The sequence below is a fragment of the Myotis myotis genome, unplaced genomic scaffold, assembly GCF_014108235.1.
Source record: "Myotis myotis isolate mMyoMyo1 unplaced genomic scaffold, mMyoMyo1.p scaffold_m19_p_4, whole genome shotgun sequence".
Classification (NCBI taxonomy): Eukaryota; Metazoa; Chordata; class Mammalia; order Chiroptera; family Vespertilionidae; genus Myotis; species Myotis myotis.
This window is the reverse complement of record NW_023416346.1, coordinates 97,037,389-97,181,567: the sequence shown is the minus strand read 5'-3', so window position 1 is coordinate 97,181,567 and position 144,179 is coordinate 97,037,389. Positions and strand designations below refer to the sequence as shown.

The 144,179-nt window shown below is 38.6% G+C and overlaps 2 protein-coding genes and 1 pseudogene across 2 annotated transcripts; 1 reads left to right on the top strand and 2 right to left on the bottom strand.

The window, feature by feature from the left end:
• Positions 1-37,182: 37,182 nt before the first annotated feature.
• LOC118654509 (putative P2Y purinoceptor 10) lies at positions 37,183-98,929 on the bottom strand. The gene is made up of 2 exons (XM_036305875.1): positions 98,837-98,929; positions 37,183-38,669 (listed from the first exon to the last, which is right to left on the bottom strand). The coding sequence occupies exon 2, from the start codon at positions 38,622-38,624 to the stop codon at positions 37,656-37,658; it is 969 nt and encodes a 322-aa protein (XP_036161768.1). The 5' UTR covers positions 38,625-38,669; positions 98,837-98,929; the 3' UTR covers positions 37,183-37,655.
• On the bottom strand, positions 98,229-115,081 carry LOC118654508 (putative P2Y purinoceptor 10). The gene is made up of 2 exons (XM_036305874.1): positions 115,000-115,081; positions 98,229-99,289 (listed from the first exon to the last, which is right to left on the bottom strand). The coding sequence occupies exon 2, from the start codon at positions 99,238-99,240 to the stop codon at positions 98,254-98,256; it is 987 nt and encodes a 328-aa protein (XP_036161767.1). The 5' UTR covers positions 99,241-99,289; positions 115,000-115,081; the 3' UTR covers positions 98,229-98,253.
• Positions 106,252-107,518, top strand: LOC118653528 (annotated as a pseudogene).
• Positions 115,082-144,179: the final 29,098 nt, after the last annotated feature.

Genomic DNA, 144,179 nt, shown 5'->3' with positions numbered 1-144,179 from the left:
AATTAATAAATAATCTGATGAACAGAATAAACTGGTGAATATAATAGAATCAGGGGCATAGAAAGGGAGTGGACTGACTATTCTCGGTGGGGAAAGGGGTGTGGGGGGTGTGAGAAGAGACTGGACAAAAATCGTTCACCTATGGATGAGGACATTGGGGAGGGTAAGGGCAGAGGGTTGGGTGGGAACCGGGTGGAGGGGAGCTATGGAGGGGAAAAAGAGGAACAACTGTAATAATCTGAACAATAAAGATTTAATAAAAAAATTTAAAAAAATAAAACAAAGAGGGGATGATAAAAATGGGTATGGAGGATATTATACTAAAATTATGATGAGGCTCATGGATATTTGCTCCATCATTGAACTTTGTAAAGACAGTGTTGTATATCTGAAATAATAATAAGTAACATTTATTGAGTATTTACCATGTGACAAGTTTGCTGTGAATTGGGAACATAAGTTAAAAGATAAGAGGTGGTCTGTGTTCTCAAGCCCAGTAGCTAAGTAAAACTAGTCTTCAAATTAATGGCTTAAAAATACTGAATAGAACACTACATTCCCAGGTAGTATGTTTGGGCCTATAGAATTGCATTAATTCTCTGGAGTTACAAACTTTCTCACTTAGAGTATCAACATTTATTGGGAGTTATTTACTAAGCCATATGTTACAATATACTCAACCAGACAGTTGGAAAATATTGACTGAATTGTCCATTTGCTAACTGGAAATCTTTATTTTTAGGCCATCATATGTGTTGGATATATATATAGAATTAGGGGCCCAGTGCACGACATTTGTGCACTGGGGGATGTGGGGGTCCCTCAGCCTGACCTGCACCCACTCCATTCTGGGAGCCCTCAGGGGAGCCCTCTCCAATCCGGGAGTTTCTGTCTGTCTTTGTAATCATAAGAGCGAATTGTCTGAGACCACAACTCAGTTTGGTTTGTTGCACACAGAATAATAGAGGCATTTTTTTTTCTTTGCTTCATTGGTGGAGACTTCCTGGAAGTTTTAGAATATCTTCCCTTTAATTTTTCCTAGACACTCTGATTTTACTTATGTCTCTCACCTTTGCTTTTCCTCCATCCCCCACCGCAACAGTAACTTGTTCCAGGATCACTTTGCTCTAGTGTCTAGGAGATCTTTCTGCCACCAGAACCACTATTCCCAGAATTCCTGGTGCTCTCCACGTTCTTGGTTTTCCCTTCCTTCTCTGTTTCCATCCCATGGTCTCCCACTCTGCCAGGTCCTCCAAGCTGCCAGCTCTCCCACTCTGCTCTCTGCCCAATGCCTGTTTATGCAAATTAACTCTCCATATTTGCTGGGTTAATTTGCATACTTACTCCTGATTGGCTGGTGGGCATAGCAGAGGGACGGTCAATTTACATGTTTCTCTTTTATTATATAGGATATGCCTAAGCAACCGAATGACCAGAACAAGAACAACTGGTCGCTATGACATGCACTGACCACCAGGGGGCAGACGTTCAACACAGGAGCTGCCCCCTGGTGGTCAGCTACCCCCACAGTGGGAACACTGCTCAGCTGAGACCCATCCCAGTGGCCCACCAACCTGTTGGCAGCCACTCCCTCAGTAGTTCTGCAGGTCCAATCTCCAGAGAATGGGATAGGCATCGATGGACCAGCGCTGCTGGCATGTTCCCAACAGCACTGCTGGCCTCCTGGAAGTCAGCCTTGAGCTCCGCAGCTGCTTACCCTCCCTAGATGCTCCGCAAGGAAGAAACAATATAAAAGCGGCCACCAGGTGGCTCCCGAGAAACGTTGTGAATGTCAGCAGGAGGGATCTGGATCCTGGGCCTGCAAGGGGGTCCCACCGTCTGCCTGGAGAGCTGATCACACCCTCCCACCTTGGGACCCCACCTGTGCATGAATTTGTGCACCAGGCCTCTAGTTAATTATAACTGCAGTAGTCTTAACTCACCTCAGGCAGAACCTTGAATTGAGAACAGGGACTTGGAATTGGTTTTTATCATCACAGTTTATAAGTTATACAGCCTGTAATCTCTTAAAATGTGCTTTCCTCATTTAAAAATTTGAAGTAATAATGGTATTATAATAATATAATTCACATTATAAGGTTTGATGAGGATTTTGCAAGATAAGATATGAAAAGTGCTTAGTGTAAGTGCCTTAAGTATAATCATTGATAAATAGTAGTTTTGTTACTTTTGTTTCTTTTTCTTTCTCTTTATTTTTTAATATATTTTATTGATTTTTTACAGAGAGGAAGGGAGAGGGCTAGAGAGTTAGAAACATCGATGGGAGAGAAACATCGATCAGCTGCCTCCTGCACATCTCCCACTGGGGATGTGCCCGCAACCCAGGTACATGCCCTTGACCAGAATCAAACCCGGCACCCCTCAGCCCGCAGGCTGACGCTCTATCCACTGAGCCAAACCGGTTTCGGCTATTTTTTAATTTTTCAAAATCTTCACCAAGGATATGTTTTTTCTTTGTTTTGTTTTTTGGTTTTTTTTGTTTGTTTGTTTTTGTCTTTTTTTTTTTTTTTTTGAGAGAGAGAGAGATAGAGAGAGAGAGAGAGAGAGAGAGAATATAAATACTGATCAGCTGCCTCCAGTACTCTCCAACTGGGAATAAAACCCACAATCTAGGTATGTGCCCTGACTGGGAACCTAACCTATATCCTTTTGGTACATGGGACAACACTCAACCAACTAAGCCACCTGGCCAGGGCTCCAGAATAATTTTTATGGCCAAACATACAGGCTCTGAAGTCAGCAACATTAATTTCATAACCCAGCTTTACCAACTATTTTTTGTATAAAAACGGTCAAGTTATTTACCATCTCTGATCTCCAGCTCCTTATCTTAGAACCTGTTGTGAAAATAAAATAAGATTATACTTTTTAATTAAATTAAAGAACATGAGACAGTTTCTAATCACTCTCAAATATACCCACCTTGTAATTCATTCCTGAAATGATTCTATCCCTAAAACTCTGAAAGCATTATCTATATTAAAATGGAAATCCTTCCATGAGGGGGCTACAGTTTAGCTGTGTAGAACTGCAAGAACAGAAATGAGTGTTGTCAAAAACAAACATTACCTATTAGAATACTTTTCTTAGCCAAGGTCTGCTCTTCCCAGTGGTAGTGCCTCTTGTTTGGAAAGCTTCCAAAAAGAGAAATTACTACTGTCCTTAATAGAAGCAAGTGCTCTTGCAAAGGTCATATTAAGCTGCCCTTCTCATGGGTCACAATATCTGTGCTTTCCACAAGTGTCACTTGATTTTGTATCTTATCCATGTTAGCTTCAAGTCTCTCAAATATTCACTTTTCTTCCCAGTGTTCCTTTGAGTATAGAGAGCAAGGCAAAGAAAGTGTGGGACCTTGTGGTTCTTTGTAAACAACCTTGCTGGCATTTTCCAACATCTCTGCCATTTTTCATAACAGAAAATAACATAAGCCTAGCTCATATGGTTCTTAACCTCATTTCTTCCTATGTAATTTATCCATTTGTCAGAAATTCACTAAAAGTGTGACCTATTCATTGATTAGTATATGTGTGTATGTGACATATTTTTTATCCATTCATCTACCAATGAACACGTAGGTTGCTTTCATACCATGACTATTGTAAATAATTCTGCAATAAACATAAGAGTGCATATTACATTTCAGATTAGTATTTTTTATTTTCTTTGGATAAATTACAAGTGAAATTTCTGGGTCTTGTGGTAGTTCTATTTTTAGTTTTTTGAAGTCTCCATACTGTTTTCCATATTGGATGTACCAATTTACAATCGTACCATCAATGCAAAAGGGTTTTTTTTTTTCACTTCCTCATCAATATTTATTGTTTATTTATTTATTTATTTGTTTGTTTAATATATTTTTATTGATTTCAGAGAGGAAGGAAGAGGGAGAGAGAGATAGAAACATCAATGATGAGAGATAATCATTGATCGGCTGCATCCTGCACGCCCCCCACTGGGGATTGAGCCGAAAAACCAGACATGTGCCCTTGACCGGAATCAAACCCAGGACCCTTCAGTCTGCAGGCCGACACTCTATCCACTGAGCCAAACCAGTTAGAGCGTTTGTTGATTTATTGACAATAGCCATTCTGACAGTGTGAGGTGATATCTCATTTTGGCTCTGATTTGCATTTTACTAATAATGACTGATGTTGAGCATCATTTCATGTACCTGTTAGCCATCTGTATATCTTCTTTGGAGAAATGTCTATTCATGTCCTCTGCCTATTTTTTTAACATAGTAAAGAACTCAAATTGTGTTACAAGTGTGATAGGAATACACTGATGGCTGATAACTGTAGAAGAATATACTTTAAGATATCAATAAAAAATGGATTCTAGTGATCAAGAATAGAGATACAAGTCCATTATGGAGGTTATAGTAAAACAATTTGGAAAATATATAAAAAACAGAAAATAAACTGTATTTGCTCTGACATAACTATTATAATTACTCTAGTGTGTTTTCTTTCCATTACTTACTAGTATAAAAACAAAAATGAAATTATAATGTGTTCATTGTTTTGAAATCTGCTTTTTATATTAATGTTTTGAAGATAAGAGAAAAAGAGGAGGATAGGGACACAATTTCTTCCCAGTTTAACTGGACGTGGGTCTGGTCCCTGTTTGCATCTCGCTAGCTTTCCCTTCACTATAGCACTACTCCTTATGGTCCATATAGGTCCAGTTAAGTGGAGGATAAATGAGGGTGTCTGGCTGTAGTAGCAAAAGCCATAACATATATCATCTTTTAATCTTTGCCTTTTGAAATTATAACCATTTGTAATCTTCACTCCTCTATCCCAGAAACTTTGTGCTTCCCCATACCCCACATATTTGCATTAGTTCACCTGGACTTTCCTTTAAAAAGTCTGATATTACTTTATAGAGCCACTGAATGACATAACTATAAAGGACATAAGGGACCATAAAGTCCAACCCTCTCATTTAGCACAAAAGGAAACTGAGCCCCAGAATGGGCTAATGATATGTGTCAGGTCACAGCAAATAAGCAGCAGAATATAGACTAGACCTTGGGTCTCCTAACTCCCAAGCCAGTGCTCTTTCCTTTATAGCAGCAATACTTTGATAATTATCAGCAAATCAAGCTGTCAGAACATGTTTATGAATAACAGAATCAGGGCCAGAGAAGAAACAGTAAAAAGTTAGATCCCAGGTTTGAAGGACTATAAACAATGTTCTCAATGGGATAAGTTATTACCATTTTGCTAGCTTAAGTTTAGTCTGGGCTCAAGTTTAGAGCGCTGGTGAACTGGTTTCCTCTCTCTCCTTGTTTTTAAACTTGACTCATTGCAGTTTTGTCTATGGCCACCTTGAGTCAAATTGTGAGTGTTAGTTAAACATAAAATTATCAAATTTGTAAATTGAGTCAAACCAAGACATGAAGACATAATTACTGGTAGTATAGATATTTAAATGAAAGTTCCAATTTCCATGGAAATAGTAATCTCACCCAGAGCTTATTTAAATAAGACCAAAATTAGATGTGTTCACGAGTCAGCATTTGCTATTAGATATTCAGTGTTCTATTTTTATGCAAAGAAGTAGACAATTTGCATGTATTGGGAGCCATCTCATACAAATTCTTTTGACTGCTTACAATTTTCTCATATACTTCTATTTCATTTGAGCCATTTCTAAGCACTCCTCCTGTCATGTAACATATTTAATTTAGTCTCCTCTGTATCATGTAGATCTTAAGCCTGAGCCAATAGGCTATATGTTGAAGGGGATGTCAGGGGAAGAGCTCGTTCCAGGTTCCAATCTGCATGCTTAACTGAAGATTGATGGAATGCAGTATTAAAATCACATAAGAAAGATGCAATAAAATGTCAACTTTTTAGTAGTACCAACTACACATGACATAGATTGCCATCACTACTATATTTTGCACATCTACCAGGTACCATTCATTGCACTAAGGGTTTTCATGTATAATTTCATTTTATCTTCATGACAATCCTGCAAGGTATGGATTTTTTTTGCTCCAATTCCCAGTGAGGAAAACAAATCACAGAGAAATAAAGCAACTCACCCAAAGTCAAATAGTTAATTGTGAAGCTGACATTTAAGCCCAGGGTTGACCAAATTTAATGCCCAAGAAAAGGTAGAAATAAATGATTACTCTCTCTTAGAAAACAAAAATAGTAAAGTGAAATCAACTTATTTGGAAGAATGAGGTTTAATTCATCATTCTTGTGTTTGATCAGCTAAACCTGATCTAATGTGAACTTTGTGTTTTGCATATTGTTAAGAGTCATGTCATGTCTTGATAATATCCTTATGTGAATGCAAAAAAATTCTTATGGGAATGAGATTTTAAAAAACAATTTAAAACTGAAAAATTAGGTTTATTAGAATGTTAGAGTTGAAAGGGAGTTTAGAATGGATGTACTACACCCCCCTGATTTTAAAAATAAAGAAACCAAAGCCTAGAGGAACCGTAACATTTCAAAGGTTTCAAAGCTAGTAAGTGACAATCTTTGACAATCTTTGCTTCACAATGCTAGTATAGATATATAGAATAACACTTGATTTAGCCTCCTGGTGCTTTGTTATTTTTTAAAATATGTTTTTATTGATTTCAGAGCTAGGAAAGAATGGGGAGAGAGATACAAATATCAATGATGAGATAAGATCAACGGTTGGCTGTTCCTTGCATGCGCCCCACTGGGGATCAAGCTGCAACCTGAGCATGTGCCTTGACTTGGAATAAAACCATAACCTCCTGGCTCATAGGTCAACACTTAACCACTGAACCACACTTGCCTGGCTGCTTTCTTATTTTTTTTAATTAATAGAAGTTGAATAATCGGAAAGAAAAAAATTAACAATTTAAATACCAACATCCCACTTCTAGTAATATAGCCTAAGAAACCCGAAACACCAATCAGAAACAACATATGCACCCCTATGTTCATAGCAGTACCATTTATAATACCTTAAGATCTGGAAACAGCCCAAGTGTTTATCAGTAGATTCGTGGATAAAAAAGCTATGGTACATTTACATCATCGAATACTATGCAGCAGTAAGAAAGGAGGCTCTCTTACCCTTTCAGACAGCATGGAGGGACATGGAGAGCATTATGCTAAATAATATAAGCCAGTCAGAGAATGGTAAGTATCACATGATCTCACTCACATGTGGAATCTAATGAACAAAATAAACTGATGAATAAAATAGATTCAGAGACACAGAAGCATGGAACAGACTATTGAATATCAGAGGGAAGGCAGGGGTGGGTGGGTGGGAAGAGATCAACCAAAGGACTTGTATGTATATATGCATTAACCCATGGACACAGTCAATAGTGGGTGAAGGCCTATTTATAAACCACTTACTTGGTGCCCAAGTCCAGTGCTAAACTATGTTTTAAGAAGTAGAAATTAATATGACTCAATTCCTGCCTTTAGGGAACTCAGAATTTAAATAATAAAATAAAAATAACATATGCATAGAGTTGAATAAATAACTTAAAAGGTACCATAAGGTGATGGAATGAGAACAGAACTAGGAATCAGAATATCAGGATCTGAGTTCCTATTCCAACACCACTTACTGTGGGATCACTTACTATAAGACTCTGACAACACTTTGGATCTCTCTGTTTCTTCCCCTTAAATGAGGACAATTGATAGTGGCTACATTAAGGAATGATATGGGTGTGGTTCGGGGGATGGTATTCAGCTCTCTCTTCATTTGGTCTTATTCCTTCATTCTATAATACTGACAAAATAGCATTTTCTTGATTCTGCAAATGTCATATCTCCTAAGAAACTTCATCCAGTCTCTGTCTCTTTCTATCTGGATTGCTGCTCTTAAACTCTTGTTATATAGAGTAAAATTCTAAGTGTCCTTTCTAATGTAGATTCTATGCCAGGTATGTAAAGTACAATAGGTGTGGCTCTGCCAATTGGTGCTACAGGAGCACAAAAGAAAAAGACATCACTGAGTGTGATAAGAATAGAGATACATTTCTGAATCAGGTGGGATGTAAGGTAGAGGATGCTGGAATTTTAATAGGCAGAGGAGTAGAAGGTGTCTGCTGGAGAGAAGGTTTAGGAGGCAAATAAATGAAAAATCCTGAAAGTGAAAAAAACTAATTTATCTGGGGTGGAGAAATGGGTGTAGGTGGAGTTGGGTAAAGGAGTCTGGGTTTTTTGTTTAAATAAGAACTTGTTTAATTGATTTTACAGTGTGGAAGAGGGAACGAGGGAGGGAGAGAGATAGAGACATCAATAGGCTGTCTCTCCAAGCGCTGGACTAGGGATGAAATCTGCAACCTAGGTATGTGCCCCGACTGGGAATTAAACCCGCTGCCTTCTGGTGAATGGCATGCAGCTCTAACAGCAAGGAATCTGAGTTTTTATGCTATTGGTAGTGGATGCCAAAGAAGATATATTGAAGTGATACTAAATAAAATTTTATATCCACATGCAACCAGTCTATAAGCTACAAATAACCAATGACACAGGTTAAGTTTTCTTGTATGACCTCTCTGATTCTGGGGCTAGGCTGATGTGGTCTTTTATGGTTTTCTCCATCCTCTCAGACTTGCTGTTCTATTAACCTCATTTCAAAAGTGGCCAAGATAGTAAATCTCATTGATTTCCAGTTGTGACTAACTCAGATAGACAATGGGAATCTAACTAGGAGGCCGCTGCTAGCCAAAAAGAATAGACCAAAGAAGACAGAGTGGTAGCAAGAGTAAGAGCAGGTTTCTAGCACTATAAAAAACTTAGATGAAGCTCACCAGATCTGATTTGATCAACACTTAATTGAATCCATTTGAAATAAAAGAATTAGGAATTTAGATGAGAGAGGGAAAAAAGTAACTGATCTTGTGAGATGTTGTTTTTATTTTTCACCTACTCCAATTCTCTACTGAGCAAAGAAGGCATATATAGTCTTTGTTAATGGCAACAACCACGCCATCAAAACAAAAAAGAAATCAAACTTATAGGAACATTTTTAATGTTTTAATATTTAATAATCAGCTTGTAAATATATTTTACAGAACTAAAAAGTCAGAGTCTGCTGTAATATTATTGCCTAGTTAAAAGCCAGCCTCATTTGTATTCAACAAATTAAACTAATGTCCAAGATACAGTGACTCAGTGGTATGTATGCCTCAGATTGTATTTGAAATCACCATGTTGTATAATTTAAATATGTTAATTATTTCTCAATAAATGTAGGAAAAATAATCTCTTCTCAGGCCCTAAGCTCCTAGTGTTTTTCATGGTAATTAAAGGCAAGGAGAATGAGAGCATAAATCTTGTTACAGTTGTTGATGTCAACTTTATAGAAACTATTCTTTGGGATATATAGTTAATCAGTATATATTTTTTTTTAAATGAATCAACATATATTTATTGAGCACCTACTATTTGCATGATGTTGATAAAATTAGATTAACTATGTGATTACTATATATCAATAGACTCTCTAGTTTATATCCAAAATGTAGTTTCCCACAGAGAAAGAAATATGCAAGCCTTAATTAATGTAGCAACAGAAACTAACTACCAAAGTCTTAACATCCATATAGAAAATTAGTTTCAATTTCAATATTCTATAGAGTAGAACGTATTATATTGTCCTTAATGGGTACCTTCAAAGACTTTACTGAGTAGAGGAAATGATGTGGTTTTACAGAGAAGTAAGATTTTAGTTGAATATTAAATAATTTGTAAGGCTAGATATACAAGAGAAGCAAAGACATACATGGTAGAGAAATAGTGTGAGCAAAGGAAGAAGTATATGCTTAACATTTTTAAGAGACTTTGAGTTTTGTATATTTTATATTTATGCAGATTTAATGATCCAGTATGTTTAAATCAATGATTAGAAAACAATGAAGTTATTTGAACATTTTAATGTCCTACAAGAAATATATCTATGTCCAAAACCTATTCCTGACCTCAGTCCTCCCCTTTACAACTGTAGGTTTCTTTCAAATCCATTCCTTCACAGGAAATTACAAAAGGGTGGCAGAATAAGTGAAAGCTACACTGACACTCTCTCTGGATCAAATTGGAATTACAACTAAAATACAGAAAAAAAAATACTGAATAATCAACAGAATACTACCTGGAGAGACCCTGGTAACCAAGAATGGAAAGTAGAGACTGCATAGAGACTGGTAGGATGGTGGATGAGTACAAGGGCTGTCCAGGCTCCCACAGACAGCAGCTGAAGTTACAGAGGCATATCCCAGTTGTGGAGGGTTTCCACTGAGAACTCTGGGGTCTAAACCTCAAGCTGGGCCCTGCATCAGAGAACACCAGAACTGGGAAAGGTGCCCATATAACATGTGGCAGTGAAACGCATCAGGATATGCACCCCTATGCTCACAGCAGTGCAATTTACTATAGCTAAGATTTGGAAACAGCCTAAGTGCCCATCTGTAGATGAGTGGATTAAAAACCACAGTGGTACATCTACACAATGGAATACTAAGCAGCTGTAAAAAATGAAGAACTCTTACCATTTGCAGCAGCATGGATGGACATGGAGAGTATTATGCTAAGTGAAATACTCCAGTCAGAGAAAAATAAGTATCATATGCTCTCACTCATATATAGAATTTGATGAACAAAATAAACTGATGAACAAAATAGATCCAGAGACATAGAGGCATTGAGCAGCCTGCCAATCCTCAAAATGAAGGCTGGGGACTGTGGGTGGGTGGGAACAGATCAACCAATGAACTTGTATGCATACATGCACAACCCATGGACAGAGACAATAGGGTGGTGAAAGACTGTGGTGGGGGATGCGGGCAGACTAAGAGAGGTCAATGGGGGACATATGTAATATTTTCAACAATAAAGATTTAAATAATAATAAAGTTTGAAATAACAACAGACCCCACAGAACTGAAAAGGGTTGTTAAAAATACTATGAACAACTCTACTCTGGCAAACTAGAGGAAATGGACATATTACTAGAAAAATACAACCTTCCAAAACTCAATCAGGAAGATTCTAAAAATCTCAATAGGCCAATAACTATGGAAGAAATTGAAGCAGTCATCAAAAAGCTCCCAGCAAACAAAAGCCCTGGTCCAGTCGACTTCACAGGGGAGTTTTACTAAACATTTAAGAAAGAATTAAAACCTATCCTCCTCAGACTATTCCAAAAAATTGAAGAGGAAGGAACACTTCCAAGCTCATTCTATGAAGCTAGCATCATCCTAATACCTAAACCAGATAAAGACAACACAATGAAAGAGAATTATAGGCCAATATTCCTCATGAATAAAGATGCCAAAATACTCAACAAAATTCTAACAAATCAGTTCCAACAATACATCAGAAAGGTCATACACCATGACCAAGTAGGATTTATCCCAGGGATGCAAGGATGGTACAATATCCACAAATCAATAAATGTGATACATCACATAAACAAATTGAGAGATGAAAATCACATAATCATATCAAGTGACACAGAAAAAACATTTGTCAAAATCCAACATCTTTTCTTGATAAAAACTCTCAGCAAGGTGGGAATAGAAGGATCATACCTCAACATATTAAAGCCGTATGTAACAAACCCATAGCCATCATCATACTCAATGGGCAAAAACTAAAACCATTTCCCCTAAGAACAGGAACAAGACAGGGATGCCCACTCTCACCACTTCTGTTTGACATAGTACTGGAAGTACTAGCCATTGTGATCGGACAAGAAGAAGAAATATAAGGCATCCAAATTGGGAAAGAAGAAGTAAAACTGTCCTTATTTGCAGATGACATGATACTGTACATAGAAAATCCTAAAGACTCTATAAAAAAATTATTAGGATTAATAAATGAATTCGGCAATGTTGCAGGATACAAAATTAACGCCAAAAAAAATCTATGGCATTTCTTTACACCAATAGTGAACTTACAGTAAGAGAAACTAAAAAAGCATGCATGCACCCCTATGTTCATAGCAGCACAATTCACCATAGCTAAGATCTGGAAACAGCCTAAGTGCCCATCAGTAGATGAATGGATTAGAAAACTGTGGTACATCTACACGATGGAATACTATGCTGCTCTAAAAAGGAAGGAACTCTTACCATTTGCAACGGCATGGATGGAACTGGAGAGCATTATGCTAAGTGAAATAAGCCAGTCAATGAAGGAAAAATACCACATGATCCCACTCATTCATGGATAATAGAGACCATTATAAACTTTTGAACAATAATAGATATAGGGGCAGAGCTGCCTCAAACAGATTGTCAAACTGCAGCGGGAAGGCCGGGGGGGGGGGGGCTTTGGGGGACAGGAGGTAGGGGGGTAAGAGATCAACCAAAGGACTTGTATGCATGCATATAAGCATAACCAATGGACATAAGACACTGGGGGATAGGGGAGGCTAGGGGACTGTCTAGGGTGGGGGGAAAAAATGGACACATATGTAATACCCTTTGTAATACTTTAAGCAATAAAAAAAAAGCAATCCCATTTACCATTGCACCAAAAAAATTAAGATACCTATGAATAAACTTAACTAAGGAGGTAAAAGACCTATATGAGATAAACTACAGGACACTGAAAAAAGAGATAGAGGAAGATATAAACAGATGGAAGAACATACCATGTTCATGGATTGGTAGAATCAACATCATCAACATGTCCATACTGCCCAAAGCAATCTATAGATTCAATGCAATCCCCATTAAATACCAATGGCATATTTCACAGATCTAGAATGAATGTTCCAAAAATTCATCTGGAATAAAAAAAGACCTCAAATAGCTGCAGCATTCCTGAGAAAGAAGAACAAAGTAGGTGGGATCTCAATACCAGATATCAAGCTGTATTACAAAGCCACTGTTCTCAAAACAGCTTGGTAGTGGCACAAGAACAGATATATAGATCACTGCAATAGAATAGAGAGCCCAGAAATCGACCCAAACCACTATGCCCAATTAATATTCAACAAAGGAGGCAAGAGCATACAATTGAGTCAAGACAGTCTCTTCAATAAATGGTGTTGGGGAAATTGAACAGATATATGCAAAAAGATGAAACTAGACCACCAACTTACACCCTACACAAAAATAAACTCAAAATAGATAAAGGACTTAAACATAAGATGGGAAACCATAACAATACTAGAGGAATGTACAGGCAATGAAATTGCAGACATATGCCAAAGGAATTTCTTCATTGATACTGCTCCTAGTTCATTGGAGATCATTATGCTAAGTGAAAAAAGCCAGTTAGAGAAAGATTAATACCACATGATCTCACTCATTTGTGGAATATAGTGAACAACATACACTGATGAACATGGACAGATCCAGAGACAGAAAAGCAGCGACCAGACTGTCAAACCTCAGAGGGAAAGTAGGGGAGGGTGGCGGTAAGGGGAAGAGATCAACCAAAGGACTTGTATGCATGCATATAGGCCCAACCAATGGACACAGACAACAGGGGGATGAGAGCATGAGTGATGAGGGGTTGGGGGTTAATGGGGAGATGAGGACACATATGTAATACCTTAATCAATAAAGAAATTAAAGATTGAAAAAAGACATAGGATAGCTGAATTGATAAGAAAACATGACAATATATATGCTGTCTACAAAAGACCCACCTCAGAACAAAGGACTCACACAGACTGAATGTGAAGGGATGGAAAGAAATTTTTCAGGCAAATGGAAATGAAAAAATAAAAAAAAAGCTGGGTTAGCAATATCTAAATCTGAGAAAATTGACCTCAAAGTGAAGGCAATAACAAGAGATAAGGAAGGAAACCTCATAATATTAAATGGATCAATTCAACAAGAGGATATATCTCTAGGAAACATATATGAACTGAATGCAGGAGCAACCAAATACATAAAAAAAAAAAAAAACTTCTCGAAGATATTAAGGGAGAGATACACAGCAATATAATCATAGTAGGGGACTTTAATACCCCTTTTACATCACTGGATAAATCCTCTAGACAAAAAAATCAGCAAAGAAAAAACAATTCTAAACTACTCACTAGATGAAATAGAACTAATTGACATCTTCAGACCATTTCATCCCAAAGCTAAGAAATAAACATTCTTCTCAAGTGCACATGACAACATATTAGGACACAGGCTAAACTTCTAAAAATTTCAGATTAGAATTGTGTCAAGCATCTTCTCAGATAGCAAAGTCATAATATTAGAAACCAACAACAATACAAACAATAAAAACAATCAAACAAATGGAGGCTAAATAGCATGCTATTAAACAATGAATGGTTTACCAAAGAGATCAAAGAAGAAATAAAAAACCATTTTGGATTCAAATTAAAATGAATACACAACAATGCAAAATCTATGGCACACAATGAAAGTAGTCCTGAGAGGGAAGTTCATAGCAATACAGGCCTAACTAAAAAACAAAAACAAAAACTGGTAATAAGTTATCTAACTCTACAACTTAAAGAACTAGATAGAGAGCAACAAGAAAAGCTCAGAGTAAGAATAAGGAAGGAAATAATAAAGATCAGGGTAGAAATAAATGACATAGAGACCAAAAACAATAAAAAAAAATCAATAGAGCCAAGAGCTCGTTCTTTAAAAGGATAAATGAGATTCATGAACCTCTAGTCAGGCTCACCAAGAAACAAAGAGAGAGGACCCAAATAAACAAAATGAGAAATGAAAGAGTTGAAGTAACAACTGATTCTACAGAAATACAAAGGATTGTAAGAAAATGCTATTCTATTCCAACAATCTGGAAAACCTTGATTAAATGGACATTGTCCTGCCCTAACCTGATTGGTTCAGTGGATAGAGCATCGGACTGTGGACTGAAAGGTCCCAGGTTCGATTCTGGTCAAGGGCATGTATCTTGGTTGCGGGCACATCCCCAGTGGGAGGTGTGCAGGAGGCAGCTGATCGATGTTACTCTCTCATCGATGTTTCTCACTCTCTATCCCTCTCCCTTCCTCTCTGTTAAAAAATCAATAAAATATATTTTAAAACAATAAAAAAATAAATGGATATTGTCCTAGAAAAATACAATCTTCCAAAACTCAACCAGGAAGAATCAGAAATCCTGAATAGTCCAGTAACTACTGATGAAATTGAAGCAGTAATAATAATAATTAAAAAAAGTCTAGCAAACAAAAGCCCTGGTACAGATGGCTTCACAAGGGAGTTTTACCAAATATTCAAAAAAGAAATAACACTGATTCCCCTCAGACTATTCAAAAAAAAATTCAAGAGAGAGAAATATTTCTAAACTCTCTCTATGAAGGCAGCATTACCCTAATCCAAAAACCTGATAAAAACACTAAAAAGAAAGAGAATTACAGCTCATTATTCCTGATGAACTTAGATGCTAAAATCCTCAACATAATATTAGCAAATCAAATCCAGCAATACATTGAAAAGACCATATGCCTTAACCAAGTTGGATTTATTCCAGGGGTGGAAGCCTGGTATAATATCCAGAAATCAATAAGTGTGATACATCACATAACCAAATTGAAAGGCAAAAACCACATGATCATATAAATTAAAGCAGAAAACGTAATTAACAAAATCCAACACCCTTTCTTGATAAAAACTCTCAGCAAAGTGGGAATAGAGGGATCATACCTCAATATAATAAAAGCCTTATATGAAAACCTACAGCCAACATCATACTGAATTGGTAAAAACTAAAACTATTTCCCCTTAGAATAGGAAGAAGACAGGGATGTCCACTTTCACCACTGCTGTTTGAAGTACTAGCCATAGCAATCAGACAAGAAGAACAAAGCTAGAGGGATTAAAATACCAGATATCCAGTTATATTACAAAGCCACTGTTCTCAAAACAGCATGGTACTGGCACAAGAATAGAAACATTAACCAATGGAACAGAACAGATAACCCATAAATTGACTTAAGCCATTATGCTCAATTAATATTTGACAAAGGAGTCAAGAGCATACAATGGTGTCAAGACAGTCTCTTCAATAAATGGTGTTTGGAAAATTAGACAGATACATGCAAAAAATAAAACTAGACCACCAACTTACACCATACACAAAAATAAACTCAAAATGTATAAAGGTCTTAAACATAAGATGGGATACCATAAAAATCTTAGAAGAATCCATAGGCAGCAAAATATGACACATGTCTCCTAGCAATATCTTTACTGATACAACTTCCAAGACAATGGAAACTAAGGACAAATTAAACAAATGGTAGGTACTACATCAAAATAAAACAACAAAAGAAACCATCAACAAACAACAAGAGAACCCACTGCCTGGGAGGACATATTTGCTAATGTTACATCTTATAAGTGTTTGATATCTGAAGTTTATAGGGAACTCATACAACTTAACAAAAGGAAGATAAACAATCCAATAAAAAAATGAGCAAATGATTCAAATAGACACTTTTTGAAAGTGCATATACAGAAGGCCAAAAGACATATGTAAAAATACTCAAAGTCACTAATCCAAGGGATGCAAATCAAAACAACTATGAGGTACCATCTCACACCTGTCAGAATGGCTATCATCAACAAATCAACAAATGACAAGTGCTGGCAGGTATGTGGAGGAAAAGGAACCCTCATGCACTGATGGTGGGAATACAGATTGTTGCAGCCACTGTGGAAAACAATATGGAATTTCCTCAAACATTAAAAATGGAACTCCCATTTGACCTAGTTATCCCACTTCTGGGAATATATCCCAAGAAATCAGAAACATCAATCAGAAAGAATATATGCACCTCTAAGGTCATAGCCACACAATTTACAATAGCTAATATTTGGAAACAGCCTAAGTGACCATCAGCACATGAGTGGATTAAAAACCTGTGGCACATTTACACAGTGGAATACTATGCTGATGTGAAAAAGAAACTCTCACTGTTTGCAGCAGCATGGATGTAACTGGAGAGAATTATGCTAAGAGAAATAAGCCAGTCAGAGAAAGACAAATATCACATGATCTCACTCATTTGTTGAACATGATGAACAAAAATAGATCCAGAGACATAGATGCATCAAACAGAGCATCAAACCTCAGAGTCAGCAGAAGGTTGGGTTGTGGGGGTAAGAGATCAATCAAAGGACTTGTAAGCATAACCAATGGACACAGACAGTAAGGGCCCAAAGCCTGGGTTGTGGGGTGGAAGAAGGCGGGGAAAGGTCAATGGGGAAAAAGGAGACATATGTAATACTTTCAACAATAAAGAATTTTTTAAAAAAATGGAAAAACATAAGCAACCCAAAGTCAACAGAGGAGAGGAAATAATAAAAATTAGAGGAGAATTAAATGAAATAGAAAACAAAAGTCTATACAAAAAAATTAATAAAACAAAGAGCTGGCTCTTTGAAAACATTAATAAAATTGACAAACCCCTGGCTAAACTCACTAAGGAAAAAAATGGAAAAAATCCCCCCCCCCCAAAAAAAAAATCAGAAATGAGAGAGGAGAAGTCACCTCAAACATCACATACTAGTATATACAAAAGATCATACTAGAATATTATGAAAGACTTTATGTCACCAAATTCAATAACCTAGAAGTACCTAGAAATATATAACCTTCCTAGACTAAATCACGAAGAACTGGAAAATCTAAATAGATCCGCAGTGAGGAAATTGAAACAACCATCAAAAACCTCTCCAAAAAACAAAAGTCCAGGACCAGATGCAGTCAGCAGTGAATTCTACCAAAGAAGAGTTAAAAGAAGAGTCAAAACCTGTAATTTTCAAACTCTTTTAAAAAATTGAAGAAGAGGCAATACTCCCTAACACATTCTAAGTCCAATATAACCCTGATACTAAAACCTGGCAAAGATAACACATACAAAACAAAACTACAGAGCAATATACCCGATGAATGCAGATGCAAAAATCCTAAACAACATACCATATTTTTCCGTGTATAAGACACCCCCCACTTTTCCAACCCAAAATTAAGAAATCAATATTTTAAACATAAAACAGAACACATTTTTATTTAGTAATTACCGAAGGTAATGTTTACATACCAGTACTATGATATTATGCAACATATCACTTCGTTCAGCCTCTGTTGAATCACTGCTTTCTTCTTCATTACTATTGTATCACTACTGTCTTCTGAGTCACTGTCTATATATGTGAGATCATCCTCATAAACTGGTGGCATTTTCTGAGCTAACTTTGTTCATGTTCTCATAGCCAACCCTTCTCTCCTCATGAAATTGAAGCACCATTTTGCCTTTTCTGTAAAATCAACAATGTATGTTCCACTTGTAAACATTCTTGCCTGACATTGAATAAGCTTGGTTGACACACATAAGCCACTCTGGCTCTGCTCCATAATCCAAGTCTTAAGACTTTGTTCCAAGTTTGCCCATTTTGCTGGTTTTCATCTTAAGGCCTTCTTGTTTTTTGGCTTCTTAAGGAGTTGTTCCTCCTGTTTTCTCCACTGTCTGATCATACACTCAGTGGGAGGAGGTACAACTTGTCTCTCTGCAACTCTATTTCCATGCTCTTTTGCATAGCTGATTACATTCAGTTTGAATTTTGAAGAGTAAAACAATCACTTACCAGTATTTATCTTTTTATTTGTTGACATCTTTATGGGCTCAAAAAGCTCTGGTCCCTGTTGCATCTTCACACTCTCCACCTCCAATTATGGCATTAGCTGAATGGAGGAAGCCTGTGTGACAAGGTATGGGTAGCTATGCAAACATACAGCTCCTTCCTCGGCTGACTTCTGTGTATAAGACCCCCCTTGATTTTCAGTCTTTTTTAGAAAAACCAATGTCTTATACAAGGGAAAATATGGTACTACCCAATTGAATACAACATTGTATCCAAAGAATAATACATCATGATCAAGAGGGATTCATTCTAAGAGACAAGAGTGATTCAGCATTTTAACAAAAGAAAGGATAAAAATCCTATTATCTTATCAACAGATGTAGAAAAAGCATTTTATTAAATACAACATCCATTTCTTTATTAAAACACTCAATGAAATAGGAATAGAAGGAAAGTACCTTAACATAATAAAAGCCATATATGATAAACCCTCAGCTAATATCATACTCAATGGCAAAAACCTGAAAGCTTTTTCCCTAAGATCAGAAACAAGACAAGGATGTCCTTTCTCGCCACTCTTTTTCAACATCATGCTAGAAGTACTAGCCAGAGCAATAAGGCAAGAGAAATAAACAAAAGGCATCCAAATAGGGAAGGAGGAACTCAAACTGTCACTTCTTGCTGATGACATGATGCTGTACATAGAAAATCCTAAAGACTCTATCAAAAAACTATTAGAAACAATAAAAAAATAGAGCCAAGTTGCAGGATACAAAATCAATGTGCAAAAATCTATCACCTTCCTGTATACTAACAACAAAACTTCAGAAAAAGAAATGGAAAAAAATTCTTTTTACAGTAGCAACCAAAAGAATGAAATACCTAGAAATAAATTTAACAAATAATGTGAAATACCTATATACTAAAAATTACAAAGCATTATTAAAATAGATTGAAACAGATACAACAAACTGGAAAAAGATTCTGTGTTCATGGATTGGAAGAATCAACATAGTTAAAATGGCCATATTACCCAAGCAAAGAAAAATTTAATCCAATCTCCATCAAAATCCCAATGTCATTTTTTTAAGAAATAGAATAAAAAATCATCAGATTTGTATGGAAACACAACATAACCAAATTAGCCGAAGCAATCCTGAAGAAAAAAAAAAACAACAAAAAAAAACAAAGCTGAGGTAACATACTACCTGACTTCAAATTATATTACAGAGCTATGATAATCAAAACTGCATGGTATAGGTAGAGAAACAGATCAAAGGAAGATAATAGAAAACCCAGCTATAAAATCACACATATATGGATAAATAATTTTGACAAAGGAGCCAGAAATGCACAATGGAGTAAAGATATCTCTCAATTATTAGTGCTGGGAAAACTGGAAAGTCACATTCAAACAAATGAAACTGGATTACAGTTTGTTCCCATGTACAAAAATTAATTCTAAATGGAACAGAGACCTAAACATAAGACCCAAAACTATAGGTTACATAGAATAAGATATAAGTATCAAACTTATGGACCTTGGTCATAGAGAACATTTTATGGATTTGACCCCAAAGGCAAGGGATGTAAATGCAAAAGTAAATGAATGGGACTATGTCAAATTGAAGAGCTTCTGCACAGCAAAAGAAAAAGATAACAAAACAAAGAGGCAGCCAATCAGATAGGAGATGATATTTGTAAACAGTAGCTCTGAGAAAGGTTTAATTTCCAAAATACATAAAGAACTCATGAAACTCAGCACCAAAAAAACAACCCAATCAAAAAGTGGGTAGAAGACACACAAACAGCCAATAGATATAAGAAAAAATGTTTAACTTCCCTGGCAATCAGGGAAATGCAATTCAAAACTACAATGAGATACCACCTCACAGCTATTAGAGTGGCCATTATCAATAAGACATATAATAACAAGTGTTGGAGAGGTTGTAGAAAAAAGGGAACACTCATTCACTGCTGTTGGGAATATAGACTGGTACAGCTACTATGAAAAACAGTCTGGTGATTCCTCAAAAAATTAATAATAGAGCTACCATATGACCCAGCAACCCCACTCCTGGGTATATACCCAATAAACTCGAAATCATGTATTCACAAAGATATATGCACTGCTATGTTCATTGCAGCATTATTCTCAGTGGCCAAGACATGGGAACACCAAACTGTCCCACTATAAAGGACTGGAAAAGGAAGATATGGTACATATACACAATGGAATATTACTCAGCCATAAGAAAGGATGAAATAGCACCATTTGCAACAATGTGGGTGGAACTTGAGGACATTATGCTAAGTGAAGTATGCCACACACAAAAAGCTAAAAAACATATGATTTCACTCATATGTAGGGTATAAAACCAAAACTTATGAACACAAAAAACAGAATGGTGGTTGCCAGAGAAAAGGAGTTGAGGGGAAAAGGAGTCCTAATATGAGGTGACAGGATAAGATTTGACTTTGGGTGGTGGGAACACAGTGCAATATATAGGTCTTGTAACATAGAAATTCACACATGAAACCTATATATTCATGTTGACCAATGTCACCCCAATCAATTTAATAAAAAATAAATAAAAAGATCATACATCGTGGCCAAGTGTGATTTATTCTGGCATGACTGATACAATATCCCTGAATCAATAAATGTGATACAACACATTAACAGATTGCAAGACAAATATCACATGATCATATCAATAGATACAGAAAAGGCATTCAACAAAATCCAACAGCCATTTTTGATAAAAACTCTCAGAAAAAGGGATCATCATAAAAACATAATAATAGCTACACATGAGAAACCTACAGTCAGCATAATATTCAATGGGAAAAACTAAAACCATTTCCTCTAAGAATAGAAATAAGACAGGGATGTCCACTTTTACTACTCTTATTCAACATAATACTGGGAGTCCTAGCCACAGTGATCAGACGATAAGAAAACATAAGGAGCATCCAAATTGGAAAGGAGGAATTAAAACTGTCATTATTCACAGATGACATTATAGTGTATATATAAAAAAAACCTAAAAACTCCACCTAAAAGCCAATACATTTAATAAATGAATTTGGCAATATATCAGGATACAAAATTGACACAAACAAATTGATTTAATATTTATACACTAATTATGAAGTCTCAGAAAGAGAAACTAAACAAACTATACCATTTATCATTGAAACAAAAAAATTAAGATACTTAGGAATAAAAATAACCAAGTAGGTAAAAGACTTGTACTCAGAAAACTACAGGACATTTAAAAAAGAGATAGAGGAAGATATAAAAAAGTTGAAGAATATACTGTGTTCATGGATTGGTAGAATTAACATCATTTACATGTCCATACAACCCAAAGAAATCTACAGATTCAATGCAATCCTTATTAAAATGCTAATGGTATATTTCACAAATTTAGAATAAATACTCCAAATATGTGTATGGAGAAAAAAAAAAAAAAGACCCAAAATAGCCACAGGAATCTTGAGAAAAAAGAACAAAGTTGGAGCAGTCACAATACCAAATATCAAGTTATATTACAAAGCTACTGAAACCAAAACAGCTTGGCACTAGCACAAGAACAGGCATATAGATCAATGGAACAAAACAGAGACCCCATAAATCAACCCAAGCCATTACATTCAATTAATAATTGCCAAAGAGGCAAGAGCATCCAATGGAGTCAGAAAGTCTCTTCAATAAATGGTGTTGGGAAATTTGGACAGATAGATGCAAAAAAATGAACCCAGACCACCAACTTATACCATACACAAGAATAAACTCAAGGGATGACCAAGATGGCAGCATAGGTAAACACCTATACTCACCACCTCCCACAACCATATCAAAATTACAACTAAAATACAGAATAACCATCATCCAGAACCACCGGAAAGCTGGATGAATGGAAGTCCTACAACTAGACAAGTAAAGAAGAAAGCAGACTGACACTGGTAGGAAGTGTGGAGGCATGGAACGTACCTCTCTGACACCTATGTGTGTTGCTTTTTTTAATTCGGAGGGAGATAGACTCTGCACAGGCTGCCTGTGAAGAGCAAGGGTCTCAGCCCCACATCAGAAGCTCAGCCCAAGGTCCCAGAGGTGGGAAAAGAAGTGCCCATGAGAGAGAAACTAAGATGGCGGCATAGGGAAACACCGAAATTGCTGCCTCCTACAACAACTTCAAAATACAATAAAAAGACGAAACGGACATCATCCAGAACTTACAGGAAGGCTGGCGGAGTGGAAATTCTACAACTAGAAGGAAAGAGAAAAGCACATTGAGGGTCAGGAGCTGCGGAAGTAAAGTGCAAAGGTACGGAGGCTCCAGCGTGCTGAAAGGGGCTGGCACCTGAGGACCCGGCTGTCTTTTTGCATCGGGAGGGAGTCACAAGCTCCAGACTGCTCTGAACTCTGGTTCCGGGAAGTCTCTGGGGACCCAGGACTCATACGGGGAGACACTGGAATGTCTGGAAGCAGGCAGAACTCGGAACTCGAGGGCGGCTTTCCCTCAGAGGTGCTTGCAGCAATTAAATAATCAGGACACTGAGACAAGCATGGCCCCTTAGGGCAGGGCTGAGAAACCGCCATAGTTCCTTGCTCCGCCCTTTGATTCCCTGAGACCCGCCTCACCCAGGCTGCAGCAGAGGCTTTTGCATATGAATGTCCTGGCCCTTTGCAACCTGAAAATTACATAACAAACTGCAGCTGGGTCACAGACCCAGAACTTCCAAGTGAAGGCCCAAGGCCCCACAGCAGCTTGCATTGCTTCACAGCTGGGCCTCATCAGGGCACCTCCAAACTCCAAAAAAGGAAGGGGAATCTGCAGTTCTCTTCATAGCTCCTGCTGGGTAACCTCCAAGAGCCAGTGTACCCAGTGGTCAGAGGGGGACCATCCGGATTACAACTCCTCAGATCCATAAGGGACACACTCAGGGGCAGACTCAGTGAGCACCAAAGCCCCACTGAAGCAAGTCTTGCCCCAGAAGGGTGTCTTCAGCACAGAAGTTCTCCCACTGCAGACACAGCCGATTCTCACTGCCAATTTGCCTGGAGGTCAATTCCTCCCAGTGATCCTACAACAATCAAGGCATAACTACAACAAGACAGTGCACAAAGCCCACAAGGGGGTGCACCAAGAGTGTCCACCTCAGGTAATTGGGGAGACTGAGCCACTGGGCCCTACAGGACACCTAGCACACAAAACCACTCTATTAACACAGAGAAGCATAAAAAATGCGGAGACAAAGAAACAGGTCACAAATGACAGAAATGGAGGAAAGCAAATGACTGGATATAGAGTTCAAAACCACGTTTATAAGGTTTTTCAAGAATTTTATGGAAACCACCGATAAATTTAGTGAGACCCTCAAGAAATCTAGCGAGACCCTCGAGGATATGAAAAAGGACCAACTAGAAATTAAGCATACACTGACTGAAATAAAGAATAATATACAGAGATCTAACAGCAGACAAGAGGATCCAAAGAATCAAGTCAAAGATTTCAAATACAAAGAAACAAAAAATACCCAACCGAAAAAGAAAAAAGAAAAAAGATTCCAAAAATATGAAGATAGTGTAAGGAGCCTCTGGGACAACTTCAAGCGTACCAACATCAGAATTATAGGGATACCAGAAGAAGAGAGAGGGCAAGATATTTAAAACCTATTTGAAGAAATAATGACAGAAAACTTCCCCTACCTGGTGAAAGAAATACACTTACAAGTGCAGGAAGCGCAGAGAACCCCAAACAAAAGGAACCCAAAGAGGACCACACCAAGACACATCATAATTAAAATGCCAAGAGCAAAAGACAAAGAGAGAATCTTAAAAGCAGCAAGAGAAAGACAGTCAGTTACCTACAAGGGAGTACCCATATGACTGTCAGCTGATTTCTCAACAGAAACCATGCAGGCCAGAAGGGAGTGGAAAGAAATATTCAAAGTGACGAATAGCAAGAACCTACAACCAAGATTACTTTATCCAGCAAAGCTATCATTCAGAATAGAAGGTCAGATAAAGAGCTTCACAGATAAGAAAAATCTAAAGGAGTTCATTACCACCAAACCAGCATTATATGAAATGCTGAAAGGTATTCTTTAAGAAGAGGAAGAAGAAAAAGGAACTCTTACCATTTGCCACAGCATGGATGGAACTGGAGAGCAGATAAATACCACATGATCTCACTCATTTGTGGAATATAATGAACAACATAAACTGATGAACAAGGACTGATCCAGAGACGGAGAGGCATTGATTGGACTGTCGGGCCTTGGAGGGAAGGTAGGGGAGGGTGGGGGTAAGGGGGAAAGATCAACCAAAGGACTTATATGCAGGCATATAGGCCTAACAAATGGACACGGACAACGGGGGGGGGGGGTGAGGGCATGAGGGGGGGGTAGGGGGTAACGTGGGGATAAGGACACATATGCAATATCTTAATCAATAAAAAATATATTTTTTTAAAAAAGAAGTGCCCATAACTACAGGCTGTAAAAACCAATGCGGATTGGAGCTCAGTGATACAGAGACAGCTGGAGACCCAGCTGTTCCTCTTAAAAGGCTGGTGCACGAACTGAACTTACAAGGTCCTGCTTCCTCTCACTTCCTCTGAGCTCCAACACCAGGGTGAGTCTCTGGGAACACAGACAACTGGGTTATCTGGCATCTGGGCAGGAACTCTGTGAGGCTTTCTCCTAGATGGAGGTGCTAGCAGGGATCATTATTCCTATACTGGGACCTCGCCTATCTCAGGGTTCTGTTTGCTCCACCCTGTTGATTCCCTAAGATCCCCCCTCATCCAATTTACAACCCCACCCAAGCTGTGTGCAGTGGCTTTTGCATATGAATTGATTGTCTTGTTCAGGCTAAAATCAAACAAGCTGCAGCTGGGTCAGGGAGCCCCAAACCTATCAATAAAAGGCCCAAGACCCACCACCAGCACCAGCATGCCTTGCTCCATAGCTGGGCCTTGTCTAGGCAATTCCAAACACCATACAAATAGAAAGAATCTGCAGATCTCTCTGTAGCTTCTGCTAGGTGGCCTAAGGCAGTGGCTGGTTTTTCAGCACCCTGGAGACCCAAGAGCCAGTGTACCCAGTGGTCAGTGTGAGACCATACCAGATTACAACTCTACACATCCATAAGCAACACACTCAAGGGGCAGACTCAGTGAGCACCAAAGCCCCACTGAAGCAGGTCCTGTTCCATAAGGGTGTCTCCCTCACAGCAGCTCTCCCACTGTAGTTGCAGCTGGTCCCCACAGCCAATTGTTCTGGAGGTCAATTTCTACCAGTGACACCAACAGCAATCAATTCTCAATTACAAGATTGTGCTCACAACCCACAAAGGGGTGCACCTAAGGGTCCAGCTCAGGTGACTGGGGAGGCTGAGCCACTGGGCCCTATAGAACAACTACCACACAAGGCCACTCTACCAACTCAAGGAGACATAGCAGTTCTACCTAATACATAGAAACAAACACAGGGAAGCAGCCAAAATGCAGAGACAAAGAAACATGTCACAAATGAAAGAACTGTAAGAAAGCAAGCTACTGGATATAGAGTTCAAAACAACTGCTATAAGGTTATTCAAGAATCTTCTACAAACCTCCAAGGGATTTAGTGAGACTTTCAAGGATCTTAGTGAAAATGCCAAAAGAAATGGAGCCCTAACCGGTTTGGCTCAGTGGATAGAGCGTTGGCCTGCGAACTGAAGGGTCCCAGGTTCAATTCCAGTCAAGGGCATGTACCTTGGTTGTGGGCACATCCCCAGCTGCTGGTATTCAAGAGGCAGCTGTTCGAAGATTCTCTCTCATCAATGTTTCTAACTCTATCCCTCTTCCTTCCTCTCTGTAAAAACATCAATAAAATATACTTTTTTAAAAAGTCTTAAAAAATGGAATTTTTTAAGTCAGAAATTAAGCATACACTGACTGAAATAAAGAATAATGTACAGGGATTCAAAAGTAGAGAAGAGGATTCCAACAATAAAATCAATGATTTCAAATATGAGAAAGCAAAAAACACCCAAACAGAAGAGCAAAAAGAAATAAGAATCCAAAAATATGATGATAGTGTAAGGAACCTCTGGGACAACTTCAAGCATACCAACATTCACATTATGGGGGTGCCAAAAGGAGAGTCAGAGCAAAATATTGAAAACGTATTTAAAGAAATAATGACAGCCCTAGCTGGTTTGGATCAGTGGATAGAGCATCAGCCTCTGGACTGAAGGGTCCCAGGTTCGATTCCAGGCAAGGGCACAAGCTTGAGTTGTGGACCCAATCCTCAGGAGGGGGCATGCAGGAGGCAGCGAATCAATAATTCTCTCTCATCATTGAAGTTTCTCTCCCTTCTTCTCTGAAACAAATAAAAATATATAAAGAAAAAAAAATAAGAGTGAGCAGAAGGAAGGAGATAATAAAGATTAGAGCAGAAATAAATGACATAGAGACCAAAAAAACAATACAGAAAATCAATGAAACCAAGAGCTGGTTCGTTGAAAGGATAAACAAGATTGACAAACCTCTAGCCAGACTCACCAAGAAGCAAAGAGAGAGGACCCAAATAAACAAAATCAGAAACAATAGAGGCGAAATAACAACAGACCCCACAGAAATACAAATGATTGTTAAAAAATACTATGGACAGCTCTACTCCAACAAACTAGACAACCTGGAGGAAATGAACAAATTCCTAGAAAAATACAACATTCCAAAACTCAATCAGGAAGAATCTAAAAATCTCAACAGGCCAATAAATATGGAAGAAATTGAAGCAGTTATCAAAAAGCTTCCAGCAAACAAAAGCCCAGGACAAGACGGCTTCACAGGGGAGTTTAACCAAACATTCAAGGAAGAACTAAAACCTATCCTCCTCAGACTACTACAAAAAATTCAAGAGGAAGGAAAACTTCCAAGCTCATTCTATGAAGCCAGCATCACCCTAATACCAAAACCAGGTAAAGACAACACAATGAAAGATAATTACAGGCCAATATCCCTCATGAACATAGATGCCAAAATCCTCAACAAAATCTTAGCAAATCAGATCCAGCAGTACATCAGAAAGATCATACACCATGACCAAGTAGGATTTATCCCAGGGATGCAAGGATGGTACAATATCCGCAAATCAATAAACGTGATACATCACATAAACAAATTGAAAGAAAAAAACCACATGGTCATATCAATTGATGCAGAAAAAGCATTTGACAAAATTCAACACCCATTTTTGATAAAATCTCTCAGTAAGGCGGGAGTAGAAGGATCATACCTCAACATAATAAAAGCCATATATGACAGGCCCACAGCCAACATCATACTCAATGGACAAAAACTAACACCATTTCCCCTAAGAACAGGAACAAGACAGGGATGCCCCCTCTCACCACTCCTGTTCAACATAGTACTGGAAGTGTTAGCCATTGCAATTATGCAAGAAGAAGAAATAAAAGGCATCCAAATTGGAAAAGAGGAAGTAAAACTGTCCTTATTTGCAGATGACATGATATTATACATACAAAACCTTAGAGACTCCATCAAAAAGCTACTAGACTTAATACATGAATTTGGCAATATATCAGGATACAAAATTAACCCCAAGAAATCCGAGGCATTTCTATACACCAATAGTGAACTTTCAGAAAGAGAGATTATAAAAACAATCCCTTTTACCATGGCACCAAAAAAATTAAGCTACCTAGGAATAAACTTAACTAAAGAGGTAAAAGACCTCTACTCAGAAAACTACAGGACGTTGAAAAAAGAGATAGAGGAAGACATAAACAGATGGAAGAACATACCGTGTTCATGGATTGGTAGAATCAACATCATTAAAATGTCCAGACTACCCAAAGCAATCTATAAATTCAATGCACTTCCCATTAAAATACCAACTGCATACTTCATAGATCTAGAACGAACTCTCCAAAAATTCATCTGGAATAAAAAAAGACCCCGAATACCTGCAGCAATCCTGAAAAAGAACAAAGTAGGTGGGATCTCAATACCAGATATCAAGATGTATTACAAAGCCACAGTTCTCAAAACTGCCTGGTACTGGCACAAGAATAGGCATATAGATCAATGGAATAGAATAGAGAGCCCAGAAATCGACCCGAACCAGTATATGCTCAATTAATATTTGACAAAGGAGGCAAGAACATACAATGGAGCCAAGATAGTCTCTTCAATAAATGGTGTTGGGGAAATTGGACAGATATATGCAAGAATATGAAACTAGACCACCAACTTACACCATACACAAAAATAAACTCAAAATGGATAAAGGACTTAAATGTACGACAGGAAACCATAAAAATTCTAGAAGAATCCAAAGGCAACAAAATCTCAGACATATGCTGAAGCAATTTCTTCACTGATACAGCTCCTAGGGCACTTCAAGCTAAAGAGAAAATGAACAAATGGGACTACATCAAAATAAAAAGCTTCTGCACAGCAAAAGAAACCATCAACAAAGCAACAAGAAAACCCACTGTGTGGGAAAACATATTTGCCAATGTCATATCTGATAAGGGCCTAATCTCCAAAATTTATAGGGAACTCATACAACTTAACAAAAGGAAGATAAACAATCCAATCAAAAAATGGGCAAAGGACCTAAATAGACACCTTTCAAAAGAGGACATTCAGAAAGCCAAGAGACATATGAAAACATGCTCAAAGTCACTAATCATCTGAGAGATACAAATCAAAACAACAATGATGTACCATCTCACACCTGTCAGACTGGCTATCATCAACAAATCAACAAACGACAAGTGCTGGAGAGGATGTGGAGAAAAAGGAACACTTGTGCACTGCTGCTGGGAATGCAGACTGGTGCAGCCACTATGGAAGACAGTATGGAGTTTCCTCAAAAAACTGAAAATGGAACTCCCATTTGACCCGGTGATCCTACTTCTAGGAATATATCCCAAGAAACCAGAAACACCAATCAGAAAGGATGTATGCACCCCTATGTTCATAGCAGCACAATTCACCATAGCTAAGATCTGGAAACAGCCTAAGTGCCCATCAGTAGATGAATGGATTAGAAAACTGTGGTACATCTACACGATGGAATACTATGCTGCTCTAAAAAGGAAGGAACTCTTACCATTTGCAACGTCATGGATGGAACTGGAGAGCATTATGCTAAGTGAAATAAGCCAGTCAATGAAGGAAAAATACCACATGATCTCACTCATTCATGGATAATAGAGACCATTAGAAACTTTTGAACAATAATAGATACAGAGGCAGAGATGCCTCAAACAGATTGTCAAACTGCAGCGGGAAGGCCGGGGAGGGTTGTGGGGCAGGAGGTAGGGGGTTAAAAGATCAACCAAAGGACTTGTATGCATGCATATAAGCATAACCAATGGACATAAGACACTGGGGGATAGGGGAGGCTAGGGGACTGTCTAGGGCGGGGCGAAAAAATGGACACATATGTAATACCCTTTGTATTACTTTAAGCAATAAAAAAAAAGAAAAGAAAAAAGTAATGTCAGAAAACTTCCCCTACCTGGTGAAATAAATAGACTTACAAGTCCAGGAAACGCAGAGAGTCCCAAACAAGAGGAACCCAAAGACGACCACACCAAGACACAACATAATTAAAGTGCCAAGGGCTAAAGACAAAAAAAGAATCTTAAAAGCAACAAGAGAAAAGCAGTTACCTATAAGTGAATGCCTGAACAACTGTCAACTGATTTCTCAATAGAAACTATGTAGGCCAGAAGAGAGTGATAAGAATTATATAAAGTGATGAAAATAAAGGACCTACAACCAAGATTACTCAGCAAAACTATCATTTAGAATTGAAGGCCAGACAAAGAGCTTCACAGACAAGAAAAAGCCAAAGGAGTTCATCACCACCAAACCAGTATTATATGAAATGTTGAAGGGTATTCTTTAAGAAGAAGAGGAAGAAGAAAAAGATAAAGATAAAAAATATGAACAACAAAGTGACAACAAATACATACCTATCAAAAATCAAAATAAATGAATAAGAAATTTAATGAACAGAATAAACTGGTGAATAAAATAGAATCAGAGGCATGGAAATAGAACAGACTGACGATTCTCAGAGGGAAGAGGGGTGAGGGACAGGAAGTTATTAAACAAAGATCTTACATGCATATATGCATTACCTATGGACACAGACAATAAGGTGGTGAAGGACTAGGAAGAGCGGGAACCGGGTGGAGGGGGCAATGAGGGGGGAAAAAGGAATATCGGTAATACTCTCAACAATAAGGATTAAAAAAAAAAAGAAATAAACTCAAAAGGGGTAAGAGACTTAAATGTAGTCGTGAAACCATAAAAAAAATTCTAGAAGTAACCATAGGCAGCAAAATCTCAGACATCTCTTGCAGCAATATATTTGTGGATGTATGTCGTAAGGCAAGAAAAACTAAGGAGAAAATAAAGAGGATTGCATAAAAATAAAGAGCTTCTGCACAGCAAAAGAAACCGTCAAAAAAATGAAAAGGGAGCCCACTGTATGGTAGAACATATTTGGCAATGATATATCCAATAAGAGGTTAATCTCCAAAATATGTAGGAAACTCATACAACTTAACAAAAGGAAGACAAACAATCCAATTAAAAAATGGGCAAAGGACCTAAATAAATGCTTCTTGAAAGTGGGCATACAGATGATGAAGAGGTAAATGAAAAAATGTTCAAAGTTACTAATCATCAGAGAGGTGCAAATTAAAATGACAATGGGGTATCACCTCACTGCCAGGAGCCAGTCCATCCTTGCTGTTTCAAAGGACCTGGCATATATGGCATACTATTCTTAAAATGTTTGCTCACCTTCTTGGCACTATGTGTTTTAACCAAGGTCTCCTCTCTGAGAAAGGTTGTTTCCCCAGGTAAGGATTTTTTCCCTGAAGTCAGGGAGGGGATAAAACTCCTTAACTAAGTGCCAGGTGGGTAATTAATCACTTTAACTACAAACAATCATGCTTAAGCTACATAATCTTTACTCCCTGGAATGGAGATAAGAAACGCCCTAACCTTTGTAATAGAGATTGATAGGATTGAATCAACTGGTATAAATACAGATGTAACAAGACAGCAAGAGACAGAACTTAGAAGACAGAACCAAGAAGACAGAACCTACACAGAACCTAAAGACAGAAGAACTTCACTGGAGAGAACATGGCAAAGGATCCTGAACAGAAGCTGGAGACAGAACCTAGAGACAGAACCTAGCGAGAGAACCTGGCTGAAGAACCTAGAGACTGAACCTGGCTGGAGAACCTGGACAGAACCTGACTGGAAAACCTAGCGAGGGAACATGGCTACAGAACCTGGCTGGAGAACCTAGCAAGACAACTGGACACAGAACCTGGCTGGAGATCCTGAACCAGAACTTCGCTGGAGATCCAGACCAGAACTTGGCTGGAGATCCTGGCTAGAGATCCTGGCTAGGCTGCTGATCAACTGAACGCTGTCTCCGTGTCATTCCTTCTTCGCTGACTCCGTCCACACCTTTGGGAACCCCTGGACCTGCTGGGGTTGGACCCCAGCACCTCACTTCTGTCAGTATAGCTACCATAAACAAATCTATAAATGAAAAGTGCCGGCCAGGTTGTGGAGAAAAGGGAACCCTTGTACACTGCTGGTGGGAATGCAGATTGGTGCAGCCATTATGGAAAACAGTATGTAATTTATTTGAAAAATTAAATATGGAGCTGTCATTTGACCCAGTGATCCCACTTCTAGGAATATATCTTAAGAAAGCTGAAATATCAATCAGAAAGAATGTATGCACCCCTATGTTCATAGCAGCACAATTTGCAATAGCTAAGATCTGGAAACAGCCCAACTGCCCATCAGCAGATTAGTGTATAAAAAAAGCTGCAGTACATTTGAAACCAGATGGATAGACCTGGAGAGTATTATGCTAAGATCCTAAAATAAATAAGCCAGTCAGATAAATATAAGTATCACATAATCTCACTCATATGTGGAATCTAATGAACAAAATAAACTGATGAACAAAATATATCCAGAGACATACTAGTAGAAGCATTGAACACTGTCAAATCTCAGAGGGACCATGGGGTTGGTGGGAAGTGATCAACCAAAGAACTTGTATGCATATATACATAACCCATGGACACAGAAAATAGGCTAGTGAATGCCTGGGGTGGGGGGTGGAGGCTGGCTAGAAGGAGTCAATGAGGGGAAAATGGGGACATATGTAATATTTTCAACAATAAAGATTTTTTTAAATTCATTCCTTTCCAATGTTCTGGACACCTTGCCTTCCAGCTACAGAATTTACTGGTATTCATAGGAGACACTGATTGTGCCCTATTCTGTTGTCATTGTTTCCCTAAGTTTATTGTCAATTTCTGATATTTGATTTCTTCAGATAACCTTAACCCTAATCCCAACTCTCTTCTCTGAAATGCTGGGCCTAACTAACTCATGGTGGGGGACAAGTTAAATGGCTCATTCTCTTACCCTTCAGGGACTCAGCCAGTATTGCCTTAACCCTGGGAACTATTTCAAATATCCATGTTTCCTATGTTAACAGGTTGTTAAAAATCTTTAATGATATTCACTGTGTTGTTGTGGGTTGTGGTGGACACTTTACCTCACTTCCATGACTCTTCTCAGTATTTTTGTTTCCTTATGTTTAAGTAATAAGTATAGTTTAAAAATAATTCTCATCTATATACCTTATTGAATTTTTTACAAGAGTTGTGAAACAGAAAGGTAGAGATGACTATCACTATACTTCACATGAGGAAAGAGCTTCAGAATGGTAAAATGTTTTGCTGAAGAGCATATACTTAAGAAAGGGCAGAAATAGTACTAAAACCCAAGTCTATTTAATTATTATCAATCATTTACAGTTGCATACTCAAGGTTGCCACTCTTAGAGCTCCTGCACTCCAATATTTTGGCTAATAGGGAGTAGAGAGAAGCAGTTGAATATTTGCCTTGCCTCTGAAATGCTAGATCAAGGTGACTGCATGTAGCACCTCCACCCCTCTGATAGAAGTAGAAGTAAATTGGAACTATTTGGCTAATTTTGGTAACTTCAAGAGAGTTAGTATGCCAGTCTGTTTTCTGTGCTTCTCCAAGTATTTTGGAAACATTTTATTACTCATGAGAACAATAAGCCAACTTAAAAAAAAAGAATTAATGTATCTCATATAGAACTTCAAAGACATAGGAAATTTCTAGCAAGTGGCCTTAAAGAGAGAGGGCACAATGGCCAAGTGAGCAGATATTTTACTAAGACAAATGTTGAAAATATAAAACCTCCATAAGAGAAACAAGTACTGATTTTGGAAATTTATATGTATAGAAACTTTACATATACATATATACATATATTTAATTATGCAGAAATGTATATGTGACAATTATATTCCAAGAAATTTTTGTTGTCATAAACAGCTAGTCACACCTCAGTAAACTGGAACTCAAATATCTGACAGCCTTAGGTATCCAAATACAGCTGACAGAATCAGGAAGGAAACAAAATAAAGATACTCCTGCATAGTCAAAACAGATGTCATAAATTCCATTAACTAAAACCCATACACTTTGTTCCATAGGAGATTTTCCCTTTTCCATGCACACCATTTCCAAGTAAAATAAAATAAACAGGCTTTTACTCATTTTTTTTCAATTTAAACTCTGTTATAACTAGCTTAATTATTGTATTTTTAAAGCCACAAAATAATAGAAAGTACTAATCAAAATTACAGGGAATTTATTAGCGAGTCCCACTGACAATGACAAGTATGGGCAAATAACCTAAAACTAGAGGGCCGGTGTACAAATTCCTGTACCAGTGGGGTCCCTCAGCCTGGCTTGTGGGATCGGGCCAAAACCTGCTCTCTGACATCCCGCGAGGGGTCCCGGATTGCAAGAGGGTGCAGGCCAGGCCGAGGGACCTCACTGGTGCACGATTGGGGCCGGGGAGGGATGCGAGAGGTTGGCCAGCTGGGGAAGGACCGTGGGAGGGCTCCAGGGCATGTACAGCCCATCTCGCTCAGTCCTGATCTGCTGGACCAGAGAAGCAACCTAACCTGCTGGTCAGAGCGTCTGCCTCCTAGTGGTCAGTGCACATCATGGTGGGAGGTTGAGTGACCTTAGCATATTATTAGCATACTAGAGGCCCAGTGCACAAAATTCATGCACTGGGGGACAGAGGTCCCTAAGCCCGGCCTGCACCCTCTCCAATCCGGCACCACTGCTTGCCTGATCATCATAACTGCTCTCTCCTGCTGGCCTGATCCTGCCTAACGACCTCTGCCTCAGCCCCCGCCACCATGTCTTTGTCCGGAAGGATGTCCAGAAGGTTGTCCGGAAGATGTCCGGTCTGATTCACATATTACCCTTTTATTAGTATAGATCACGCTTTGATTGGTTGAACGGCCAACTGGATGATCAGACACTTAGCATATTAGGCTTTTATTATATAGGATTATATAGGATAGTGGAGAAAGAAGCTCTTATAAAATCAAATGTATAAGAACCAAAAATTCATAGGGCCAATTTAGTATAGGGACAAGCAATACTACAGATTTCAATAGCCCTGAGAGAACCAAAAGTGTACAGTACAATAACTGATGTTTATAATAATGACCCTCAGTCATACTGAAAATATTACATTAAATGTTACATTAATATTACATTAAATGTTAGCATCAATGTTAATACCAATAATAGCAAAAACCATCATTTGTAAAGTGCTTTGGAGTTTAGAAAGCACATTCTGAAAAGTATGTCTCAAATTAAGATCATCTAGTGTAGCTCCCTTATGAACAGGTTTAAAAAAAAAGAAAAGAAAACCAAAGATAAGTAACTTGTTCAAAGTAATATAGCTCATCAGTGGCAGACCTGAAACTAGATCCTGGTGCTCTGAATCTGGATGAATACTTATTTCATACACCATGTCCTTTTATATAAAACAAACTGCTTAAATGGGTAGGAAAGAATATAATTTAGAACAATTTCCACCTAAAATGGGGTTTTAAATGTTTAGGGACTAAAAAAGAGATACTCGATCATTGCTATAAGACACAACTGTCTAGAATGCACATCCTTAAATTATTTCATAGAACTTGAGTTTTCCTCTGTTTTTTTTTAACCCCCCTATGGTAAATGTTATCTGTTTTTGTTTAGATAAGCAAACCCTATTTACAAAAAAAATGACACAGATAAAACATTTTATAAATTTCCAATTATATAAAGATAAGAAAATATGCTGAGAAATGCATCATTAGGCAATTTTATCATTGTGCGAACATCATAGAATACACTTACACAAACCTAGATGATCGAGCCTACTACACACCTAAGCTATGTGGTATAGCTTATTGCCCCTAGGTTATAAGCATATATAGCATGTTACAACACAACAAAAACAACAACACAGAAAAACACATGATTAAATAAAGCATAAGAAAAAATAATGCAATCAAGAGACATGGTAAACATGAGATTTATAAGCCTGCTACCTGCATAACACAAAATATTGTTTTATAGCAAACACTTTTTTCATAAGTAGAAATGATACACTCTAAATTAATATTTAAAAAATACTATGGTGAATATATAAACTAGTAACATAATCATTTATCATCATTATCAAGTATTATGCACTGTACAGAATTGTATGTTCCATGCTTTTATGTAACTGGTAGCACATAGGTTTGTTTACAACAGCATTACAAAAACCATATGACTAATGTGCATTGCACTATGACATTATGATGGCTACAATATTACTAGGCAATAAGAATTTTTTAACCTCATTATAATCTTAGGGATTACCATCATACTAGTATATGTGGTCCATCATTGACTGAAACGTTGTTATTCGTTGCATGAGTGTAATTTTATAAAAGTAACCACTGCTTTTTAAAATACTATTTTAATAAAAACTGATATATAAAATTTTAAGTTTCAAAATTTCCAATGGGAGTGATTTGTATTACAAAATAATTTCACCACAGTAATAATTAAAAAAACAATTTTCCATTTACAGTAAGATTTGATGCACCATTGTTTTCTTTACACATACCTTTACCTGTAAGGAAAGAGGTCCATTTGAAAAACTATATGCATGTGTATTTTCATTGTTTAAATCTATCAAGCAATATTTTGACTAAGGTGGTATTTAAGTGAATTAATCTAGGCAGACCGTGGCATAATTGATTTTAATGAACAAATTAAAATGTTTTCTGAATGAGTGCCAATATATAAAAGCATGCCTCACATCACACATACTCAAGCAAAGAACTTTCATTGCAAACCCTGAAACTCTGAACTTTGTGTAATATGTTAGAATACAAGTTTATTTTGTGTTTAAGGTGTATGTGCTCTGTGTGAAAGTCTTGATGTTTTTGAGATATTTGGGATGTATCTGAATTGTTTCTTTCTCCAAGAGGAAAATGTAAAAGTCTCATAGATATTTTAAATTATAAAAGTATCAATTATCATAACTTCTATTAATATAAACTTGTCCATTTTAGCCTACATTGCTTAAGTAGTGTGTTATTTTCTTAAAAAAAAAAAAAGCTAGGATCATGTTGCTTTCATGTACATTTTGAAACATTTCAAAATTCACCTATACCTACCTATTTTCAATTTACATTTTATTGTGTGTGTTTTGTTTTTTTCTTGTTTGTTTTTTGTAGGAGAAGGTGAAAAGACTAGGCCCATTGCTGAGGAACAGTTGGGCAATTCATTCGGTTGCGTATTACTTCTTGTAAAGAAAAATGTTTTCTCGTGTGCTCCATAGAAAAATTTGTTTCCATTTAGACAGAACATATAGGCATGAGTAGCTCCTTCAAAAGAGTAATTTTGAGAATAAAGGAAAGGGGTCCATGTTTTGTTAAGGCAGTCAACAATATCATTTTAGAAAAAAATATTCAAGGTGACATAGCTAAGCTGACAGAGCATATAGATCATTCTTGCTAATTGTTTGATTATGTTGTCTTGGAATCATCCAAAAATTCAAGGGAGATAATTTGAAGATCTCCCTTCTTGTAATGAATCTCCTAAACACTGTCATTGTATCTCACACATGACTGAAAAACCAGGCCATGTTCTGAAAATCTATCACGAAATTCTGAGGTCATAAAATAATATACAACTGGATCAAGACAGCAATTCAGATTTGCAAGACACAAGGAAATTATGTGGAAACATAGAATACTCTTGATAAAGTAGCAGTTTGAAAAGATATGTTGCTTCATCATCATAAAAAGTGGGAAGTTGAGGTGGTAAGGGGCGAAGCACACAATGAATACCACTGCACACATCAGGACCATCCACAAAGCTTTTTTTCTCTCTTTGGTATTCTGAGGAGGAACTTGGAATTCCCGTAAAGATTTTCTTGTTTTCCATGTACAATAAATAATAATCATAGCAGGTAATATAAATCCTCCAAGTTCAGCTACAGTTACCATGCCAATGGAAGAAGCCATGCTAATGTGTTGAAACCCTAAATCAGCAAAGCAGGATTCAGTATTGCTGGCTAAGCCAGTATCTCTCAGAATTGGAAGTGGCAAACAGGCAGTGCCCACGATGACCCAGATGACAGCACTGATGCCCACATCATACCTACTCTTCCAATCTCTGGCCCTGAAGGGCTTCAGGAGAAAGAAGCACCTCTGAAGGCTGATGCAGGTCAGGAAGCAAATGCTGGCGTACATGTTGAGATATTTCAGGTAGAAGCACAGCAGGCAAAGGGTCCTCTGGAAAGGCCAGTGGTGGCTGATGTAGTAGTAAATCCGGAGGGGTAAGGAGAGCACATGAGCAAGGTCAGCCACAGAGAGGTTGATCATGAAAATGATGGCTTTATTTTTCTTGCTGATGAAGCGGCACAGAACCCACAAGGCTGCACTGTTAGCCAGAAGACCAGGGATGAATATGAGGATGTAGGTGGTTGCATAGAGGGTGTCTTGAAATGGCATTTGAAGATCAGTGCACTTTGCTCCTGTACTGTTTGTGCTGTTACCTCCCATCTTGAGGATTTATGTTCCTTCCTTAAGGACAGCATCAGATGATTTCTGCCCAAAATAGAGTAAAAATAGCATCAAAGGCATGTCAGTTTATATTTGGGTATACAAATATATTTATTTCATACTAAAGAAGTATTCAAGTGTGAACTTTCATAAATTCAGAAGGTCTTTTCTATGTAAACTAAAAATAGCATGCCACTCTATAAATGGATAAGTATTTTGGAGGATATTTGCAGTAATCAAAAGGATCACTATTTTGGAAATATGCTCAGTCATATTTTACCCTTTATAATCAGAGGGATTAACCAAATTTGTAGGAATAACCAATAAACAAGACCTCAAGAAATAGCCCCCAAATGTGCATTCCAACTGTCTATGGGGTTCCACATTTCAGCTTTACAGCTGTCTCCACTTGTACTTAAATTTGGAATCTAGCTTATTTCCCTATCATCAACTCTGGGAGAAATTAATCAATTTTAACTGTAATTTTATTAGGAATTAGGTAATTGATGAGGTGAGTTTATGAAACTTTGGAAATGAAACATAGGATAAAAGCCTAGGGAATGGCTGCCAGGTTGGGGATTATAGGGGCTTGGAATAGATGGTGCAATTCAGATTACCTTTGCCTCTTTCAGAATTTGGTTGATGGCAAAATTAGTTCTGAACACTGAAAACATCTGAAATATTAATCATGGCACATTCTAGAAGTTTCTGTAATTTTAAAGATCTGTGTTTACTTACAGAATTATAGTAGCTTCAGACATTCACATGTATTGAGACTATTCTTGCAACCATTTCAAGAAACTACCAGACTACTGAAGAACTAGAGGGTATCTGGTGGTAGATGCAATTAAAGGGGCTATTTTCTACTCTCAGGGCAAACTCAGTGAAAAGATATTAATGCGGATGATTAAATTTTTAAAATATTTTAAAATGTATGTAGTTGGCATACAATGTATTAGTTTCAGGTGTACAACATAAAGATTAGACATTTATGTACTCTGGTAAATGTCATACCCATCTGGCACCATACATAGTTATTACAATATTATTGACTATATTCCCTATGCCAGTGATGACGAACCTTTTGAGCTTGGCGTATCGGCATTTTGAAAAACCCTAGCTTAACTCTGGTGCCATGTCACATAGAGAAATTTTTTGATATTTGCAACCATAGTAAAACAAAGATTTATATTTTTGATATTTATTTTATATATTTAAATGCCATTTAACAAAGAAAAATCAACCAAAAAAATGAGTTCGAGTGTCACCTCTGACACGCGTGTCATAGGTTCGCCATCACTGCCCTATGCTGTACTTTACATCCTCATGACTATTCTATAATTACCAATATGTACTTATTAATCCTTTCACTTTTCCACCCATCCCTCCCAACTCCCCTCTCATCCAGTGACCCTCAGTTTGTTCTCTGTATTTGTTTATATTTTATTAGATTCCACATATAAGTGAAATCATACAGTATTTATATTTCTCTAACTTATTTCACTTAGCATAACACTTTCTAGGTCCATCCATGTTGTTACAAATAGTAAGATTTCATTCTTTTTTATATTTTTATGGTTGAGTAATATTCCATAAATAATTTATTCGTTCACTGATCAATGGACACAAAGGCTGCTTTCATATCTTGGCTATTGTCAATAATGATAAAATGAACATCGAGGTGCATATATCTTTTTTTTCATTTTTAAATAAATACCTAGAAATAAAATTACTGGGTATTATGGTAGTACTATTTTTAATATTTTGAGGAACCTCTATACTTTTTCCTATAGTGGCTACCCCAACTTAAAATTGAACCAACAGTACATTAGTTTTCACATTTCTCACCAACGCTTGTCTTTTGTTGACTTTTTAATTATTAGCTATTCTGACAGGTGTGAGGTGCTATCTCACTGTGGTTTTCATTTTCATCATGATTTATGATACTGAACATGTTTTTATAATTTGGTTGGCCATCTGCATGTCTTCTTTGAAGAAATGTCTATTTTTAACAATCATAATTGTTAGAAGGGTCTTTCCTGTGAGTCAAAATCTGTATCACTGTCATGTCAACCTAGTTTGGCCTACCAAAGCCAAATAAAATCCTGTTATACATTAAATACTGAAAACATCTGAAATATGAAAGACAGCAATCCTGTCTCCTCTCAAATCTTCCCTTAATTCCAGTTAGACATTAATTTCTAAAATGGCATTGTCTTTGTTCTTTTCTTTCTTTCTTTTCTGGATAAGAACATTATAGCTTTTGGCAAAAAGCCACTGTACTATTGCTTATTTAACCATGAAAGTAGCAGTTTGACAACCTAAATGTTTGATATTTTTAGGAAATGACTTATGTATCTCATTTAGAAAAAATAAAGTCTAAATGAGATTTTAATGTTTCCTTGTATTTTAATTGTTTGCAAAGGCAGTTAGTTTGCTTCACATTTTATGTAATTAATGGGAAAATGAGACAGACTCAACCTTAACTACTGAAAGCAACATAGAGTCTAAGAAAGTGCCTACTCAACTCCCAACATCTCCAATTAAAGTGTTTTAAGATTGAGAGAAACTAAGATGGTGGCATAGATAAACACCGGGAAATTGCTGCCTCCCACAACAATTGAAAAATACGTCAAAAACACAAAAAGGACATCATCCAGAACTACAGGAAGGATGACTGAGTGTAAATTCTACAACTAGAAGGAAAGAAAAGCACACTGAGAGCCAGAGGAGCTGCGGAAGTAAAGTGCAGAGGTAGGGGGCTCTCGCGCTCGGCAAAGGGCTGGCACCTGAGGACTCAGCTGTCTTTTTGAATCTGGAGGGAGGCACAAGCTCCCGACGGCTCTGAACTCTGGTTCTGGGAAGTCTCTGGGGACCCAGGACTCATACGGGGAGAAACTGGACTGTTTGGCAGCGGGCGTACTTGAGGGCGGCTTTCCCTCAGAGGTGCTTGCAGCCGTTACCGGGACACTGAGACTCACGACTCCTTAGGGCAGGGCTGAGGCTCCGCCATAGCTGCTGGCTCCGCCCTTTGATTCCTTGAGACCCCGCCCCACCCAGGCTGCGGCAGAGGCTTTTGCATATGAATGCCCCGGCCCTTTGTAACCTGTAATTACCTAACTGCACCCTGGCCAGACAGACCCAGAACTTCCAAGAGAAGGCCCAAGGCCCCACAGCGGCTTGCATTGCTTCACAGCTGAGCCTCATCAGGGCCAAAAAAGGAAGGGGAACCTGCAGTTCTCTTCGTAGTTCCTGCTGTGTAACCTCAGGCAGAGGGTAAATTAGCACCTCCTTAGATCCAAGAGCCACTGTACCCAGTGGTCAGAGGGGGACCATCCAGATCACAACTCCTCAGATTCACAAGGGACACACTCAGGGTGCAGTCTCAGTGAGCACCAAAGCCCCACTGAAGCAAGTCTTGCCCCAGAAGGGTGTCTTCAGCACAGAATTTCTCCCACTGCAGACACAGCTGATTCTCACTGCCAATTGGCCTGGAGGTCAATTCCTCCCAGTAATTCTACAACAACCAAGGCATAGCTACCTCAGGTAACTGGGGAGGCTGAGACACTGGGCCCTACAGGACACCTAGCACACAAAGCCACTCTATCAACACAGGGAAGCATAAAAAATGTGGAGACAAAGAAACAGGTCACAAATGACAGAAATGGAGGAAAGCAAACGACTGGATATAGAGTTCAAGGCCACGTTTATAAGGTTTTTCAAGAATTTTATGGAAACCGCCGATTAATTTAATGAGTCCCTCAATAAGAATAGTGAGACCCTGGAGGACATGAAAAAGGACCAACTAGAAATTAAGCATACACTGACTGAAATAAAGAATAATTCCCAGAGATCCAACAGCAGACAAGAGGATCCCAAGAATCAAGTCAAAGATTTGAAATACAAAGAAACAAAAAATACCCAACCGAAAAAGAAAAAAGAAAAGAGATTCCAAAAATATGAAGATAGTGTAAGGAACCTCTGGGACAACTTCAAGCGTACCAACATCAGAATTATAGGGGTACCAGAAGAAGAGAGAGGGAAAGATATTGAAAACCTATTTGAAGAAATAATGACAGAAAACTTCCCCTACCTGGTGAAAGAAATAGACTTACAAGTCCAAGAAGCGCAGAGAACCCCAAACAAAAGGAATCCAAAGAGGACCACACCAAGACACATCATAATTAAAATGCCAAGAGCAAAAGACAAAGAGAGAATCTTAAAGGCAGCAAGAGAAAGAAACACAGTTACCTACAAGGGAGTACCCATACGACTGTCATCTGATTTCTCAACAGAAACCATGCAAGCCAGAAGAGAGTGGCAAGAAATATTCAAAGTGATGAATAACATGAACCTGCAACCAAGATTACTTTATCCAGCAAAGCTATCATTCAGAATAGAAGGTCAGATAAACAGCTTCACGGATAAGAAAAAGCTAAAGGAGTTCATCACCACCAAACCAGCATTATATGAAATGCTGAAAGGTATTCTTTAAGAAGAGGAAGAAGAAAAAAGAACTCTTACCATTTGCCACAGCATGGATGGAACTGGAGAGCAGATAAATACCACATGATCTCACTCATTTGTGGAATATAATGAACAACATAAACTGATGAACAAGGACTGATCCAGAGACGGAGAGGCATTGATTGGACTGTCGGGCTTTGGAGGGAGGGTATGGGAGGATGGGGGTAAGGGGGAAAGATCAACCAAAGGACTTACATGCAGGCATATAGGCCTAACCAATGGACACGGACAACGGGGGGGGGGGGGGGGTTGAGGGCATGAGTGGGGGGGGTAGAGGGTAACGTGGGGACAAGGACACATATATAATATCTTAATAAAAAATATATTTAAAAAAATGTTTTAAGATTCAGTTAACCCACACTCAGCTCACACAATGCCAGACAGCTTATTTGGTGCTTTTGCACTGACTACATGATACTTTCAAAGAGACTGTATTTACTAATTGACACTTTATTGCAGTAAAACAATCAGCTCATTTAAATAAACAACTACTTTGAATGTTATTGTAACTGAGTTGGTTATTTTTGCTAAATTGACCAGTTTCTCTAGCAAACTGTAACTACAGCCGACACTGTCTGTTTTTGTGGATTCTTTATCCACTTAATTAACAAAAATAATTGATCTCATGTTCTATATATTTAGTCTAAAGAAAATAATATATAAGCTTGAACCATAATTATTTTTGAAATAAAATTTAGGGAATAGTTAATATACATGAAGCCTTCCTTGATTATCCTTTGGTTTTGTTATAATAACAATTAATAATCACTGAATGACTCCTTGTGCAAGGTGCTATACTAAGTACTTTATACATACTCTGTTAGTCAATCTCTCACAGAAATCCTATGCAACAGTAAAGTATTACCACCATTTTGCAAATGGGGAAACTGAAGCACCAAGAAAGGCAAGGCTCACTTTCTCCAAGAAGCCCTCTCATAGTATTCATAGTTCTGATTTTCTTTAGTGAGAGTGTACTTAATATACCTAGCATGCTGTGGTTATTCGCTTTTCTATTCTGTTACCCTAAATAGATTGCAATCTCATACATATTAAAAAACTCATTATTACCTCTTCCTTTACTCCATAATAAAGTGTCTTGAACATAGTTGGCATCCACTAAGTGTTTGTTGAATGAATGACTGGATGCCTGATGAACAGATAAATCAAGGGGGAAAAGTTCCTTTGAGAAGAAGAGAGTGAGTGTCTGGGGAATTAGAATTTACCTGTGATATTTGCTTGTACCACCAGGTGTCATAAGTATACAAAAGTTCAAATATCTTAATATTTAACATATAATGTGTTTTAAAATTCAATTAAGGGAGAAACCATACTAAAGGAGAGAAATATAAACAACCTCCTGTGTAACTACAGAAGAATCCATTAAAGAGTATTTTAAAGAGTTTGGAATTTTTCAGCCTTCATACTTTCTCATATAGTTCTTTGAGGTTGATTTATAAATCTAATATAGATTACTAGAATATTAGAGCTGCTAAAGTTCATCAAGATCTCCTGATCTTGCCACTTTTTATAGATGATGAAATAAAGGCCAAAAATAACAAAAAAGTTAAAATTTCCAAATTCACATAGAGAAATACTGGCAAAGGCTGAACAATTAATCTCTTGCTTCCCTCTACAGAGCAATTTTTAGGTTTCAAAAACATTGTAACATGAAAAACATATTTTCGTAATTATATAATGACTAGAGGCATGGTGCACAAAAATTTGTGCACTCGGGGGGAAGGGGGGGTCCCTCAGCCCGTCCTGTGCCCTCTCCCAGTCTGGGACCCCTCAGGAGATAACGACCTGCTGGCTTAGGCCTGCTCCTGGGTGGCAGAGGGCAGGCCCAATCCCTAGGTGCAGCCCCTGGTCGGGCTCAGAGCAGGGCCGATTGGGGAGTTGGGGCGCTGCCCCCCTGTCATGCACAGAGCAGGGAGGATTGGGAGGTTGTGATGCCCACTCAGTCACGCTCAGGGTAGGGCCGATTGGGGGGCTGGGGCACTGCCCCCTGTAACACTCAAGGCAGGGTCGATGGGGAGGTTGCAGCACCACCCCCTGTCATGCACAGAGCAGGGCCGATCAGGGGGTTGGGGAGCCGCCACTCTCACACAAAGAGCCTCAGGTTGATCAGGGGGTTGGGGAGCTCCCCCCTATCAGGCACAGAGCAGGGCTGATCAGGGGGTTGGGGTGCCTTCCCCTGTCACACACAGAGCAGGGCGGATAGGGAGGTTGTGGCCCCGCCCCCTGTCACACACAGAGCCACAGGGCGATCAGGGGGTTTGGGCGCTGCCCCCTGTCACGCTGATCCCAGTGCTGCCTGGTGCATGGGTGGGGGCCCGCTGGTTTGCCCTGAAGGGTGTCCTGGATCAGGGTGTGGGTCCCCACTGGGGTACCTGGCCAGCCTGGATGAGGGGATGATGGCTGTTTGCAGCTGGTCACACACCCTTCAGGGTGGGGGTCCCCACTGGGGTGCCTGGCCAGCCTGGGTGAGGGGCTGGGGCTGTTTTCAGGCTGGCGGGTGACTGAAGCTCCCAACTGCTCTTTTTTTTTCTTTTTCTTTTTTATTCTGGGCCAGCTTTAGCTCTGGCTCCAGCTCTGAGGCTTCTGCTGCTGAAAGCAGGTATCTGGTTTGTTTGTGTTCTATACTCAAAACACTGTATCAACTCCAGCTCTGATCCCGGCTCGCTGAAAGCAGGTTTCTGGGGTTTTGTTTAGCTTCTATATTTGTAACTATTTTTCAAACTGCAAGCTCAGAGGCAGGCAAGGCAGGCGGGGAACGTTGGTTTCCTCCGTCACTGAAGCAAGCAAGCCTCATGTTAGTTTCAAGCTGCCTGGCTGCCGGCCACCATCTTGCCTGGCAGTTAATTTGCATATCGCCCTGATTAGCCAATGGGAAGGGTAGCAGATGTACGCTAATTACCATGTTTCTCTTTTATTAGATAGGATAATACAAACTTTCAGAAATAAACCTATGCCAGATTTTAGAATACTAACCTTGACAGTGAACTGTTACAAGAGGGATTAGTTCTTTCCAAATATTCCAGGACAAATGCAGTGTTTTTAAAAACAGAATTAGTATTCCTAGTTTCTAATGATGAGATTATATAAAACTCTGCTTAAAACTCTTTGATTAGGTTGTTTTTAAGTTTTCATTATTTATTCACATGAAGAATAGCATTTCACATTAGAAAATAGATATAAGCACAAACAAAACAAAATATATACATATCTATCACCAATATTTCAATTGCTAGCATTTTAGTGTATACCATTCTACCTTTGTTTAAACCTATAGACCTACTAGAGGCCCCGTGCACAACATTCGTTGTGCACCCTTTGGCAGTCTGGGAGCCCTCAGGGGATATCCAACTGATAGTTTAGGCCCGCTTCCCATGGGGAGCAGGCCTAAGCCACCAGTAGGACATCCTTAGTGCTGCCACAGAGGTGGGTGAGGCTCCCACCACTGCTGCTGCAATCACCAGCCGTCAGCCTGGCTTCTGGCTGAGTGGTGCTCCCCCTGTGGGAGCACAATGACCACCAGGGGGCAGCTCCTGCATTGAGCATCTATCCCCTGGTGGTCAGTGTGCGTCATAGTGACCGAATGTTCCACCATTCAGTTGATTTGCATATTACCCTTTTATTAGATAGGACTAGAGGTCTGATGCATGAAATTCACGCACTGAACCCTCTTGCTGTCCAGGACCCTTCACTCTTTACTGTCCGCCTGCTCACTGCTCCTTACCGCTCAGCTTGCTGCTGCTTAGAGCTGCTGAGGAGGCGGGAGGGTCACTGGCCACTGCGTCTGCGCTCAACAGCTGTGAGCCTGGCTTCTGGCTGAGTGGTGCTCCCCCTGTAGGAGTGCACTGACCACCAGAGGGAAGCTCCTGCTTTGAGCATCTGCCCCCTGGTGGTCAGTGTGCATCATAGTGACCAGTCATTCTGGCCGTTCTGCCATAACGGTTGCTTAGGCTTTTATTATATAGACTAAAGGCCCGTTGCAGGAATATTCCTGCAAGAATAGGGCTTCCTGCAGCTGGAGCAAAGCAGAGAAGGGAGTGGAACTTGCTGAGGTGGGCTTCACTCCCGCTTCAAGCCCCTGCAGCTGGTCTTGCCCTCCTGCTCCCAGCCTCTGCTCCTTCCCCTCCAAGCCACTGCCCCTTTGGCTCCAAGCTGCTGCCCCTTATGCCCCCAGCCACAGTGGTTAGGCTTGCCCTCCTGCTCCCATCCCCTGCGGCTGGGCTTGCCCTCCCGATCCCAGTTGCTGGGGCTGGGCTTGCCCTCCCGCACCCATCCTCTGTGGCTGGGCTTGTCCTTCCGATCCCAGTGGCTGGGGCTGGGCTTGCCTTCCCGCTCCCGGCTGCTGCCCCTCTGCTTCCAGCCGCTGCTCCTTCCCCTCCAAGCTTCTGCCCCTTCCCCTCCAACCTGCTACCCCTCCTGCCCCCAGCCACTGCCCCTTATACTCCCAGCCACAGTGGTTGGGCTTGCCCTCTCAATCCCAGTCACTGAGGCTAAGCTTGCCCTCCCTCACCCATCCCCTGGGGCTGGGCTGCCCTTCTGATCCCAGTGGCTGCAGCTGAGCTTGCCCTCCCACTGCCCCTCCTGCTCCCAGCTGCTGGGGCTGGGCTTGCCCTCCCACTCCCAGCTGCTGCCCCTTCCCCTCCAAGCTTCTGCCCCTTCCCCTCCAACCTGCTTCCCCTTATGCTCCCAGCCACAGTGGCTGGGCTTGCCCTCACAATCCCAGTTATTGGGGCTAAGCTTGCCCTCCCACACCCATCCCCTAGGGCTGGGCTGCCCTTCTTATCCAAGTGGCTGCAGCTGAGCTTGCCTTCCCACTCCCAGCCGCTGCCCCTTATGCTCCCAGCCACAGTGGTTGGGCTTGCCCTCCCACCTTCCGCCTCCTACCTTTGCAGCCTTGGCTTCATTTCTGTCCTCGTGGCCTCTACTTAGCTTCCTTATGTACTGCTTGGCCTCCATGTTGTCCTCAGTCTTCGCTGGCAGCTGGTATATTCAAATTAACTGCCATCTTTTAGCTTCTATAATTGAAACATTGTATCTTTTTGAGCTGTTACTTCAGGAGCTCAGAACCAGGTGGTGGCAGGCGGGGAACCTTGACTTCCTCCATCGCCAGGGCAACCAAGCCTCCTGTTCGCTTCAGCTGCTGGATACTGGCGGCCATCTTGGTTGGCAGTTAATTTGCATATCGCCCTGATTAGCCAATGGGAAGCGTGTTGGAGGTACAGTTAATTACCATGTTTGTCTATTATTAGATAGGATAGCCTGGCTGGTGTAGCTCAGGGGGTAAGCACTGGCCCATGAACCGGGAGGTCACGGTTCGATTCTAGGTCAGGGCACATGCCCGAGTTTTGGGATCAATCCCCACTAGAAGGCATGTTTCTCTCTCATCAATGTTTCTATCTCTCTATCCTTTACCCTTCCTCTCTAATAAATCAATAAAAACATTTTTTAAAAACCCTACAGACCTATAAATGAATGCATGTATAGACATTATAACTAAATGTAACTCATCGTCACATACTTTTTTTAAATATATTTTTTATTGATTAAGATATTACATATGTGTCCTTATCCCCACCTTGCCCTCTACCCCCCCCCTCCTGCTCATGCCCTCACATACCCATTGTCCATGTCCATTGGTTAGGCCTATATGCTTGCATATAAGTCCTTTGGTTGATCTTTCCTCCTTACCCCCAACCTCCCCTACCTTCTCTCCAAGGCCCGACAGTCCAATCAATGCCTCTCCGTTACTGGATCAGTCCTTGTTCATCAGTTTATGTTGTTCATTATATTCCACAAATGAGTGAGATCATGTGGTATTTATCCATTCTCCAGTTCCAGCCATGCTTTGGCAGATGGTAAGAGTTCCTTTTTCTTCTTCCCCTTCTTAAAGAATACCTTTCAGCATTTAATATAATGCTGGTTTGGTGGTAATGAACTCCTTTAGCTTTTTCTTATCTGTGAAGCTCTTTATCTGACCTTCAATTCTGAATGATAGCTTTGCTGGATAAAGTAATCTTGGCTGTAGGTTCTTGCTATTCATAACTTTGAATATTTCTTGCCACTGTCTTCTGGCCTGCATGGTTTCTGTTGAGAAATCAGCTGACAGTCGTATGGGTACTCCCTTGTAGGTAACTGACTGTCTTTCTCTTGCTGCTTTTAAGATTCTCTCTTTGTCTTTTGCTCTTGGCATTTTAATTATGATGTGTCTTGGTGTGGTCCTCTTTGGGTTCCTTTTGTTTGGGGTTCTCTGCGCTTCCTGCACTTGTAAGTGTATTTCTTTCACCAGGTAGGGGAAGTTTTCTGTCATTATTTCTTCAAATAGGTTTTCAATATCTGGCCCTCTCTCTTCTTCTGGCACCCCTATAATTCTGATGTTGGTACGCTTGAAGTTGTCCCAGAGGCTCCTTACACTATCTTCATATTTTTGGATTCTTTTTTCTTTTTGCTTCTTCGGTTGGGTATTTTTTGTTTTTTCGTATTTCAAATCTTTGACTTGATTCTTGGGATCCTCTTGTCTGCTGTTGGATCTCTGTATATTATTCTTTATTTCAGTCAGTGTATGCTTAATTTCTAGTTGGTCTTTTTTCATATCCTCCAGGGTCTCACTAAATTTATCGGCGGTTTCCATAAAATTCTTGAAAAACCTTATAAACGTGGTTTTGAACTCTATATCCAGTCGTTTGCTTTTCTCCATTTCTGTCATTTGTGACCTGTTTCTTTATCTCCCCTTTTTTTATGCTTCCCTGTGTTGGTAGAGTGGTTTTGTGTGCTAGGTGTCCTGTAGGGCCCAGTGGCTCAGTCTCCCCAGTTACCTGAGGTGGACACTCTTGGTGCACCCTCTTGTGGGCTTTGTGCACAGTCTTGTTGTAGTTATGCCTTGATTGTTGTAGGATCACTGGAAGGAATTGACCTCCAGGCCAATTGGCAGTGAGAATCAGCTGTGTCTGCAGTGGGAGAACTTCTGTGCTGAAGACACCCTTCTGGGGCAAGACTTGCTTCAGTGGGGCTTTGGTGCTCACTGAGTCTGCCCCCTGAGTGTGTCCCTTATGGATCTGAGAAGTTGTAGTCTGGATGGTCCCCCTCTGACCACTGGATACCCTGGCTCTTGGATCTAAGGAGGTGCTAATTTAGTCTCTGCCTGAGGTTACCCAGCAGGAGCTACGAAAAGATCTGCAGAGTCCCCTTCCTTTTTTGGGGTTTAGAGGTGCCCTGATGAGGCCCAGCTGTGAAGCAATGCAAGCTGCTGTTGGGCCTTGGGCCTTCTCTTGGAAGTTCTGGGTCTGTGTGGCCCAGCTGTAATTTGTTAGGTAATTTTCAGGTTGCAAAGGGCCAGGGCATTCATATGCAAAAGCCTCTGCCCCAGCCTGCGTGGGGCAGGGTCTCTCAGGGAATCAAAGTGCAGAGCAAGCAGCTATGTCTGGTCCTCAGCCCTGCCCTAAGGGGCCACACATCTCAGTGTCCCCGTAATTGCTGCAAGCACTGCTGAGGGAAAGCTGCCCTCAAGTTCAGAGTTCTGTCTGCTGCCTGACAGTCCAGTTTCTCCCCGTATGAGTCCTCGGTCCCCAGAGACTTCCCGGAACCGGAGTTCAGAGCTGTCGGGAGCTTGTGAGTCCCTCCTGATTCAAAAAGACAGCTGCGTCCTCAGGTACCAGCTCCTTTCCGTGCGCGCATTCGAGCCTCTTTACCTTTGCACTTTACTTCCGCAGCTCCTCTGAGTCTCAGTGTGCTTTTCTCTTTTCTTCTAGTTGTAGAATTTACACTCAGCCTGCCTTCCTGTAGTTCTGGATGATGTGCGTTTTGTCTTTTCATTGTATTTTTGAAGTTGTTGTGGGAGGCAGCAATTTCCCGGTGTTTACCTATGCCGCCATCTTAGTTTCTCTTCACATACTTTTTATAAGCCTAGTTTGTATTAATTAATAATTATGGATATAGTGTATTATCAATTAATAGGTATATGAACAATCATTTTAGTGCATCCTTAGAATTTCACTGGGATCATGTACCATAATTTATTTATCTAGTGGATATTAAACTTTATTCTCATTTTTCACTATTAGAAACAATGCCTTGATAAATATTCTTGTACACCTATCTTTGTACATTTGTGCAACTATTTCCTTTGAGTAAATTCTTAAAAGTGGATTTTCTAAGCTTTGATGTATAATGACTCCAAGAAGGCATCCTATATGAAATTCCAAAACTGATACTCTTCCCTCATAACACCACAATGTCAGATCTATTTATTTCCCCCAAAATTTCAATTACTTGTCAGCTAGAGGAAAAAGTATGGCATACAAAATTCTAATTCATTCTTTAAGGTCGTCCTCAAAGTAACTTCCTTTACTTAGTGACAAATCAATCCAGACAGAATTTATTAGTCCCATATAAATACAATCTCCAATTTGAGCATGCTTTAGAATCATCTGGAGAGCTATCCCATCCACAGAGTTTCTGATTCAGTAGTCTAGTATAGGGCACAAGAATTTACATTTCTAAAGTCCCATGTGATCCAGAGACAACAGGTTGAAAATTACTTCCCTAATACACTGCTTATACCAGCAAGGATTATGTGTTACCTGAGAAACCATGCATTATCTCCTCAGGAATATTGTGAATCATTTAATTAATGCTATAAATTGAATTTTTGAGTGTTTATGTGCTGCTCATATTCATATGTTGAAACCTAATGATAACTGTAATTAGTGGCCTTATAAAAATGAGACCCCACAGAGCTCCCTTGCCTCTTCCACAAGTGAACAGATCACTGTATATGAGGTAGGAAGTGGACTCTCACCTACATTAAACCTGATGGTATCTTGATATTGAACTTCTCAGCCTCCGGACATGTGAGAAATACATGTTGTTTAAGCAACCCAGTCTATGGTATTTTGGGTATAGTAACCCAATGGAATAAGACAACTAATCATATATTCTTTTCAATCCTGAATGAGGAAACTAACACAACACTTTGTGACCTTATTTTCATAATTGTATAGTACAATCTGGCTCATTTATCTACATTCCATTATTTCTCCAGTCTTTACCACATGGAAGAAAAATTATAACAAAACAAACAAAAATGATAAAAAATATTGCATTGTCTTTAGGTTTTAGAAAAATAAGAATTTTTTTGTTTAAAAATTTTTGCAGTCCCTTTAATGTTATAATGAGATGTTGAGCGTTTAATATTTTTTACCACAATTTATCTTTGAGAAAAACCTAATAAACTTACCGGAAATATTCATATCCAACTGATTCAATTTAAAAAACACTATATTCAGAATAACTACTCATTTATGGCTTATATAAACAATGTTTTTAAAATCAAAACTCCTAAAACATAAAACATGTATTATGTAAAGTAAAATATGTCATCTCAGAATTCTTACGTTCATTGCCTTTGTTGTAAAAAAAAAAAAAAAAAAAAAAAAAAAAAAAAAAAAAGCAGTTAAGTTTAATCAAACCATGTCTTCCATTTTTTAGTCATTGTTTTAGATACTGTTAAGATGCCAGCTATGCAGACAGATATGGTCTCTGTCCTCATGAAGCTTGTAATCTCATTGTACTATGTCTATTCCATTCTCCCTACCAAAAGAAATGATACTCATCCATCAAAGTTATATTTGCCATGATTTCTTAATGAAGGCTTCTTTGAATGCAATTCCATCAGCACTGTCCTTTCACAGCTTTCCTGCTACATACAGTCGCTTTCTAGCAATAAAAATAAATCATGTAATGAAACCATTGACATTGAAATGTTAGTGGTTAGTTATAGCTTTTTTTTTTTTTATTTTATTTCAGCTCTAACCGGTTTGGCTCAGGGTCCCAGGTTTGATTCCGGTCAAGGGCATGTACCTTGGTTGCGGCACATCCCCAGTAGGAGATGTGCAGGAGGCAGCTGATTGATGTTTCTCTCTCATCAATGTTTTTAACTCTGCCAATTGGCCTGGAGGTCAATTCCTCCCAGTGATCCTACAACAATCAAGGCATAACTACAACAAGACTGTGCACAAAGCCCACAAGGGGGTGCACCAAGAGTGTCCACCTCAGGTAACTCGGAGGCTGGGCCCTACAGGACACCTAGCACACAAAACCACTCTACCAACACAGGGAAGCATAAAAAAAGGGGAGATAAAGAAACAGGTCACAAATGACAGAAATGGAGAAAAGCAAACGACTGGATATAGAGTTCAAAACCACGTTTATAAGGTTTTTCAAGAATTTTATGGAAACCGCCGATAAATTTAGTGAGACCCTGGAGGATATGAAAAAAGACCAACTAGAAATTAAGCATACACTGACTGAAATAAAGAATAATATACAGAGATCCAACAGCAGACAAGAGGATCCCAAGAATCAAGTCAAAGATTTGAAATACGAAAAAACAAAAAATACCCAACCGAAGAAGCAAAAAGAAAAAAGAATCCAAAAATATGAAGATAGTGTAAGGAGCCTCTGGGACAACTTCAAGCGTACCAACATCAGAATTATAGGGGTGCCAGAAGAAGAGAGAGGGCCAGATATTGAAAACCTATTTGAAGAAATAATGACAGAAAACTTCCCCTACCTGGTGAAAGAAATACACTTACAAGTGCAGGAAGCGCAGAGAACCCCAAACAAAAGGAACCCAAAGAGGACCACACCAAGACACATCATAATTAAAATGCCAAGAGCAAAAGACAAAGAGAGAATCTTAAAAGCAGCAAGAGAAAGACAGTCAGTTACCTACAAGGGAGTACCCATACGACTGTCAGCTGATTTCTCAACAGAAACCATGCAGGCCAGAAGACAGTGGCAAGAAATATTCAAAGTTATGAATAGCAAGAACCTACAGCCAAGATTACTTTATCCAGCAAAGCTATCATTCAGAATTGAAGGTCAGATAAAGAGCTTCACAGATAAGAAAAAGCTAAAGGAGTTCATCACCACCAAACCAGCATTATATGAAATGCTGAAAGGTATTCTTTAAGAATGGGAAGAAGAAAAAGGAACAGCATGGATGGAACTGGAGAGCATTATGCTAAATGAAATACGCCAGTTAGAGAAGGATAAATACCACATGATTTCACTCATTTGTGGAATATAATGAACAACATAAACTGATGAACAAGGACTGATCCAGAGACGGAAAGGCATTGATTGGACTGTCAGGCCTTAGAGGGAAGGTAGGGGAGGGTGGAGGTAAGGGGGAAAGATCAACCAAAGGACTTATATGCAAGCATATAGGCCTAACCAATGGACAGGGACAACCGGGGGGGGGGGGGTGAGGGCATGAGCGGGGGGGGGGGAGTAGGGGGTAACGTGGGGATAAGGACACATCTATAATATCTTAATCAATAAAAAATATATTTACAAAAAGAAGGAATGGTCACCATTTGCAACAGCATGGATGGAACTGGAGAGCATTATGCTAAGCAAAATAAGCCAGTCAGAGAAAGATATATTTATCTTTCACATGATCTCCCTCATTTGTGGAATGTAATGAAAAACATATACTGATGAACAGAAACAGATCCAGAGACAGAGAAGCATCAATCAGACTGACAAACTTCAGAGGGAAGGTAGGGGAGGGTAGGGGCAAAGGGAAGAGATCAACTAAAGGGCTTGTATGCATGCATATAAGCCTAACCAATGGACACAAACACCAGGGGGTGAGGGCATGAATGGGTGGGTGAGGGGGCAATGGGGGGATAAAGGCACATATGTAATACCTTAATCAATAAAGAAAAATTTTAAAAAATACATTATGCTAATTGAAAAAATCCAATCTGAAAAAAATTTACCTTTATATAAAACTAGAGGCCCAGTGCACAAAATTCATGCATGGGTAGGGTCCTTAGTGGCTGCAGGCTGCCGGCTGGGGCCTCTCTTCCCTGGCTGCCAGCTGCTTGCCAGGGCCTTCCTTAGTTCTGCACAACCCCCTGGTGGTCCGCGCACGTCATAACGAATGATTGAACTCCTGGTGGGTAGAACTCCACTTTGCATATTAGGCTTTATATATATAGACTCTCAAAATTACATAATTATAGAGATGGGAAACAATATATTAGCGCTTTCCTGAGTGTTAGGGATGAGAGGAATTGTAAAGTAAAGATGTATCATAAAGATGTTTTTGTTTGCTTGTTGTTTGTTTGTTTTTCATGGTGGGTCAAGGAACAATTCTGAATCTTGATTGTGGTGGTGGTTACACAGATATAAACATGCTATAAAATTTCATAGAATTATATATATACACACAATTTAGTCCATGTGAGAAATGGGCAGAATCTAAATGAAGTGTTTGGTTTATCTCTTAAGGGAAGATACCTGTAATACTATCAACAATAAAAAGTATATTAAAAAATAATCTAAATGAGGTCTGTAGTTTAGTTAATAGAATTATAGTAATGTCAGTTTCATGTTTTTATAATGTGCTATAGTTTTTTAAGATATCTTTGAGGAAAGCTTCATCAAAGGTACATCAGGTGCTCTATACTATTTTTATAACTTTTTGTGGTAGAAAAATATTTCAAAACAAATGGTAAAAAAAGACTTCCTCCTGAGATGTGCTAAAGCACAATTGCTTGGCTCCATGAGCAAACCAATCAAAAAGACCTTTTCTCATGTTTTTTCATATATAACACACTTTGGAGAAAGTTATCTTATGATCTACCAAACCCTGATTTCCCATACCATTCATTCTTATGAATGTTGATCCACAATTAAGAAATAGGTTTCTGCTTGGTCTTGTTTGACATACAAATTGCTCTCTGACTTTGGAAAATACAATTACAAATTCTTCAGCAGCCTTCAGAATCTTCTGAGCATGAGTTTGTGTGTGGGGGGGAGGTTGGGGGTTAATGGGGGGGATGAGGACACATTTGTAATACCTTAACTAATAATAAATAAATAAATAAATAAATAAATAAATAAATAAATAAATAAATAAAAAGAATCTTTTTCTGGGGAAACAAGAAAATGTGCTTATTCTGCAGCTATTGAACTGAATCTCCTGTCAGAACCAGCTCTCAGGCAAGACATTCAGGAAATATGATGGGAAATGCAAACCAACTTTACAGCCTGCAAAAATATAGAAACATTTCTCTAGTCTGAAGCCAGAAAAGAAATATGATTGGCACTGCTCACTCTCTGGGCTCTTCATAGTTATGTTCATAGTGTATTGGGTAGGTATGGAACATGTATATTATACTCTTCTGGTTAATAAATAGGCATGGTGTATGAAATTAGCAAACTTCCCTTTCCATTACCCTGTATTGTCTTCCCTTTTCCTCCCATTGTCCTCCTTTCAATAAACTAGTACTTTCTGAAGTGCCAGTATTCCTTGTTTGAGAAAAATCTAGCAGCTGGCTGATAAATCAAGCTCATGAACACATTCACTGTATTGTATTTACCTTAGCCTTTACCACTCTCAGGATCATTTATAGTTCAAAAAATAAGAATTTGGTGAGGCAGTAACTAGCTTTTGGTAATAAATTCCTAGTAGTTTCATTTCTGGTTGGAGGCAGACACACATTCAAGCTAGGAGACACTTCAGGTTGGGGTGCCTTCTCCTAGTCTTGAAATAAAAGGCTTTAGCAGTAGTCAGTTTGTAAATCTAATCCTAGTAGTATGTTATCCTTTAACACCCCCAGAAATTATATGCAAGTACTATTTCCCGATCTTGAGCAAAAATTTTGACCAAGTGGAAAACTGTCTCAAGCTCTAGTGAATAATTCCTCACTCTTCTAGAACAGTCACATTCACAGCTGCAGAAAGTTGCAGAAAATAAAGTCAGCCAACAGAAAACCCTCCCTCACCCTAGGACTCTACAATTCAGTAAATTCCTAGTCCTTACTAAGAACCAGCTTTAGGCTAAACTTTGTTATTAAGGATACAAAGGTGATTAATTTCCGCCCTCCTTCCAGCAAGCCTCAGAAGCTGGTTAAATAATTAGCCTCCTCCTCAGTAACTTGCTAGGTGGGTGAGGGAAGGGGAGCAGATTGGAAAGAAAAAACTCAATCCAGAGCTTCCAAGTCTGCTTAGGAGGTCCTTTCTTCATATTACTGACAAAACACAATTTCTGGGGAAAATCAGTCCAAGGAACACTGCTGATCTCAGCTCTTCTGGAAGTTCCCAAAGCTCTGCAGCTGCATTGCCTTGGGTTTCATACACTGTCCCAAGTCTCAGCCACTTTGGAACTGCTTTGAGGGAGGAAAAGCCCCACCTATACTTGTGGTCAAAAAGATTAGGCAGAGCTGCTTTCAATATCCAATAATATGGTGCCATTTGGCAATCATAATATGCAGTTAGTGCCATCCTGTGAGTCATGCTCATGTAGTCTGCAGCTGTTAGTTACATTTTGTTCCTGGAAAATAAATCTAGTAGTACATACAATAAAGTCTTTATCCTGATATTTCACTGTAAAATTCTTTATTAAGCCATCTTTTACTAAGAGGGAACTTAGTATCTCCAACTGTTTAATCTGGGAAAATTCAATATATACAAAATATACTGAAGTTATCAATATGAATAGATCTCACTGATTTCTTAGATGATTGCACTCACTTCTATAGAATGCACATAATTTTTGCATATTTTGAATAATCTTACATGCTTAAGAATCAAACTCTAAGTGTAGAATTAGCAGACTTTTATAAAAGGCAACAACTTTCTATTATTTCAAGTAAGGAAAATGGAAGAAATTCCTTCTAACAAAGACAGCACAACACTTGGATCCCCTTCTTAAAATATTTCCCATGTTCTGAAATTAAAAATATGTCCAAGAAAATGTTTATCACAAATTGAGAATCTGCTCCTCTGAGATTTGACAGCTGCACTAGGTTCTTGGGTTTGATAAAAATTCTTTTGTGCTATTTGAAGCTCTCATGTCCCACTCCAGAACACATGCATGGAAAATGTCGCAATCAAAGGAAACATGTCAAGTCTCATCTTATGAAAAGTTTTAGGCATTTAAATGTATTTACCATTTGAGTGCTGCTTAATTTGGTTGACAAAATCCTGGATTTAAATTTTTAAGGGTTTTTTTTTCCCCCTCCACTGCTCACACTAACAGAAATATGTTTAATCAACAACTATCCTAAATTTAACATCAATTAGTTAGGAACAATGTTTAATTTAAGTCAGGATTCTTGGCTTATTTCAATTGCATATTAAATTGTGGAGAAAGGAGCTTTCCATCTAGACAGTCACATTTCCTTATACAAAGCATTCAGCAGTTTCGGTGAACATTCTAATCATTTAAATATATAAATAGACATTACCTCACTGTAGTCTCCATTCTTCATAATAATACATCCATTAAAAAGTAAAATATTAGCATATTGAGAATTGCATTTTTGGTGGAGGCAGCTGAAACTCACATTGTCATTTTCAATTCAGAGAGATTTTTAAGTTCTATTTTTTAATGTATGAAGAGAAAGCCAAGAATCTTACCCTTTTTACCCTGATATCCTGTAGAGAACTGCAGGCTTGTACAGCTAGCTACAAGAGGAAATAACGTAGTTTATTCAGCAAAACAGGAAAAAAAGCAAAATCATTTACCTCTAATGAGAGGTATAACTGCTCGTCAGCATCACTGATTGTTTAAGAAAGCATTTCCTTGCAGTGAATCTCAATTTTCCTAATGCCGCGACCCTTTAATACAGTTCCTCATGTTGTGGTGACCCCCAACCATAAAATTATTTTTGTTGCTACTTCATAACTGTAATTTTGCTACTGTTATGAATCATAATGTAAATATCTGATATGCAGGATGTATTTTTGATGCTTCTCTGTCTCTGGTTCTGTTTTTGTTCATCAGTTTGTGTTGTTCATTATATTCCATAAATGAGTGAGATCATATTATTTAAAAAAACTCCATTCTATTTTCCATAGTGGCTGCACCAATCTGCATTCCCACCAGCAGTGAACTAGTGTTCCCTTTTCTCTGCATCCTCGCTAGCACTTGTTGTTTGTTGATTTTTTTTTCCATGATAGCCTGTGTGTGACAGGTGTGAGGTCATATTTCATTGTGTTTTTTATTTGCACTTCTCTGATTATTAGTGACTTTGAGCATTTTTTCATATGTCTCTTGGCCATTTATATGTCCTCTTTAAAGAAATGTCCATTCAGGTCCTCTGCCCATTTTTAAATTGCATTGTTTGTGCTCCTTTTGTTGAGTTTTATGAGTACATTATATATTTTGGATATTGACCCCTTATCAGATGTATCATTGACAAATAAGTTCCCCCATACAGTGGGATTCCTTTTATTTTGATGGTGGTTTATTTTGCTGTGCAGAAGCTTTTTATTTTGATGTAGTCCCATTTGTTTATTTTTTCCTTTGTTTCTCTTGCCGTAGGTCCTAGGGCCTAGGAGATGTACCAATGATCCCACTTCTGGTATTATATCCTAAAAAACCGCAAAAGACCAATCAAAAGGAATATATGAACCCTTTTGTTCATAGAACCATTATTTATAATAGCTAAACTTTGAAAACAACCCAAGTGCCCATCAGTAGACGAGTGGATAAAAAAGCTGTGGGACATTTACTCAATGGAATACTATGCAACTGTAAAAAAGATGGAATACTATGCAACTGTAAAAAAGATGGATCTCTTACCTTTTGGGACAGCATGGATGGACCTGGAGACTATTAAACTAAGTGAAATAAGTCAATCTGAGAAAGGAAAAAATCATATGATCTCACTTATTTGTGGAATCTAGTGAACAAAATTAATTGACCAGCAAAATAAGATCTTAAGCATGGAGGCATGGAACAGACTGACATACCTTGATGTGGGGGTGGGGGCACAATAGGTCATAAACCAAGTACTTATATACTTATATGCATAGCCCATGGTCATGGGCAATAGGGTGGTGAAGACCTGTGGGAGGTGGGCAGGGCTGGGAGGAGGGGGGTGAAGGGGATGGGGAATGGGAGACATCTGTAATCCTACCAATAATAATAATAATAATAATAATATATATATATATATATATATATATATATATATATATATATATATATAAAATTTTAAAAAATTAACTCAATAACATCGGGGGGATTTGTAGTCACTGCACTGCCTGTGCTTTGAAAGGGCTGGAAAAAAGAAAATTACTTCAACATTCCAATGATGTTATCATAGATGCAAAAAGACAATGGACAGGTTCAGTTAAGATAAAGATTGACTTTTGTTAAGGAAGATACTGACCTAGGACATGACTACCACCATAAACTGCTTTTTAGTTTTAAAAAGTTTTAATTTCAGACCATCCTTTGTGGTAACTTTAGGTCTCTGAGTTTGCAAGGCTGCGACCCAGGCCTTCACTGAGCTTGTCAGGTTAGCATATGGTGCTTTTTTGTCCATCATCAAGAGTTTCCATGAGTTGTACACTTAAATCAGGAACAGAGTATCTGACTATAAATTGGCATGTATTACCATATTTTTTTCAGTTTATTCTGAAAGTTTAAAGTACAAAAACACAGCTTAACTGTTAGAATTTTACTTTTTTGTTTAAAAATATAATGAGCTGTAATATTTGTTAAATGTAATTTCTTTAAAATGCTTTATAGCCTGACCAGCATGGCTCAGTGGTTGAGCATCAACCTATGAACCAGGAGGTCACGGTTTGATTCCTGATCAGGGCGCAGGCCTGGGTTTGGGGCTCGATCCCCAGTGTGGAGCATGCAGAAGGCAGCCAATTGATGATTCTCTCTCATCATTGATGCTTCTCTTTATTCCTCTCTGAAATCAATAACAATGTATTTTAAAGAATAAAAAATGCTTTATAATATCTTTAAAATTTAATATCTTTAAAATGCTGATCATTTTAAAAAGAGAACATTAAACATTACTTTGTACAATTATTCCCCATTGTCTATCCAAGTGTTCGGTTCCTTATCATGATTTCTTCCTGCTTCACAATCTTGTAAGAAATTCACTTCTTTTTTTATTTTAATTTTTAATTGAATTTATTGGGGTGATATTGCTTAATAAAATTATATAGATTTCAAGTATACAATTCTAGAATACATCATCTGTATATTCTATTGTGTGCTCACTACATAAAGTCAAGTCTCCTGTGGTAGGCAGTTAGACAGAAATGAGCAGAGTAAGGACAATAGGCCAGGTACAGAAGGTCACCAGGATGAAAATCCACTTGTGGTACCAACTGGTAAAACAGGGAAAACAAAGACCATGCTCCCAGGGAAACCTTTCCTCCCCTAGCATATCACTGGTCCTGATGATTGGACCCTCCCCTTGTTAACGTGGGTAGCTAATTGTTAATAAAGGAAGGGGGCAAAGGGAATCAGATATTATTAAGCATAATAAACAAGGGAGCACAAGCCTGCTTGCTTTACCAGGTAGGTATAGCTAAACACACTCTCCAGGGAACCACTTGTCTGTTCCACACAGATAACTGGGGGAAGGGATAAAACTCTAAAGGGGGAGGTAACTCCCTGTAGTAGCCAAGATGGTGACCATAGAGGCCTTTCAGTCTAACCTGGGGATAGGATCAGATTGGATAAAAGACACAAACCAGAAGATGTAGGAAATAGATTAGGTAGGAAATAGATGTCTCAGAAGCCTGCAAAAACTTGAGAAGTTGATTGGTTATTTTGAAAAATGGCCTAATCCTCTCCAATCCTGAGATAGTATAATCCCAGTTTAACAAAGAAGCTCTCTCTTGCCTGGTAATGTTGCTGGAATAATTAGTAGGCCATATTTCCCCATTGCTTCTGGGGTAGGTTCTTGGGGCATAGCTGAAATAAGCATTTTAAAAAGCCCACACAGGAGAATGAAATATGGTAAAATACTTTATTTGTGTGGAGTTACATTTCTCAGGATGCAAAGTCCCATGTCCCTTACACCAGTCCTGAAAGAAGTGCAGCTGGTATTGCAGTACAGCCAAAAGCAAAACCAGTGTTGAGATCTTCCATTCCATGTTGTAGCTGTGTCCAGTTCAGTACCAGGCTAATTAAAGTCCATTAGTCCATTTTGTGGAGTCCACATGGCTATATAACATGTAGGCAAATTCAAGGGAATGCATCCTCTACAACAGGAGTCCCAAGAGAGCTAGAGGGCCAAGAGCCAAGAGCCAAGAGACAGCACTCCTTTGTCCAGGAGTTTAAATATTCAGGTTTCATGCCCTTGTAGTAGCCATGCCTATTCTGGCCACTGACTAGTTCTCAGGTGTAACTGACAGATAAGCACCTTACCATATCACTCAGACTTTACTAGACACACATCTAATTTGCCTTTTACCAGTCCTTTCCTCCATCGATTGGCAGGGAACTGACTCAAAGAGTGTAAAATTACAGCTTTCTAGCAAAGCTATTTAAATGGTATGCCTACATTATTTAGTCTTCCATTTACTCCTTTCCTGTTAAATAATAACCATGTTATTATAATGGTATCATTACAGATTATTATAATGATATCAGTAACACACAGTCACTTTGTGCACCTATACATTTTGTAGCAGCCATGTGGGCCTAGCAGCTGCCTGAGGCCTGCGGCAGACCATGTGGGTTCCAAAGGATTAAGCTTTAATATGGCACATAATCTGTGGATATTGGCCCTATTTATGGACCTGATGAAGGCAAGGTTGGACTTTTTCCATGGTGGGATAGATGAAGATAAGATATTGGGAACCCAGAGGCACTCCTTTGATTTTTCATCTGACAAAACAAATAAATTTTACCATGCCACAATCTCCCATATGTGGGCTCCTGGAATGCTCTCTGAGATCCTGTGAAAGAACATAATTTCCATTGCTAAGATGCTGATCTTTCCTCCCCTGACATGTCACTAGTCCTGAAATAGACCCTCTTGGAGGAGGAACATGGTGTCCAACAGTGGCCTCCTTCAACTTCCATGTGAGCCCTTGCATGACTATTCCCTGAAGCATTAATCCCTAGGGATAACATCTAGGCCTCAGTCATGTTTCAGCTCCAGTCCCAGGAAAGCAGCAAAAACAGACAAGCAATGCTATGGCTGACATCAGGATCAACTGCATTGGCAAATGACTCCCTTCCCTGGCACCGACCAATCAGCAGAGACCATGACTCTGAAAGGACACAACTGGAATCTGATGAATATTCTCCTGGGATCCTCTGACATCCAGATAAATACCCACAAGACAGAGGACCCAATGCAGTTCTCTCTATGGAGCACGTCCATGCCTTTCCCCACTTCCTTCCACCAGGTGTGTTTTCCTTGTCTCTTTCTTTCTCTTAAGCTCCAGCTCACTTATTCTACCCCCGTGGCATCCTATATAAACTTTCTTTTTAACTTTGAGGTTTGCTTCTGAATCCTTTCTTAGCCAAAATTCAAGTACAAAGGTTTCCAAACCAAGGTCTGATCTGACTCCACTGGTCCAACACCTGGTGTCATTTCAGTGCCCACATTCCCTTAACCCATTATTCCCTCTTTATGCTCTTCTATCTTTCCCCATCCCACTTTCCCTCTGGTAATTGCCGTACTGTTGTCTGTGTCTAAGAGTTTTTGTTGTTATTTTCTTAATCCCTTCAACTCTTTCAGTCAGCCCCCAACCCACCTCTCCCCTGGCAGCAGTCAGTATGTTCTCTGTATCTATGAGTCAGTTTCTACTTTGTTTGTTCGTCTTGTCCATTAAGTTCCATATATAAGTGAAATTATATGGCATTCCTCTTTCTCTGATTGGCTTATTTCACTTAGTGTAATACTTTCCAGGTCCATTCATGCTGTCGCAAAAGGTAAGATTTTCTTTACAGCCGACTAATATCCCATTGTGCAATAGAACACAGTCTTTTTAATCCACTAATAGATTGATGGGCACCTGACTTGCTTCCAAATCTTGGCTATTGTAAAATGCTGCAATGAACATAGGGGTGCATGTATTGTTTTGAATCAGTGTTTTGTGTTCCTTTGCATATATTCCTAGAAGTAAAATTGCTGTGTTATAGGGAGTTCCATTTTTAATTTTTTGAGGAAACTCCATACTGTTTTCCATAGTGACTGCACTGAACTGCATTCCCACCAGCAGTGCAGGAGGATTCCCTTTTCTCCACATCCTTGCCAGCACTTGTTTTGTTGATGAGAGCCATTATGACAGGCATTAGGTGATGTCTCTTTGTGGTTTTAATTTTCATTTATCTGATGATTACTGACTTTGTACATCTTTTTATATATCTATTGGCCATTTGTATGTCCTCTTTGGAGAAGTGTTTATTCAGTTTCCTTGATCATTTTAAAATAGGGTTGCTTGTCTTAGTGTTGAGTTGTATAAGTTTTTTATAAATTTTAGAAATTATCCCCTTAACAAATGTCTTATTAGAGAATATGTTCTCCCGTTCAGTGGATTGTCTTTTTATTTTGATAATGGTTTTCTTTGCTGTAGAACACTTGTTTATTATTTCTTTTGTTTCCCTTGTCCAAGGAGATATATCAGAAAAAGTATTGCTATGACAAATGTCTGAGATTTTACTGCCTATCCTTTCATCTAGAATTTTATGATTTTGAGCCTTACATTTAAGTCTTTAATCCATTTTTTAGTGTTTTCTTGTGCATGGTGTCAGAAAGTTGTCTAGTTTTATTTTTTTCACATACCTGTCCAATTTTCCCAACACCATTTGTTGAATAGACTGTCTTTACCCCATTGTATGTTTGCTACTTCTTTGTCTAATATTATTAATTGATTATAAAGACATAGGTTTATTTCCAGGCTCTCTGTTTCATTCCATTTATCTATATGCCTGTTCATTTGCCAGGACCAAATTGTTTTTATTAAATAGTCTTGTAGCATAATTTGATATCAGGTAGTGTGGTACCTCCAACCTTGTGTTCTTTTTTCTCAAGATTTCTGTGGCTATTCAGGGTCTTCTGTGGTTCTAAATACATTCTTGGAATATTTGTTCTAGTTCTTTGAAATACACCATTGACACCTTGGTGGGAATCACCAAGAGGCCCAGTGCATGAAATCTGTGCGCTGGGGGGAGGGGTGTTCCCGAGCCCAGCCTATACTCTCTCCAATCTGAGACCCCTCTCACAATCCAGGACTGCTGTTTCCCAACCGCTTGCTTGCCTGCCTGCCTGCCTGCCTGATTTCCCCTAAGTGCTTCTGCTTGCCAGCCTAATCACCCCCTAACCACTCCCCTGCCAGCCTGACCAATGCCTAACTGCTCCCTTGCAGGCCTGGTCCCCCCACAACTGCCCTCCCCTGCAGGCCTGGTCCTCCCCAACTGTCCTCCCTTCCCTTCAGGTCTGGTTGCCCCCAACTGCCCTCCCCTGCCTGCCATCTTGTGGTGCCCATCTTGTGATCACATGGGGGCAGCCATCTTGTGTGAAGGCATGATGGTCAATTTGCATATTACCTCTTTATTATATAGGATTGTTTTGGGTAGTGTGCACATGTTATTGAACTTAATTATTTCAATTAATGATTACAGTATATGCTTCAATTTATTTGTATGTCCTTCAGATTTTTTTCTTTACTGTCTTATCATTTTCCCAGTGCTAGTGTTTTACATCCTTAGTTAAATGTATTCCTAATTTTTTGTTTTATTTTGATGCAATTGTATGTGGGATTGTTGTCTGGGTTTCCCTTTCTGATAGTTCATTATTGGTTTATAAAAATGCAACTGATTTCTGGATATTTATTTTTTTTCCTGTTACTTTACTGAATTCATTTATCAGTTCTACTAGTTTTGTGATCACATATTTAAGTTTCCCTATGTACAGCATAATCTCATCTGGAAGTAAATTACAGCTTTACTTTCTGAGGGAATTCATTTGTATTACTCTGAAGTATATCAGGAGGTTATTGCATAGCATGTTAAAGTTACAGAAGATGCTCTACTTCACCAATAGATCCCATGGATGCAATGGCTTTTATTTCTACCTAATTACATGAAATGTCATGTGTCTTTATTTTGGTTCTTTAAAATATAGTGATTAAAAAAATGCACTGATATTCCTGCTATGTCCACAGCTATCATACTCTATCATCATCTTTCTTCTTATTTCTTTTATTTTTGTGTGTATATATGCATGCATGCATGTGAGTAAAATATAATACTTAAGCTGGCTATATAAAATAAATGTTTCCAAGACATATTGAGTGCATAGACCACATTGATATACTTTGTGATATTGTCTGTTTCAAGTGTTATAGGGGGGTAATAACAGGAATTGCCTTGAAAAATCAGTGAAAACCTTATGGAATCACCAAAATGGAATAATTTAAAGTTACCAGAAAGACTATACTTTATAATGTCTCTCATAAAGATGGCTAAAAATTTTTTGAGATATTATGTTGGGTTAAGTTTTGCCCCCTCCATATACTTGTCTTGAAAATGCTAATTTTAGCACATTAAATTCTTAACACCATATTGGGACTTTGTTGTTTGAGTAATATTGGGCAAGACTGTAAGGGACATAAAATTTCTAAAAATTGGAAATTACTCAGAAAGGAATGGTAAGGATTCCAAAGAGAAACTTTCAGGATTTCATGACCTTGATATTCATTGGTCCCATTAGACAGATTCACTAATAGCATTCAACAAACTTTTGTCTGAGGACATGATTAAATACAAGAAGAACAAAGCTTTGAAACTCAAAACTGGGTAAGATATTTGGAACAGGTCTGATAAATTTCCCACCAAAATGTTAGTTTTGCTATTGATGTAGTTATAGTTTGAGGGTGAAAAATTTTAAGTGGCTCGCCGAAACCATCTTTTGCTTTTGGATCTTTTCTTTTCTGCATTATTTGGACTTGTTTATATGGAATAAAAATCAAATTATCATGATATGGTTATAAGCCACGGAGGATCAATAAAATTTGGCATGCAGGAGTAATGAAACAAAGCCAGGGCTGATGCATATTGTCATACAGTGCAAAAGAGTCACTATCCATGATGTGCATGGAAGCTGAAATCTAAGCCAAGTAGTGCTCCTAAGAGCAGTCCTGCTTTACCTGGAGGATGATGTATAGTTTTCTAATTCACAGAAGCAAGCCTTTTAACCATAGGACTATGTTATACTGGAAGAGATACTTTTTTTCCTAATTTTTAAAAGAACCAGATGGGATAAAGATGGCCCTATTCAAATACTTTATTTATAGTAATCTTTTGAAGCTAATATACAAATAGATAGGGGATTTTAATGATTTCATTAAAATAATTTTAATGAAAGGAAACCAGTCAGGATAATTTTACTAATCCAAGCATGAGTTGATAAGGATTTAAAGTTGAGAAGTGTCCTGAACAGGCTATGAACAACTAAAAATTGGAGTTGAGAATAAAGACTCAGTACAAAGAACTGAGTTATGTTATTGGAAAGGAAAAGGCTGACTTGTTATTCCATCAAAATGATGTACTCAGGAGATCAGCTACTTTACTATAAAGAGTAGATGTGGTAACCCTTTAATAGTATCTTCTGACAATGAGACTAAATAGCCAACTAGGTTTACCTTGCCCCACCTTAATTTCTAGGAAATTTAGAGCTGAATTTAGGGTTTTAAATTTCTTGTCCCCTTCATCTATCACAATTTTTTTGTTCTTCCTCTAAATCAGGAGATCTTAATCATGATTCAAAGGATGGATTTCAATGGACTCATAAAACTCTTTAAATTGTGGTCAAACTATTAATGAGTTTTTATTGTTAATTTAATATTTATTTTAACTCACACTTAGAATATTTTTATTAAACTGCCTTCAAGTTTATTTGGGGGGAAATGTGTAAGAGATAGATGAATAGATGATACATGATAGATACATAGATATGAGTAAGCAGAATTGGATTCATCATTTCAAGAGTCAAATCAGTTGAAATTACAGTTAAACTAGCCACAGATTTAGTGCCCAGAAATTTAGTTTAAGCAGGAAAAAAAGGAATGATGAGAATTATATGTTTTTAAAAAGTCTCATAGCCCATGATAGAGAAGTAATTCCATATCAGTTACACAGGAAAATTGTTACCAGTGTTCTAAGAAGAAAGAATTCCTGAACTCCTATAACCTGCTTGGTGTGAGTAAACAAGATTTGGTAAGGTGTGTGTTAAAATACCACAAAGGAATAAGATAGAAGACCACTTCACTCTGTCCCTGTAAACTGTGTCAGATCAGATTGGAGGTTACTATAGGAAGGAATGAACTTGAGAAATGTTACAAAAGAAGAAACAACTGTATTTTGTGTCCAACTGATTGGGGAACTGAGACAGATGGGGAGATCAACAGTTATAATTTGAGCCTCAGTCAATGGTGTTATCATAAAGGAAATAGGGCAATGTTCATCTATTCAACATGTATTTATTAAGCAACTAGTACTTACAATGCATTGTGCTCAGTGGTACAGTGATGAATAAATCATGACCCTTGTTCTCAACAATTTTTTTTAAATATATTTTATTGATTTTTTACAGAGAGGAAGGGAGAGAGATAGAGAGCCAGAAACATCGATGGGAGAGAAACATCGATCAGCCGCCTCCTGCACATCCCCCACTGGGGATGTGCCCGCAGCCCAGGCACATGCCCTTGACCGGAACCGAACCCGGGACCCCTCAGTCCACAGGCCGACGCTCTATCCACTGAGCCAAACCGGTTTCGGCTCAACAATTTTTTTTAACATATTGGGATTTTTATTCTTACTAGAGAGAATATCATTAAAGAGAAACTCCACAACTTTTTAGAATTTTGGACAAGGAAGGAAGAAGAGGAAAAAACTAAAAGATAGTTTATCTAATAATCAAAAGTTAATTTGTTCATATATATAAATGAATTAGGGACATATAAATTGACATATTAAGATGATCATCTTTTCTCTAATTTGCATGAGCCTGCCTCTTAATATATCTTCATCTGAGCCCACCCTGTCCCTTTCTTTCACAATTTTATGTGAATGAAAAATAACTTATTCCTAAAAAACAGGCAAACAAGTTCCAGTATTGTTCACCTATTGAGAGGGGGCAGTGAGAGAGGTAGATTTGTAACCTCCTTTAAACAACATTTATTTGTTCTTGGCACAATTAAATAATGAAAATTACTGTGCCGATAAATTTGTGATTGCAAAACATACTATATTCATTGAAATGTTTGATTAGAAGCAGTTGAGCTAGCTTTATTGGTGTTTTAACTAGACCAGAACAAGCTAATCTAGTCTAATCTCTCTACCATATTTCTGTGAAAATGAACTGTGGGCATCCTGTTTTCACAGTCTTCAGTTTTTGATGAGCTTTCAAGACACATGTAGCTGTTTTTCAAACTTATTGCATTGGCTCCAACACAAGTTTTTCTTTTACTTTTAAATGACTTTAAAATGATTAAAAAAAAAAAACTAAGCTATAGTTTTTCATGGAATTTTGAAGCTTTCGTATATGTGTACAAAGTATCAATCTAGGTTTTTAATAATTTATTTTAGGATGAGGATTTATTTAATTATTACCTGGGTGGTAGGTCCTCTTAAAATACAAAAGTTGTTAATTTTCTTTACCTTTGTTTCTTGGAAAACTGGCTAAAATAAATTTGTTTCTGTACAAATATATTTAATTTGATAAATAATTTTATAAATATTTATTGAACACCTACAATATACAAGAAACTCTGGGCGGTAGAATAATATGGAGATGAATATCACAGGGTCCTTGAAGTAACTCAAAATCTAGCTTTACACTGAAAAATCAAAGTGTATACACTATCTCATGTAATCCTTAGAGCAACCTCACCTGAATATTAGTATCCCCATTTTACTGATGAAGAATCTGAGGCTTAAAAACTTCCTCAAACACTTTTTCCAAGGTCACACAATTCTAAGTAGCTTAGCCAGGATTTCAAATCATTTCCATCTAAGGCTTCTGTTCTTTTCACTAAATTTTACTGCCTCTTTCATGAGAATACTTTGCTTTTTTTCATGCTTCATATAATATTCAACATAAAATTTTACATAGAGTAATCAAGTATATGCTGGCTAATTTATTAATAAGCTACATAGGAAAGCTCACACTGATATGTGAACCAAAGACAGCCATTTTTGGTTACATGCCAGCTGCATAAACCTCTTAATTTCTTTGTGAAAGCCTCTTTTTAATCTATAATGGATATAATTGGAGATGTAAGGCTTCAACAACAACAACAAAACAAAAAACAAATAAAAGGAGGGAAGATCCTATCAGTTGGCTTTCCAGGTGTCCCATGAGCACTTTCAAGCACTTTCATGTGAGGGACACCCAGGGCATGGTCTGACCTATAGAGTTATTTTGCTCTCTCCTATTAAATCACTTCTAGAGTCAGAATTTTCTAAGCTTATGCACTTTGGTATGTGCTGGGTATTCAAAAGTGTATAAAAATACAGTTTTTTACTTCAAGGGATATGCAATTTAATCATATTAAGTCTACTTCACTTTGTATATCAATTATACTTGGTAAAGCTTAAAAATAATAAATTTTTTATTAAAAAAATTATGTGATTTCCCTAATCTGGAGTATTAGCAGGACATGGATCACTATTTAAGAGCAGCTAAGTAATACAGTAGTGATTTGGGTGTCCTTCAAATGTGTCCCCTTAGTGCCTAAAATGCCAAAGGTTGGCAGTCCAGCTCTCCAACTGAAAACTTTGATTTCAATTAACCATCTAACTTGGGTGACATTTTAAGTTGTGATCTGTAAGGTCCTTGAGGGTAAGAATCCTATCTAATTCATTCCTAGGAGGTACCCAGTGCCTTGTACAAAGTAAACAGTTATAGATGAGGAATAAATGAACAAAATCCCTCATGTATTAACATAAATAGAAGACAAGTTTGAATGAGAAAAAAATTAGCATACGCACCCTGAGAGTAGAAGTTAGTGGTCAATTCAGAGGAAGAGAAAGTTGAAATAAAAATAATCTCCTTTGCATTTGACAAGAGTTTAATTATGGTTTGCTAAAATATTGTAAAACTTCTTTAAACTCCACTAACCATCTGTGACTCTAAAACTTTTCTCTGCTCCTATTCAGAGTACATGCTCAGTACCCCAGTAACCTTGGGCTGTCCAAAAGAGCTGTGTGTGTGTGTGTGTGTGTGTGTGTGTGTGTGTGTGTGATCTTCAGAAGTATACTGAAAGGCCTCAAATGGACAACAGTAAAACATATTGGAAAACACCAAATTCATCATTTTCATGCCTACATTTTTACCTGGCTCTTGCTCTAAGAATCTAAAGGGGTCGCTGAGTATACAAAAAAAATAAAAAAAGAGTAAATAAGTTTCTGCAGCTTCAAATATTGCTTATAACTCTGTGACCACAATTTAGGAGAGCTCCATAACAAAGTCTTTCAGGAAAATATCAGTATTTCCTCCAGAATGAAATTCAGAGGGGAAGTGATAATTTATTATTATTCTTATGATAGTATGTAACTTGATATATCTGTTTTCAAACATTTATTATCTAAATATATGTCAGCACTTTTTGTAAATTCCTCTAAGATCCCCTTTTTTTGCAATTGCCATGATTCTGATATTTACAGATGAACATTAACAGATAAACAGTTGAAATTGGTTTTGATGATAGCAAACACTAACATTCAGCTATAGTTAAACTAAATAAACATTAGTACCCTCCAACTGACACAGATAGCTTATTCTCATTAGTAGATCGTACTCAATTATTATTATACTAGAGGCCCAGTGCATGGATTCATGCACATTAAAAGGAAATTAATTAGAAGGTGGCCAGTAGGGCAGGACTGGGCGAAACGGGCCAGACAGGCCCTCGAGCCAACTTCCTGTGGTCCCTGAGGCAGTGCCAGGGCTCCAAGGGCATTTGCAGAGTGAGCAGGGTCCCTCTGGCAGGTGGGATCCCTAGGCTGGCCTGTGGGGATCGGGCCAAAACTGGCAGTCCAACATCCCCCGAGGGGTCCCAGAGTGTGAGAGCTCTTGCATTGAGTGTCTGCCCCCTGGTGGTCAGTGCACATCATAGCTATAGGTTGGACGGTTAAATGGCATACATACATATACATATATATATATATATATATATATATATATATATATATAAATTTCATCAATAAAAATGTGAAAAAATGACAACCTTCTACCTAGAACAAAGAAAGCTCAAACTACTAAAATCAAAAATGAAAGAGAAGTCATCAGTAAAGAACTTAGAGAAATAAAAAGTACTATATAGCAACAAATTGGATAACCTTCAGCGGTTCTCAACCTGTAGGTTGCGACCCCTTTGGTGGTCAAACGACCATTTCACAGGGGTCGCCAAAGACCATCCTGCATATCAGATATTTACATTACGATTCATAACAGTAGCAACATTACAGTTATGAAGTAGCAACAAAAATAATTTTATAGTTGGGTCAAAACATGAGGAACTGTATTTAAAGGGCCAGAAGGTTGAGAACCACTGAGTCCTAGATGAAAGGAATATATTTCCAGAAATACACAGATTAAGTTGACTAGAAGAATATAGACTGTCTGAATAGACCAATAACAAAGAAAAATATCAATATAAAATTTGCTCAAACATTAGATAAAATCTTCCCACAAATAACTGCCCAGCAACAATTTCATTGGTAAATCTACCACAATTTTAAAGAAGAATTAACATAAACCCTTCACAAATGCCTCTAAATTTTTTTAATGTAGTAAAACTTTCCAACTCATTCTACAGGAGGCCAGTATTATTCTGACACTAAAATAAGACAAAAGCATGACAAGAAAATAAAACTATAGGTTAATATTCTTTATAACACAGATGTACAAATTTCCACAAAAATTCAATTCAGCAGCATGTAAAAAAGATTATACTTATGACCGAGTAGACTTTATCTCAGGAATGTTAGTTTGATTTAACATCTACAAATCAATCAATATATTTTATCATATGAATATAATACAACAGAAAAAACATAATTATCTCAATATATACAGAAAAAAAATGTTCACATAACCCAACACATTTTCATGATAAAAATCCTGAAAATAGAAACAAATACAAGGAACTTAGAAATTGGCAAAAACTTCCTTAACCTGCTAAATGTACCTATTAAAAAACACAAATAACATCATACTTAATGTTGAAAGACTGTTTTCCTTCTAAGATCAGAATGTCTCCTTAAGCTACTTCTATTCAATGTTGTTCAGGAGGTTCTAGTCAGGGAAATTAGGCAAAAAAAATAAATAAATAAAATAAGTCATCCAGATTATAAGCAAAGACTAAAACTCTCATTAAGGATCGCATATTAAATATTTTAAAATCTGTCCTAGCCGGTTTGGCTCAGTGGATAGAGCATTGGCCTGCAGACTGAAGGGTCCTGTGTTCGATTCCAGTTAAGGGTACATGCCCAAGTTGTGGGCTCAATCCCCAGTAGAGAGTGTGCAGGAGGCAGCCAATCAATGAGTCTCTTTCATCATTGATGTTTCTATCTCTCTCTCCCTCTACCTTCCCTCTGAAATCAATGAAAATATATATTTAAATATAAAAATCTTTAAGAAGCACAAAAATCTATTTGAATTAGTAAATGAGTATAGCAAGTTATCAGTACATAGAAACAAGTACAAAACCCAATGTATTTCTATACACTAGCAGTGAGCAATTCAAAAATAAAATTTAGGGTTTTTTTCTCTTTTCTTTTCCTTTTTGCTAAATCCTTCTAACATCCCATACAGGCCCCTCCCCCTCAAAAGCTGTCAGCCTGCTCTCTATCTATGAGTGTGTCTCAGTTTTCCTTGTTAGTTCATTGTGTTCATTAGATTCTACATATGAGTGAAATGATATGATATTTTTTTCTCTGACTGGCGTATTTCACTTAGCATAATGCTCTCAAGGTTCATCCAGTGTAGTAATTGCTGGGGGAGGGGAGGATGGGTGAAGGTAGGTGGAAGAGGGTATAGTGGGGATAAATGGTGATGGAAGGAGATTTGACTTGGGGTGGTGAACACACGATACAGTGCACAGATGATGTATTGTGGAATTGAGCACCTGAAACCTGTATAATTTTGTTAACCAGTGTCACCCTAATAAATTCAATAAAAAGCAAAAAATAATCAAAACAAACAAAAAATAAAATTAAGAAAACAAAGATTGGTGACATTCTAGCTTATAATTTTGACTAAATTTAATTGCTCAATGAAATCAGAAGACTAGGAAATTCTATGAATACATAGTTTTTCAAAAAGACATACAAATAGCCAACAGGTACATGAAAATTTGCTCAACATCACTAATAATTATGGAACTAAAAATCAAATCAACAATGAAATAGCACTTCAAATTGTTAGAATGGGTATCACTAAGCAGACAGTGATAAATGTTGGTGAGGATGTGGCAAACAGGAAACTCTTGTACAATTTTGGTGGAAATGTACATTGGTACAGCCACTATGTTAAACAGCATAGGGATTCCTCTAAAAATTAGAAAATAGAACTACCATACAATCCTACTTCTGGATATTTACCAGAAGGAACTAAAATTAAGATCTCAAAAAATCAGATTTGTATGGAACTACAAAAGACCCTGAATAGCCAAAGCAATCCTGAGAGGAAAAAAAATAATGAAGCTGGACGTATTATAATACCTGACTTCAAATTATACTATAGAGCTATGATGATCAAAACAGCATATTATTGGCAGAGAAACAGACACAAAGATCAATGGAACAGAATAGAGAGTCCAGCTATAAAACCACATGTAGATGAACAGATAATTTTTGACAAAGGAGCCAGAAACACACAATGGAGTAAAGATAGTCTCTTCAGCAAAGGGTGCTGGGAAAACTGGAAAGCTACATGCAAACAAATGAAATTGGCTTACAGTTTTTCCCCATGTACAAAAATTAATTCAAAATGGATCAAAGACCTACATATAAGACCTGAAACAATAAGTTACATAGAAGAAAATATAGGTACCAAAATCATGTATCTAGGTCAGAGAGAACACTTTATAGACTTGACTCCAAAGGCAAGGGAAGTAAAGGGAAAAAAAAAATAGATGAATGGGACTATGTCAAACTAAAAAGCCTCTAAACAGCAAAAGAACCTGACAACAAAACAAATAGGCAAACAATCAGATGGGAGATGATATTTGCAAACAGTAGCTCCAACAAAGGTTTGAACTCATAAAACTCAACACCAAACAAACTAACAACCCAGTCAAAAAGTGGGCAGAAGAACTGAAAATACACCTCTCCCAAGAAGACTTATGATCAGCTAATCCTATCTAATAAAAGAGAAACATGGTTATTGGCATACGACTGCTACCCTTCCCATTGGCTAATCAGGGCAATAACTGCCAGCCAAGATGGTGGCCAGCAACCAGGCAGCTTGAAACTAACATGAGGCTTGCTTGCTTCAGTGACGGAGGACTCCAATGTTCCCCGCCTGCCGCTGCAGGCCTCTGAGCTGCAACTCTAAGCAACTATGTAACAAATATAGAAGTTAAACAAAACCCCAGAAACCCGCTTTAGTCTGCCGGGCTTCAGCCAGCAGGATCGCAACATTGTAAGCAAAGGCCAGAAACCTACTTTCAGCAGCGGAGGCCTAAGAGCTAGATCCAAGCCTCAAAGCTAAAGCTGGCCCCGAATAAAAAAAAAAGAAAAAGAAAAAGAGGAGCGGTTGGGAGCTTCATTCACCCCCAGCCTGAAAACAGCCCTCAGCCCCTCACCCAGACTGGCCAGGCACCCCAGTGGGGACCCCCATACTGAAGGGGGTGTGACCAGCTGCAAACAGCCATCATCCCCTCACCCAGGCTGGCCAGGCACCCCAGTGGGGACCCCACCTTGAAGGATGTGTGACCAGCTGCAAACAGCCATCATCCCCTCACCCAGGCTGGCTAGGCACCCCAGTGGGGACCCCCACCCTGATCCAGGACACCCTTCAGGGCAAACCAGCCAGCACCCACCCGTGCACCAGGCCTCTACCCTATATAGTAAAAGGGTAATATGCCCCCCAGCACCGGGATCAGCGTGACAGGGGGCAGCGCCCAAACCCCCTGATCGCCCTGCGGCTCTGTGTGTGACAGGGGGCGGGGCCGCAACCTCCCTATCCACCCTGCTCTGTTCATGACAGGGGAAGGCGCCCCAACCCCCTGATCAGCCCTGCTCTGTGCCTGATAGGGGGGAGCTCCCCAACCCCCTGATCACCCTGCGGCTCTGTGTGTGACAGGGTGAGGTGCCCCAACCACCCCCCCCATGGGCCCTCCTCTGTGTGTGACGGGGTAGAGCCATAACCTCCCCATCTTCCCTGCCCTGAGTGTGAGAGTGGCGGCGCCCCAACCCCCTGATTGGCTGTGCTCTGTGCGTGACAGGGGGCAGCACCCCAACCCTCTGATTGGCCCTGCTCTGTGCATGACAGGGTACAGAGCCCCAACCCCTCTGATGGGCCCTGCTCTGTGAGTTACAGGGCGCAGTGCCCCAACCCCCTGATTGGCCCTGCTCTGTGCATGACAGGGGGTGGCGCCGCAACCTCCCCAATCGGCCCTGCTCTGAGCCCGACCAGGGGCTGCACCTAGGGATTGGGCCTGCCCTCTGCCACCCAGGAGCAGGCCTAAGCCAGCAGGTCGTTATCTCCCGAGGGGTCCCAGACTGTGAGAGAGCACAGGCTGGGCTGAGGGACCCCCCCCCCCCGAGTGCACAAATTTTTGTGCACCGGGCCTCTAGTAGATATATAAAAAGATATTCAACCTCACTGGCAATTAGGGAAATGCAAATCAAAACTACAATGAGATACCACCTTATACCTGTTAGAGTGGCCATTATTAACAAGACAGGCAATAACAAGTGTTGGAGAGGTTGTGGAAAAAAGGGAACACTCATTCATTCCTGGTGGGAATATAGACTGGTACAACCACTATGGAAAGCAGTCTGGCAATTGCTAAAAATAAGAATAGAGCTACCATATGATCCAGCAATCCCACTCCTGGGTATATAACAGAAAAACTCAAAATCATGTATTTGCAAATATATATGGCGCCCCCCTCCCATGTTCATTGCAGCATTATTCTCTGTGGCTAAGACATGGGAACAGCCAAAGTGTCCCACAATAGAGGACTTGATAAAGAAGATGTGGTATGCTGTGGCCGGTTTGGCTCAGTGGATAGAGTGTCGGCCTGTGGACTGAAAGGTCCCAGGTTCGATTCCGGTCAAGGGCATGTACCTTGGTTGTGGGCACATCCCCAGTAGGGGGTGTGCAGGAGGCAGCTGATCGATGTTTCTCTCTCATCGATGTTTCTAACTCTCTATTCCTCTCCCTTCCTCTCTGTAAAAAATCAATAAAATATATTTTTTTAAAAAAGAAGATGTGGTACATATACACAGTGGAATACTACTCAGCCATAAGAAAGGAGGAAAAACTGCCATTTGAAACAACATGGATGGACCTTGAGAACATTATGCTAAGTGAAATAAGTCAGTGAGAAAAAGCTAAGAAAACATATGATTTTACTCATATGTGGGATATAAAACTAGAACTCATGAACACAAACAGCAGTATGGTGGTTGCCAGAGGGAAGGGAGTGGGGGGATAAGGGGATCTTAATATAAGGTGACGGGAGAAGATTTGAGTTTGGGTGGTAGGCACCGGGTGCAATATACAGATCTTGTAGCATAGAAACCTACACCTAAAACCTATATGTTCATTTTGACCAATGTCACCCCAATCAAATTAATAAATAAAAAGTAGTTTAGGAGTCCCATTTCATTTCAGCATTATTCACAATAGACAGAATACAAAAACAACTTAAGTAATTGTCAATAGATAAATGGAGAAGTCATGGGAAGCCACTGCTTACCAATTCTGTCAGTGCACCAAGGAACAAGGAAGGTCGATGGACCTTGGGTGTTAGTAGAGCTGACACTAAGCACCTCATCTGTTGAGATAGTGGTGGCTCAAGGCAATTCCCTAACCTAATAATCCTTTTACTGTTTACCAAACTTTACCTTTTATATGTCTGTATGCATTGCTAAAGGGCAAATGTGCATTCAAGTAAATGAAAAGTAGACCAGCCAGAGGTCAGTGTGCTCTTCATGGAAGAGACACCACCTGGCCCCCACCCCTTAATAATTCCTATTTCTTGCTTAATGTTTTCATTTGTGCGTCAGCCGCTCCTTCAGATCCTGAACCCAGTCATGCAGGTCGCAGCAAGAAATAAATATGAATATTATTTAGCATGAGAGAGAAGGAAATTCTGCCATTATTATAACAATGTGGATGAAACTCAAGGGCATTATACTAAATAAAATAGTCAGACACAGAGAGATAAATACTGTATGGTATCAGTTATATAGAGAATCTAAAAAAGCCAAACTCAGATAAACAGAGAGTACTGTGGTGGTTATCAAGGTTGGAGAATGGAAGAAGTAGAGGAAAACTGGTTAAAGTGTAAAAAGGTGTGAACTTCCAGTTATAATATTGAGAATATCTAAGAATCTAATGAATAGCATGGTTATTAAAGCTATACGGTGGGGCCTTGACTTACGAATGTCCTGACTAACGAGTTTTTTGAGATACGAGCCATCTCTCGGCTGATTTTTTGCTTTGAGTTGCGAGCTAAAATTCGGGTTATGAGCCAGCTTCAGATACCCCACCACTAGTTGGTGCAGCGAACGTCACAGTGAACACCACAACATCAGCCCAGCATCACGTGTCATTGTAATGGTGAAAATTGATTTGACATACGAGTAATTTGAGTTACGAGCTCCATCACGGAACGAATTAAACTCGTAAGTCAAGGCCCCACTATATATATATATATATATATATATGAAAAATCTTAAATGTTGTAACCACACACAGACAGAAATTATAACTATGTCATTGAATAGAGATGTTATCTAATGCTATGGTGATAAATATTTTGCAATATACAGGATGGGGCAAAAGTGTGTTTACAGTTTTTCATATGAAAATAATATACTAATTGAAATAATAATACAATAATAAACTTTGTTTCAAGTACTCACAACTGTAAGTCTACTTTTGCCCCACCCTGTATAAATATATTAAATCAAGACATTCTCTATTTTGAGCTTATACAATGCTATATGTTAATTAGATCAATAAAGCTGTAAAAAATGACAAGGAAGTATTGGAGAAGATCATTGAAAACAGATGAATTTATAGCATTGATTAAAATTTTTATTCTAGCTTTTACATGGTCAATTTAAAAAAAATTATTCAACAAATGATAAATAAAAGACTATCATTCCATCCTCATTAAAAAATTACCCATTATCTAAACACTGAATTACTTTTTACATCTCATGCCTACCTTTCTTGTTTGGGGAGCTTTAACACTAATTCAAATGAGAAAGAACAATCCTAGTATATTATAGAATTTCCTGTTGGCGTGAAATCTATAAAACATAAAAGTCAATATTTTAGCAATTTTAAAACATATAATTTAGTGGCTTAGTACATTCACAGTGTTGTTCAATCAATACCTCTATCGAGTAAACATATTACCATAAACTGTCACTCCTCATTCCCTTAATCCACCCAGGTCCCGGGAACCTCTAATCTGCTGTCTGTTTTATGGATTTGCCCATTCTGGATATTTCATATAAAAGGAATTATACATTACATAGTTTTTGATATCTGCCTTATATCACTCAGCATAATGTTTTCAAGATAGACCCATATTGTAGCATGCGTCAGTACTTTATTCTTGATGGCTAAATAATAGTCAATAGCATGGATATACTACATTTTGCTTCCATTAATCAGGTGATGTATATTAGGGATATTCCATATTTTGGCTATTGTGAATAGTGCTGTTATAAACATTCATGTGCAAGTTATTGTTTGAATACCTCTTTTCTAAAATTTATTTTTATTGTTGAAAGTATTACAGATGTCCCCCATTTTTTCCCACTGACTCCCTCCACCTCACACTCTACCCTCCCAGGCCTTCACCACATTATTGTCTGTGTCAATGAGCTGTGCATATCTATACTAGTAAAAGGGTAGTATGCTAATTAGACTGGACATCTTCCAGACAACCTTCCAGACATCATTCTGGACAAAGCCATGTTGGCGGGGCCAATGCAGAGGCTGTTAGGGGAAATAAAGGCCGGCAAGGGAGAACAGTTAGGGGGATCAGGTTGGCAGGGTAGAGCAGTTAGGGGGATCAGGCCAGCAGGGGAGAGCAGTTAGGGGGATCAGGCCAGCAGGCAGGTGAGCTGTTAGGAGCCAGTGGTACAGGTTGCGAGAGGGATGTCCGACTGCCGGTTTAGGCCCGATCCCTGCGGGCAGTCAGACATCCCCTGAGGAGTCCCATATTGGGGATGGTGTAGGCCTGGCATGAATGTCATGTACAGGCCCTCTTATATGCATATAAGTTCTCCAGTTAATCTGTCCCCACCTCCCAAAGACCACTTTTCAATTATTTTTCTTTTTTATTTTTTTGTTGTCGTCAATCTTCACCCAAGGATATTTTTCCATTGATTTTTAGGAAGAGTGGAAGAGAGAGGGAAAGATAGAGAGAAACATCAATGTGAGAGAAACACATAAATTGGTTGCCTCCTGCACAAGCCCTGGCCAGGGACTGGGCGGGGGACAAGCCTGCAACCAAGGTATGTGCCCTTGACTGGAATAGAACCCAGACCCTTTGGTCCACTGACCAACACTCTATCCACTGAGCCAAACCAGCTAGGGCCCTTTTCAATTCTTTTGGGTATGTTCCAAAGACTGGAATTGCTGGGTCATATGATAATTCTATTTTTAACTTTTTTTGAGGAGCTAAAATCCTTGAAATTCTCACTAAGTCCCTTGAAGCTCTCATTAAAGATTCTTGAGCATTCTTATAAAAATTGTTTTGAACTCTGTATCTAGTAATTTGCTGGCTTTTATTTCATTTAGTTCTTTTTCTAGAAATTTTTTTCTGTTCGTTCATTTGTGACATGTTTCTTTGTCTCTGCATTTTGGCTGTTTCCCTGGGTTTGTTTCTATGTATTAAGTAGAGCTGCTATGTCTACTGAAATTGGTAGAGTGGCTTTGTATAGTAGGTGTCCTATAGGGCCCTGTGGCTCAGCCTCCCCAGTCATCTGAGCTGAACACTCTAGGTGTGCCCCTCTGTGGGCTGTATGCATAGTCTTGTAGTTGAGCCTTAATTGCTGTTGGTATCACTGAGAGGAGTTGACCTCCAGGCCAATTGGCTATGAGGACCAGCTATGACTACAGAGGAAGAACTGTTATGTAGGAGACACCCCTATGGAGCATGACTTGCTTCAGTGGGACTTTGATACTCACTGAGTCTGCTCATTGAGTGTCACTCATGGAAGTGTAGAGTTATAATTTGGTGTGGTCTAAAACTGTCCACCAGGTGCGCTGGCTCTGGAATGTCCAGTGAGGTGCAAAGTCAACCACTGCCTGGGGCCACCTGACAGAGCTACAGAGAAATCTTCAGATAGCTGTTACTTGTGTTGGGCTTGGAAGTGCCCAGGCGAGGCCTCTTACTGGTAGATATGGAACATTGGTAGATATGAAGCCAGCTGCTTCTTGTTTGAGAAATTTTCAGAAAGTCTGGATCCTGAGCCAGGACAGGCCATTCATATGGAAAAGCCTCTGTAAACAGCTTGGATATGGCTGTAAATTAGGGCAGAGTTTCAGAGAATTACAAGGATGGAATGAACAGTGTGAGCCAGGTTGACGGAGCTGCCAGTCAACTTTCCAATGGGGGAGGTCTAAGCATAGGAATAATGAACCCTATGAGCACCCCTGTCTGGGAGAAAGCTGCCCCTGAGCTCTTTCCCCAATGCCAGACAATCCTGTTCCTCTCAGTATGTCTCTGGATTCCCTCAAGCTGCTACCCCAGTGCTGGAGTCAGAGGGAGCCAGTCAAAGTTAGTTTGTGTGCCAACCCTTTAAGAGGAACTACCTGGGACTCCAGTAGCCTCCATGTCACTCAGCCATAATCCCCACTGTTTTTTTCAGCCCAACTGGAAGCCTGGGCTAAGGGTACTGGTGTGGAGCTGGGACCCTTGCTTCTCATGGGAGACCTCTGCAGCCAAGATATCCCTCCTGATTAAAATAAACACCACACGTGGGTGTTGGACAAGCCCATTCAATGCTTCCACCCCTCCTACCAGTCTCATTGTGCTTTCTTCTTTACTTCTCTAGTTGTAGGACTTCCATTCATCCAGATTTCAGGTGGTTCTGAATGATGGTTGTTTTGTATTTTAGTTGTAATTTTTATGTGGGGACAACAAGTACCAGTGTTTACTTAACCAAAGATTATTTTTTATTATCTACTTTCTTTAGTAGAGCTACTTTCTTTTCCTTTTTACTTCAAATTAAGTTTATTTCCAATGTTAAAGAATACTAGTATTGAATTAGAAAATATTTTTTAGACAAGATGTGCAGAAAGGAAGACAGCAATTAAGCATCTGTGGAAACAAGCAAGATGGAAGGAAGAAAGGAAGGAAGAAAGGAAGGAAGGAAGGAAGGAAGGAAGGAAAAGAGGAAATGTAAACCAACAATAATTTCACTATGCATCCATGGAAAAAATTAAGATTTGAAATATATTAATGTTTGTAATCTAGTCACTGTAATTAACAGTATGTTATGAATATCTCCCCTTGTGTAAATAACCATCTACAACACCATTTTAATAGCTGCTTAGAATTTGTTCACTTGATTGTGTAGATAACAATTTATAATACCATTTAAGTTGTCAATAACATTTTGTTATTATAAATTATACTATGATGAACATCCTCATAGCTAAATTGGTTGCATCCTTAATTAGTTCATTAAGGTAAATTCCTAGCAGTTGAAATGTCAGACTAAAATGAATGCTCTTTTTAAAAAATAGGACTTTTGTTATTTAATATAAAATTCCCCCCCCCCAAAAAAAAAGCTAGTATTTTATAGTGTCTTTTATACAAGGCTCATTCATAAACTCATTTAATCCTTATTACAATCTTTAGAGATACATATTGTTATTATCCCCATTTTCCTAATTAGGAAATGGACTAGAGAAGTTAAGTGAAGTAAATCAGGTAATAGAGCCAATAAAGACTCAGACTCCGGGCATCTGCCTCCAGATTATAGGCTCTTTCCATGATACCGTTTACTATTTTGCTATTATAATCCAGAATTGTGTCAGGTTAACATTTCACATTTATCAGGACTTGACGGTACCTGATAGCACTTGACTCTTGTAATTTTCCAGCAAACAAGTGACTTCTAGTACCAGTCACTCTGGCATCTCTTGTTGAGACTCAGAATATCACAAAGTACAAAACTTAATATTTCTCTTTTAAGATCTAAGGCTTGTTTCTATTTATTACATTAGATTCACTCAAAGTTTGTGTCTAACTTAATTCCCAATGTCTAACATATCATATCACTTAATATTTGCTGTTGATTATTGTATGATTTTGAAGGGTGGCAGAAAGGGCACATGTTGCTAATATATTTAGAATCACACATTCTATGTGTGGCTTGTCTCTGAATCTCTTTTTTATTTTTTTTATTTATTAATTTGAGAGAGAGAGAGAGAGAGAGGGAGAGAGAGAGAGAGAGAGAGAGAGAGAGAGAGAGAGAGAGAGAATGAAACCGATCCGTTGCTCCACTTATCCATGCACTCATTGGTTGCTTCACATATATGCCTTGTACAGGGATTGAATCACAATCTTGGCATGGGATGACTACATCCACTGAGCTACCTGGCCAGGGCATCTCTGATTCTTTTAAGTACAAATATTCAAACTCATTCATAGCAAGATGTCAGACACTTCATCATAGACTCATGTAGCTGAAGTAAATGTTGTTTGTTTCCTTAAGGGCAAGCTTTTCAGGAGACCTCTGGGCACTATAATAAGGATACATTTCCAGGAATATCATTGCTGAAGAAATGTTCCTTCCTAAAAGGTACCAATTTACTAGTACAGTTCAAGTAACAGAGACTGTTTCCCTGAACACTCACAAAGATGACATATTATTATTTTCTGTAATTGTTCTTTTCATGGGAAAATATATGCAATTACTCTATTAATTTTTATTTATTTCACATTGAGGTTGGATGTTTTTCATGTTTATAGATAGTTTGTATTTTTTCCTTTAGTTTATTACCAGTTAATGCTCTTTGTCCATTTTTCATTGGAGTGTTCATGTTTTGTCTTATTCATTTATAATAACTTTTGTTTTTGAACGCTGTTAACTTTTTTGTTGCACATGTTTCACATAGTTTTCTCCCCTTTGGTACTTCGTTTTTACTTTAAATATATATATATATATATATATATATATATATATATAATAAAAAATTTAGTCATTTGATAACTTACTATTCTTCTTAAAACAAAACCCAGACTTTTTTTCATAGGTACAAGACCATGCATTATTTAACTCATACTTCCCTCTACAAATTTATTACAATCCTCTTTTCTATAGCTGACTATTAACTGCCATACTGCTCACTTCATGTCCTACAAACATACCAGGTCAATTTTGTTCTCAGGGACTTTGAGCATGCCATTTCTTTTGCCTGGACAGTGCTAAGCCAAGTCTTTGATGGATACCCTTTTCAAATTATTCAAATCTCAACACAAATATCACTTCATCAAAACTTTCTTTGACTACCAAATCTTAAATGTTTTATCTAGGTATTTTATTTTACATAAGTCCATTTGATTTTTAATTATATTTCATACAATTAATAACTAGCATTTCCTCTACTCTTCCTACTTTACAATGGCAGGGAATAATTTTATCTTGTTCATCTGTACATATCTACTTTTTAGAAAGCACCTAGCAAGTAACAAATGGTCAGTAAAGATCTGTTAAATGAATAAGTAAATATCTTACTTTTAAATATATTTTTAAATTATAAATCTATTTCATAAAACTGACTCATTGTATATAAAACTTTGTATATTCAAACCAAATGCAACTTTACACTTTATTTTAACCAACTTTATAATATGATTATTTTCTTACATCATAATGGCTCTCTAACATTATGTCAGATGAATGCCCAGTTTATGCAATCACTCCTGTCATTGGTCACTTACATTGTTTGCAATTATTTGCTATCATTAAAACACTAGAATAAACTGCTTTGTCAAAAAAAATTATCAAATTTAACTCACTAAAAGATTCCTCCAAGTGGAACTACCAAGCCAAAGTGTATGAATACTTTTTTAAAAAATTGTTCATACATTTTTCCAAACTACTTTTCCAAAAGGGAGTCATCATTTTTCCTTTAACTAAAATAATAGCAAAACTAGTCTCCCACAAATTGTGAATGCACAAAACCACTTCCATATGTGATTTACAGAAAGCTGAACTTCCGGTTGGTGAGCACTTGAAATTTCCACATAGTCTCAATATCAACTTATATAAAAACCATGGGTGGTGTTCATCACATATGGACGAACAGTGACTGAGCAGAAGGAAGTCAGTCCTTCAGGGGTTGTCTTGACAATGGCTGCGCCCTCCCTCAAGCTGTTTCCCATAGCTGTTTCCTGTAAGAGTGGAGTTTGAGGCAGGAACCCGCCCTGGGAGCATGGAGGCAGATCTTTCTAAAGTGTGCCCCAGCACCGGGTGAACCTGAGTGGGGCAGCTGAAAAAGGCTTAGAAAAGACAGACAAGAGAATGAAAGCCGGGTCTCGGTGGGACGCTGCTTCTCTGAGAGACAGTGACCATGCCCACAGCCCTGCCTTTACTTTATAGCAGATGCTATGAGGGCATGACCAAGATGTTTACAAATATTCTCCTGGGTTTCAATCTTACTCAACTACATGCACCTGAACTCTATCAAGCCCACATCACTCAGGCACATGAGGCCACCTGTTCTGACCATAGGTTCAAGCTTACAACTACAGCTGTTGGCTATAATTGTGCTGGGAGGGCCCTGCCCTCCAAGCTGGGACTTGCATATGGCAATGAGAGGACTGTGCCCTCTCATCAGTCCAAGGCTTGAACCTGTCCAAAACACTGTAGTGGCTCCCCACAATAAAGTTTTAATTCTGTTTCTTTGTTACTAATGTTGTGGCCCCACCCCATAACAAAGAAACAAAGGAAAATTTCCCCATCTAATTTCTTAATAGTATTACTCCTTCGGGAATGCCGTGTCATAAATTAAAATTGAAAGTGGGTGCAATCATCATGCTATTGAGAAATCTCTATAGTAAATGGGGTCTTTGTAATGGTACCAGATTTATTATCAAAAGATTATGACCTAACGTTATCAAAGCTGAAGTATGAACAGGATCTGCAGAGGGAGAGGCTGTTCTGATTCCAAGAATTAATTTGTCCCCATCTGACACTGGCCTCCCATTTAAATTGATTTGATGATGGTTTCCCGTGATGCCAGCATTTGTCATGACTATTAATAAATCACAAGGACAAACTCTAGACAGAGTAGGCATGTTCCTACCTGAACCCATTGTTGCACGTGGTCAGTTATATGCTGCTTTCTCTCGAGTTTGAAGAGCATGTGATGTTACAGTTAAAGTTCTAAGTACTTCATCACAAGGGAAATTAGTCAAGCACTCTGAAAGTGTTTTCACTCTTAATGTGGTGTACAGGGAGATATTAGAATAAGTTTAATCACTTTATCAGTCATTGTTTGCATCACTGTTGTTTTTATATCATGTTTTTGTTGTTTTCATATCATGTTTTTGTCATTTTTATATCATGCCTCTGTTGTTGTTGTATCCTTTTGTTAGTGTTTAGTTATTAATAAATTTATATATTATTTTCATATACATTTTACTAATTTCCTTTAATCTCTCACACTTCTATTATAGAGAAAGGGAAAATAGCAATATTAAAATATCTCTGCTAATTAATTCCCTTTTTAAAAAAATATATTTTATTGATTTTTTACAGAGAGGAAGGGAGAGGGATAGAGAGTTAAAAACATGGACGAGAGAGAAACACTGATCAGCTGCCTCCTGCACACTATCTACTGGGAATGTGCCCACAACCAAGGTACATGCCCTTGACCAGAATCAAACCTGGGACCCTTGAGTCCGCAGGCCAATGCTCTATCCAGTGAGCCAAACCGGTTAGGGCTATAATTCCCTTTTAATGTGCACAAATTTCGTGCACAAGGCTACTAGTTTTTTGTTAATCCTCACCTGAGGATATTTTTTTCCACTGATTTTTAGAAAGAGTGGAAGGGAGGGAGGGAGGGATAAACATCAATATGAGAGAGACACATTGATTGGTTACCTTCTGCAAGTGCTCCAACAGGGGCTGCAGATGGAACCTGCAACTCAGATATGTGCCTTTGACTGGGAATTTAACCTGCGATCATTCCATGCTTGAGCCTTTGCTTTAATCACTGAGCCACACCGGCCAGGGCAAGAACTCTATTTTAAATATACATATTTTCTGAGGGGTAACCCTTGATACTCTCAGGAAGCATAAACACAATATTATAGATTATTATATTAAAGAACTAATATGATAACTTTGAGGGAATGGAACATAGACTAGGTACGTTTTGATAAGCCCTTGTATATTGGAGAATGTAGGGTAAAGAATACCCAGATCTTAAAGGAGTCCTCCAAAGGCAGAGATTACCTTATCTCACCTTACGCCTTCAAAGGTTTAGAAAGGTGCCTTTCACTTATTATACTATGAGTAAATACTAGTAGAATTAAAAATAAAACTATATTAATATAGGAGATTAAAGAACTCTTCCATAGCCATTATTTATTTAATCTTCACAAAAGTCTTTGGAGACAAATATTGGTATCTCCTCTTTATATATGAGAAAATAGGCTCAGAGATTCCCAGTTAAATGAGGTAAAATGACTCACCCAAAGTCAAACAGCCAATAGGTAAAATAATCAGGACTTGGAGCCAGTCTGTCTGACTTTGAAACCATACTTCTAATTCATTATGCTGATTGAGTGAGTTAAGAATGATAACACATAGACTGTAAAGACAGCAAAGGAAAGTAAGGCAGCTTCAGTGTAACCACACTGGGGAACTGAAACAAACTCTAAAGGAGGTAGAAACCAGGAAAAAAAAGCAACATAATGCTAAAAATGATTTCTTCTTAGACTCCCCTGCTCCCCCCTCTTTTTTATATCATTTTTAAAAAGTATTATTATGCAGAGGTGCCTCTCCTATGGTTTATATGTGTGTTTCTCATCACAGGGGGAACTTAGCCATCCTTTTTTGGTCTGTGGTTGGGTATAATCTGTAAACATGGCATCTCTAGATATATGCAAAAAATCCAATTGTATATCAGGAACTGGTGATTCATTACTGTGGCTTGTAGATGACAAAGAAATAAGCTCAATAGGGCTAAATTCCTCTCCCTCAAATACTTCACTGTGTCTTGTATAGCAAAAGAAGAATTGTTTTAAAGTAATTAAATGAGAATGTTTATTTCTTGGTGGCCCACTAATTATATCATGAAAGTCTTTATAGTTACCCTTCTGTAAGATACAGTTCTCATTTTTTAAAATTTGCCAGATGTCCTAAAAATGCAGTGTTGGCCCAAGTTTTAATGCCTCGTCTTTATTTTGTCTATATCTATATACATAACTATCTTGCCACTAAGACACTGTTGGGAGAGACTGTTAGTAAATTTTTCTTCCCAAACCAGGGTAAGACTGACCTTATATTTTGCAAGTTGAAATCCACTGTCTTTCACGGACTAAGCATTTATAGGTTGCCAAATGGCCGAAGACATTCAAACAGTGGTAGTCAAATAACATATCTGTGCTTTTTGTTCTCTTTGACTATTTGATAATGGCCTGATAACTAAGACAACCAGATAATTAATTTTTGCTTTATTGTCCTATCCTCAATAAAAAGACATGCCTTTGGATTTTCTCCTTGAAGTTACTTTCATTTTCAATTTAGGGGAACAGGAACAAAGGATTGATTTTGTTAGTTTTATGTATAATTGGAAAAAAGTTGTTAATATTTCCTTTTATTCTTGAAATTTTTCTGAAATCATCCTTAAATAAAATATCCTATAAAATTTCTGCTTAAAAATGGTAGTATAGGTTATTAATCATTACTGAATTTTATTTGCCAGTGTTTTATTTAGCTTTGGGTCTAGATTTAGAAATAAAATTAGTTTATTTTTATGTTTATCATAATAAGAACCATGATTGCATAACAAAATGACTTAGAAGCTTACTTCTGCTTCTATATTTTAGGAGCAATTATGAAAATGGAAATTGTATACTCATAAAAAATGTTAAACACTGAGTTGTGTATAGCTGCCATTGGTGGAGATATATTTAATACTTCTCTTAATTTTTTGTGGAACGCACTGCCTGCTCAGGGCCACTCACCCTGGGGCGGGTAGGTTGCACGCATGCCCTGCAGCTTCCATCAGCACCTCAAGACTCAGCAGCACCAGCAGTGGCAGTGGCAACGACGATGCCCACATGAGCAGCCCAGAGCGGGCAGCATATTCCATCAGCAGCTGGCCTGGTGCACACGCATGGAGATGAAGTCGACTGGCGCCCACTTTCCCGCAGACCTGAGCCCCTGAGCAGCTGGGTATGAGCTGGTGGTCGAATGGCCTGACAGCCAGCCTAGTCCTCTTGCCAACCACCCCAATTCCTCCATTCACCATCGCTGATCCATCAGAGCCTGTGGGCCGGAGGCAGGAACCAAGAGGTCAGCTGTTCAGCCTGTTTGCCAGTCCCCAGTCCCACCCAGCTCACAGACAGGGGCGGGAGGGACCAAGAAGTGCTCAATGCCACCTCATGGTGACCAATTGTTTGGTCGTCACAGACACTAGCTTTTAAAATATCCTATCTAATAAAATAGAAACATGGTAATTAGCCATACCTCCGCACCCCTTCCCATTGGCTAATCAGGGTGATATGCAAATTAACTGCCAGCAAAGATGGCGGCCAGCAGCCAGGCAGCTTGAAACAAACATGAGGCTTGCTTGCTTCAGTGACGGAGGAAGCCAATGTTCTCCACCTGCCGCTGCTGGCCTCTGAGCTTGCAGTTTGAAACATTGTTACAAATATAGAATCTAAACAAACTCCAGAAACCTGCTTTCAGCCAGCCGGGATCTCAGAGCTGGAGTTGAAACAGTGTTTCCATTATAGAACCCAAACAAACCAGTTACCTGCTTTCAGCAGCCGAGGCCTCAGAGCTGGAGCCAAGCCTCAAAGATAAAACTGGCCCAGAATAAAAAAGAAAAAAAGAAAAAAAGGAGCAGTTGGGAACTTCAGTCACCCGCCAGCCTGAAAACAGCCCTCAGCCCCTCACCCAGACGGACCAGTCACCCCAGTGGGGACCCCCACCCTGAAGGGGGTGTGACCAGCTGAAAACAGCCATCAGCCCCTCACCCAGGCTTGCCAGGCACCCAAGCAGGACCCCCACCCTGATCCAGGACATCCTTCAGGGCAAACCAGCCGGCCGCCACCCATGCACCAGGCCTCTCTCCTATATAGTAAAAGTGTAATATGCCTCCCAGCACCGGGATTAGCGGAGCCACGAGGACTTCCGGCACTGGGATCAGTGTGACAGGGGGCAGCGCCCAAACCCCCTGATTGCCCTGTGGCTCTGTGTGTGACAGGGGGCGGGGCCACAACCTCCCTATCCGCCCTGCTCTGTTAGTGACAGGGGAAGGCGCCCCAACCCCCTGATCAGCCCTGCTCTGTGCCTGATAGGGGGGAGCTCTCCAACCCCCTGATCGGCCCTGCTCTGTGCGTGACAAGGTGTGGCGCCTCAACCCCTCTCCCACGGGCCCTGCCCTGTGTGTGACGGGGTAGAGCCATAACCTCCCCATTGGCCCTGCCGTGAGTGTGACAGGGTATGGAGCCCCAACCCCCTGATCCACCCTGCTCTGTGTGTGACCGGGGCAGTGCCCAACTCCCCTATCAGTCCTACTCTGTGAGTGACAGGGAGGAGCTCCCCAACCCCCTGATTGACCCTGCTCTGTGCGTGACAGGGGGTGGCGCTGCAACCTCCCCATCGACCCTGCCTTGAGTGTGACAGGGGGCGGTGCCCAACCCCCCAATCGGCCCTACCCAAGTGTGACTGAGGGTGGCATCTCAACCTCCCGATCCGCCCTGCTCTGTGCATGACAGGAGGCGGTGCCCCAACTCCCCAATCAGCCCTGCTCTGAGCCCGACCAGGGGCTGCACCTAGGGATTGGGCCTGCCCTCTGCCACCTTGGAGCAGGCCTAAACCAGCAGGTCGTTATCTCCCAAGGGGTCCCAGACTGCGAGAGGGCACAGGCCAGGCTAAGGGACCCCCCCTCCCCCCCAAGTGCACAAATTTTTGTGCACCAGGCCTCTAGTCCTATCTAATAAAAGAGAAACATGGTAATTAGCGTACAACAGCTACCCTTCCCATTGGCTAATCAGGGCGATATGCAAATTAACTGCCAGCCAAGATGGCGGTTAACCGCCAACAAAGGTGGCGGCTAATTTGCATACATAGGCGCAATGATGGAAGGCAAAAGGGGAAAGATGGAAGAATGGTGGCAGGCAAGAGCTGCGGGCTGCCTTTGCCCACCCCCAGCCAGTGATCGCCATCAGAAAGCCCAGCAGGCCAGGCAACACCCTCCAGCATGGGTGCCGGTGATCGCCATGGCGATCGGAGGAAGAGAGAGCCGGGGTGTAGGACCACGGGGGCCAGGGGTGCCGACTGGCCCGGCTGTCCCTGGGAGTCTGGATTGGGAGTCTGCGGCCCCCAATCTGTGATGGCGAAAGGAGGGGTGGGGCCCCAGGCACAGCGGCACCCCAGCATCGGGTGCCCCTGTGCCTGCAGTCCCCTGATCTGCGATCTTGAAGGGAGAGGAGGGGACCCAGGCATGGCTGAACCCGGGGGACCAGGTGTAGCCGTGCCTGCAGCCCCGGATATGTAATCACGAAGGGAGAGGCTGGGCAGCAGGCACGGCATCATCCTGGGCACCGGGTGCAGGCCCAGGGTGCAGCCTGCCTGTAGCCCTCTGATCTGCCATGTGAAGGGAGGGGCAGGGCCACAGGCATGGCGGCACCCAGGGCATCCAGTGCAGCCCCTGCAGCACCCGGATCTGCAATGGAGAAGGGAGGGGTGGGGCAGCAGGCATGGCAGCATCCTGGGCACTGGGTGCAGGCCCAGGGTGCAGCCTGCCTGCAGCCCTCTGATCTGCTATCGTGAAGGGAGGGGCGGGGCCCCAAGCATGGGCACCCAGGGCATCCGGTGCAGCCTTGCCTGTGGCCCCTGTATATGTGATCATGAAGGGAGGGGCAGGGCAGCAGGCATGGCAGCACCCTGAGCACCGGGTGCCGCCCCAGGGTGCAGCCGTGCCTGCAGCCCTCTGATCTGCAATGGCAAAGAGAGGGGCGGGGCCACAGGCATGGCGGCACCCAGGGGACTGGGTACCAAGGTGCCTGTGGTCCACTGATCTGAGATCAGGAAGTGAGGGGCGGGGCCACAGACAGGGGAGTTCGGGGCTGGTGGGGTGACCACAGAGGTCAGCCAGCACTCAACCCCCAACCGGCTGTCCCTGGGAGTCTGGATCGGAGGGCGCTCTCCCTGGGAACCCGGAAATCCACCTCCCAGGGCAAATGCGCAGAAACCAAGCCCGGTGAGCCATGGAGCGGGCGACCTACCTGGAGGCCACGCAGCTTTTATAGTTGAAGTCGCCCTGGATGGAGGACTGGGGGTAGCAGGAGTGGTCAGTTGGGTGGGACCAGGCCTGCAGGGAAGGGAAGTGGGGGTGATTGGGCTGGCAGGGCAAGGTAGTTGGGGGCTATCGTGCCAGCAGGGAGAGCAGTTGTGGGCAATTGGGCTGGCAGGGGGAGGCAGTTGGGGGTGATTGGGCTGGCAGGGGAGCAGTTAGGCATCAATCAGGCTAGCAGGGGAATGGTTAGTGGGTGATCAGGCTAGCAGGCAGAAGCAGTTAGGGGCAATCAGGCAGGCAAGCAGGTGAACAGTTGTGAGCCAACAGTCCGGGATTGTGAGAAGGATGTCTGACTGCCGGTTTAGGCCCAATCCTCTGTGTGTGTGTGGAGGGGGGGGAGGGGGTGCAGGCCGGCAGGGGAGATAAGTAAGGGGCAATCAGGCAGGCAGTCAGAGAGGTTAGGGGTGATCAGGCAGGCAGGGGAACACTTAGAGGCATCAGGCCAGCAGGCAGAGTGGTTAAGGGTGATCAGTCAGGCAGTCAGGTGAGTGGTTAGGAGCCAGAGGTCCTGGATTATGAGAGGGATGTCCAATTGCCTGTGGGATTGGGCCTAAATCAGCAGTCAGACATCCACCGAGGGGTCCCAGATTGGAGAGGGTGCAGGGTTGGCTGAGGGACAACCCCCCGTCAGTGCACAGATTCCATGCACTGGGCCTCTAGTAAATAAATAAATAAATAAATAAATAAATAAATAAATAATAAGAATGTAACATATAGAATAATGAGAATAGTTAATAATACTTTACTGTAGATTTGAAAGTTGCTAAGAGTAAGTTTTAGAAATCTTTACCATAAGAAAAATAAATTGTAAGTATGTATAATGTCTACTGCTGGGGCTGTGCATCCTTGTTTGGATAAGAGCATTCCCAGTGAGGGCTCACAGAGGCACCCAAGAGTGGCCTGTGGGTCGGTGGGCTCAGAAAGCCTGCACTCTGGGAAGGTGCAACTGAGGTGTCCAGAAGTTGGCAGCTGGGGAGAGGGAAGTCGCACTTACTCCTGCAGGAGCCATGCACCCTTGGAGGTGGACGTCCTAAGTTCTGCAGGTCTGTGGGTGAGGCAGCAGGATTTTGACTGGAGTGACTGCAGGGGTGCAGGCAGTGTCCAAGGCCAGTCTGGGTGGTGGTGCTGATGAGCTCCTAAAAGAAGTTGCTCTCCCCTTCAAGATGGCATGGGCTCCATGCCTGAGCCCTGCAGCCCAGGAGTTCCCGCAGCAGTGGTAGGTGCTCCCTGTCCAGGAGAGCCGGGTCTGCCAAACCCTGCTACTTCTGCCAGATTTAACTGTCTCTCACTCACTCACACACACACACACACCACACACATCCACACACTCTTCTTTCACCCCCTTACTCATTCACACCCTCTTCTTCACCTCCATCCTGCTAGCTGCCATCTTCGCTCCTCTACTTATTTATTTTATAACTGAAAATTTATACCTTTCAACTCCCTTCACCTATTTTGCCTAAGTTTTTAATCTAAACCTCTGGCAATGACAAATCAGACTTCAGATGTCCAAAAAGATAAAATTTAAAAAATTAACATGGGAAATGTGCCTCCAAGGCCCAAAACTTCCAAACTCCAGCCCTCATTTGATACTCCTAATAGGAAGCCTTTACTTGCAAGTGCTTTACAGAAATGGGAAGATTTAACTAGAAAATATCAACTTAAAAAATGGCCAAAATGCAGTTGTCTTTGGGTACCTAAATTAATATCTTTGCATGTAAAAATTAGAAAAATGTTGACTCTAAAATTTAAGTGAATGAATATATATGAAGCATATATTGATTTGGAAATTGGGTATTCTGATCTACTCCAATTATTACACCTACTGCTTTCTGAGAGCGAGGCAACAGATTTACTAAATAAGGTCTGCTGTGTAGAGTGTTCTGTTTTAGTTGCAAAAATCCAGGTCACCATAAGAAAGATTGCAGAAAACTAAATGGGATTTACAAAGAGAAAATGAACACGAGTGAAAATATGGAGAGGCACTCTTGGGTGCCTCTGTGAGCCCCCGCTGGGCACGCTCTTATCCAAACAAGGACACACAGCCCCAGCAGTAGAATATCTGAATTCTCCCTTCCCAGCTGCCTGCCCACAGACACAAGTGAGAAGGTGTTTCCCTTTCTCCTTACTAATACTTTGGGATAAATTGAAATTATCAGAAAAAGGGAATTACTAAAGCGCTTGTACATACTGGGGCTACTTTATCTGTTATTAATGCTACCCAACTAAGTTTCCCTCTCCCTCAGAGTAAAGCTTCTGTGCAAATGGTAGGGGTGTCCAAGCAACCAATGGCTGTTTTAAAATCAGAACCTGTCCTCTTTCAACTAGGGAATGTTATGGGGCAACGTATATTTTACTGGTCAAATCAGGCCCAATTCACCTGATAAGGAGAGATTCAGGTCAAGGGCACGTGCCTGGGTTGTGGGCTTGATCCCCAGCAAGGGGTGTGTCAGAGGCAGCCAATCAATGATTCTCTCTCATCATTGGTGTTTCTATCTCTCTCTCCCTCACCCTCTCTGAAATCAATAAAAATACATTTTTAAAAAATCTTGTGTTTTCTCTGGAAAAATTAGTAATTTGATGTATTTGTATGGTCTTCATGTATATGTTCTTTATGTAATATGTATTTGTCTGTATATTATGTGTGGTAAATTTTTAGCCTCCAGATGGCATTACTTGGATAAAATATTTTATTGTCATAATTAAAAAATGATTAAACACTATAAATTAAGCAGAATTCTGTGGTCTGGACAAAATATTTAATATTAAAACTGGTTTAAGTTTGATTAATGTCTTTTATAGTTATTAACTTAAAATATCTTTTTACCTAGATTTACAAAGAGTTTATGGTATAATCTTTTGGCTAAGTATCTCTGACAACCTCCCCAAAGTTTAAATTTTAAGATAATTTTTTAACTGAGAGATGACTTTGAGTCATTCCAAAGGGCCCTGGAATGCCTCAAGTATTTATTCTCTCTACTTAAAAAAATAAATGTTTTTAAACTAAATTAGGCCTATTTAATATACTTGAAATTACATAGGAAATTTGCAAAATAAAAATTAATAATAACTCTATTCTATTTGTATATATATATACATATAGTTAAAATGGATGTTATAGAAATTTCAGTCTTTTCCAGAAAGGAACTTGCAAAGATTCAGAGCCAAATTCAAACTGGAAACTCAGGGGTAGCAGGTATCCAGTCAGCGACACCAGGGAAGCCAAAAGTGATGGTTTCCTGTGGAGGGAGCCCAGCAGTGATACTTTGGATATTTGTGCTCCATATTGGGAGTTTATGAATTATTTCCAATGCTCAATGCACACTTCCAATAAGCCATGTGTAACGTTTGAAAATTTTACATGTTATTTGTTCTCTATATGCTGAAATTATGTATTGAATCTAAATATATATAGACTTTATATTATTCTCATGCCATTTTACAGTAATTATTATTTACCAAGAAATTATTGTCTTGGAATGTTATATCTTATAGAAAAACATAGTTTTTTAATCAATTATATTACAATAAAATCTATAACTACTGCACTTTAAGTTTTGTCATTCATAGAAAGAAATTGTTTTACTCTGATGCATATGTTATGTCTTTAGAAAAATCCATGAAAAGGACCCTGACTTCAAGTTGCAGGCTTCCAAGCAGGTCATATATTTTACCTAGGTAGAGATTTATAGAACTCTAAGGAACAACTAAATTCATTTTTAAAAATACTGGCAAATTATCAGGATAAACAAAAATAGTTATGGGACTATATGAATTGAGAATAATTATTCTTATGACTCTGTTTAAAATATTGCTGATTTTTAAATCTTTTGTATCTCAAATATAAGGAACTAAAAAGCAGACATTCTGCATTAAAGGATCTGATAAATTAGTAACATTCATTTCACAGTATTCCCAAAAGACAAAGATTCAAAGACCACAATTTACAACTGGGAGATTTTTGTCCATTGGGAAAGATATTAATTAAAGTGTCTCTCCAACAGTGTTAAAGGGACTTTACCTTATCAGGCATCTAACCAGGAATGGACATCTGCCCTTATTTCTGGCACTGGCCTTCAACTCAAGGATGAGAAGCTACCAGCCACGAAGAAGGCAGACAGCTACTCTAAGACTTCAACAAGGCCTATATGCTCACAAATTAATGCTGCTCTAACTTTGTTCTTTTATCACCTATTTGTTATTGATTGAATGTATATAAAGTGATTTTTATTATCCTTTTTAAGGTTTCCTAGTGGAAATAATATCTGTCTCCCCAGACCCCTCCCTTTATTAGACATGAAAAATTTTAACTTAGGTACCTGTAAATCTTTCCCACCTACTAAATTAATATTCTGATTATCAGCTATGATAATGAATGAATGCTTTGTTGGGCATACACTGGACTTCTTCTACTATCAATATAAGCTTTGGTACATTTTTTTTGGCTATATTTATTATAAAAGACCCATCTTAGACAAACCCCTCCAAGAACACCTCCCTAATAATTCCCCTAGGAGAATTATATATGGATCTAATCTAGATGAGTATTTTATATGAGTAATGTCTAAATATAGGAATGGATGAAACTATACCCAGACGAAAAATTAGAGCTTCTAGATAATAAAATAGTAGAAAGTCCTAATTCATCTGATCAAATATATCATAAAGTACAAGTGACAGTGGATGAAGAAAAACATAACTAGCTTAATAAAAAAATTATGATAATACATGTAAAGGGTTTTTCAGTTGGCTGGGATGCTTGTTCCCCTTGGACCCTTCCTTGTCTAATGTTAGACATTTTCTGTTCCTAATCAGTGTTACTGGTTTAATATTGTAGCTTTTGTTCCTGGCATGTAAATGTTATACTAGATGCATAAAAACAAAATTAAGACAAGCAGCAAAGTTACTTGAACCATGGTGGCTCAAAAATTAGAACTAACCCAGAATACATTTTAACAAGGACATGTAGGCTCTGACTGCTTCCCATTTACCTGCCTTTAATTTTAAACTAGTGGACCGGTGCATGGATTCATGCACATTGAAAGGAAATTAATTAGATGAAATATTTTTAAATTGCCAGTGCACGTCAGACATATAGCCGGTCACTTAGCCTTTTACATAGATAGGTAGATAGATAGATAGATAGATAGATAGATAGATAGATAGATAGATGATAGATAGATAGATAGATAGATAGATAGATAGATAGATAGATAGGGGTCCCAGAATACGAGAGGGCACTCTGCAAAGTTGCTGTCGTACAGGGTGTGGAATGCAAAGGCAAGTGTACAGTAAACCAGATTCAGGGCAGACAGTGCCACAGAAGCAACATAACCCAAGGCCAAAGGTGGAATCACACAGCCCTGCAAGGAATTGGGCTCCATCCTCTCTGGTTCTGGGGTGTGTCACCAGAGAACTGCCACTGCCAATTCACTGCAACCGGCAGCTCCTGCATTGAGCGTCTGCCCCCTGGTGGTCATTGCACATAACAAAACAGGAAACAGAAACAAAGTCATAATTGAAAAGTTATTTTATTTTTAGCCAATCATTGATGAACCACTCTCCCTGCTCATGAGGCGAGAACGGGTCACAGAACTGCCATGGCGGGAGAGTTGGTCACGAAACTCTGAGGCCATGAAATAATAGAGAATTGGATCCAAAAGGCAGCAAATACTTGCAAGGCATAGACAAAAAGGGTGAAAATACTGTGTGCTTTTGACAATGGAACAACTGCTAATGATAGTTTCCTTTACCATGGTGTAAAAAATAAAGTTAATATGATAGGGAGTGAAGCATATGAAAAAGACTGCAGCACACATGAAAACCATACGCAATGCTTTCTGCCTCTCACTGATTCCCTGGAAAGCCATTGGTGGCTGTCTCAAGGATATGGTGGTTTTCCAGGTACACCATGCGATGATGATGACTGGGATCACAAATCCTGCCAGCTCAGCAACTGTAATCATCCCAACCAAAGCCATTGGATTCATTCTCTTGTATCCAAGATCAGCAAAGCAGGATTCAGTATTGTTGGCTAAGCCTGTGCTTCTGTAGATGGGAAATGGCAAACAGGCAGTGCCCACGATGACCCAGATGACAGCACTGATGCCCACATCATACCTACGCTTCCAATCTCTGGCCCTGAAGGGCTTCAGGAGAAAGAAGCACCTCTGAAGGCTGATGCAGGTCAGGAAGCAAATGCTGGCGTACATGTTGAGATATTTCAGGTAGAAGCACAGCAGGCAAAGGGTCCTCTGGAAAGGCCAGTGGTGGCTGATGTAGTAGTAAATCCGGAGGGGTAAGGAGAGCACATGAGCAAGGTCAGCCACAGAGAGGTTGATCATGAAAATGATGGCTTTATTTTTCTTGCTGATGAAGCGGCACAGAACCCACAAGGCTACACTGTTAGCCAGAAGACCAGGGATGAATATGAGGATGTAGGTGGTTGCATAGAGAGTGTACTGAAATGTCAAATTAGTGACATTGCACTCGGTCACAGCATCGCTAGCACTGTTGTCATGCATCTTGAATATTTCAGTATATTCATTAAAGTAAGTCGTAGAGTTATGATCCCTGCCCAAACCAAAGAAAAAAAAGTTTAGTGGTTAACCAGTTCTTTAGCCAACACCCAGATTTATTTTCACATTTGAAAAGACATAAAATACTATAATTAGAAGGGGCCTGTTTGCAGGTGAATAAATAAATGCTCAAGGAAAATATACTATTGATCTAAAGTCACCCAATGAATTAGTTAGAGAAACATGGAATTACCCCCAAACTTCTTTCCCAGATATTGAAAGTTATCTTTTGCAGGCAAGGATATTCTGAAATAGTCAGTCTACTGTTCTCACCACAGCAAAATGGGTGTGACATTTGAGTTTCTTTTGTGTCCAAGTTTATCTTGCAAAAAAAAAAAGCCTTGGTTAAAGTGAATACTGCTCAGTCATTCTCATTTGTAACGATAGAAATCTAGCCTCACCTTTTATGTCCCTTTGCCTCTCCTTTGTCTGCTACCTTGCCCTTCGGACTCTGACTTTCTATCTTGACACCACAATACTTGGAAAATGGCCCTGCTTCTCTTAGCCTGCATTTCCAGTATCCTGGCTGATTTTCAGTGGTTAGGGATGTTATCGCCTCATTATTCTATCACAATAGCTTGTGGTTCTCATGCACTTTATGTCTTTCTCTAGACTTAGGTCCAATTTGAAATTTACATTCAAAATTAAGTAATAGTATATGAATTTAGAAGCTGAACTGGGATCTTTCCCCTTATGTGGTCTGAAAGAGAAGAGAGTAATTCTTTGTGTAATTCTGTACTGGGGTAACATCATGGACATGACAGATTATCCAACAGTCAGAGTAAACATTGATTAGGGCACGAGCAAAACAGGCCACCAAAATCATTTCTTGGAAACAATTTAAAAGTTAATGTTGTTGTTTCTTTTCATTGAAGTAGTCATCATAAGGAGTAAAAGACCTTTGGACTTCTTTAATCTTATTTTATGATTTAGTATGGTTTCTATTATGTATCATGTGTATGGCCTGGGAAATATAGAATATTTAGGACTTCTCAAGGTCTGGCTGTGGATTTATTGGGTTTATGCAGGCTGTCTGCAAATAAGAATGGCTAAAAAACAGCAAACTTATTATTTTACTTTATCTCTCTTGTAAAATTTTAGACTGGAGAGGAACTTTGAAAATCATTTAATTCATTCTGCACATAATAGTGGTAGAAGAAGCAAAGCTCAGGTCATTAAAGCCACAAAGCCACTGAACAGAGATCTGGGAATTCAAATAGGAGGAAAATGTGCCTAACATTTATACACATTCTTCTCTTCATCATTTTTTCCCTTTCAAAGACAAATTTTACAAACATAACTTCTTTCCAATTTGCAAGAATGTTTATTACAGTTAGAGCTAGAAGTGGAAGAAATAATGCAGTGAGGTTATTCCTTGGGTGAAGTAAGGGTTTTTGTTATTATTTTTATGTTGTTTTGATCACTTTAAGTTTATAAAAAGGGAGTGGACAAATGTCTATCCAGGTATTCAGGTCCTCTGCCCATTTTTTTTTAAACCCTCGCCTGAGGATATTTTTCCATTGATTTTTAGAAAGAATAGAAGAGAGAGGGAAAGATAGAGAGAAACATCGATGTGAGAGAAACACATTGATTGGCTGCCTCCTGCACAAGCCATGATCAGGGCCCAGGCCAGGGAGGAGCCTGCAACCAATGTATGTGCCCTTGATTGGAATCAAACCCGGGACCCTTCAGTCTGCAGGCTGATGCTCTATCCACTGAGCAACTTTTCATATGTCTATTGGTCATCTCTATGTCCTCTTTGGAAAGATGTCTATTCAGGTCCTCTGGACATTTTCTAATCGGATTGTTGTTTTTTAGATGTTGAGTTGTATGAGTATTTTTATCAATTGTTATATGAACCCCTTATTGGAAGTATAATTTTGTATTCAATAGGTTGAAATTTAATTTTTGTTAATGGTCTCTTTTACTGTGCAAAATATTTTTAGTTTGCTGTAGTCACATTTCTTTATTGTTTCTCTTTTGTTTCCCTTGCCGAAGGGATATATCAGAAAGAATATTACTAAGAGCAATGTCAGAGAGTTTACTGCCTATGTTTTTTATCTAAGAGTTTTATTGTTTGGGGTCATACATGTAAGGTTTCATTTCATTTGAGTTTATTCTTGTATATGGTATAAGCAGGTGGTTTAGTTTTATTTTTTTCATGTATCTGTTCAGATTTCCCAACACCATTTTTCTTTTTCATTTTTAATGTTTACTTAAATCATTTTTTTATTTTTCAATTACAGCTGATAAACAATATCATATTAGTTTCAGATATACTGTCCAGAGATTAGACATTATATAACTCACTAAGTGATCATTGCAATAAATCTGATACAATACATAGTTATTCCTGCCTTAATCCCATTATACATTCTTGCCTCCTTTTTCATATATTAATTGACCATATATATGTGAGTTTATTTCTGGGCTGTCTATTCTGTTTCATTTATCTATATGCCTGTTTTTATGCCAGTACCATGCCGTTTTGATTACTATAGCCTTGTAGCATAGTTTGATATCAGGTAGCGTGATAACTCCAACTTTGTTCTTCTTTATCAAGATTGTTGTGGCTATTCAGCATTTTTTGTGGTTGCATATACATTTTAGAATTATTTGTTGTATTTGCTTTAAATCTATAGATTGCTTTGGGTAGTATGACCAGTTTAACAGTGTTAATTTTTCCTATCCATCAGCACAATATATGCTTCCATTTATTTGTATTTTTTTTATTCATTGTCTTATAATTTTCTGAGTATATGACTTTTACTTCCTTGGTTAAATTTATTCTTAGGTATTTTATTTTTTAATCTGCTTTTATTGATTTCAGGGAGAGAGATATGTAAATATCAATGATGAGAGAAATTAATTGATTGGCTGCCTCCTGCATGACCCCCTACAGGGGATTGAGCCCACAACCCAGGCATGTGCCTTGACTAGGAATCGAAAACCATGACCTCCTGGTTCATGGGTCGATGCTCAACCACTGAGCCACACTGGGTGGGCAGATATTTTATTTATTTTATTTTTTATGCAATTGTAAGTGGGATTGCTATCCTAATCTCTCTTTTTTATAGTTTATTACTAGAGTACAAAATGCCACTATCCTGCTACTTTACTGAGTTCATTTATCAGTTCTATAATGTTTTAGTGAAATCTTTAGGGTAAGTTATAAATAATCATGGGGTGTAAAATACAGCATAGGGACTATAATCAATAGCCTCTCTATATAAAAGGCTAAGCCACCAAACCACTGGCCGACCAGCCAGTAAGTATGATGCACACTGACCACCAAGGGACAGATGCTCAATGCAGGAGCTGCCGAGTGACAGCAACTTTGCAGAGTGCCCTCTCGCACTCTGGGAACCCTCAGAGGATGTTGGACTGCTGGTTTCTGCCCGATCCCCGCAGGCCAGGCTGAGGGACCCCACCTGCTGGAGGGACCCTGCCAGCAACCTTCTAATTAATTTTCTTTCAATGTGCATGAATCTGTGCACCAGGCCTCTAGTATTGTTATAACTATGTATGATGCTAAGAGTGTACTAGACTTATTGGGGGGATCACTTTATAAATTTTTAAATGTCTAACCACTATGTTATACACCTGAAACTTATATAAAACAATATGAAATGTTAATTATAATTGAAAAATAAATTTAAAATTTCATAAAAACAAAACAAAAACAGGAGATGCCTGCTTTTAGATTCTCCTTTCTATATTTTTTAAGTCCTGCTCCAGGAAATAGGCTAAAAGAACAGGATACCAAGTAATTAATTGACAGATAAAAGAGAGCCCACATTATGAGCTACAGTTACTCTAAACAGTGCTTTTCATTTTTTCTGCCCCTTATACTAGTATCCCATTCTTTCAATTTGGACTATCTTTGATATGTTCTACAAAATCGTGCAGTCTTCTGAATGCATGACTTACAAAAGAGGATTGAGGAATTCTCACAGGTAAAAGACAGGAAATACTAGTAATTATCATAGTTTCACTATCGGTGATGTACCACAGAACCTGCAATGGATTTTTTTATATGAATTATCTAATTAAATTCTCACAACTGTCCTCAGAGGTGGGTACTATTATTATTGTCATCGTGCAGATGAGGAAACTGAAGTTCAGAGAGGTTCAGTAAATTCCTGAGGTAACGAAACTGGAAAATGGTAAAAATGAAATTTACTATCACACCTGACTTGATCCAAAGTCTACAGTATCCTATTTCCACTACATCACTTGCCTCTTACTTCTCAGGAGGTACTAGATAATAGAATGAGGTTCATTGTGACACTTGAAGGGTACATTATGGCAGAACCTTTTTAATAACATAGAGAATCTTATTATCTTATAACACTAAGATTACTCTAGTTAAGCTATCAGGAAATAACTAAACCCTTGTCCCCACACATTAAGCCAATCTTTCCTCACCACCCACTTTGACTTTAGTATTGGCACTGTTTCTACTCTCATCTATCATCTCTGAAGAGGCTGTGAGAGAACAAAGGAAAATGTATCAAATGCATTTCAATTTAAAAAAATAAGGACAGTTTACACACACCCAAATCACACCTCCACTTCTGCTTTTACAGATATGGGTATTTGATTCTGCTTCACTGGTGTACTAAGTTTCACTTACTAAAGGGACATATTCTGTTGATACTTTTGTGTTAAATAATGGAGCTCTATCAGGCCTGAACAGCAAGCTAGAGGTCAAGTTTACACCTTATTTTTTTTTTTTTCCTGTGGGTTCTTACACCTCTGCAAGTAATAGTTTATTGTGAGTTTAGAGATTTGCATGGCCTGATTTCTAAAATCTCTTCTCTTCTTCAGACTGAAAGGGAAGTGGGAAGGTTTTTTTTTCCCCAAAAATATTTTTGGTGACAATTAAATGTAAAATCCCCATGGTACGGATATGCTGGCGAAATTTGTTTGTGGCAAGGCAGACATATAAACTCTTAGAGAAGAAACATTTAACTTGCTGTGGATAATATGTGAAATTTCTGAAATTTAAGAGAGAAGAACAGACTAAACCTTTAACAAGAAAATGCTGAATGGAAGGGCTAAAGTTGGAGTATGTGCCTTCTCTATGTCTCTTCCTCTGCCTCTATCTTTCTATCTTTGATGCTGGTTCTATTGTTGACTATTTCTGGTTTGACTTTGGCCATTGTGGTGCCAATCTGTCTCCTCTTCAATCTAGATGTATTTTGTTGTTTCCTGTTTTAGGATGAAGTGTGAGATTGGTGACTCACTCCTAAGTCTGAGTTCTCTTTCTCCATATGTGCATGACTCTCCTCCCAGACAATTAAACTGGAAACTGAGAATTTAAACAACTCCTATCACTACATTTTGCCCACACCCAATCAGAAACCAAGTGATTTTTCCCTCCTAAAAAGCTCTTAAGTTAATATCTATTCCATGTGTACTTTATAGCCATCCTAATCCAGGCCACAGTCATCATTCCTCTTGACTATTGTGACAGATAGTCTTAGTGAACTCCCTGTATCCCAGTTTTGACCTGTGTAGTTCATTCCCCATACTGTATCTAACACTAATTATGACTACTATTTATTGAGGGCTGCCATTTATTTATAGCCTAAGCACTTTTCACATATTATATAATTAATCCTCATAGAAGCCCTATGATTATTCCCATATTACAAATGAGGAAACTGAGACTAAGGGAGGTTAAATAAGTTGCACTAAAGTGAAAAAATGAATATTTTAAGTGATGGTGTATTAGAATTGGAACTCTTGCTTGTTTCCATACTCTCTTACCTTTATCGTGGTAATTACCACACTAATTGAGATTCTGTTAAGATGTGTTTCTTTAATTAAATTTCTTTCATTCAATTTATTTCTTGATGGCAGGACTATGTCATTGTTTGACCTCTTCTTATCCTTTCCACTTTGTGGCCCAAGTGATTTTTCTTTGAAATGTTTTATAATTCTCCTGCCTAAAATCCTTCACTGATTCTCTGTTTCATTAAGGGAAACTTCTCGCCGTGGCCTTAATGCCATACCTAATATGGCTCTTGTTCCCTTTGACATCACCTCATGCCATTCTCTTCCTCATCCTCTGTGTTTTAACTTTAACTTTTTAGAACAAGCCAAGATTTTGTTCCTGACTAAGTCCTCTGCACATGATACTCCTATCAGGAATTATCTTCCTGTAGTTCTTCAGATGTTCAACTCCTTTTAATTTCAGTTTTCTAGTCAGAGAGACTTTTACTGTCAGTCCGATCTTGGTAGTTCTACACATAATTATATATATTCTTATTCTCTCTTCTTTCTCTTCATAGCATCAATTGTAATTTAGATTTTTTACATGTTTATTGGCTATTTCACCAACTGTGCTGTTAGTTCCATTAGTTCCATAACAAGATCTGTTCAGTTCATCACCATATAGCCAAGACATAGGCTGTTACTTAGTAAACACTCAATGAAAAGTAGTATAATTGAATTGAATTACATACAGGATAGTTTAAAGTCCCTATTTGGAAGCATTATGCAAAAGTACAAACACTGATATGTCAACAAATACATTTCTGCTTTCCTAAAAATTTATGTTCTAATGGGTTATTGTCATCACCCATCCTTTACAACTAATAAAAGTCATGACTGAGTGCTCCACCCAAGAAAAATAGAGTCTGCAGTGTGGGAGAAAGACTAAGCAAAGGGACCCTGGTGGTTGTCATTTCAGCTCTCTCCCCTGAGCCACAAATCCCAGTCTTTCCTCAGAGGACACTGTTCCACTCCACCCTCTCTCTAATGGAGCACAGGAAAAATGCAAGTTTCCTATCTGATCATTCCCAATCAAATGTTGATTACTTGAGTTCCATCCAGCAGGCTGAAATGTTAGTAATGCCTGACAACATTATGGTGCTCATTTTAAGGTTTTAAGATGCAGAAAATGAAAAGTAAGCTATAGTATCCATATGAGACCATCTTAAACATAAAGCTGAAAAACTTTGGTATGACAGTCAAAAGAGGAAAACCATGACCAGTCAGCAGATCAGGACCAGAGTTACAACCAAGAGCTGGGATTACAGGATCAAGAGGAAAGTGAAAGTGGCTTAAGTGAGAATTTGGATTATAGACCAGTTGAAGGTACATTGGACCAAGATATGAGTGAACCTCAAAAGAAAAAAAACTCCTAGAGAACATTGATTCTCTTGCTCTTGATTTTAGTTCCATTGTAGATTCTGATCAACAAGAAAGTATCACAAAGACAGAGGAAAACCAAGAACAGCCTGTAAATGACACACATCTTCAGTTTAGCAGGAGCAGCAAACTTGGAAAAGATCTGAGTGATCAAGGAAACCAAGAGCATGATCCAAACATTTCCAGTGGAAAAGAGGATGGGAGGGAAGATCAAAGTGAAGTAGGTACCCACATTGATAACCAAGAAAAGGAGAGAGAATTTCACAAGGAGCATTCTAACCGGGACAAGACTGTACTAAATATAATGATATTCTGTAATAGTCCAACCAATCAACTCATGTAAGAAAAAAGAAAAAAGATGAATTTGAGGACAAGAAGAGGATAAATCCAATGAATAAATGGAAGAGGAAACTGCATCAAAAATCAATAAGAGCTATCAAGATACTGAATGGCAGAGCTGAGAGGGAGAACCTGTCCTTGAGATCATCAGCGGCCTTGAGGAGATGGAGAGAAAATTTCTGAGGCTTTTCTTATAGAACCTACTGATGATTGTGATAATGGCCCCAGACATAGTTCAAGTGACAACAACTTCATCTCAAGGGAGGTCTTCCAGGAGGTTAAAAGAGTTCATTCAAATTACCATCACATAAAATATGAGAAGCAAAGAGAAATAGAACATTAGCAGAGAGCTTACTGAATGAAGATAAAAATTCAAGTAAAGCCTCTATGAGGTGTACAATGTATATTATTGCATGAACTTCTAGTGTTAAAGAGGCCACATATGTAAGGCTGACCAACAGGGAAAACCGTTTGCCAAGATGCAATGATTTGATCTCCTGCAAAACTCCTTAAACAAGTTTGTGGCACTGACCTATGCTAGCTCCTGTCATCTGTTTGTTACTAAGTACAGACTGGAGGAGAAAAAAAAAAGGGGTACCAACTGCAGCTGGATTATTTTGGAGCCTGAAAATCTATTTCTGCTTGTATGGATTTTGAAGTGACTCAGGGGACAATAAAAATTGAGTTCCTTCCCACTCAACAACCTCAATTTTATCTGATTTAAGAAGTACCCTCTTTCAGATCAGCAGCTTATAACATTCAACTATCCTGACAATCTGACCTAATTAGCCCCTTCCTTCTTCCAAGCTTTATAAATTTGTTCTCACTGCCAAACTTCATTAATTTCTTACTTTTCAAATGGTTTTCTTTCTCTAACATTATAATCACTGAGCTGCACAGCAAATTTCAGCACACTAATTTGTACCATACACTCCCAGAGAAGTTAAATTTCTAAATCTCTTCATTTTTGCAGCTATGACCAAGCACCTTCCCACATTTTACTTCCTCCTCTGCCCAGCCTAGATTAAGTGGTCAATTTAAATATTCTCACACAAGAACTCTGAACTTCCTTGTTCACCATTCTTCTGCTGCACCAGCTTGGCAAGGCCAAGATCAAGTTCATAACCCACTTTTTTACTATCTAAATTGCTAAATAACCCATTAAAAATATCAGACTCTATTTTGAATGCCCAAACTAGAAATTTATGATCTCCAGTCTAAGTTTTGTTTTTTTGGGTTCCAGCCTTTTTTTACACACCTCTGATTAGTATCTTCTCCTGTTTCCATAGTAGCCATTCAGAACCTTCATGACTCTACTAAAGCTTCATCTCTCCTGTTTTCCCATCTCCCATCTTTCTTTTCCCATCTCCCATCTTCTTAAATTAGATAAAATTGAGGTTGTTGAGTGAGAAGGAACTCAATTTTTATTGTCCCCTCCCAGCACATAGTCTACAAGCTACATTCTTCTTACTTCCCAATACAGCTGCTTTTCCTGTTGCTTAAGATAAATTCCCATGCTTTCAATCCGTTTTATTTATAATTAATTATTCCATTTTACTCATGGATCATCATGCTCTACTCTACTCCCAGTCGTATCTTTGTCATAATGTGTCTCTAACACCCAAAATAATTTTCATCTGGTCTGTGCATCTTATTCTAGCTTTTTGACACTTTCTTTCTCTTCTTAAATAAACTCACAAGAGTTCTTTACACTGATTGTTTACCTTTTCTTACCTCATACTTTCTTTTATATCTGTACATCCTTTAAATGTTTGTCATCCCTAGGTCTTCATCATCTCTTTTTATTCAACACTCTTATACTGAGTAACATCATTCATTTTCATGGCTTCAATTGCGAGCTATATCTTGATGTCTTTCATGTCTCTATGCCCATGATATTAAACCTATATTCCAAAATTCCAGCTGAGATTTCCTATTTGAATATCTACCTGGGATCTCTAAATGAATATGTCCAAAATAAAACGCATTATACTACCTGATCTTTTACATATTTACCACCATCTATCCCGTCACAAGACCTAGAAACCATTGAATAATTCCAGACTTCCTCTTCTCTTTCATTCAATCAACCATGTTTTCTCTTTCTTCCTCTCCCTCTCAATTCTCCATCTCTGTGGATTAGTATAACACTTGTAAACTGATAGCCCTCCACTCTCTCACCTTCTTTCTCTTTCTTCTCTCTTTAGATTAAAATACTAATTAACTGATCTATCTGACTCAAGTATTTCCTTCCTAAAATCTGTCTCTACTCTACTACCAAAATGATGTATCAAAAGTGCAAATCTGGCCTACCATGTCCACCACAGGAATTGCTCTTAACAATATACTCACTGCATTATATTATATTTTCCCATTTATACCTCTGTATTTCTGACTCATCTATGATAATTTTGAAGGCAGAGACCATGTCTTGCTCATCTTAAAGTCTGTAGAACCTAGCAGGATGAGTGGCACATAGTCATTCAGTAAATATCCTTAACCTAACAAATACTCTACCTTATGATAACTCTTATATTGTTAACTGTTTATGAATCCCTCCATAGTGGGCTGTGAGCTTGTGAAGTAGGGGGCCATGCACTAAATTTATTTATCATTCCCCTTCTCCCTAACATTAGAACAAGGTTTTAGGTGTAGATTATACCAGTTAGACAATCATATACTTTACTAGTACAAAGTATCCTATCAATATTTCCAGTACCCAACTGGCACCATACTTAGTTACCACAAAATTGTTCACTACATTTCTTATGCTTGAATTTATACACCTATGACAATTTTGTAACTACCAATTTTACTTCTTAATCCATTCACTTTTTCACCTTTTTCACCAGTCCTCCAACGCCTCTCCCCATTTTAAAATCAGGAAACTGAGGCTCCAAAATGTGACTTAATTTGCCTGAAGACATAAGGTTATCAAGTGACAGAGTAAGGAGGGTAGAACCTGGACCTCTGGCATCACGGTGAATGCTCTTTTTCTAGTACAACTTTGCAAAGCTTTACCCTATCATTTCCCCCTCTTTTCATTCCTTATTATGTCACTAATACCACCAAGTAAACATGTTTATCAAATTTGCTTATCTTATTTTCTTTGATGATAGTGCCAATATGTAGGCTTATCATTTTTTGGAAAAAGGAAAATTAAATAGGGAAAGGTTGTTGATGGGGGCCCTGCTCACTCCCTAGGGGACAACCTTTACAGGCCATTTTGGAACCTAAATTGCTTTAAAATATTTTTCTTCTTTGAACCAAAAAAAATCTCACATGAATTACTCAAGGCAGTCTGACCCCCATGAACATGGTGTCCTTCATTCAATCACTCACAACCGTAAGTAAAGAAGAGCAACTGAAATTTGGAACTCTACTGTTTCCTGAATTAATTAAAATCAACTCTAAATAACCCACAAACATATGTAGCCTATACATTCTTCTGTAAGTTCAAAAAAATAATTTTTTTTATCCTTGAAATGAATTAAGATAATTAAACTATTCACAAACTAATACCTCAAAATTTGAATTGAACTTTCCTGCATGTAACTTTATCAGATTTATAAAATAATTTTTGAAAGGCTTAATTAGGTATCATTTTGGCAGTTGGGTGTAGAAAGAATTATGTCCTTTGGGAAAATCTGGGGCCATATCTTGATGCGGTTACCAGCTCTCTGGCCTGAAACAACTCACTTCATATCTCTGGGCTTCAGTTTCCTCATTTATAAAAAAGTAACAATGTTCATGTCTGGTACACAGTAGACATTAAATAAATGTTAGTTCATTTCAGCTTTACTTGTACAAAAAGTAATATCCATGGGCCTTTGGTTGAATTCTGTACTTTTCTGGGTTTAGCAAATGCCCCAAAAAGTAGAGTTATGAGAGATGGCCAGCAGTACTAAAGCAATAATTCTTAAAGTTTAAGGGTTGGAAGCATGTGTTACTTTAAAAAATATATTTCTTATTATACAAAATATATCTAGAAATCAAAATAATCTCCCTAAAATACAAACTGATGAAAATACAGGTCTAAAAAATACTTTTGGCTGTACTTGGAAAACTTTAAGCTGATGGAGTAGGTTTTTCTAGGAGTTCTTATGAAATATTTTTGTTTTTCAAAGAAAAGTTTGGTTTTAAAAGATTGAGAAATACTGTTTGAGTGACATTGTCATTGTGGAAATTAGATTCCAGAATTATTCACCTTGTTTGTTGTCTGATTTTATCATTTGAAAAAAGAATTAATTTACTTGCAAAACACTTGCCTATGGCCTAAAAGTTGAGGATCTCATGGTAAAATTCTGAAAAGAGTATAATGATCTTTGGCAAAAGTTAAAGGGTTCCCTTCAAGATATAAACTATATTTCCAAAAGATTCCCTCTGGCTAATTTCTATACTATGGTCCCATTATTTATCACTTCATGATATATAACTCTTCTAAGATGCTTAAGTGTGTAGTCAAATTGTTGTATTGCTAGGAAGGAAATTAAAGATTTTCTATTTCAAGTTTTTCCTCTTATTATAGATTATAATATTGAAATCCAGAGAAATAAAGCAACTTGCTCAAGGCCACACAGTAAGTCACTGGTAGGACTTGAGCTAGAGCCAATACTTCTTGGTTCTCTGTATATTGATCCATCTGCTTGATCATTCACCTATGATACATGTGAACCAAACTAGATGAAAATGTCTTGCAAAATCCATGAGTTGGATTGTAATTAGACTTTTGACCAAATATTTTAAATAAAGTATAGACTAACTTCCAGTAATTGCCCTGATTATTAGAATTCTTAGAAAAGGTGGTTTCACAACAGGCAGATTCATTCTCTTTGTTAGAGCTGTGACAGAAGATTATAGATTTCCCTGCCTCTTAAGACACCAAATGAATGTGTATTGAAAGCTGATATCCCTGTCTTGTTCTTGATCTTAAAGGAAATGCTGTGGTTTTTGCCCATTGAGTATGATGTTGGCTGTGGATGTCATATATGGCCTTTATTACATTGAGGTATATTCTCTCTATTCTAAATTTGCTAAGTTTTTATCATAAATGGGTGCTGGTTATGATCATATGTTTTTTTCTGCCTCTGTTGGTATAATCATGTGATTATTATCCTGCATTTTGTTTATGTGCTGTATCACATTTATTGATTTTTGGATATTGCACCACCTTCTTACACCATAAACAAGAATAAACTCAAAATAGTTTAAGGACTAACCTGTTATACTCAAAACCATAAAAATCCCAGAAGAGAACATACGCAGTAAAATCTCAAACATTTCTCATAGCAATATTTTTCTGATATTTCCCCAGACAAGAGAAAAAATAAACATATGGGACTATATCAACCTAAAAAGTTTTTGCACAACAAAGGAAACCATCAACAAAATGAAAAGACAACCTATTGAATAGGAGAACATATTCAGCAATGATACATCAGATAAGGGATTAATATCCAAAATTTACAAAGAACTTATAAAACTAAACACCAGCTTGGCTAGTGTGACTCAGTGGTCGAGCGTCTACCTAGGACACTGGTTCAATTCCCAGTCAGGGCACATGCTTGGGTTGTAGGCTTGATCCCCAATAGAGGGTGGTCAAGAGACAGCCGATTAATGACATTTCTCTCTCATCAATGTTTCTGTCTCTCTATCCCTCTCACTTCCTTTCTGAAAATCAATAATGTTAAAAATAAAAAATAGTCCTGGAATGGGTGACAAAATTAATATTTAAAACTACACACACACACACACACACACACACACACAACAAAAAATCCAATTATGCATCCCTATGTTCATAGCAGCACAATTTACAATAGCTAAGATTTGGAATCAGCCTAAGTGCCCATCAGCAGATGAATGGATTAAAAAACTTTGGCACATCTACACAATGGAATACCATGCAGCTGTAAAAAGGAAGGAACTCCTACCATTTGCAACAGCATGGATGGAGCTGGAGAGCATTATGCTAAGTGAAGTAAGTCAGTCAGAGAAAGATAAATATCACATGCTCTCACTCATTTGTGGATTATAATGAACAACATAAACCAATGAACAAAAACAGATGTAGAGACAGAGAAGCATCTATCAGATGCTCAAAACTCAGAGGGAAGGCAGGGGAGGGTGGGGGTGAGGGGGAAAGATCAACCAAAGGACTTGTATGCATGCATATAAGCATAAGTAATGGATGTGTACAACAGGGGGTGAGGGTGAGGACAGGATTGGGGGGATAAGGGGACATTGGGGGGATAAGGACACATTTGTAATATCTTATTCAATAAAGGGAAAAAATATTAAAAAAAAAACAGGCAAAGAACCCGAATAGACACTTTTCCAAATAGGACATATGAATGTCCAATAGACATATGGAAATATGTTCAACATCACAATTCATCAGAGAAATGACAACTAAAACCACAATGAAATATCACCTTACACGTGTCAGAATGGCTATCATTAACAAATTAACAAACAACAAGTGCTGGCAAGGATGTGGAGAAAAGGGAACCCTCATGTACTGTTGGTGGAAATGCATATGGTGTAGCCACTGTGGAAAATAGTAAGAGAAAAACAAATATGATTTCACTCATATGTGCAATCTAATAAACAAAATGAACTAAGAAGCAAAATAAAGACAGACTCATAGATAAAGAGCAGGCTAACAGCTATCATGGTGGGGTAGCTGGGAGGGTGTGAGGAGATTGAGCAAAAAAAGATGAAAAAGAAATGAGAAAAAAACTCACGGACACAGACAACAGTGTCGTGACACAACTGGTTATGAAGAACCACCCCAAACCACCTAGAAGTATGCTCACTTTTGTGACATCATATGTTCCACCACTGCCAGAATTTGAGCAGACTACACAACTTGAACTCAACAACTTTCCCAAAAGAGCCCAAAAAGGAACTACTTTTGACCAAAGTAGGACATGTGTTCAAAAGAAACCATTACAAAGACAATTACCCTGAATGCATGACCTGATTATGTATATACTGTAGGCCATTTCCTGCCTCAGTATACCAGGATATCACCTATTTTTAGCAGTGAATAATTGTACTGTGTCACAATTGCTAAGAGATAAAGTCAATTAATAGGAATGGTCATGACACCCCATCCATTTTAACAACCAAAATAAAAATGTTCCACTTGCAGGATCCTTGGTACTGAGACTATTCCCCACCCCCCAATAAAGCACAACAAAGCTTGTTATCATTCTATTCAGAATGATCCTGATACCAACTGGTGTAACACAGTCCACCTTTAAGTACTCCCCAACTGAAAAATGTTTCGTTTTTACTCAGTCATCTTTGCTCAAAACCAGAGAGGTTGCAAGCATTCAGAGTAATGAGAACAATAATCACTGAGAGATAGGCGTCTCTACTTGGGGCTCTGTTGTCCAGTAGGGCTGAACTTGAGTCAAAAGTCACCTTTCAAAATATTAAAAAATGATTCTGAACAGACTGAGATCATTATACCAGAGCTTATCAACTCATTACCTCATTTCCTAACATAAAATCCAACATAGTTATAAATACATCCACAGTATTCTCTTGGAGATACAGGCTGCTATCAGGGAAGGGAGCATGATTTAGAAGACACAGGTTCTAGTTCTAGCTCTATCACTAACTAGATGAATTATCCTAAGTATCCTCACTGGCTCTCAGTTTTTCCATCTGTATTGTGAAGGATTTGGCTCTCTAAGAGCTCTTTCAGCCACCAAATCTATTATCTCAAGTTCTTTTCGTCTCTTTTGCTGTATCTATGAGAGCTAATCTTACCAAAGCAATGGGACTAGACATAAAAACTTCATTATGAAGCTAGGTAAATAATACAGAACAAGAATTTAAATCCTCTTTTTCTGGCTGAATATGCTACAACAATCTCACTGAACACTATTTTCTTACCACTTGTGCCAACATCCTAGGTTGACAAAGAAACAAAGAGCCCTCAGGAAAGAGTGAGCTGAATCACAGGCTTCATGCTACTGTGTTATGGTGGGGACTGGTCGCATTAACCTTAACTTTGTACTCTAGTCTTACTCAAGAGAAATCATCACTCTTGCTGCAAGAAATCTAAAATAAACCAAGGACCATTTTCAATTTGAACAATGGTCCCACATTTGCCCCTGTCCTGCATCTTCATGCCCCCACCAATCTTCCCACACAGAACCACCAATTCCCAGATACTATACTATAACTTACCCTGGAGACACTCTAGTTTCTTTGCAGGGAGCTGGGAATGAAAAATAAAACTCTGGGTAACACGGATCCTGCTGATAACTGACAAATTTGTTGTTGAAAGAGGAAGTTGAGTGAATTTTGCATCTCACCACAGAAACCTTATTTGTACAAACCAAAGGTAAGTCCCTTGAGCAGATGACGCTACTAAAGGTTTATTTTATTTCTATTTTATCGGTGCAAAGAAATTCAAAGAGCTTGGAACAAAAGGCTGTGCAAAATTTAAAAAAAGATATGCATATCAGCCTTCCTCACTGTTCCTCACATTATATCTTTCTACCACAACCCATATGTCTACTTTTTTTACTAGATTCCAGTAGGCTCCATGGCAAGATGGGATTTTGAGGAAAATCTACAGGGGGTTTACCTAAGAACAAGAAAGCTGCAATTCCTTCAAGCATGAAGGGCACAGGGTGAAGATATCTCAAGATCTCTTGGATTACTGGCTTGGTAGTGATAAACTCCCTTAGTTTTTGTTTTTTTGTTTGTTTGCTTGTTTTTTGTCTGTGAAGCTCCTTATTTCCCCTTCAATTTTGAATGATAGCCTTGCTGGATAGAGTATTCTTGGATTCAGTCCCTTGCTTTGCATCACTTTGTAAATTTCCTTCCATTCTTTTCTGGCCTGATACATTTCTGTTGAGTATACAAGTCAGAACTAAGAGCAGTAGGACTAGCTTTGCTTACACTGTCCCCTTTATCTGGAGTGCACTTCTCTCAGTTTATCTCAAGGCTTAAAATTTAATGTGTAATTTGGTTATTTTTATACATTTTTTACTACCTTAGTATACTGCAAACTGCTTGAGGGCAAAGGTCACGGCTGACTTATTTCTGTATTACCAACCAGTCCAGCACAAGGCACTTTCATGAATGTTTGTTGAATGACTAATTGAAGTGAGGAATAAAAAAAAATAAATGTTCAAATAATGCATGAATTAAAAAAAGTGAACAATGTTGATAACAGAGTCTCCCTACAGATTACTAAGATTTTGGTTTTTATGTATAATGTCTCTGGGGATTTTATTAGTATGCAAATAAAGAAAGGTCATACTCTTAGGGACTGTAGTGTCAGCCAAGTCTGAGTGTAGTTCTGAGAAACAAAGCTTGCAAAGCAGCATGAACCTCTGTGGGCGTGTAAAGGAACCTCATTCAGAAACCACGGTCAATGGGGAGAAAAGGATTCATATGTAATACTTTAAACGATAAAGAATTTTAAAAAAGAAACCATAGCCTGAAACTGCAAAGAGCCTTCTGGGTAATAGCCATAGCAAACGGGAAAAAAAGTACTGCGTGTTAGGTTAAACAGTAGCATTTGGATTTTTGGGTAAGACTAAATAAAGAAGGGAGTGGATGACCGCAATTTTTTGTAAAAGGGCAAACTGGACCTGCAACGTCTCCTTATAAAACTAGCACCCTTCAAGAACTAGATAGAGACATGTCTAATACTCAGAAATGTCTAATACAAAATTCAAGGTTGCAAGGGATGGAAAAGAGATACTTTCAGCACTAGAAACTAAGAGTTTGAACTGATTGATGAAAAAGCTATGACTGGCTGAGGTATATCAAATGAAACATGCTTGACCTTGCAATCTCCTTATTAGTTCTGATTTCATATATTTATCCAGCCCCAATCTGTTATTAATTTGATATTCTGACTTGAAATCCTACAGAAAATAAAATATACTGACAAGCCAACACACATTTCAGTTGATTTGGCAGTTCTGTTTCTTACTATAAATTATTAAATTGGATTTCTGGTACAAATTCATTCTTTGTGAGTTTGAGCAGTATAAGCCAGGGTAAGATCTTACTCTGGACAAAAAAATTCCAGAACTTTTTAGTTTTAAATCCAAACCCTGGGAAAGAAAGATAAAAGGAATGCTTTCTTGACAATTAGCTATAAACACTACTTCCTACCTTCATTTCACAGACACCTTAACATTACTAAAAAGAAAGCCTGCCTGCTTACCTCATTTCTCTCTTGCATGCGAGTATCCTCTCCTTTCATTGGCCCTAAAAAGGAAAGCAAAATTATCTCAGAAGTCAGTGAACCAATTTAGGCAAAGGGAATTTCAACTCAAGTAAAGTTCTGAGTGTTAATTAAAACAAAAAGCTGATAATTTAAGAATAATCTCAGATTAACTTGTAGAAGAGAGTCTACTAGTTACTGAGTATGACTGACAGTCTAGGAATCATTATCATCTCAACCCAGTTAATAAATATCCACTTGTAAGAGTCTAAAAAACAGTACAGCTGAAACAATTTGTCCATAGTTCCGAAATCTTTACTTTCTCTATGTATTCCCTCAAATTTTACTTTAACTGGTGTATCATATATTTCCTAGGCTGAGGAAAGTTTAAAAATTGGTACTTCAATAGCTTTTAGGTCTTCTCTAACAGTAACAGTAGATTATGGGTGATAACTATTATTGAGGACATTATTCATTAAAATACACTGTTTCTTTTTGGAGGACCCAAGGGTAATACTTGATCGTAATATTAGGAAGAACCACATTTTCCCTAAATAATTTGTTTGATTTGGTTCTTATGGATACTGATAATTGTGTTAAATATCTCTTTTTACATGTCCTGCTGAATAAACTGAAACTAATTTGTTGTCTACTGGTAGCAACTTTGGAGATCTTTCTATACTGTGCTTTTTAAAACATTTTTATTAAATTTATTGGGGTAACATTGGTTAATAAAATTATATAGGTTTCAAGTATACAATTCTATAATACATCATCTGTATATTGCTTTGTGTGTTCACCACCTAGTTCAGTCTCCTTCCATAATCATATATTTGACCCCATTTTCCATCTTTTACCTCCTCCCCACCCTCTACTTTTTGGCAACTACCATACTGTCGTCTGTGTCTATGAGTTCTTATTTGTTTACTTATTTGTTTGTTGCTTTCAGTTTTATGTCCCACATATGAGTGAAATTATATGGTTCTTGACCTTTTCTGCCTGACTTATTTTGCTTAGAATGTGGGACATACTAGTATATGCAATGTAATACTACTCAATCATAAGAAAAGACAAAATACTGTCATTTGCAACAACATGTATGGTTCATGAGAATATGGTGTGCTTATTTTTATTATTCAATTTCATGGCTCTATTCTTATGTTCTTAAACATCTTTTCTTTATTATTTTCTCATCTTACTATTTATTTGTATTATCTTATTATAGTATGAATCCTTCCAAACCACCTTTGGTCTTTTCTGGAACAATAGTAAGACAAATATATTTTTAAAAAAGGAAACCTCGATTCCTTTTGCATTAGAAATAGTGAATATTAATTGCTTTAGATAAACTGTCTTCAAGAGTTTTCTATCTATGCTTTTATATCCACAGACTCTTCTGTACTTTTTGGAAATAATCATTCAACAAGTACTTAAGGAGCTACAACAATAAGCAATTTTACTGGATGATGAGTGGACAGGGTGGGATTCAGAAGCATAAAGTATATCCCTTTCCTCCAAGATTATACTTTAAGTGACAAGTTGACCACTCATAAAGTAATAGAAAATATAGCAAAGTAAATGATTTATTATCAAGTTATATGAAAGGTAAGAAGGTGAGTTCACTATGGGCTGGACCTGTTTGGAAAAGGTTGGGTGGTCTTTGCTCAATCGTTAAGTTTTGTTTAAGCAGTGTTCCCAATGGGTTAAGTATGCCTCACTGGAGGTATGCAATGTTATTTTTGGTAGTACAAGGAATAACTTTTTAAACATCTTTAAGTTATATATTTGTTTAATATTTTAATGTATAGCACAATTAGCACTCATATTTTTTATTTCATGGAAATTATTACTCAGGATAAGGCTAAAGTAGGTAGTTAAGATGCGAAAAGTGTGATCTAGCAAACACAAACAAATAAAGGTATAGACAGCAAAAACTATGGAACAACATCTGAATATCTGAAATTTGATATATACCAGTTAAAGAAAGGAGAGAAAGCAATGCTTTTCAGAAGAGAGAAGGAATATTCCCAAGGATATGAATGAAGAGTAACATATACTATTTGTGTGATAGTGAGGGAAAACTTTTGACTAAAGCACAAAGCATGCTAAGGAATGAAAAAAAAAGCTTGGAGGATGGAACCATACAAAGAAGATCTTAGCTTACAGAACCCATAGGATACAGAAAGTTTTTGAAGGGTTTTAAACATATGTAAGGAAGGGAGATAAAAAAAATCTCATAGTACTTTCTATGTACTGGTCATTAGTCTAGGAAATTTATACACATCATCCCATTTAACTCTCAGAACTATCCTATGGAGTAGGGGATAATATTATATCCTATTTTACCCATGAGTGAATCAAAGCGCAGAGAGAGTGCTCGCTTCGGCAGCACATATACAAAGCGCAGAGAGAATTACCTTCTGTAAGATCATACAAGTAAGTGGGAGAGGCAAAATTCATACTAACTCTTTCTCCAGAGCCCAATCTTTTTTTTTTTTTTTTTTTTTTTTTTTTTTTTACCAGTGCCTGAAAATTGCTGAGACATAGGTGGACAAAATAAATTGGAATAGGGGCAAAACAGGAGGTGGAGGGCCCTATTGGAGAATACATCAATAATTTAAATTTAAGGTGATAAAAGCATGGATTAGGGTAGTTACAGTAAAAATGAAAATAGAAGGTAATTTCAATTTAATTATTTTTCTCAAAAGAGCACTTAAAACTGTAATAACTAAAATGAAGGAGGAAATGAATCTTCAGGAGTAGGAACAAATCAGTCTTTAAGAGGTTTAATTTTTGCATATTTTTTCATTAAAACTTTTTTGAGTCATACACTGAAGTATCTTCCTTCAATGAAAAAAATACCTTATAGCTAGAAGAGGGGTTCATTTTTGTGAACCCCAGAAGTTTGTTTTGAAGACTGGTATCAGCACAGGGCAAAATTTTAAGCCACTCTGTGAGGAACCTAAAGTCCTGAAAAGGGAAATGGTTTATGGTTTTCTCTCACAGGATGTGAATTTCTAAATAAATGTATTGCAGAGAATTTCCTTACAAAGAGGTTTCCTTCAGCTAAACAACTGGGTGGTTGTGTATACATGCTATGAATTAACATGAATGATAGAATTCCCCCCAATGCTTGGTGATTTATTTGATTATGTCACAGTAAGTATGTAGTTAGTTAACAAAAGAAGGGTGCAAATGGAATCAGACATTAAACCTGATTAACTAGGAAGGGACAGCTTCCAGACACTAGTAACATTCCTCTACCTGCCTCCCCCCTCCCCCAGCCGACCCCTGTAGGGTAGGAGGACCGGCTTTTCAATCTCCCCAGGGCAAAACTGGCTTCTTCCAATTAATTGCCAGGGAGAAGAATAATACAGTAAGGGGGAAATTTCTTTGCTGAGCACATGTGCAGTAGAATTCAAGATGGAGCAAGGGGAGGTTCTTCTACTGAAGCATATGGAGTAGGAGCCAAAATGGCAGCCAACCATGAAGGTGAGGAGTCTAGCTTAGGAAAATCTAGGGAAAAGACCAAAGAGGATAAGGATATGAAATCATAGAAGATGCAGGAAAGAAATTAGACAGGGGCAGGCACCAGCAAAAGCCCACAAAGAAATGGAAAGATCGATTAATTTGAAAGAAAGCCAAACCAAAGGAGATTAATCAAAACCTAACAAAGGCCTGGGGCTCATTCCTTTACAAGCTCTCTATCCCAAGCAGACATGTGGGCCTGGCAGCTGTGCAGGCCATAGGGGGGCCCAAGCACAGAGTCAAGCATGGACCCAAGCATGGCACCCCTTGCAGCTTAAGAACCATCAAGCCATTGCCAGTGAATGTACTGATAAGGAAATGAGATACAGAGAAGTTTGCACCTCTGGGTCTTGGCCCTCTTGGGCCTTATGGATGTGGGTGCAAGTCTTTAGCCCCAAAGGCTGGACTACTAATGCAGCAAGAGGGAACTAAGCCACTTGGTCGTGTGGGTAAGACATCAGGCACCTAGAGGTAGTCCTTTGTTTTGCTCCAATAAATCTTGCCACAATTTCTCACATCATCCTATGGTTGAGCAAGAGGAAAGGGATGAAGGAAAGGTATATCTTGTCTCAGTTTATTTCTGGCTCCTTACTATGAGGTTTACTAACTTCATACATGTCACTAGGACTAACAGGGAAAATGGTATAATAGGAGACAGTATTTGTGCCCTACTTTCCTTTGCTTGCTTTTTCGTTCAGCTTTCTCTCCAAGGGATATGGTGCTTTCCCAGACCTTCTGGGTTTCTGTTGTCACAAAAGAATGTGATCTGGGTAAATTCTTAACATTAAAACAGGAAGAAGTTTTAGGAACTGAGCACTGCAAACACAATAAAATAGATTCTAAATGTCTGTAACAAGCAGCAAGATATTCTTTAAATCAACATTCCACAAATTAGCTATTAATCACATTCCTCAAATCAATAGTTATCAAGATTTTTGGTCTCAGATTCCTTTACACTCTTAAAAATTATTTAGAATCCCAAGGGCTTCCATTTATATGAGTTGTATCCATCCATCAATATTTACCACATTAGACATTAAAAATTGATGTTGAAATGTTAATTTATTAAATTAAAATTGTAATGAATCCATTATATGTTAATAAAAATAATAGATGCAATTAACTTATAAAATACTGAGAAGGGTGACACTATTTTACTTTAAATATATATTTCAGAAAGGAAGGAAGAGAGAGAGAGAGAGAAACAAAAAGGGTGACAGAGAATCATTGATCAGCTGTCTCCTGCATGTCTCCTACTTGGGACCAAGCCTGCAACCTGGGCATGTGACCTGGTGAGGAATTGAATAGTGACCTCCTGTTTCATGGATCTGTGCTCAACCACTGAGTCACACTGGCTAGTCATTGTTTTATATTTTTGCATACCTCTTAAATGTCCTGCTTGATGGATGATATTTGGATGCTCCTATCTGTGTTTTTTTTCATTCAATCTTTTGTGATATATTGTTTTAGTTGTAATGTAGGAGAAAAATATCTGGGTCGCATAGATATATAGATGAAAAAGGAAAGAGAATTTTAATAATATTTTTGTGTAAGTGTACATATTTTTCTTTGATACAACACTGAAACTAGAAAAGTAGCACTTTTTAATTTAAAGGATAACCACAATGTGCATTCTGAAAGCATACCAAGGAACTTTTCATATTGTTTTTCACTAAAATTAATTGATCTGTCTTGTACTTTGAGTTGATCTTTTAACAATGCATTATTTGTAACAACATTTATTAGACTTTTGGAAAATACTGTTTACTTGAACTGTGCACCTGTTGATACAATTTACTACATAAGATCAAAAATGCATCACATTTGTTAATATAACCACTGGTTTCAATAGAGAAGTCCACAAGAAATAGGAAGCACATGCTGATGTATGAAAGTTGTCTAAAGTTCTAATTTTAACTTGAAAACCCAAATTTTAACATTGGCGACAAATACTTGTCAGTTGCTTTTCTTTTTTTAAATTTTGTTTTATTGCTTAAAGTATTACAAAGAGTATTATATATGTCACCTTTTTTCCCCCCTTGACATTCCCTCCTCCTCCCCTACCCCATTGGTTATGCTAATATGCATGCATACAAGTCCTTCAGTTGATCTCTTACTGCCCCCCAACCCTCCCCGGGCTTCCCACTGTAGTTTGACCGTCTGTTCGATGCTGCTCTGCCTCTGTATCTATTTTTGTTCATCAGTTTATAATGGTCTTTATTATTGGATAAATGAGTGAGATCATGTGGTATTTTCCTTTCATTTACTGGTTTATTTCACTTAGCATAATGCTCTCCAGTTCCATCCATGCTGTTGCAAATGGTAAGAATTCCTTCTTTATTACAGCAGCATAGTATTCCATTGTGTAGATGTACCACAGTTTTCTAATTCATTCATCTGCTGATGGACACTTAAGCTGTTTCCAAATTTTAGATATAGTAAATTGTGCTGCTATGAACATAGGGATGCAAATATCCTTTCTGCCTGGTGTTTCTGGTTTCTTGGGATATATTCCTAGAAGTGAGAACAGTGGGTGAAATGGGAGTTCCATTTTTAACTTTTTGAGGAAACTCCATACTGTCTTCCATAGTGGCTGCACCAGTCTGCATTCCCACCAACAGTGCACGAGTGTTCCCTTTTCTCCACATCCTACCAGGCACTTGTCGTTTGTTGATTTGTTGATGACAGCCATTCTGACAGGTGTGAGATGATACCTCTTTGTTGTTTTGATTTGCATCTCTAGGATGATTAGGGACTTTGAGCATGTTTTCATATGTCACTTGGCTTTCTGAATGTCCTCTTTTGAAAAGTGTCTATTTAGGTCCTTTGCCCATTTTTTGATTGGATTGTTTATCTGCCTTTTGTTGAGTTCCCTATAAATATTGGAGATAAAACCCTTATGGGTGATAACATTGGCAAATATGTTCTCCCATGCAGTGGGCTTTCTTGTTGTTTAGTTGATGGTTTCTTTTGCTGTGCAGAAGCTTTTTATTTTGATGTAGTCCCATTTGTTTATTTTCTCTTTCGTTTCCAATGCCCTAGGAGTTGTATCAGTGAAGAAATTGCTTCAGCATATGTCTGAGATTTTGTTGCCTTTGCATTCCTCTAGTATTTTTATGGTTTCCCATCTTACATTTAAGTCCTTTATCCATTTTGAGTTTATTTTGTGTATGGTGTAAGTTGGTGGTCTAGTTTCATTTTTTTGCATGTACCTGTCCATTTATTGAAGAGACTGTCTTGACTCCATTGTATGTTCTTGCTTCCTTTGTCAAATATTAATTGAGCATATTGGTTCGGGTTGATTTCTGGGCTCTCTATTCTATTCCATTGATCTATATGTCTGTTCTTGTGCCAGTACCAGGCAGTTTTGAGAACAGTGGCTTTGTAATACAGCTTGATATCTGGTATTGAGATCCCACCTATTTTGTTCTTCTTTCTCAGGATTGCTGCAGCTATTCGGGGTCTTTTTTTATTCCAGATGAATTTTTGGAGAGTTTGTTCTAGGTCTGTGAAATATGCCATTGATATTTTAATGGGAAGTGAGTTGAATTTATATATTGCTTTGGGTAGTATGGACATTTTAATGATGTGGATTCTACCAATCCATGTACATGGTATGTTCTTCCATCTGTTTATATCTTCCTCTATCTCTTTTTTCAATGTCCTGTAGTTTTCTGAGTAGAGGTTTTTTACCTCTTTAGTTAAGTTTATACCTAGGTATCTTAATTTTTTTGGTGCAATGGTAAATGGGATTGCTTTTTTAGTCTCTCTTTCTGTAAGTTCACTATTGGTGTACAGAAATGCCATAGATTTCTTGGCATTAATTTTGTATCCTGCTACATTGCCAAATTCATTTATTAAGTCTAATAGTTTTTTGATCGAGTCTTAGGGTTTTTTATGTACAATATCATGTCATCTGCAAATAAGGATAGTTTTACTTCTTCTTTTCCAATTTGGATACCTTTTATTTCTTCTTCTTGTCTAATCACAATGGCTAATACTTCCAATACTATGTCGAACAGGAGTGGTGAGAGTGAACATCCCTGTCTTGTTCCTGTTCTTAGGGGAAATGGTTTTAGTTTTTGTTCATTGAATATGATGTTGGCTGTGGGTTTGTCATATATGGTTTTTATTATGTTGAGATATGATCCTTCTACTCCCACCTTGCTGAGAATTTTTATGAAGAAAGGGTGCTGGATTTTGTCAAATGCTTTTTCTGCATCAATAGATATGACTATATGATTTTTATCTCTCAATTATTTTATGTGATGTATCACGTCTATTGATTTGTGGATATTGTACCATCCTTGCATCCCCAGCTTCAAACCTACTTGGTCATGGTGTATGATCTTTCTGATGTAGTGCTGGATCCGATTTGCTAGAATTTTGTTGAGGATTTTGGCATCTATGTTCATGAGAGATATTGGCCTGTAATTCTCTTTCACTGTGTTGTCTTTATCTGGTTTTGGTATTAGGGTGATGCTGGCTTCATTGAATGAGCTTGGAAGTGTTTCTTCCTCTTGAATTTTTTGGAATAATTTGAGGAGTATAGGTTTTAGTTCTTCCTTGAATGTTTGGTAAAACTTTCCTGTGAGGTCGTCTGGCCCTGGGCTTTTGTTTGCTGGATATTGGGGTCCAGTCCCAGCAGGTCCAGGGGTTCTCAAAGGTGTGGACTGAGTCGGTGAAGAAGGAATGACACAGAGGCAACGTTCAGATGATAAGCATAGCTAGGTTCTCTAGCCAGGTTCTCCAGCCAGGTTCTCTCGCCAGGTTCTGTCTTTATTCTCCTGTTACATCTGTATTTATACCAGTTGATTTTAATCCTATCCATTCTATTCCAAAGGTTAAGGCATTTATTATCTCCATTCCAAGGTCACTACTCTATTGTTCTATTAAGCTACAAGGAAGTAACTGAAGGAGATTATCCTAAGTAAAGACTATGTAGCTTAAGCGTGATTGTTCATAGTTAAAGTGATTAACCACCCGCCTGGCACTTAGTTAAGAGGTTTTACTGATTCCTTTCCTTAGTCCTGTTAATCCCTAACTCCAGGGGAAAATCCTCACCTGGGGAAACAACCTTTCTCAGAGAGGTGACCTTGGTTAAAACACATAGTGCTAAGAAGGGGAGCAAACATATTAAGAACAGTATGCCATATATGCCAGGTCCCTTGAAACATATGCTGTGCAGATGTTTCTTCCCTGCAGCAACTGTGTCAAGCAGCAAGGATGGACCGGCTTCCGGCAAATTCCCCCTATTTTATTTTTTAAATGATAGTGTGTGTAAATCAGCGGCCACCTCTCAGATTGGGTTGTTTAAGACTTGGAAGAAGAGTAACAAGCAATGATAGCGAGCATAGCTATAAACATAGTGGATGGAGTGCACACGGAACCTTGTTCCTGTAGAAGGTTGCTGGCCTCTTCAGTCAAGGGATTTCAGCTGTCCTCAAGTCGGTGGTTTGGTTGTCCTTGTTGATCTGGCTAGCGGGTGGCATCATTGGCGACGGGCTTCCCGAAGCATCAGCGCGTTGAAGGGCTGGATCATGGGTCCATCAGGGCTGTGCTTGATGGTGGTGTCGGTGTGGGGAGGAGTCAGCTGTGCCCTCTGGGTTGGCTGATCTGGATGATACCAGGGAGGAGGAGGAGGAGGCGGAGATGGAGGGTGTTGTGACATAAGGTCGGATTAGACAGTCTGGAATCCACACAGGTGAGTCTGCGTCCTGTGGAAATATACAAGAGTATCCTCTCCCCCAGGTTAAAAGTACATCAGGTCCCTTCCAGGCTCCTGTTAAGTAAGTCTCTCCATTTGACGAGGGCTTTAGGTTTAGTTAGATCAGGGTTCCAATGTCTGTACATCGGGGAATTTCCCTCAGAATCTACATTTAGTATATTAATTACAAATAGAGTATGTTGTAGAACATGACGAGGAGAGGAATATTTAAACTCATTTTCTTGTAATTTTTTGTAACAGGAGTAAATCAAACACTGCTGGGGCTATATAATAGAACTCCCACTTGAGACAAGATATCTCCCCCACCTGGGGAAACAACCTTTCTCAGAGAGGTGACCTTGGTTAAAACACAGCACTAAGAAGGGGAGCAAACATATTAAGAACAGTATGCCATATATGCCAGGTCCCTTGAAACATATGCTGTGCAGATGTTTCTTCCCTGCAGCAACTATGTCAAGCAGCAAGGATGGACCGGCTTCCGGCAGCTGGAAGTTTTTTGATGACTGCTTCAATTTCTTCCATAGTTATCGGCCTTTGAATGTTTTTAGATTCTTCCTGATTGAGTTTTGGAAGGTTCTATTTTTCTAGGAATATGTCCATTTCCTCCAGATTGTCTAGTTCAGTGGTCGGCAAACTGTGGTTTGCAAGCCACATGCGGCTCTTTGGCCCCTTGAGTGTGGCTCTTCCACAAAATACCAGCTCTTCCACAAAATACTTCTGCACATGAGCCACGAAGTTTCAATTGCACTGTACGTGCATGCCTGCACGTGGTATTTTGTGTTAGAGCCACACTCAAGGGGCCAAAGAGCCGCATGTGGCTTGCGAGCCACAGTTTGCCGACCACGGGTCTAGTTTGTTGAAATAGAGTTGTTCATAGTATATTTTAACATGTTTTTGTATTTCTTTGGGGTCTGTTGTTATTTCACCTCTTTGTCATTTGTTTCCAGGATGCTTTTATTTCTTCTTTGATCTCTTGGGTAACCCAATCATTATTTAATGGGATGCTATTTAGCCTCCAGGTGTTTGATTTTTTTCATTGTTTTTATTTAGTTGGTTTCTAGTTTTATGCCATTGTGATTTGAGAAGATACTTGTTATGTTTTCTATCCTCTTGAATTTGAAGAGATTTTGCCTGTGTCCTAATATGTGGTCTATCTTTGAAGATGTTCCATGTGCACTGGAGAAGAATGTATATTCTATATCTTTGGGGTGAAATATTCTGAAGATGTCAATTAAGTCCATCTGATCTAGGATTGCTGTTTCTTTGCTGATATTTTGTTTAGAGGATTTATCCAGTGGTGTCAGTGGAGTATTAAAGTACCCTACTATGACTGTATTGTTATTGATCTCCCCCTTGATATCTTTCAGAAGTTGTTTTATGTATTTGGGTGCTCCTGTATTGGGTGCATATATGTTTACCAAAGTTATATCTTCTTGATGAATTTTTCCCTTTAGTATTATGCAGTGGCCTTCCTTATCGCTTGTTATAGCCTTTACTTTGAGGTTTATTTTGTCAGATATAAGTATTGCAACCGCAGCTTTTTTCTACTTTCTATTTGCCTGAAAAATGTTTTCCCATCCCTTCACTCTCAGTCTGTGTGAATCCTTTGTTCTGAGGTGAGTTTCTTGCAGACAGCAAATATATGGTTCATGTTTACTTATCCATTCATCTACCCTATGTCTTTTGACTAGAGAATTTATTCCGTTTACATTTAATGTTATTATTGATAAGTACCTGTTTGTCATCATTTTTATTCTTAATGTTTGTGTTTCTTTTTTTTTACAGCAGTCCCTTAGCATTTCTTGCATTGCTGTCTTGGTGATAATAAACTCTCTTAGCCCTTTTTTGAATGATAGCCTTGCTGGGTATAGTATTCTTGGCTTCGATCCCTTGCTTTGCATCACTTTGTATATTTCATTCCATTCCCTTCTGGCCTAGTGTATTTCTGTTGAGAAATAAGTTGATATTCTAATAGGAGATCCCTTGTAGGTAACTTTCTGTCTCTCTCAGGCAGCATTTAATATTCTTACTTTGTCATTGGTGTTTGCCAATTTAATTATGATGTGTCTTGGTGTCAGTCTTTTGGAGTTCTTCTTGTTTGGGTCTCTATGTGCTTCTTGGACTTGGGTAGTTTTTTTTCTTGCCAATATCAGGGATGTTTTCTGTCATTATTTCTTCAAACAGGTTTTCTATTCCTTGCTTCTCTTCCTCTCCTTCTGGTATCCCTACTATGCAAATGTTGTTTCGTTTTGTGTTGTCCCAAAGCTCCCTTAGGCTCTCCTCTTGCTTTTTAAGTTTTCTTTCCAGTTGCCGCTGTGTTTGTGTGTTTTTTCCTACCTTGTCTTCTAATTCGCTGATGGGGTCCTCAGCCTCTTCTAGTCTACTGTTTAAGCCTTCCATTGTATTCTTTATTGCAGTTATGTCGTTCTTCATTTCCTCTTGATTCCTTTTCATGTTGGTGAGATTCTCATTCAGCTCCTTATAATTCTCTTTGAGTTGTGTGTATTTGTCATTTAGTTGTGTGTATTTATCATCCAGCTGTTTGAGCATCCTTATAACCGTTACTCTGAATTCTTTCTTTGATATGTTACTAGCCTCAATTTCATTTAACTCCCTTTCTGGTGATTCCACTTTTTATTTCCTTTGAGGATTGCTTTTTTGTCTTCCCATGTTTTGCTGTAATTTTGTAATTGTAGATGCCTTTGCTTTGCCATCCAGGTTCTTTTGGGAATGGTGGTACTGGTGTGATCTCTCAAGCCTCCTGGGCTTGGTAATCTAGCGTAGCTTCCTACTTGAGCTATTTGGGTTCTCTTGATGTAGGCTTGCAAGCTGGAAAGGCACAACTGTGGTGTCTAGAAGTCAGCAGCCTTGGAGGGGGGGTGTCCCAATTTTTGCTGTCTTGCACCCTTGGTTGAAATTGTGCGTGCCCAGCAGGGGATTCACAGTAGCACCCAGGAACCGTCTGTTGGTGTGGTGAGTCTCAGGAGGCCTGCGCTCTGGAAAGGTATGACTGTGGTGTCCAAAGTTCTGTAGGTTTGGGGTGGGCAGACTCAGCTTTTGCTGCTGCTACTGTGGCTGTATACAAGCGCCCCCAGTGGCGGCTCACAGGAGCACCCACGGTGCATTTGCCAGCAGGGTGTAATGACACACTCTGAAACCATGGAATTGTGGTGTCTGTGTGCAAGTATCCCAGAAAAGGGAATTCAGCATTTCTACAGCCCAGCAGTGTGACCTGTTTGTTTAAGTACGTGTCCAGCGGGGCTCACAGCGGGGCCCCAGGGCTGCCTGTGGATCGGTGGTATTGGGAGACCTGCACGCTGGAAAAGCATGTGCCTGTAGTGTCCAGAGTTCTGCAGCAGTGGAGTGGGAAGACTCAGTTTTTGCTGTTGCACCTGTGGTGGATAGGAGCATGTTCCCAGTGGTAGCTCACAGGGGCACCTACGGTGCCTTTGCCAGTGCAGTGCTCTGAAGCACTCTGAAGGGCCCTGGCTATGAAGCCGCATAATCGAGGTGTCTGTGGGCAGGTGTCCAGGGTGAGGGAATTCAGAATTTCTACTGTGGGGAAGAACGCCCATGTCTGTACAAAATCACACCCAGTGGATGCTCACAGTAGCTCCCAAAAGCTCCCTATGGAGTGGTGTGCCCTGGAAGTCTGCACACTGGAAACTTGCGAATGTGGCATCTGGAGGCCTGCTGCTGAGGAGGGGGGTGTTGCACTTACTGCTGCGTGAGTGGTGTACCTTTGGAGGTGGGGGTGGCTGGGTCCATGGGTCTGCAGGCGGGGCAGCAGGATTTTGGCTGGAGTGGCTGCTGGGTTGTGGGCAGTGTTCAAGGTCTGTCTGGGTGATGGTGCAGATGAGTTCCTAGAAGAGGCCACTCTCCCCTTCAAGATGGCGTGGGCTCCGTTCCCAAGTCCTGCAGTCTGGGGAGTGTCTGCAGCGGTAGTATGTGCTCCCTGTCCAAGAGAGCCTGGTGTGCCAGCCTCTGCTTCTCCTGCAGGATTTAATTGTCCCTCACTCACTCACACACACACTACACACATCCACACACTCTCCTTTCATCCCCTCACTCACTCACATCCTCTCCCTCACCTCCATCCTGCCAGCCACCATCTTTTTCAAAATCCTCCTTATTTATATTCTTGTTTGGCATTTTAGTTCTATGTGTACTTTACTTATCTATTGTGCACCACTAGATTTCAAGTTATTGTCATAGATATGAAAAGTGATCATTAATTTTATTGAATTGAATTGAATTGAATTGAATTGAATTGAATTGAATTGAATCTGGTGGCCATCAAGTCAGGACCCACATGTGTATGGCACTGGTAACCTATTTTTAGAAAAGAATAGATAAATATAAAATATCTGGTTTCTTTGTCTAAGGGTGCTTTTACTTGTAAAAGTAAATGTTCACTATTTTATTGTATTATTATTCCAAACTTAGAGGACACTTTTTGTATCCACTGAATTCAAAAGGTAAATTTTCGAAGTTTCTAAGTGTTTTGTAATTATACTATGTTACTTTCTTATTTTGTAGTCAAATTATATTAAGCCTATTTTTACATTTATTAAGCAACTTCCATGCCTTTATTTATCAAAGGTTTCCTCTATCTGTCTAGGGGAAAGGATAAGAGATAAATGAGCTGGGCTCCAGTTCCGCTTCTTCTATGAAATGCAGATAATAATCCTTGCCTCAGAAGATTGTTGCAAGAATAAAGAGCAAGAATACATGTGAAGTAATGGCTTTGAAAGAGAGCAGAACAATACATTGAAATCAGCTATTGCTAATATTCCATTAAAACATTGGACACATATGTAATACCTTAATCAATAAAGAAAAAAAGAAAAAAGAAAACAAAAAAATTAGGCCATTATAACCTATTAAACACCATACTTAGATTAAGTCACATAAGGTTGTTATTTATCTTCATGGGTTGAAGAAGAATCCCAGAGCGATTGATCTGTTCAAGTCATCTTAGCAACCAAATAATAAATAAGAATAAACAATTAAGTTACAAAGTGGTTAACCTGCCAAAAGTCAGTCTGGCTTGTAAATCTGAACCCAGCTTTATTCCAAGTGTTTTCTCTAGCTCTTTGCATTTCAGCCTAATGACATTTTAGAGTATACAGAAACAGGAAGCCAGTAATACTTATGCTGAGATCATATTTGGTTCTTTTCCTTGATCAGATCTCTTACAGCTGTGGGGTAACTTATACCCGATTCTCATGGGGAGAAAAATGCTTACTGATTCAAGAACTTACCATAGAATCTGGCAGCTTAAAAACAGTTTTCCAGTAATTTAATCATTTATCTCATCACCCTGATGTGAATTAGGTTTGGTGAAGAAAATATGGAGATTTTCACATTTATTCAGAATTCTTGAAAGTCACAGAGAGGACAAGGAGGCTACTCCATATTAGTTGTGTGTAGATGATATTTCAAGATACTAAAATGTTATTCAAAAGAGAATTTTCTTAACTCTAAAATACTCAATATATCCCAAAACAGCCATTTCAAATATTTAGTCTATTCAGGTTTCAGGATTTCAGCTTTAATCAGTCACAATCTTAATAAAGAATCTTTAATAAAATTTTACCCTCATTCCCAGAAAATTTTGTGAATTTCATGGAAATTTTAATATGTGGGCAAAATGTCAGATCACTGATGACCATATTGATAATACCCAGTATGGGTGAAGATGTGGGAAACAAGCTGTACTCAATGTTTTGAAGGGCAATATTACAACATCTAAGAAATATGTTCAATGTATATACCCATTGACCAAATAATTCCACTTTTAGCAAATGCTCACTTAAGTGTTTATGAGTATAGGAATGCAAAGATACTCAACAAGATAGTTCTTCTCTGTTGCAAAAACAATTCTGGCACAACTGCTGCTATCTTAAATTAGGACAGCAGGCATATTCATGGAAATCTAATTCAACAAAACTATTGACATAGTACCAACAACTATTTGAAGGCCTTTACATCTATTAATATATGTAAACCTAGCAACTTACCCAATCATACGGAAAATGCAATTACTTATAAATAGCTGCTCTTTTTCTTTTATTTTGTCCTGTTTGATTGATGAAGAAAAAGATATCTAGAGAGTTGTAATTTGTCCATGTGAATTCATGTAAGACCTGGGTCTCTTTTATCCCTACCTTCCACATTGCACTCTGACTATGTAGACTAGTCTAGAGAGTCTCTCAAATATAATAAACTTTACACAGAAAGTGAAAGATGCTTAAAACAATAACATACCAGTATATGTTTTACTATATGAAAGGTTTATTATAGAGTAAGGATCCTCAAACCTGTATATCCAAGAGCTCTTTTTTAAATTTCAAATTCATATTTTACAAGTACCTGCTAAAAATTTCTGCTTAAATATCTCACATCAATTCAAATTCAATATGCTGAAACTTGAACTTACCATCTTCTCCCAAAACTCTCCTTTCATCCTGTGATCAATGGCACTATCATATATTGTGGTTACTCCTGTCAGAAACCAGAACATTATCCTCCATTCATTTATTATCCCCAATGAATCATCAATTTTTGTAATTAGGCCTCTAAAATGTTTCTTAAATTCATCCACTTTTCTTCATTCCCACCAACACCACTCTACTTCAGGTCAATGCCATTCACCCAATGGTAACTGCCTCCTAAGAGATTCCAACAGAAAAGACTGATTTCTTCATTGTCTCCCCTGCTCCTGACCTTTCAATGATTCCCAGTTGCTTTTAGGATAGTCACACGCTTCCTAACATGGTTTACAAGTTTCTGCATGACATAGACCAATCCTCCATGTTCAATTTCATCTCTTATGAATTCCATCTCATACCCTCATCTCCAGCTATAATAAAGACCTTTTTCCAGTTCTTAAGCTTTGTTACATGTATCTCTATGCCCCTCTGGCAGCTTGAATCTTCCATACCATAACACTTTTACTACTGTTTTGCAAATATCTGTTTATTGTTGTGTGTTTCTAACTACAATGTGTAGTTTCATAACAGGAGGAACCATATCATCCTTGATATCCCTAGCACCTAGCCTGATACAAAATAGACACTTGATAAATAGTTATTGAATTAATGAATAAATTAACTTCCATTTATGGGGTCTGAACTTAATATAAAGTTAATGGATTTTTAGTTCAAGACCAAATTAATGCTTTCATTCATCTTCTCCTGAGAAAAATAATTATCTCAGGAAAACAAGTATATCTTCCCCCTACCTTTATACTTGATTTAGTAGCCTTGGGTTGTGGGTATAACTGTTTAAGTGTGGAAAACTGATAAAAAAAATGCATTTCATAGAAACATGAGCTCAAAAGAAACTGTTAATTATGGGTGATAAACTGGCAAATTTACTGCAGATAAATTCAAACTGCCTCTTCCTTCCCCTCGATTCCAGCCAGAGAACTTTGGTGCATTTCTTTCTGAATTGTTTGTGTCTGCATTCCTTCCTGCCTTAGAATAGGATAGTGTATCTCTTCGCAGGGTGTCCAATGTTTGTTTGTTTTTTCAGTTTCTTATTCCCCCAGTTCTTTCAGAGAAGATGCTCTAATTTTTGTCAAATTAGGCTATAAATATCTAAAGATATCTTTGGATCAGAGGGAGGGTTTTCAGCATTCAAAAAACACATTTAAGTAGTCACCCAGGTAGGATAAAATATTGAATTTTTATTAGTCTTAAAAGATATGGAACCAATTCCTCCTAAAAATCAGTTGTGTGTAGATTTTTATTTTCCTTTTCTCTTTAAACATGTAAATTTACCAGGGGATTTATAAATATTTCTTTTGCAAAATAAATGTATTACTAAAAATACAAATATAGAGTGCAAATAAGCAAATTTTACTGACTACATGACTTAAGCAAATCACTTTAGACTCATTTTATTCATATGTAACATAAATAAAACATAAATTTCTATTTTAAAGGCTTATAAAAATTAAATGCATATATCTGGTATATAGTATCTTCTCGATACATAATTATCATTATGATCATCCAGACACATATATTAGAAATCATAGTGTTGTCTTTAATGCTTCTACCTTCCTTATTCACTATAACAAAGCAACCTCTAAGTCTTGTTGACTTAATCTTCAAAATATCTCTCAGGTTCATCTCTTCTCTATTTCCACTGACACAACCTATGTTCATATTCTTATCCTTTCTATTGCAATAGCCCTGGAAATGTTTTCTCACCCCTCCAATGCTACCAGATTCATCTTCCTCTAATGTAAGCCTAATCAAGTTATTCCGGTGCTTAAAAACTCTTCAGTGGCTTTTCATTGGCTGTTAACTTAGATCCAAATTCCTTAAGTTAATCTTCAATTTTCTCGATATTCTGGCCCTGACCTAATTTTCCAGTTTCATCTTAGCCTAACTTTCCCTCTGACACAAATGAACTCAATTAGCAAGCATGCCTCTGGACCTTGGTTCAAAGGCCATATAGTAAGAGCTCCATGTTTAATTCAGACAAAAAGCAGTCAGTCTGAACCACAGAGTTGTATTTTACAAGTCATAAATATAAATTTCCTGAAACTAATTACTGTGGTATAGAAAATATGTTTAGGAGAATGACATTTTAAATTTTGGGCTTATGCTTATCCCTTCAATTTGAATCCTCCTGCTCCTGTTTATTTTTTACTTTTACTCTCAGAGTTTATCTAAATCTCATATTTAAAGATTTAGAACAAAGGCTAATTATTTTGTGAAGCTTTCCTAAATCTTTCAGAAGAATTAACAACCCCAGAGGAACTTGATTAATAAATCCATTGTGGGCTTCTCCAACCATCCTTTGTATTATAGTTCACAGGTATGTTGTTTCCTAAACTGTGAACTCCTTAAGGTCATAAATAATGTGAAGTTCAGACAGAAATCTAGAGTTTGTCTGTTTCTAGAAGTAATAGGAACAGCCTCTCGCCCCAACAAACACACCCAGTGTGTATGTGAATAAATTAATAAACAAAAAAACTCTTTTTGTTTGACTGAGAGAGAATTAGGAAAGTACTGGATTAGTAGACTGGCAATAAAAGAAGTCATAGGCTATTTGGGATCTTTTTTTTAATTATTATTCCATATGATTTTTTGGAGAGTTTGTTCTAGGTCTGTGAAATATGCCATTGTTATTTTAATGGGGATTGCACTAAATCTATAGATTGCTTTGGGTAGTATGGACATTTTAATGATATTGATTCTACCAATCCATGAACACGGTATATTCTTCCATTTGTTGTCTTCCTCTATCTCTTTTTTCAACATATAGCAGTTTTCCAAATACAGGTCTTTTACCTCCTTAGTTAAGTTTATTCCTACATATCTTAATATTTTTTTTGGTGCAATGGTAAATGAGATTAGTTTTTTTTTCTCTTTCTGTGAGTTCATTATTGGTGTATTAAAAAAAAGATAAAGATTTCTGGGTGTTAATTTTATATCCTGCTACATGGCCGAATTCATTTATTAAATCTAGTAGTTTTTTTATGGAGTGTTTAGGGTTTTCTATATGCAATATCATGTCATCTGCAAATAGTGACAGTTTTACTTCTTCTTTTCCAATTTGGTTGCTTTTTATTTCTTCTTCTTGTCTGATCACAATGGCTAGTACTTCCGGTACTATGTCGAACAGGAGTGGTGAGAGTGAACATCCCTGTCTTGTTCCTGTTCTTAGGGGAAATGGTTTTAGTTTTTGTTCATTGAGTATGATGTTGGCTGTGGGTCTGTCATATAAGGCTTCTATTATGTTGAGATATGATCTCTCTACTCCCACTTTGCTGAGAGTTTTTATGAAGAAAGGGTGTTGGATTTTGTCAAATGCTTTTTCTGCATCAATTGATATAATTATGTGATTTTTACCTCTCAATTTGTTTATCTAATGTATCACGTTTATGATTTGCGGATATTGTATCGTCCTTGCATCCCCGGAATAAATCCCACTTGATCATGGTGTATGATCATTCTAATGTAATTCTGGATCCTATTTGCCAGAATTTTGTTGAGGATTTTAGCACACATTTGGAGGGAATCACAATAACAGATATCAAGCTGTATTACAAAGCCACTATTCTCAAAACTGCCTGGTACTGGCACAAGAACAGACATACAGACCAATGGAACAGAACAGAGAACCCAGAAATTGACTCAAGCTATTATGCTCAATTGATATTTGACAAAGGAGGAAAGAGCATACAATGGAGGCAAGACAGTCTCTTCAATGAATGTTGGGAAAATAGACAGATACATGCAAAAAAAGAGAAACTAAACCACCAATTTACACCATACACAAAAATAAACTCAAAATGGGTAAAGGACTTAAATGTAAGATGGGAAACTATGAAAATCTTAGAAGAATCCGTAGACAGCAAAATATCAGAGATATGCTGTAGCAATATCTTTACCGATACAGCTCCTAGGGCAACTAAGGAGAAAATAAACAAATGGGACTACATCAAAATAAAAAAAAGCTTCTGTGCAGCGAAAGAAACCATCAACAAAACAACAAGAAAGCCCACTGCATGAGAGAACATATTTGCCAATGTTATATCTGATAAGGGTCTAATCTCCAAAATTTACAGGAAACTCATACAACTTAACAAAAGGAAGATAAAAAATCCAATCCAAAAATGGGCAAAGGACTTAGACACTTCTTGAAAGAGGACATACAGAAGGCCAAGAGAAATGAAAACATGCTCAAAGTCACTAGTCATCCAAGAGATGCACATCAAAACCACAATGAGATACCATCTCACACCTGTCAGAATGGCTATCATTAACAAAATGACAAGTGCTGGTGAGGATGTGGAGAAAAAGGAACCCTCATGCACTGGTGGGAATGCAGACTGGTGCAACCACTGTGGAAAACAGTATGGCGTTTCCTCAAAAAACTAAAAATGAAACTCCCATTTGACCCAGAATATATCCTAAGAAATCAGAAACACCAATCAGAAAGGATTTATGCACCCCTATGTTCATAGCAACACAATTTACAATAGCTAAGATTTGGAAACAGCCTAAGTGCCCATCAGCAGATGAGTGGATTAGAAAACTGTAGTACATCTAAACAATGGAATACTATGCTGCTGTAAAAAAGAAAGAACTCTTATCATCTGCAACAGCATGGATGGACCTGGAGATATGCTATGCAAAATAAGCTGGTCGGAGAAAGATCAATATCACATGATCTCACTCATTTGTGGAATTTAATGAATAACATAAACTGATTAACAAAAATTGGGCCAGAGACATAGAACCATTGAGCTGACCATCAAACCTCAGAGGGAAAGCAGAGGAGGCGGGGGTGGGGGATAAGAGATCAACCAAAGGACTTGTATGCATGCATATAAGCATAACCAATGGACACAGACACTAGGGTGGTGAGAGCATGTACTTGGGGGTGGGGGTGGCTGGGGAGAGGTCAATGGGGGGAAAGGAGGCATATGTAATACTATATGTAATACTTTAAACAATAAAGAATTAAAAAGAATAAGTCACTGCTGAACCGGTTTGGCTCAGTGGATAGAGCTTTGTCCTGTGGACTGAAGGGTCCCGGGTTCGATTCCGGTCAAGGGCATGTACCTTGGTTGTGGGCGGATCCCCAGTGGGGGGCGTGCAGGAGGCAGCTGATTGATGTTTCTCTCTCATCGATGTTTCTAACTCTCTATCCCTCTCCCTTCCTCTCTGTAAAAAACCAATAAAATATATTTTTTTAAAAAAAAGAATAAGTCAGAGGGCTTAATATTACATCAGCATTGGAAAAGGACCCTGAACAAATACTGCCTAATGGGAGTTTGCCTAACAATTTCCTAGTTCCCACACCAGAAACTAAAAACCCTTACATGACCTCTATTAAGCCTTGGTGATAGTGCCTGAATTGATTGACATATGATAGCTCCAAATAGGTAGCTTATGAAGTTTGAAGGCTGGACTATATGTGACAATCATTTCTGTATCTTTCCATCATGCACACAAAAATCCCTACTAACTCTGAGCAGACTATGGAGACTCAGCTTGAGAAAACAATAGGATTTCTGAGTCATTGTGTCTTTCCAGTTTAGTTTAGTACCATTTCATTTCTTTCTCTCTTTTTTTAAAAAAATATATTTTATTGATTTTTTTACTGAGAGGAAGGGAGAGGGATAGAGAGTTAGAAATATCGATGAGAGAGAAACATCGATCAGCTGCCTCCTGCACACCCCCTACTGGGGATGTGCTGCAACCAAGGTACATGCCCTTGACTGGAATAGAACCTGGGACCCTTCAGTCCGCAGGCTGACACACTATCCACTGAGCCAAACCGGTCAGGGCTCTTCCTCTCTTTTGACACTGGTTAAGCTCATCTCAGAGGCCACTCCTAGAACAACAGAGGCTGAAGATTTAGCAATTTTAGGTCACTATGAATTAGTAGTTGGGAAATGAAGAATCAGTTCACGGGAAAATAGAGAAGCAGCTCACAGGATTTTTAAGTACTAAACTGTAAGAAGATAATCTCTCAAAGCTAAGTCTTTTGGTGTTTTCCAATGTGTAAATAAAGCTCACACCAGTGTGGAAGAGTCTCTCAGCAGAGACTCCAGACAAAATAAATAAATAAATAAATGCTTAATGAAGGTCAGCTGATGGGCTAGGCAGTGAGGGGAATCATTTCTCTAGGAGGGTCAAAGCTAAGTGGCCAGTCAAAAGTTAACATGAAGAAGGAGAAGTCAGAAGGAGATTACTAAACTGAAATCAAGGGCTTAGGTAGGCCAGAGAAAGGGATTTCAAGGAAGGGTGATATAGGGTCACCACTGACCCAAATAAGTTTATGCGCTATATTCCTTCTTTAACTAACTTTGTTCTCTTATTCCAGACATGAGAATGGGATGGATTTTTTAAAGCCATAAATAGTGAGAGATATCAGTTCCTTTAAAACAGCCTTGGTGTTTCAGACACCAATTTTTCAGCTCTTCTATTAGAAGCAGACTTTTATGTTTTATTGTTCTCTGCTGAGAGAAAGATGTCTCTGTGATTTGAATATGTTGTTTACATGTATTTTTCTATAAAACATTCAAAATTATTTCTAAACTTCTCACTAACCATGTTGTTGAATATGATACTTCCTTTTTATTTACCTCCTTTGCTAGGCTAAAGGAAGTGTTTATAATGACATCAAGATCCTACAGAAATGACATTAACATTAAGACAGAGTGAGAAGATTCCTTTATTTCTCCTCTTAAATTTGTAAGTCAGACAACTACAACTCAACAAAGAATTTTCTACTCAAAACACAAATATGCTTGAAAGATTCAGTCATCATAACATGTGAAGGTTTGTATATTCAGTAGGTACAGCAGAATGAAGAAAGAACAGGATTGGTGGTTACAGACACAGCTTGGTGCCCACCACAGATCCAGCAAGTGCAGAAGTAGTGAAGAAATCAGGCTGCATCCCTCACATTCTTCTTGGAATATAAGAGGGGCAGAATTAGTGTTCCCCCAGGAAAAGGTATCTCCTTTCCCCCCTCCCCACTGTGGCAGACCCCAGTAGAAGTGGCTGGGGAGAAACCAAGATGGCAGCATAGGTAAACACCGGAGTTTGCTGCCTCGAACAACCACTTCAAAAATACAACTAAAAGGTGGAACGGACATCATCCAGAACCACAGGAAGGTTGGCTGAGTGGAAGTTCTACAACTAGGAGGAAAGAGAAAAGCATACCAAGACTCAGAGGAGGCGCAGTGCTGAAGTAAAATACTAAGGTGTGGAGTGCATGAGGAGCGGGCTGGCGGCTGAGGGAGTGGTTGTCATTTTCAATCAGGAGGGAGTCTCAGGCTCTGAGCTCCAGTTCCGGGCGAGTCTCTAGGGACCCAGACTCATATGGGAGAAGAGGGACTGTCTAGCATCACTCAGAACCCTAGGGCAGCTTTCTCTCCATGGGGCTTGCAGCGATTACTGGGGCACTGAGAAGCAGAGCCTCTGAGGACAAGACTGAGAGCAGCCATAATTGCTAACCCCGCCCTGTTGATCCCATGGGACCAGCCCCACCCAAGCCCTGCAGGGAGACTTTTGCTGGATAGCCTCAGGCAAAGGCTAGATTAGCACCTCCCTAGAGATCCAGGAGCCAGGAAGCCCAGAGGTCAGAGTGGGACCATCCAGTTTGCAGCTCCATGGAACCATAAAAGACACACTCAGGGGGCAGACTCAGTGAGCACCAAAGCCCCATCGAAGCAAGTCTAGCCCCAGAGGGGTGTCTCCAGCACAGAAGTTCTCCCACTGCAGACACAGCTGATTCTCACAGCCAATTGGCCTGGAGGTCAATTCCTCACAATGATAACTACAACAATCAAGGCTTAATTACAACAAGACTGTGCACAAAGCCCACAAGGGGTGCACCAAGAGTGTCTACCTCAGGTAATTGTGACACTTAGCACAGAAAGGCACTCTATTGACACAGTGACGCATAAAAAATGCCAAGACAAAGAAACAGGACACAATTGGAGGAAAGCAAACTGCTGGAAATAGAGTTCAAAACCACACTTTTAAGGTCTTTAAAGAACTGTCTAGAAGCCGCCGATAAATTTAATAAGGCCCTCGAAAAGACTGGTGAGGCTGCTGATAAATGTAGTGAGATCTTCAAGAAGACTGGTGAAACCCTCGATGTTGTGATAAAGAACAAACTAGAAATTAAGCATACACTGACTGAAATAAAGAATATTATACAGACTCCCAACAGCAGACCAGAGGATCCCAAGAATCAAGTCAAAGATTTGAAATACGAAGAAGCAAAAAACACCCAACTGGAAAAGCAAAATGAAAAAAGAATCCAAAAATACAAAGATAGTGTAAGGAGCCTCTGGGACAGCTTCAAGCATACCAACATCCGAATTATAGGGGTGCCAGAAGATGAGAGAGAGCAAGATATTGAAAACCTATTTGAAGAAATAATGACAGAAAACTTCCCCTACCTGGTGAAAGAAATAGACTTCCAAGTCCAGGAAGCGCAGAGAACCCCAAACAAAAGGAATCCAAAGAGAGCCACACCAAGACACATCATAATTAAAATGCCAAGAGCAAAAGACAAAGAGAGAATCCTAAAAGCAGCAAGAGAAAGAAAATCAGTTACCTACAAGGGAGTACCCATATGACTGTCAGCTTATTTCTCAACAGAAACTATGCAGGCCAGAAGGGAGTGGCAAGAAATATTCAAAGTGATGAATACCAAGAACCTACAACCAAGACTACTTTATCCAGCAAAGCTATCATTCAGAAGTGAAGGCCAGATAAAGAGCTTCACAGATAAGAAAAAACTAAAAGAGTTAGCTAAACCAGTATTATATGAAATGCTGAAAGGTATCCTTTAAGAAGAGGAAGAAAAAGAAGAAAATGGTAAAGATACAAACTATGAACAACAAATACACATCTATCAACAAGTGAATCTAAAAATCAAGTGAATAAATAATCTGATGAACAGTATGAACTGATGATTGTAATAGAATCAGGGACATAGAAAGGGAATGGACTGACTATTCTTGGGGGGGGGGAAGGGTGTGGGGGTGAGGGAAGAGATTGGACAATAATCGTGCACCTATGGATGAGGACAATGAGTGGGGAGTGAGGGCGGAGGGTGGGGTGGGAACTGGGTGGAGGGGTGTTATGGTGAGAAAAAAGAGTAACTAATGTAATAATCTGAACAATAAAGATTTAATTAAAAAAAAAAGTGACTGGAAAGCCTTAATCAGTGCAATGAATGCCAAAACCATTGCTGTCAGATGGGTGAAGCTGTGAGATTGTGAATTTGACTCACTTGCCCCACTAATCCTGGCAAAACCCAATAAAGGAAGCTGAGAAGCACCAAGCAACTCAGTGGTAACAACAGCCATTTCTCACAAGGGATGCAGCCATGAGATCATGAAATTGCCACCATTGCTCCTTCCATCACAGCAGACCCTAGTAGAGGTGGCTAGTAAGCCTTAAGCAGTTCAGTATTGTCAACAGCCATTGCTGGTCAAGAAGTGAAAGCTTTAAATACTGAACTTGCCACCCTACTCCAACCATCTTGGCTCACCTTGGTAGAGACAGTGGAGATATCTCCAAACCCACAGCAGAGTCAGAGACAATTAGTAAAAAGGAGATTGAGTTGGGAGATCACAAAACTGTTTCTTCACAACCCACCACATTTCTCCACCATAGTGGTGGTTCCCCATAACTGAGGTGAGCTGGTCCACCATTCTTAACCAAAGTGAGGCCACTCCATCACAGTTCCAGAGATGCAAATATTGCACATAAGAGAAAGCAAAAACTTGTGCTGTAACTCCATCTTCTGAAAAACAAAAGAAAGTGCCCTACTTATTACCTGCTGAATTGTTCAGAGCAAAAGAGTAGATTATCCAAATAAGAAAAGAGCTTTCCCACCTCAAATGTTCCGGCAGAGAAACAATCCATCAAATACCGTGAGCCACAGGTAACATGGAAGCATAGGAAGAAAAGTAAAGTCTCCATAAACCAAACTCAAAGTCATGAGACACTATAATTTAAATGACAGAGAATTTAAGATTGTAGTTATAAAGAAGCTTAACAGGATACAAGAGAACTCAGAAAGGCAGTTTAATTAGCTCAGGAATAAAATTACTTACCGAAAGTAGTACTTTGCCAAAGAGATTTAAACTATAAAAAAATAACCAAACACAAATTCTGGAGATGGGGAACTTAATAAATGGGATGAGGAATGCATTAAAAAGCATTGGAAATAGAGTAGACAAGATGGAAGAGAGAATTAGCAAGTTTGAAGCTAGAAATGTAGAAATGGCCCAGGAGGAGGAAGAGAGAGGAGTAAGAGCTTTTAAAAAAGAATTCTGTGATAACTATCTGACTCCTTTAGAAAGAGCAACATAAGGATAATAGGTATTCCAGAAGAAAAGATAAAGAAGGAAACAGAGAGCCTACTTGAAGTAATGATTGATGATAACACCTCAAACCTATGAAAAGAACTGTACTTAAGAACAGAGGAAGCTAACACCTAATTATATCAGCACAAAAATATATTTTAAGACACATTTTATTTAGACTGGCATACACTAATAATAAGGATGTTCAAGATAGCCAGAGGAAAAACTGTAATCTACAAAGGAAACCTCATTAGATTATAATCAAATTATTTAGTAGAAACATTATAAGCCATGAGATAGTGGAAGGAACTATTCAAAGTATCAAAAAAGAGGAAGCATCAGCCAAGTAAAATCTATCCAGCAAAGTTAGTCTTGAAATAGAAGGATAAATACTTTCCCAAACAAAAACAGAAATAATTTACCACCACAAGACCTTCATTATAAGAACTATGAAAATAAGCTTTTCTACTGGGAACAAAAAGACAAAAGTATAACAAAACTATGAGTAAGATAACTAGCAGACAGAAGCAGGAAATTACAACTCTACTTTGAATAATACATTAAACAATTATAATATAAAGGTTAAAAAGGGGAAAGTACATGAAAAATAACTATAACTTGCAATCTGGCAATGAGTGCACAACATAAAAAGAGATACTTTTGTGATCATAAAATCATAAAAGGGGAGGAGAAAAAGGACTGAATGTGTGTGTACAAGTAAATGAAGATAAGAGGAAATCAAAAGAAATATGACTATTATATATATGAGCCATTTTCCAATGTTACAAAAAAAATCCAGAGCTGAGACACAAAACATGAAGGATGAGGAAATGGAAAAAAAAATATTGAAAACTGCCAAACTAAAATAACATACAGAATCGCAAGGGAAAAGAAACAATGGAGATAGAGAGCGACCAGAAAACAAAGATAAAATGGCTGTTGTAAGTTCTCATATATCAATAATCATCCTAATTGTAAATAAACTTAACTCAAAAATCAAAAAGAACAGTGCAGCAGATAGATTAAAAACAAGACCCAACTATGTGTTACCT

What these genes read in the sequence shown, in the direction of transcription:
- LOC118654509 (XM_036305875.1), bottom strand. Translation starts at nt 38,624, where the DNA reads ATGGGAGGTAACAGCACAAACAGTACAGGAGCAAAGTGCACTGATCTT.
- LOC118654508 (XM_036305874.1), bottom strand. Translation starts at nt 99,240, where the DNA reads ATGCATGACAACAGTGCTAGCGATGCTGTGACCGAGTGCAATGTCACT.